General features: G+C 45.0%; 2 protein-coding genes across 2 annotated transcripts; one reads left to right on the top strand and one right to left on the bottom strand.

Annotated features, from left to right (window-relative positions):
* Positions 1 to 22,700: 22,700 nt before the first annotated feature.
* Positions 22,701 to 40,566, top strand: LOC120841402 (the record flags this gene model as incomplete). Its single annotated transcript, XM_042294796.1, has 3 exons — positions 22,701 to 22,771; positions 23,035 to 23,890; positions 40,492 to 40,566. Coding segments are annotated over 3 exons (1,002 nt in total), but the record flags the coding sequence as incomplete, so codon positions are not given.
* Positions 40,567 to 46,551: 5,985 nt separating this feature from the next.
* On the bottom strand, positions 46,552 to 75,454 carry LOC120841422 (venom metalloproteinase antarease-like TtrivMP_A). Its single transcript, XM_040212313.2, has 14 exons — positions 75,388 to 75,454; positions 72,899 to 73,056; positions 71,915 to 72,007; positions 71,412 to 71,529; positions 70,611 to 70,652; positions 70,063 to 70,190; positions 69,852 to 69,923; positions 60,584 to 60,717; positions 58,882 to 58,937; positions 57,627 to 57,738; positions 57,227 to 57,394; positions 49,751 to 49,883; positions 48,470 to 48,589; positions 46,552 to 46,645 (listed from the first exon to the last, which is right to left on the bottom strand). The coding sequence occupies exons 1-14, from the start codon at positions 75,434 to 75,436 to the stop codon at positions 46,598 to 46,600; spliced, it is 1,431 nt and encodes a 476-aa protein (XP_040068247.2). The 5' UTR covers positions 75,437 to 75,454; the 3' UTR covers positions 46,552 to 46,597.
* Between the last annotated feature and the right edge of the window lie 44,864 nt (positions 75,455 to 120,318).

The raw sequence follows: 120,318 nt of genomic DNA, 5'->3' as shown, positions 1-120,318 counted from the left end.
CAATGTTTGGGTAATTGAAATCACCAAAAGGGTAACTAAAGCGTTAGGATATTTACATGCGAGTTCAGAAAGGCATTTATACAGCTCAATAACAAAATTTCTCTTATTATCCGGCGGCCTGTAACACACACCCATTATTACGGAAGGCGTTGTGCAAAGATACACCCAAACAACTTCTAGGTCAGTGGTAAGCGGTATTAGCCGTGATGGTATATGGTCTTTTATGGCCAAAAGTACGCCCCCTCCTTTTCTAGTTTTTCTATCAGACCTATACACTCGAAAGTTTAGTTGCGAGGGAAATAGCTCAACGTCAGATACATCAGGGCTTAGCCACGTCTCTGTAAGTACAACAAAAGCGGCATTACACGCTTCGATTACTGAAATTATTTCGTCTCTCTTTGGTATTAGGCTTCTAATGTTAGTAAATAGGATAGAATGCCTTGAAGGTTTGTTAGTGATTACATGGTGCTTTGCCGGTCGACTCCTAGAGGGCGACGAGAAGAAGCGCTGGCGTGGCTATGTGTCTTTTTCTTTAACGGCGCTAAGAGCGGCATCGAATACATAGCACTTATCATTTATAAAAAAGTTTATCATGACGCAGTCTGTAGGGGGTGCCTTTTGGCCTTGCAAAATCAAGAAGGTGACGGCGTGCGAGCCGGACAGAAATTGGGAAATCTTCGCTGATGGCTACGCGAGTTCCTTTAAGCTTGTGGGCTGATGAAAGAACGCTATCTTTATCTTTAAGCGAAGAAAACTTTGCTATTATTGGGCGTCATTTCTGAGGGTCGAATGCTCCTAGGCGATGCGCCCTTTCAATCCTAGATGATTCAACTTGCACGTTTAGTTTTTCGGAGCACAAGCTAGTGACCAAGCACTCTGACTGAGCCCACGTTTCCTTGTCTGCGTCGGTGATGCCAAAAAATAAAAGATTACAGCCACGGGATCTGCCCTCTGCATCATCGCAACGTGTTTTTAGCTGAGATAGTTCGTTTAAGGCAGCAGTAAGCTGGGGTTCAGTAGTCGCGGCGCTACTAGTATCCTTCTGCTTTAGTGCGTCGAGTTTACTCGCGAGTTTGTTAAGTCACTCTTCAAGTGTTGAAACTGTCTGTTCACTTTGTTTTTGTTTTTCTTTTAGAAGGTTTACTTCTTGATGAAGTATAGCATGACTTTTTTAAGTTTATCGACTGTTTCTTGTAAGCTAAGTAATTGTTCTTCTTGGGGTTTTGACATGGGACCTCGGTTCCGCTCAACATCACCAGACAACAACAGCAGCAGAACTCTAAAAGACTCAATACAAGCTTCGGGGCATGGAAGCATAACAAGGCAAACATTGTCTGATCTAAAACAATGGCAAGGTTTTTGTTTACTAACCTGCGGGAGGACGAAAAACATGAGCAACTTCATGGCTGCAGAGCTTCCATGCCCACTCGCGCGCTGTCGCAAGGGGAGCTCCTTTATAGCTGCCGCTGTCGATGTCCCTGCTGATGACGTGGTGTGAACGAGGTTCTCGATGAACTTGATACCAGGACAGGACGGTGCTGTCGACGAATGATTGGCAGGTTGATGATTGCCGTCCGGATGCCGACAGAAAACCGCGCCGTCATCGTGACTCCAGTTAGGTGGGGACCCACGCGCCGGCACGCTCAGGAACTGCGGGAGGACGAAAAACATGAGCAACTTCATGGCTGCAGAGCTTCCATGCCCACTGGCGCGCTGTCGCAAGGGGAGCTCCTTTATAGCTGCCGCTGTCGATGTCCCTGCTGATGACGTGGTGTGAACGAGGTTCTCGATGAACTTGATACCAGGACATTTCTTTGAAACATGCTTACGGTGCATGTGATCCCGTTTGTAAATGAATGTCCCTTTTGCACGAAAAACGCAAATTTCAAAAGCGGGTAAAAACAAAAGACGGGTACACACTTTTCATGATTTTTGATGTCATGAACTACATTATTTTAAGGATTTGTGAACCGTTTTACAGCCATGCAAGATGGCCACCTCGGCTTGTGAACCGTTTCATAGCCATCTAAGATTGCCACATCGGAATTCTAGTTTTATATAAAGAGTAAAGCTACCTGCACTCCGGAGTACACTTCGGACGGAAATGGCTATACGCACTCTGCTAAACTCGTACAAAACGAATGGTCAAATCGAGTTTCCTAAGTGATGGCATAGCATAGTCAGTTTCCCGCGCGCTCCCGTCGAAGGAGGTCGCACGGAAATGAGCTCCCGCGGAGCAGCGAGTACGGCCGCCCCCGGCCGGGTTTCTTCCGTCATGGCTTCCACGTTGACTGAGTACAAGGTCATCCTGCCACAACTGCCAAAAGGTCAGAAGGCTCTCAACTCTGTTATTCTGCACGGGGACCCTTCGGCGAGACCGTACGGAATCCAGAACTTCGGGGACGCACTCAAAGGTGTGCTGAACATAGAGGAGATCGCCGGCCTGGGTCCTCTCCAGTTCAATCACGTTTGGATGGTGACCCTCCACAGCGCCGAATCAAGGGATGTTCTGGCCGCCAGGTCGGAACTGGTCGTCAAAGGGAAAAGATGCCTTGTTATAGACCCTAGCGTGAAAAAACTCACTGTGATTTTGCATTGGGTGCCCATCCCGACACCGGAAGAAGTCGTCAAACAACTGCTTACGCCATTCGGCTGAGTCAAGCGCGTTGAGTGTGAAATGTGAAGACGAGAGGGCTTCGGAAACCTGGAAACTACCATCAGCAACGTGACCATGATCCTGGGAGACGGTGTCGGCCCGGACAAGCTGCCGCACCAGCGAAACATCGACGGTACGAAGGTGCTGTTCTCGGTGCCGGGGCGGCCGCCCCTCTGCCTGCGCTGCGAGAAGGTCGGCCACATGCGGCGACAATGTGTAGCTCCATGGTGCAGAGTGTGTCGTGGGTTCGGTCACGAGCCGGAACAGCGCACGCGATAATACGCAGACATGACCCGCGGTGACAGGAGACCCGAACACTTTGGAGAGCTGCTTGACAATGCGGACATGGAAGAGTTGGAGACACACGCCGTGAGCCTCCCAATTGTCGTGGAAAACGTCGACGACCAGCCCTGTGGAGCCAGTGAGGGAGACAAGGTGACCATCGTTGAAGCGGCGGCAGCAGCGGCCGCAGAGGCTAAGGCCTCCCCGGCTCCGGTCGCCATTAAGCCAGAGGAAACAGGGGAAGCGACAAACACGTCTCTTCCTCTCGCCTTCGTTGACAGAGAACCGGAATGCGTCGCCGAGGACACATCAGCCAAGGACAGGAAGGGGTAGCAGCCGGCCCCAACGAAAAAGAAAAACAACAAGACAAAAATAACCCAGGCATCGGAGGAGGAGCGGGCGAACAAAATGAAGTTGAGAGGGAAGAAAAACGAAGACCCCTCTCCACCAGACGGAGCCCCCTCTCCCGTTGAAGACCCTCTCCCTAGTTCTCCTTGAGCTTTTGTCCACCCCTCCCACGAACCGAACATGGGTCAAGGCCCACGGAAAAGTATTTTAAAAATTGAAGCTATAAATTTGGTCAGCTTGATCATCTCGAAGCGGAAACAGTGGCTCCTCGATTTACTAAATAGGGAAATGGGAGATATCGCTGTTATTCAAAAGACAAAGTTATCGACGCCAGAGATGGCGAAGTCATTCGTGCCTGCCGTCGGGCACGATTGTTACTGTATCCACACGCTCACAACGAGGTTTTCTGGGGGAACGGCGTTGCTCGTGTAGAAACGGGGGGACATTGCCGCTGTGGACCGGGACCTGGGCGACGATGGGCGCTGCGCGACGGCGGACTGCCTCATCGGTGACCAACTAACACGGTTTATCTCGGTGTATGCTCCAAACAGCCTAAGCGAGAGACGGGTTTTCTTCAAGACGATAGGGCACACGTTGGACACCCCTGGGGACATCGTGCTCGGGGGAGATTTCAACTGCGTTCTCAGCTCTACAGACAGGGCCGGTGGTGTTACCGGGAAAGACAGCAGTGCCACTACGCTTCGCGACGTACTACGAGACAACGACCTGGTGGACGTCACTTCTGGGTTCCCGGGATTCATGCCGCGTTACACGAGATGGCAAGGAGGGTCCCATGGAAGGCTAGATCGCCTTTACGTTTCCGGCGGACTACTCGCAGGGGCTTCCTCTTACAGTTTCAAGATGGTGCCCTTCTCGGATCGCGGCCTCGTCACCACCAAGCTGAGAAGCGACGTGGCGACTAAGCGTCGTGTGAGAGGGTCCTGGAAAATGAACATGGCCATCCTAGACAGCCAAGAGTTCTAAGCGAGGGTGCAGCAACACCTGGAGAACTTCGGGAGGGTGGTGGACGCCTGCAAGTGGGAGGCTTTCAAGGAAGAGCTGCGAGAGCTTGCCGAGGCCTTCTCACATACCAAGGCAACCGAGGCCAGACAGGAAGAACAGGCTCTGTCGGGCACAGTACGCATAATACTCGATGAAGAGGAGAAGAGGCCTGGCGCCTTCGCTGAGGACATTCGGCACTGCAAGACACGCCTGCAGGAGATACTGGAGGAGAGGTAGCGGGGCGCCCAGGTGAGGAGCCGAGAGCTGAACCTGGAGGGCGAGACCCGGCCCACGAAAATTTTCCGGACCTTCGAAAGGAAGCGCGCGCAGGCAAACCACATCTCCAATGTGCGGTACGAAGGCAACCTGGTGAGCCGGCAGGAAGAGGTGGCTGCAGTGTATGAATCGCACTACAAAAGGCTCTTTAGCGAACAGGAATGCGATGCCAGTACTCACCACATGTTCCTCCACGAGCTTGCCGCCGTCCCGGAAGATATAAAAGACTTAATAAACACCCCAATCAGTGAGTCTGAGGTGCGGCGAGCCATCAAGAAGCTATCCGGCAACAAAGCTCCCGGACCGGATGGCATCGGCGCAGAGTTCTACAAAAGGTATGCGGACCTACTCTGCCCCATTCTGGTAGAGGTATACCAAGATATCTTTCAGCGAAAGCTTCTCCCTCCGTCCATGAGGGAAAGTCTTACGGTGCTCATCCCGAAAAATGCAGGCAACAGCTCCGACCCAGCAGTGACGGACTACAGGCCCATCAGTCTTCTCTATGGAGACTAGAAAATTCTTGCCAAAATTTTGGCGAGAAGCTTGGATCTTGGAATTCGGTGCGTGGTGGGCGACTATCAAGCTTACGGTCTACGGGGGCGTTCCATAGCGCCAAACCTCCATGCCATGCGTATCGTCAGGGAGGCAAGTGGTGAGGAACATCAGCCTTTGTCGTTCCTTCAAGTCGACATGAGCCAAGCCTTTGACCGGGTGTCCCACGAGTTCATAAGGGCCGTGCTGAAGAAATGTGAGGTCGGGGACGGAATATTGGACTGGGTGGGCCTCTGCTACCGAGACATATTGACGAGACTTCTCTTCAATGGCGATAAAGGGCGCTTAATACCGATAGGCCGATCGGTGCGACAGGGCTGCCCGCTCTCTCTTATACTTTTCGCCCTGCGACTGGAGCCCCTCTGCCGGGCCATCATCCGAGACACAACCATACATGGACTGCAGATGGGCGATCAACACGTGAAGCTCCTGGCTTACGCCGATGATGTGGCTTTTGATTTGCACCTCCAAGGCTCAGGTTGAGGCGGGTCTGCAGCACGTTGCGGTGTTCTCCCAGGCGTCTGGAGCAGAGGTTAACCGGCGGAAGTCGATCGGTGCTTGGCTCGGGGATTGGGCCACGACGCCCAAAATTTTCGCAGACATCGAACGGAGAACAACGGTTGACACCTACCTGGGACCGCCGATTGGAGAGCGTGGGCCCACGGTGGAAAAGTGGCGTCAGAAGACCAACGTCATTCAGGCGAAGCTCTCCCCGTGGCTCGGCAGGCGGTTATTGCTCTTCAATAGAGCGTACGTCTGCAACTCTACTTCATATTCAGCGGTACTCCACTGGGCACAAGCGGCTGTGTGTCCCGAGTCATCTTCCGATCGTATTCACCGATGCTGGGCGAGCTTCATCTGGAGGTCGATGATGGAAAGGACGCGGCGCAGCAACCTCCTCCTCAGTTTGGCGGCCGGAGGTATGGGGCTTGTGAACGTGGTGCTGAAGCTCCACTTGCAGTGCTTCCTTCTCTTCAGAGACAGTCGGGACCCCCTCTTTTTAAGTGCCCTAAATTGCCTCGGCTACCCCTACCTAGGCAAATGAATGGTCAGTACAACAGGTCGCATCAACAGGGGATCGGGTCTGCGGTTCTACGCAGAAATCGCCGCCTCGGTGGAGTTCTTCCTGGTCCACTTCTCTTGGGAATACCTTTTTGCTGCCAGCCGCAAGACGCTGTACTGGGACACACTCGCCATCGTGCTCCCAGTTCTCCTCTACAGAATAAAGACGGTTCCCCTTTGCGCAGCCGGGCTGTTCAGGCGGGTGCGGAGGTTCCCTTTCCCGGCATCCGCTAAGGACTTCTTCGTCTGACTCCACCTCGAGGTGCTGCGTGTGAAGGTGTGGTTGGACGCGGGGGGTGTTTTTGTCACCTGGTCCACGAACTGCGGCCTTTGTGGCGCGAGTGAAACTATACAGCACGTTTTCGTATAGTGCTGAAACGCGTATCTCTTCTGGGACGAACTCAGGGTGGCATTTTGGCAGCATTTTGAAACCGAGTTGCCAACCTTTAAGTATTTGAACCTCGCAGGGGCCGACAATTCAGACGTAGCCCCGGCAATTATCCTGCTGGGTCTGCAGTCCATTTGGTTGGCGCGTACTGCCATGGTGGAATGTCACACCGAGGCCAGACCGACGTGGGATTATTTCACGTCAAGGCTGAGGTGGCTCCTCTCGATTGCCGCGAGAGAGGTACACCACGAAGGAAGAGAATGGCAACACGTAAAAAATAGACTGGAGGCAAAACGACTGAAGGACCAGCGCGCCTGGCAATGGAGGGACAGGAGCGGGGCTAGCTAGGGTGCCCAGACTTCCTGGCCCGTTAGGGGGCTGGCTGCGCCCAGGCAACGAGACTTTTAAAAGAGCAGGGAAAAAAAGGGAAGGGAAAGGAAAAAAAAGGAAAAGAGAAAGGAAAAAAAACTTTTTTTTTAGTGACTGTGTTATCTTGTGATCTGTAAAGCGGGACTGACCTTTTTTCTTTTTGTGAATCTCTGTCTTCATAATAGAATTATTAAACATACGAAAGTGTCCACTCATGTTTTTGTGTAACTGCAATATGTTAATAAACTTGTTTTTGTTGAAAAAAAAAAAAGGTGGCAAAGCAGAGAGGTTCACGTGTCCGCTTTGTACGCAAGTGGACGCGGGTTCGATCCGCGGTGGATCTGCTTTTTTTTTTTTCTCCTTTTTTTTCCTCGAACATTTTGTTTTGTCGAGGCATTTGGCGATATTTATGAGTGCGTATAACTTTACTCTTATATAGATGCTGCCATTGTTGATGAAATTTCCTTGACAGTGGCAGTCAGACGTCATCTGATGGACCATCAGGGTACGTTCCACCAAGGCTGCTGACTGGCAGTCAGTGTCCCAAATTGCGTATCTTGATGGAATTTTCAATAGGGTAAACATAGCTGAAAACAGGAAGTCCCACAAATTCATCGAGCAAATAAAAAAAGAACAGCTTTAATTTTTCGTTTTAAATGTTGGTGAAGCATTCTTTATTATATCATACTGTTTTCTCATTAAAAACATTTTGCATTAATTTGTGTTTGTCAGAAGTGCAACACATCGAAGTGCAAGAATTTAGGCTACTTTGACATTTTAAACTTATATTAGTTCACTCTTATCTCGTAAGATTTTCAAGCTTTACTGATTATTTTTTACTGATATATTCTCGTTAAAAATATCTGTCATATATATATATATATATATATATATTTGTTGTTCTTGTATTTAATTGAAAATATTTACAGCGCTTCAGACATATCTCAGTGTAAAATGTTGTGCAAAGTCGACGCGCAAACAAAAATCCTAAAACAAAAAAACAAGCTCATTTTTCAAGTTTAGGCAGAGTATTCGGCAATACATTACCGTGCTTTTTATTAGAGTGTGTGTTGCTTTATTTTGTCCCGGTCAAAACACATAGCTTCGAATTGTGCCATGTATACCCTCCAGATCAACATTTTTGTTGCTAGCTGCCACGGCCTCAGTTACTCCTACGTTCTTTAAAAGAAACTTTCATAATTTCATATTTTGTTTAATTTGTGGCCAAGTTAAAATCTGAGATATATGACTCTATAAACAGAACTATTAAAGAGTAGTTCAAGGCTTTAGCTGCATTCGTCCTGGAACGAATGCAGCTGAAGCCACTAATGCTTATTTCAAATGTCGCTGTTCGGTATACGCCTTACCTGAAAACAGGTGCGGATGCAGGAATTTCCAGAAGGGGGGGGGGGGGGGGGTCATGTGGGTCAGCGTACCATACGTTTAGAACCCCCCCTCCCCCCCCTCCCCCGTTTCCACGCCCAAAAAATTTACACATGCAGAAATCAAGAGTGGGGTCAGAACATCCGCAACATTCCCATTCCCCCCACCCCCCGCTGGTTCCGCCCCTTCCTTAAACACAAGTTACGAGAAAAAAAGAAACACAACAGCCCGGCTTGCGCTCTCGGGGTAAGAACTGAAAACACCATATTGGAACCAAAAGTAATACTTAACTCTCTAACAAATGTACCATATTAAACGTGGTCGGCACTCACCATGTTTAAGCAGTAGTTATAAAGAAATTGTCGTTGTATTGGGTGCTGTACGGTCCAAGAAAAAGTCAGTTTCAGTCCCACTGTATTACTTTGCAGTCAAATGACATTTTTAGTTGTCATTTGACAATTAAACGTTGCACACCAGTCCTGTTTTGCAACATTCTAGTACATGTCCATTTTAATTGAATTATAAATTACGAGCACAAAACCTCGCTTGGCACCGTCGAGGTAGGTACCTCACGTAACACTTCGTTTGGCTCATTCAATCAACACTTCGATTCCCTCAAAAAAAGAAAAAAAACGGAAACCGCGCTTACATTATGTGATGGTCACTATTAAAAGATAGTCGTGATCGCGCTCCCTGCGGTGCGAGAGACAGTCAGTTTCAAGTTGAGCCCCACTGTTGCGACTTTGCCATACATGCCACTTTCGCATGACGGCGACGTGGCGCACGTTCCTCCATTCTTCCCTTTTCCGGTTTCGAAACTTCATTAGTTGGCCTGCGTCTAGGCAAATCAGCTTGACTCCTCGGAGCCGCTGAGAACATACACTTGACTTATCTTGGGCGTTTTGTACCACCATGCTTGCTGGCTGTCGCAGGTGTGTAGAGTGATCATAATGCAATTAAACGCAATTTTCCCGGAACAGGCGGATTTGTTTGGTCGCGCACTAGTCACCTGGCTGTTTTGGGAGATTTGTGTATTGTCCTTTGTCCCTGTTGTTCTCTTTCTCCAGGGATTTTTTCGTGATGTGTAGAGGTGTCTGATGTTTTTATATTTCTAAAACATCATCAAGCGCGTTTTTGCTCCGTTCTGTCGCAGAAAATAGCCATCTGGCTAGAGATTATTTCAGTTTCCTGAACTCGTGCAGCTGATATTTACTTTTAATACGGCTCGCTGCTTCATTGCTGACGCAGGTCACTTGCGAGTCTTTCAGGAGTGTAATGATTTTGGAGAAGCTAGAGGAAGGTTTAGATTCAACAATCTCCCCAACTTATTTGAGGCGGCGCAGAATTCGAAACTTTGGCCTTGGATGTATCCCCCATTACAAATTATAGCGAACATTTCAGGTATAGAAAAGAAAGCAGAGACATCAATCACCGTGATTACACAAACAGCTTTAGAATATGACGTAGTCTTTAGAAAGTTGAACAGCACCTCTTGAGTTGCCGCTTCTGCTTTCAATCAGAACCGGATACACGACACCTGGAACGTAACCGCTCCTGTTATCTGACCGTTCCATACTCGCAACAAACTTCTCGGTACAGAGGAAGAAACAAAATGGTGGTGACAAGTCACGGTGTCAATATTTATAAAATAAATGGTGCCTAAATCTTTTTGCACAGTTCCCTTTCACAAAAAAAATTAACTTAAAAAAACGTCCCTGTGGAATGTCAGCACGTTGGGAATATGATGAAGTAATTGCAGACCACGGGCAGCAAGCCTATCCTCATGCGAATAGTTTGAACGGAGGAGATTGGGAAGATGGAGATGAAGATCGCGTTTTGTTTACACTATCATTTCATATGCATTCTCAATATGGAGCTCACAACAAGATATGCTTCTTCACTTGACTTCAATTCGCTATTAGAGTGACATACAACAAAAAACAAAAGAACTGAAGAATCTCGACTACCTTGTTACCAACGTTGTATCAATAATAATTATAATCTTGATCTTTTGTACAACGCTTTCGTGCCTGTTCATGCGAAAACCTTCTGGGTATTTGCTAAACTTTTCGCTCCTAAGACTTCTAATTGTGTGGTTCCGTGATCAACGGTACATCATTTTGGGGCGGTCAAATATATTTAGTAAACATTTTGGAAGAAACAGGTACACCAGGCAAACGGGGCGATGCCTCAACGACCGACTCCGAGAACATCAAATGGACGTCGAAAGAGCTGCTTCGGATTCTCAACACCTCATAGTCATTCGCGGAATAAAATGTTCCGGCTGCGCTCCTAAATTCGCCGGCACGACAGCCATGGGAGGCCACTGCGAGCGAGTCGGGAGAGAAATAATTGAGGCCTATCGAGTGGCGACAAGTCCGCAAAACTGAAGCACCCCTTCCATTTAAGAAAGGAGATGATCTTTCTGAGGCCCACAGTGGAAGCCGAACGGTAACAGACTAGGCAAGGCGACGAGGTCACCGCAGAAGCGGCCTTTCCTTTTATGCGTTGTTGATGCCCCTTCGACCTCGCCTTTTGCAAATCCTCCCCATCTGCTTTTGTGTCTTCGTGTGGCTGTCAGCGAGCGCGACAGCCGCTTTAAGCAAATTAAAAAGAGTGAAGCAAAACGCGTGACCCGGCGTGACCCGGCGTGACCTCTCTACGTAGGACGCGTAGGACAAAAACGTTTGGACAAAAATTTGTCACGTGACTATCTCTGACACGCTGATGGGATCTCTGGGGCTGCTGTTTGCGCCGTTTGCCTAGTTATAGAAATAGGCGGGACACGTAGGTCCGGTTTTTGAAATGCGCTCTTGACTTCACTAAAATTAGGCTGGCACTTTCTCTCCCTGCAGTGTAAAGGTAGTAACACTGCGGGGACTGCAAGTGCCAGCCTAATTGTAGTGAAGTCACTGTTTTAGAAAGACATAGAGACAGAGTGACAAGGGAAATTATAAAGGCCTTTTTTATCTCAGAACTTGGCGTGAGATGCGTCAGCGAACCGTCAGTGGCGTTATCTGAAGAAAAATTCGGGTATCTGCAATCGACTATGAGAGGCATTACGTAGCCACTGATTTGGCCTATCGCGTCAAAATATGCTGCTTGGTTGGCACGTTATGTGTGTCTATTTTTTTCTGATTGGGATGCTTCTTGTTTACTTCGTTCCCCCTTTTGTGTAATAAACAAGAGTTGTTACTTCAGCGCCGTCCTGTCGTGTCTGTTTCTTTACTCTCGTCCAAGTTCCTTTGCCGCTGTTCCTTCCCAAGATGTTCACCTCAAGCCAACTAGCCCAGCACGTCACAATGTTTTTTTTTTAATATTTAGTAACTTCGATGGTACACCTAATCTGAACAAATAGAGGATAGGAAAAGCGCGAAGAGTAATTTTCTCCAGTGTCCAACCTCACGCGAAAAATTTCTGTCAGTTTCGAACTCGGCAAAAAAACAACAACAAAAAAAACATCACATGTTTGTGCATTTTGTGCACGTATAATGCAATTGTCGTTCCGCATTAATAAGCCACATTTGCACCCTATCTTAATTTGAAGGTGTATACGGAGAAACCAAGTGCTTGATCTTTACGTATACCTGGCCATAGCCTCCTTTATACTGAAAATGCCTGCCCAATGGTTGCTTTGTCGTCATCGCGCTTAATTCACAGATTTGCTACTAGGGGCGCCAAAACACCATACAGAAATGCAGACGACGCTTGTCCGCTTCCTGCTGCTACAGTTCACTGTAGCTAGCGTAAGGTACGTTATCCGTTAAGCTACGTGCTAACGTAAGTTTCCTATGTTAAGTTACGCGGTAACGTGACCTTACGTAATCAAATAGGTTACTTGATCATGTAATTTTTTTGAGACACGAGTAAAATCTTTCGGTCGTCGTTCGACCGGCAGATAGAGAGAGCGCTTAGCAAATTGCCGGCATAGCTTAATAGCACGAGGCTGTCTGAGGCTCGTGGCACGCACACCGCGACGCCACACGTACACGCGCGGTCATTTCATTCCACTTATTGATCGTGGGCACATCAGCAACTTGTAATTAGCCCTGACTCCTTGTGCCGCATTCTAACTTGCATGATACCTTACTGTTGTGTACCTATGTGCAACTCGGACTCGCAAGTTGCACTTCGTATTGGTCATTAAGCAGGCTTTTATGGCTCCTTGTAATTCCCTCCTCAGGCACCAGGATAGGGGAGGACTATACTATCCATCAGAGAAGCTGGTAAGGGTGTTGTGTGAGCTGAAGAACTTTGTAGAGGTTTTACAGAGGAAACGAAATATGCTAAAAAAGCCGTTGCATGCAGCTGGTGATACTGCGGTGGATACACTTATACACCATGGCGCTCTGAAATACGCAAAGGTAGAGAAATATGTCAACCATTACAAAGATTTCCTGCAACTTCTGTGTACTAGGTATTTCAGGCCAATTTTCGCTAACTACTGGACATCCGTGACTGAAAGCATGACCCCAAGAAGGTCTTCACCAACAATCCACTATCTACGAAGTCGTTAAAGCTCTAGAACTGCATACGTGAAAAACAGTTCGGACCACAAGAAACCGGTCAAAAACATCAAATGGCTGTGGGCTTAAAAAACAAATTAAGAATGTATATCAAGATCCCCGGTCAGAGTGCTGCCGACGGGTGCGCAGGTTTTCGGTCAGCGGGGACGCGTTCGCGTTCTTGAGAAGAACCACTTGACTGCCGCATGCAGTACACGGGCCGTATGTATTGCGGCTCTGCTCCAGTAGCAATAAAAAACGCTAAGTTGTCACTGTTTCAACATGCAATCAGCGCAGTAGGTCTACCCAGGCCTATTTAAACCGTACGCCTTCCGGGGGTGTGGTGCATGCCGTAATACAAATTATTTCTCGTCTGCAATAACGTGCGCGGAATTTCCACAATAACTGTTTATCTTTCCCGAAAGCTGGAAGGATTTAGCTTAGGAAAAATGTAAAATTTGATTGTTTGTAACTTAGGAAATGTCATGCAGAAACATCTACATAAGTAGGATCGATACATCACGGGCATGAGCAGTAGCAACGCTAAAAATATTAAGTGTAGCCGAATGCATTTTCCGTGTGAAAACGGGCGTACAGGCGAGAAAATATTATATTAGAAGTCGAATATGCCTTTGTCAGAAACACCTTTGAAAAGTGAAAAGGGTGAGCGCCCTTTACAAAACATTCCGCAAAATGCGAGAAAATGAAAATACAAAGTCGAATGACGTACACAGGAAGTTTCATTCGTTCGGCTGTAAAAGAGTCCTTTGTCACGAGAAAATATTAACACCGGCAAATGACCCTTCTCAAAAGTCAGAGTCATCTAGGGGCAGTATTAATAGCTCAAATATCTCACTAATGACGGTGACAGAAGATCAAGATCGTCTATCTTTAAACACCCTCGATTATTTTAATCGAAGGCGACTTACAAGGACCAACTTGTTAGATTGGATTACCCGCTTCTCTATAGTTTGCTTTCGAAGACGCTCGCTTCTCCAAAGGTGGAGACGCTGCGTGGCGCCGCCGCTAGAGCGTTGTCTGGATGGATGGATGATAATGGCTGTACCCTTTGTAACGGGTCGGAGCTTGCGCCACCTAGCCTAAAATTTCGGCATCCCTTTTATTTTAGATTTCATATGAATTTTGTTCTAAAACGACCCAAACGACCCTCCCCCCCCTCCTCTTTTTAAAGTGGTTCTATTGCTTATTTTTATTTGTATTTTCACTCCTCCCTAGATCTTTTCCGACAATCTTCCAATCTCCTCTTAGTTACCGGAATTCTTTCCCTATCCATTCGTACATCCAAGTCAGCAAATACCCCAGTGCCCCCTCCAAATCCGTAGTCATCCCCCAAGAAAGCTGGAACGAAGCCCTGTGCAACTTTAAATACATGTTCTATAGTTTCTCCTTTCGCGGTTGCATATGACGCATGGAGTGTATTTCCTGGAATTTAGCCCTATATGTTTTCGTTCTTAGCACCCCCGTTTTACAGATTCAAACAACAAAGAGCTGCCCAATGAATTATCATACAACTCTTCCTTCTTTATTTCGTGTTTTTGTGCCCTGTATATTGCTAAAGCTGATCCCCCTGTAATCTCTCTTCCACCATTTCCTCTCTGTTTTCTTTACTCCCTTTTCTACTGATATTCTCTGATCGGCACCATCTCATTGAATGTAATTAGATCTCAGCTTGCGGGCTCGGTTTGTCCACTTAGTGTTTAGTCTTTTCATATATCGATACTTCTACAGCCTTTCGCTGCCCACTGTCTGTCCTCAATTCCCAGCTCTTCTTTTTTTAACATTTTAATTAACTAATCGCTTCTCTACACTCGAAAGATGCCCCACCCGCATCCCCCTGTACACCCTTATTTGGTGTATTCCCATGTGCTCCCAATGCCAACCTACCCATATTCCTTTGCTGAATCTCTAAAGCTGCCTGGATTTCTGAGCTCATACACGATACCGCCTTTCCAAATGGAAGTCTTGGGACCATGACTCCCTTCCATACACACCTAACGACTTTATATCTATTATAGTTGCGGAGTGCCCTGTGTTTCATGATAGCCGAATCTCCGTCTCCCCTTCTTTATTACAATATGTTCAAGTTCTTTTAGATACTCCCTTCCCGCACTCAAAAATACTACCAGATACTTGTGCTTTCCGAATGTTCTATCACTGTGTCCTGTATCTCCAGGGGTTCTCTTTTCTCGTCGCTGAAAACTATTATACCCGACTTCTCCCTACTGAATTTTAGGCCTAAACTGTCCCCTTCCCTGCTGCAAATCCTAATGAGTTCCTGTATTGCTTCACTACTTTCTGATACGACTACAATATCGTCTGCATACATTAACCCTGGCAATACTTTATTTGCTCTAAGTCCTTCCTCCATGTAAGTCCGGTCAAAACCTAGGTTGCACTGCTTTAATCTTTTTTTTTTTTTTTCATCTGACCGAGGTATATCATAAAGATCAGGGGAAACAATGGGCAACCCTGTAAACTCCTTTTTTATTGCTGCTGGTCTTGTAGTTTCGGCTTCCAATGTTATAACCACCCTATTCTTCGTCCTCCGGGAGTGACCGATTGTCGCCAAGGAATTCCCCATCGCGCTGGCCTATCGTCATTTCCGGAAAGCGCCTGCATGCGACGGTGATCCGCCGTTCCCGTCATCCTCGACCAGGCAGGAAGTCACGTCCCCCAGAGATCGGCTTCCACTGGGCTCCGGGAAGATCGGCCGATCGAGATCTGAGCGTTCTGAAATGAGACCCGGAGTCGGCGCTGCTCCAAAAAGACTTCCGAAAGACATCCGGGTTGTTCCCAAAAGGCCGGAGGCCAGATTCCCGAAACTTTCTTACGATAAAAAGTTCGTAAGATTATCTTACAGCAATGTCACGAACTTTTGAATATTCGCGATATAAAATGTTCGTAAGTTTTGCGTAAGCTACGGCGAAATCCGGAACTTACGCAAAACTTACGAACCTGAGGCCAGATTCATAAAAAACCTCTTACCTACGACAACTTAGCTAAGAAGTTCGTAAAGTTACGATCATCGTAAGATGAGGCGAGAACGGTATTCACAAACGCGTTCTTAAGTGAGAGGAGGAAAGTTACGACTTCTTACGGAGAAACGATGACTTCCAGTGCTGTTGCTATGCCTACGGCGTCTTCGGCAGAACGAACAACCAATTAGAGAGCTAGGCATAGTTCGGAGGGGAGGCACTCACTTGATCGAATGACGTTTTAGCGAACGCCCACGTTTCATCGAACGACACTTTAGCGATGTGTAAATGTGTTGTGTTCAAGCCGATTCTCATAAGCACGGGCGACCTTTCCACCACCACTTGTCTGGGGTTCGTGTCCGTGCAGTGGTATATCGACGCTAACACGATTTAAACGCTTCGTTGACTGCTACAAACTCGATCGCTACGAAGTCAACACGACTGTCATCGTTGGTAAAAGCCCCGTGCCAGTCGTTTGCAAAGCGACGTAGAAAAAAACAAACCGCCGCGGCGTTTCTCGCGGCCTCGGAAATGCAGGAGTGAGCCGACGTTAAAAAAGATACGTTTGAACTACGAGAGTGTCAGCAAGAGTCACGCAAATACCTGTTCACACTCGGAGCGGACGTGTGCGTTTGATCGAAGTGCTGGGTTCAGACTGCGTTTTGGTAAGCGCTTCGGGACCGATCTTCTACGATTGCAACTCGATACTGACGTGACACTCGGCAAAGAAAGGTTGGACCGGCTCCCACAAACTGATACAGCTCGACAGTTAAAAATTGCATACTAATAACAAAGTGTACATACCGTGTTGCGAAGGTAATCCATACGACGTTTATTTGAGCTCTATATCACACAAAACAAGGATATAGAATCGAGGAGCCCCTTTTCGACGACAGCGTTCGTCACCGCTGCCTCGGAAAACAAGGTGATCGAGATGATAAGGGGAATCGGTTGACCTCTGAAATTTAGTTCAGCTATCAAACTATTCATACGGGGAGGGTCCACAAGGGTCGCGCGGGCATATTCCATTCAGCAAGCCAGCCGGTCGTGAGCAGACGGTCTTGGCCAAGGACCGTCTGAGCAATGCTGCGCCGGAACGGGTCGGAGTCCCTGCTAGGCCTATATATTCTGCCGAGCTCGCTTGGTCGGTGGGATCGTCGCCTTTGTTGCCTTTTCCGGGTGTCTGTGGATCCAGCGTTCATGTTCGTCGTGGTCGGTTTCAAGTACTTCTTCATTTCTTTCTTGCTGCTTGAAGTCGGGACGCGCAAGAAGAGCAGGTAGAAAAATAAATGTCCATTGGGTCGTCGCGACCGAGCAACTGAGCGACGTTGTCGGCCATGTTAATTTGATCGTAGAAAGTGCGTAAGACAGCTTCGGAGCTGTGGTAGGATTTTGTCGTAACCTGCGCAAAAGTTACGACAATTTCGTTTCGAGAATACGGATTTTCTCTCAAATTTGTCGTACGCATTTTTTTCGTCGTAAGTTCGCTTTGAGAATCTGGCCTCTGTTTCTTCGGGAATACTTGAAAGTTTGTAACTTTGTCGTAAGATACATTTACGAACTTTTTTGTCGTAAGAAAGTTTCGGGGGTCCGGCCCCAGGAGTGAACGCCAGTTCCAAAAATGCCGATCCCGGAGCGCTCAGCAGCGACGAGTGTAATTCGTAATCACTCAAACGCGAATCTGTGAAAAAAAAAAAAATCTTGAAGAGACCATTAAGACGAATTTCAAGTTCCGTTTCCCTATTAAAAAAAAGTTAGCGGAAACAAACAAGCAGCTCATATGCTTCCATCAAGGTCCCAACATGTAATCTCATTGTCATACATACATGTAACCAAAACGGTTCCTGTATCTTGAGGACATGCTTATAATCGCTACACATGCAACCAGTTCCTGTATCTTGCTGTCATGCTTACAAACGTTATGCATGCAGCCACACTGGTTCCTGTATTTTTCCAGCATGTTTATAAAATGCAAACATCGAGATTCCACTAAGGTGCCAACATACTTAGAATTGTAATGCTTACAGCCATTATGATCCTACTAACGTACCACTATCAATTGACCACCGCAAATAAACGACAGCTACGTCTACTGTTGAAGCGTAGGTATGTGTGGCCGGCTCTTAGTGTAATACCCCTGCGTCCGACGTTCCCGGTGACTTCCTTCCACCGAAGAGCACTGGTCAGATTTGCGAATTTCCTTAAACCCAACCGTCAAACCGTTTTTTTTTTTTTACATTATTGTGCAACCGAGAGCGGAGGGGCGCCTCTCGCCGCCGCTATCAGTTACAACCCCGCCACCGCCGCCGGCGTCGGCGATGAGTGAAACAAGAAGCTTACGCCACAGTGGCTTCCGTTTCCGCTTCCGTGCCTTACGTCGTCACGGAGACGCTGGACGTGGCAGAAGACAAAGCGGGTCGACGGGCCGCCTGGCTTCGCCCGACTGCCCGACGACTTCCAAGTTAGGCCTACGATCGTCACGGAATCGAAGGCGTCTTTCCGTGAAGCGGTAAGCAAATCTCGTCCCCTTTTCGTTCTACTTTTAAGTTGTATTAGGTGCGCTTTAATGTAAACATGTGCACTAAGTGTTCGTGACAATTTTGGGTTAAAATAATTCTGCTTAATCCCGGTTTTTCATTTACCAAAAGTGTAAATCGCGCCAATGAACGCGGAGCCATGCTTCAAAGCAGTGTACGATGTTAACTTCTACCTGGGCGGCATAAAAAAACAAAAAGAACTGTGGTTATGGCTGCATGCGACGTTGTTCCCAATGCAGCCGTAAGCACTTAGAGCACCTTTCTGATCCGCATTCAAGCAACCTAGTGAGCGACAAGACCAGCGACGGTGACAAGCTACGAGTGCCAGCCACCAGCTTATTTTTAGATTTCTAGAAACGTCGCTCATCGCCTTGGTCACTTGCACCCATCGCTTTCATAAGGTGTGTCTCGTCACGCGACTGACTGAGTGACAGCGGGTCCTCGTCGCTGCCACCTGTCTCGTCGCTCGCCAAGTCGCTTACATGAAGTACAGCCTCCGGCAATATGAAAGGCCCACTGGGAGCGCGTGGCCGAGGCGGTGGGTGGCGGGGGTGCTGCGAGCGCTCCGGGCAATTCCATTCTGCTTCGGGTGGAGGACGCTCACTCGGGGCTCAGCACAATCTGATAAGCGCCCTCCGCTTTAGCTGAGCCCGAGTGAGCGTCCTTTCCTCGAAGCACAATGGAATTGCCCGGAGTGCTCGCAGCGCCTCCGCCAGCCACCGCCTCGGCCACGCGCTCCCAGTGGGTCTTTCATATTGCCGGAGACTGTACACCACCCTATACTTTTCTGCACCGGTGCAGGAGGTGCATGTAAATCGAACGAAGCTTTTATACACCGCGAGCGTTCTCTTGACCAACGCATACTAGCGATGTGTTTCACCCTCTGGATTACATTTATGAAAAACGGGGAGTGCCGGTTCATCACATAAGCCAAACATTTCTTTCTTTGGTTAAAACACATCGCTGACCTGAAAAATCCAGCTATCTTAGAGTTTATGCTATAGGAATCTATCGCTTCTGATAAATCTGCAAATTTCTATTTTTAGCCTTTGCTCTGTCAGATACAACATGTGGCATATAGCAGTGTTTCAGATCTCCTTCCAAGACCTCAGGCGCGTCGTTGTCATTCAATCCAGGAGTCAGCGGTGCCTCATGGGGGTGTTGCTCGTGCTTCTTACCGAATGGTGCTACCGAGAGACAAGTGATCATGCTTTAGAAATGCAAGTATAGCCGCCGTAAGTACACATACTCTTTTTTACCTTTGCTCAAATCCACTTCTTTTAAGAGATGCACAGTTTGCATGTGCACATTCCTCGATTCTCCTATAGTCGGCATCAACTATAATGTGCTACGCTGTCAAGGTTAGAGTAGCTTCCGCAGTGCTCCAACTCTGGCAATGCTAAATTCTCTAGACCATGCAAATGAGGTGCAACACTAAACCACACGCTGTCTCAGCAGTGCTGGGCCGAAGCACTGTGGGAGCTACTCTAGCCTTGACAATGCAGCACAAAATAGTTGACGCCGAGTATAGCTAGTGTTGAGACTCATGTTGAATAAGCTGAGACTGGGGCAAAGGTGAACAAACAAGTTGAAGGAACGGAAAAGGGCAAGACGACGTCTCAAACGTTGTCCTGTCCTTTTCTGTTGCTTTGACTAGCCCCTGTGCACTGAGTTGGAGACGTCGTCCTCTCCTTTTCTATTCCTTCGACTTATTTGTCCACTTCTGCTCCAGTCTCAGGTTATTCAACACGGTGAACATTCACCAGCTCGCATGCACCCTTACTATATTATCTTGAGACTCCGTTCTACCAAAAGCTATGCCAAACCGGTTCTGCCGTCTTATACGTAATACGGAAGAGCCTCGCGTGTCTAACCTGGAGAAGGGGTGTTTTGTTGTATAGGCCAGTTTTTTCTTACACCAGTACGTTCAGCCTCCTTGAAATATTAACATGCCGTGACACATATAAAAACTATAAACCCCTTAATGTTCACCAGGCCTTAATTTTCGCGAATTGAGAAGTTCGCGAAAAAAAGGGCGCGGGGAAATTTCGGTCCTTAAGACTTTCAATGCGGCCTTTAAATTCACGATGTTTGGTGGCCACCATTATGTCCTCTGTGACCGATTCCAGAAGAAAAAGAATCGCGAAGATAAGGAATTTTACTGTAAAAAAAAAAAAGAGAAGAGTCACTTTTCTTTGTATGCAGGAGCAAAACCAACAACAACAATCATGGTGTCCTCACTTTTTGAGCCCATCCGAGTTCATTAAATGATATGAATTTTGTTTTAGTTCATTAAACATTTTCGCCTGTACATCTTAGGATGTCCTCTTCAACACTAACAGTGTTTTCTTTCCATTAAGCAGGAAGTATGACGCGTGCTGCAGCACAACAAAGTTCATTTGCAGGTTGTACCGCAGTTTTAAGAAGGATTCGCACAATATGGGGTACTTATGACTGAGTAAACTACCTCAAGCGTGGATGAGCTTTGATCATTCTAAAAAAAATTGGTTAGAAATCGGGGTTCGGGGCGAATGTGCCCGCACAGACAAACAAACCAGCCAAGCCCCGTGAGCGCTTTGCGTTTTGGCCTTTCAGCCCTGAACCCACTCGCGCACCACGTGTGTAGGTGTTCCGATAGGCGGGAGCACTTATTTGGAAAATACTGGATGTCAATACACATACACTTTCGTTATCTTTATCAGAATTCGGTATAATGGTCAAAGGTGGACTGCATATTTGCAATATTTTTCTCTCATTTAAAAAATATGTCGTCCTAAAAATATGTAGTGTAGCCAGTGAAAACAAGAGAATGGCCGGGCGTCCCCCCTAACGCGCTTGTACTTTTCACCCTGCTTTGGACGGATGGGCTCGCTCGAGGCTTATGAGACGCCGAAACGTCCTGGAAAGTAACAGGCGCGCTGGTGGTGGAACAACTGAGATTTCTCCATGCCTTTCTTATTCTGTCTGTTGAGCGTGTGACTTATATTCTCTAACTCGCCCTAACATGGACAAAGCTGAGGAGTAGGGTTGTGCGATTAGGGGATTTTGATTTCCGATTGAGTTCGAAGCTAATAGCGATTTTGGCCGAATATTTTCGAATTGAATATCGAACACTTGCTGTTAAAAAAGTCTTGGCGCAAAGTGGCATGCGAGATAATTACTGCAGACGTGCAATTACTAAGTGGGCTGATTTCTGAGAGTGAGTCCTTAATTAATTCATGTATGACTTATTTATTGGAATAGAGGGCACCAAGTTTGGCAAATATGGCGCAGGCGTTGCTGGAGCTCATTCATCGGTTTCTTTTGCGCGTTTTTAAAGAAAGTTGATGGAATGACTACGATGAATATATTTGAGAGTTCCCACAATAATGTCTGTATCACTTTGCCGAACATGTCAGTATATTTTTGATTTTAGAAATTGTTTCTTACATATTTTACGCAGTAAACATACACGCGACTCGAGGTTGTCAACAGTTCAAAAAGCACGAATATTACAACTGCTCTCGAATCGAATATCGAATAGCGTAATATTTGAAACTGCTATTCGAAATTTCGAATATTCGCACAACACTACTGAAGAGAATAGGCCTGGCGAGTGCCCTTATACTGCATACGCCTTTGTGCAGCTGAGGCTCTTTCTTAATCAAGTACCTTGTGTATCTTGGCTTCAAAAACACATCTTTATGGGCGCGAAGGAAATTCTAAGACACACTTTTGCTTGTATTTTCCTATCACGCATTGAATTCTTCGACTAAATGCAGAGTCGACCCAGCGTCGTGAAAAATATAATGCCTGCCAGATAATCGTTTTGCATTTATTTAATATAACAATTATTCAGTTACGTATCCCAAGTCATTAGTGATTGATACCAAGTCTCTCTGTAAGTCAGTCATTTTAAACATTCATAATGTTGCTTGTCAAATAAAGACACAGTCGAGGTCCTGTACTAAGCTCGAACAATCGCTGGGCAGAACCTGGTCGGGTGGTTACAGGCAGCAAACATCCCGTTTGGAACGTCTGAGTACCTACTTCGCAATGTAGCTGAAGATTGGCCCGGGGCCCACTTGCAAACGTCTACACATTGTATCTCTTTAAGGTGGACCCCTTTTGGCTTTACAAGCCATAGCAGCAAAAACAACCTGACACGCTCGACGTACCGTGGCGTCCAATTGAAAGGTCACATGGCTTGCTTTCTGCCCTGAATCCACAATATTGGCTTGAAGCATCCGCCGTGGTTAACTTTAAAGGGTGCAGCAATTTTAAGATTAAAAGAATTTTCATCGCACTTTTACGTTTTTTTTTGTCTCCCGGATGATAGAGAAAACATCTCCCTAATGTGGGCATGGAAGCTTTGCAGCAATGAGGTGGCTTATGTGTTTCGTCTTGCCGCAGCTCCTGTCCGTGTCAGCGCGTGCGTCCCCATCCAGCCGGCGACACGATGACGGCGCAGCTTTGCTCCGGTTTACGGACCGCGAGCTACCATCCGCCACGCGCTCGTCGACCACAGTGTTGCCCGCTGGGATCAACATCACAGAGGACCTCGCTCGTGCTATGCCATCAGCAGCGACATCAACGGAAGCGCCTACAAAGGGACCCCCCCGGCTACAGCGCGCCAGTGGGCATGGAAGCTTTGCAGCGATGAGGTGGCTTATGTTTTCGTCTTGCCGCAGGTTAGTAGTCCTTGCCACTGTTTTAGGTCGGATTACGTTTGCCTAGCTGTGCTTCCATGCCCCGGAGCTTTTACTGAATCTTTTAGAGCGTGCATTGAATCTTTCAGAGCTTTGTTGCTTTTATTGTCTGGGGATGTAGAGAAGAACCCAGGCCCTATGAGCAAGCAACAAGAGGATGAATTCCTTGCGCTTGTGCAGACGGTCGCGAAACTTCAGAGTAGCCTTGCTCTTCAGCAACAAGAGGTAAACCTACTAACACAGAAAAATATAGAAAGCGAAAAATCTGCTTCCGCTCTAGAAGAACGCGTTAACAACCTAACAACTGAACTCGACTTACTAAAGCAGAAGGAAATCGGTAACGTCACACCTACCGAACCTCAGCTTACTACAGCTCTAAACGAACTTTCGCGGCTGAAAACCCGTTGTGACGACGCGGAGGGCAGATCCCGTCGTAACAACCTTCTATTTTTTCGCGTCACTGACACCGATAGGGAAACGTGGGCCCAGTCCGAGGGCTTGGTAACCGGCCTGTGTTCCAGTAACCTAGGCGTGAATATCGAATCAAGCAAAATTGAAAGAGCGCACCGCTTGGGAGCGTTCAATCCACGAAAATGTCGCCCTATAATCGTGAAGTTTTCATCATTTAAGGATAAAGAGGGCATTCTTTCGTCGGCATTTAAGCTCAAAGGGACACGTGTAGCCATCAGTGAAGATTTTCCCATTTCTGTCCGACTTGCGCGCCGTCACCTTCTTGATTTTGCCAAGCCTAAAGGCACGACTTACAAGCTGCGTTACGATAAGCTGTTTTTAGATAATAAGTGTTATGTATATGACGCCGCTCTTGGTAACGTGAAGGAAAAAAGTGCACAGCAGTGCCAGCGTTCATTTCGTTTTTCGTCACCCAATCAAACTGCAAAACGCCGTGATATCTGTAACAAACCTTCTTATCATTCTATTTTATTTACTAATATTAGAAGCTTGATACCAAAAAGAGATGATGTGATTTCCTTGGTTGAGGCATGCAACGCAGATTTCCTTGTGCTTACCGAGACGTGGCTAAGCGCCGATATATCCGATACTGAAGTTTTTCCTTTGTGTCCAAACTTTCGTGTGTATAGGTGTGATAGATCCGCTAGGAGGGGGGGGGGAGATGTGCTTTTAGCTATAAATAATCAAATTCCGTCCCGGGATATACCGATTCTTACTGACTGAGAAGTTGTATTTGGGTACGTCGCTACAAGGCCCCCTTAATAGTGGCTGTATGCTATAGACCGCCAGATAGTTATAAAGAATTTGTTAACAAGCTATATAAGTGTATTTCTGAAATCACCACTAAATACCGTAAAGCCTTTGTTACTCTCTTTGGTGATTTCAATTACCCAAACGTTGACTGGTCTGCCCTCTCTTCTAGTTGCGCATTGTCTCAAGAATTTTTAGACTTTTGTTTAGATTTCAACTTTACAACTGTTATCACTCAGCCTACTAGGATTACTAATCACTGTAGCAATATACTCGACTTGTGCTAAAGCCAAGACCCCTCACTCTTCAGTAACATCACATACTTACCCGGCATTAGTGACCATCTCGTCATCGATTTAACTCTCTCTCTCTCTGTTCCACATAGATCACATTACTGCAAATTCATTCGCAATTACGCGAGAGCTGATTACGCATCAATCAACTCGAACCTCGAAGATTTTTATCATACTTTCTCAGTTAACTTCTGGGAAAGAACGGTTAATGAAAACTGGACTCTATTCAAAGATAAAATGATCTACCTAATCGAACGCTTTATTCCACTGACCCGTATTATATCTGACAACACTAACCCTTGGTACAATAAAACAATTCATAGTCAATCCAATAGGAAAAAAAGACTCTATAAGCGGACTAAGGCTGTCAACACTACGGCTTCTTGGAACACCTACTACGAATGCGCTAGGGCTTATAAATCGGCAATAAATCACGCCAAAACCAAATTCTATAGTATCGACCTCCCCAACATACTAACCACGAAACCAAAGAAGTTTTGGAAAATAATCAATCCGGCACTTTCACTTCCTTTGCAATTAGTAGATGACGACGGACTTCCGCTTTCTGATAAACACGGCGCTCTTGCTATTAATAATTTCTTCTGCTCCATCTTTACTAACGAGGACTTACTAAATATTCCCAACTCGTGCCAATCCACTCACCCTCTCATGGATCCTATCGTAATTGACCGTACTGGAGTACTTGAGGCTATAGATCAACTAAAGGCGTCCTCCAGCTCCGGAGATGACCAAATTAACTCTAAGGTATTAATAAACACTAATCACATTTCTTCCTCTTCCCTCTGCGACATATTCTCTCAATCTCTTAAACTCTCTGAAGTACCATCAGATTGGAAGTTGCTAACGTCATACCCGTTCATAAAACAGGTGATCGCCAACTAATCAGCAACTATCGTCCCATCGCGCTCACCAGCGTTTCATGCAAACTCTTGGAGCACATTCTCCATTCTAACATAATAAATTTCCTAGACTCTCATAACCTCCTTTTCAAGCACCAGCACAGATTTCGCAAGTCCTACTCATGCGAAACTCAGCTAACAGCATTTCTAACTGACGTTTACTCAAATTTCGATTCCAGTGTTCAAACTGACGCCATCTTTATTGACTTCTCCAAAGCATTTGACAGGGTCCCTCATCAACGTCTTTTAATGAAACTAAGAAATATTAATCTTCACCCCTCAGTAGTCAATTGGATTTCTGAATTCCTTACTAATCGCACACAGTACACTTCCATTAACAATATAAAATCTACCACAAGCGCAGTAACGTCTGGCGTCCCTCAGGGAAGCGTTCTTGGCCCCCTTCTTTTTTTAATCTACATTAATGATCTCCACCATGGCATAACTTCTGAAGTGCGTTTGTTCGCAGATGACTGTGTCATATATAGACCCATTCATTCACGCCACGATCAGCTAACCTTGCAAAACGATCTCCAACTTATAATTCAGTGGTGTCATAAATGCAAATGGCTTTAAACTATAATAAATGTAAATCGCTATCTTCTTCCCGCAGTTCACATGTTCTATCCTCCTCTTACCACTTTTCTGGCATCCCAGTAACTGGTTGTTCATCGTATAAATATCTAGGAATTCATCTGACATCTGACCTGTCATGGACCACTCATATAACAAATGTCATCGCCGATGCTAACCGCACTCTCGGATTTCTTCGCCGTAACCTCAGACAAGCTACATCATCCGTAAAACAACTAGCTTATACTACCTTGGTCAGAACTAAACTAGTATTCGCTTCTTCCATATGGTCACCGTGGCAGGCATACCTAACTAACAACCTGGAATCCGTTCAAAGTAGGGCCCTCCGTTTTTTTTATTCCGACTATTCCCCATACGCAAGCATATCAGGACTTCGCCAATCAGCTACCCTTGACACTTTTTCTCACCGCCGCAGGGTGTCTCGTCTTTCTCTTCTTCATCGGATCTTTTATTACAACAGTCATCTCAGTTAAAGGTTGGTTTCTCCTCCTTACCGCATTTTCCCTCGTCTCGACCATTCTTGTAAACTCCGTCCGATTTCATCGTCAACCGTCACTCACCGAATGTCTACTTTACCATTGGCCATTGACGACTGGAACTCACTGCCTGGCGTAATTGTTACCTTATCTGATACTATCTGATACTAAGAAATTTTCTGCACCCATTAGCTTATTTTTTCTAAACCATAACTAGATTACAGCGTGTTTTCGTAGATAAATAATTTTGTTACTTGTTTGTTTTTTAAGTGTTCACTCGCTTGTGTAATGCCTCCTGGGCCTTCAAGGAATAATAAATGATGATGTTGATGATGATGATTAATAAATGGCACGATTCCGCTGCATAATCGCAAAGCAAAAAAGTAGAACTTTTTTCCCACCTGCAGCCGCGAGCGGCGTCGGAAGGAACTACGGCGGGAAAAACCTTAAAAAAGTAATCCGTTACAAGTAACGGATTACTTGCAATCCGTTACTTTCTAAAGTAACTTTGTAATTGCCACGTTACTTTATTTCGGAAGTAATTTGTAATGTAATTTCGTTACAAAATATTGGTAACGGATTACTTTAGTTACTCGTTACTATTTAAAAATATGAGCATAATACAGTAACTGAGCCATACGAGCAGAAAATTCACCAGTATAAAGACCGCACGTTCAACAAAATATAAAACATCAGGAAGGGGAGAATAGCCGTAAAGAAAACTCGATTTTTGTATGACCGGTCACTAGAACCACTAGAAAAACGGCCAAGGTACCTACAAATATACGAAAGACAAAGATCAAATAAAACAACGTCAAGTAAGCTCTCCGTCCCCCATCTTTCATCGGGTATTTCTTCCTCTCCCGGCCAAGAGAAGGCTGTTCGTGTTTATTTGTTTTTGTCTTTTACACCGTCTTACCCTTTCCAACTTCGACGTCTGCACAGACATCAAACGCGGCTCCGTACCTCTTCGTTTCGCGGGTTCACAACTGGCGTAACAGACGATGTAGCCTCGAGCGAGGGGTCGAATTGTTGTTGTTTTTAATGTGCACTACTGGATTATGACACCCTCTTGAGGCACGGCTGAAAAGCGCCCGGCGCGAGGCTGAGAGAATCGTCTTCGAGGGTGCGGACGACACTCCTTTCGGTTTACTTGTCTGGGCATGGTGGTCGAGTCCACTCCTCTCGTTACAGTTAACTGTCAACATAAAAGGGAAGGGGGGAGAGCGCGGGTTAGGCTTTCTAAAAAGTCCTGACAGAGAGAAGGGGAACGTGCGAAAAATATCATTTTTTATTGTTTTGTGAGACCGGCGGCCACCGCTTCTCTTGCTCTCTATGCTCTCGCTTCCACTGGCATCCACGAATACTGGTATGAAAGCGAAAACAGATGAACGCTCGATAACCCGTAACCGCCACTCTTTTTCTGACGGGTCGACTTTTCGGTCATGGAGAGTCCGTCGTCTTCATGGCCATCCCTTATTGAGATTTGCAAAATTCAGGGCTTTGCGGAGAATAGAAACCTAGAGCTTCAGTGCATACTTTGCTCGCCAATAAAACACGCATTGTCATCAGCAAGAACAACGAACTAATCTACGGAAACACATCAACGTAAGCTGGCATACTTGCATTCTGAATTGGCTATACATTCTATTGTTACAAACAAGTTTTTCTTTACTTGAGAATGCCAGGCGAAACACCCGAGTCAAAAGGGAGCTTTCGTAGATCGCGCCTTTAGCTCCGAATCTCGTAGCGGAGGTAGATGCTGCTACTGAGCATGCGCACCACTAGCTTTGTCTGCTAAATTCCAGGGATCATTTCTGTAGGCCATAAGCTAGCGGGATGGTGGTTGCTGCTTTCGGTGCCTTGTCAGCTTACAGGTGAGCGGAGTGCACCTACACTCATTATCTTAAATACAATGTTTTATTTTTACTAGCACTACCATAATACTGGCGTATGAGAAATGAAAAGAAGTGGTTGCGACTGATTGTGAAAAATGTAAAATTTTTTTTGTTGTTTTCTGGATAAGTGTACGGAGAAAGTAAAGTGAAAGTAATTTGTAACGTGTCGAGTAAAGTAATCCGTTACTTTTCAGTGAAAGTGATTGGAAACAGTAATGCATTACATTTGAAGCTCGGTAACTTGTAATTGTAATCTATTACATTTTTTAAATGGGCAAGAAGCTTGCTTGACCTCGCATGGCTCTAAGCTTCAGCCTAACGCCCGCTAATGTCAGCAGACAGAGGAAGGGTTAGCGTCCTCCGAGAGAGCACAGGGGAACCTACACGGCACTATGGTGCCTGGAACGCGTCTCCGACTGGTGTGTTTACCGCCTCCAAAAAAGTGGTCCCTCGATTTCCGCCTGATGACGTCATAGAAGTGTCATGGTGTCGCCGATCGCGATTCTGGCGGCGTCTCAACACTTGTGGTGTATATGGCAGACGCCTGTTCGGCTGTAGGTCGCTCTCCATTGTGACAGTCCATGGAAGTTGAAGCAGCCGGAAGTTGGGACGCCTGGGACGCCATGACGACAGCGACAATCGCGTTCATTCGTGCTTTTTTGCCAGCATTTCTACGCCCAACCGCTTGGATCGCGACAGGCAACAGCATGACACTCCGGCTTCTGTGACGTCTTTTGTTGCCACTTTGGGACCTCTTTTGATCTATGGGCGGGATAGGGCGCTAAGCACACCATTTGAAGACGCGCTCCAGGCACCATAACGCCACCCCGAATTACGTCACTAGGAGTGCGACCAGGTATGACCCTGAAGACCAACGCTACTAAAACACTCAGTTGGGAAACTGCCATAGAGACTAATCAGAAAAAGTGGCCCCGATCTGTCGTCGAGAACCGAGGTAATGACGAACACAACGCCGCCATTTCTCCCGCAATGGCCACTCGAAGAACTTTTCGTGACTTCTATTTCGGCTTTAATCAGCCATCGTGGAGCCGAAACAGATACAGCGGAAGAGGTTACAGGGGTGCCACCCCCGTCTCTCCAGCGGACGCGCCGCGACTTAGTACCGAAGTTAAAATGCACCTAGATCGGGACGCGCTACTTGAAAGCACCGGTGAGGCATGAATGTATAAAAACAATATTAATTGTGCCGCAAAACCCTGCAACCTAAAGATTTTAAAAACATCACGCGCCCATCATTTGGTACTAAACTCCAATAAATTTCATACAAAAAGAGTCATTTCCGTTTGTTTTTACGCTAAAACATGCTCCCTAAAAGCTCAAGATGATGACCACAGTACTGACAAATGTTAAAGAGTGGCGCTATTGTCGTATTTAGCTCGGTCTCGGTGGATGCCAGAGGCCCAAGTTTCGACGGCGAGTTTCCCAACTGAGTGTTCTAGTAACGTTGCTGAAGACTGTGAGTTAAGGGGTGCAAAAATGTCAATAGTCATATTTTTTTTTTACACAGCATCTAGGAGACGCAGGCGAAATCGGTTTTCTGTTCTTTAATTCAGAAGTGTCAAAGGGCAACTTACACGAGTTTGTGATTGAAGACCGGAAATCGTTGCAACCCCCCGCTCCCCCGTTTAAGCTGAGATGGTATTGGAATAATGCTTCCGGTTTTTGCGTTGCCCGCCACAGATAACAATTTGTTGATCTAGTGATGCATTTAAATGTCAGCGCATTCATGATAGTATCGCCTAATGGATGCATAATAGATATTAAACTCTCCGTTTTGCTGAGAAATTAAAGGCACCTTACATCCAATCGAAGCGCCTTTTCGAGCACTATGGTATGAAGCACCTTATGGCTGCAACCAGAGTGGATCTTGTTCTGTGATCTGCGGAGGCCCATTGCAGGAAGCCACTTCGAGAGCATCACCAGAGTTCCCTGCCCGTTGTCGTTAGTCCTAAAATTTTCTGTTGTAGGTATACATCCCCTGTCTTTCCCTGGTATTCGGGTGTTTTCTTTTCATTGTCGCCAATTTGCCTCAAAATTTGTTAAACAGACGAATAGACGCTGTGAAACAGTATCCCGCATATCTTGGTCAAGATCATTTATCTTTGCCAAAGTTACAGATTCTTTATGAAGGTTGGTCTTTCTTGTTTTTATTTATAAATTAATTTGAAATTCTCCATGGGCAGCAATAAAAAGTTAAGCCTGCGGCAAGGACAAGTTCACTGCTCGAACTTGTCCTCAACTGATCGCAAAAAAATAGTTGTGAAAAATGGTTGCGTTGAACCTCCTTCCGGCAGTTCCTCTGCAGCGCGATAAAATATATACATAAGAGTCAGGGCTTAAAGTCTGGGGGGTCTCAGGGGGTCTCAGACCCCGCACTGATTTTAACGGGTAGTCTGAGATCTTTCTCCGAAGCCCCAGCGTTAGGCTAATCAAAATTATATATGCAATAAATTAGCTTGTTTTTTACGGATGTGACATGAATTAGCGATTTGAGGGTTGCAAATAAAGTGTGGACAGAATCAATAGTTGGTTTTATTTTTCTTCATGTACTACATCTCGTCAGAACACACTGGTTCCTCTTACCACCACCTTTTTGTAGGCACCCCCCTCAACTTACGGGAGACTTTAGGCACTCCATAAGACATACCCTGTTTTTTAGACTGCTTGCTCATTATGTAGCTTTGCCTGCATGCTATAGATTTGTGCTACTGGAGAGAGAAGGCAAAATCGAATGTTAAGTTTCCATTGCTTTCTTTAGCAGTTGTAGAATAATAGCAACAGTTACTGAATAATAACTTACCCTTCGATGAGCTGTTCCTGTTATCTGCCAATGGATTCTATCTTTGTTGATCCTGCTGGTATTGCAAAAATTATAGATGAACTGAAGTTATCATCCTCATCAGGAGTGGACGGAATTAATTCCAAGTTTTTAAAAAACACTAAACTATACTCATCTCTTTTTCTCTCAAAATTGTTTGAACAGTCGCTGCAAGATGGTATTTTACCTTGTGATTGGCGAGTGGGGAAGGTGGTTCCAATTCCGAAAGGTGGCGATAAGTATTCCCCTAACAATTATCGTCCCATTTCATTAACCAGCATACCATGTAAACTTCTGGAACACGTTATCTTTTCCCAACTCGTACATTTCCTAGAGTCGAATAATTTTTTCACCGAAGCACAGCACGGATTTCGTAAATCATTATCTTGTGATACTCAGCTCCTATCCTTCACTCATGACATTCATTCTATTCTTGACCGAGGCTCCCAGGTGGACTGCATTTTCTTAGATTTCGCCAAGGCATTCGATAAGGTGTGTCACGAGCTATTACTGTTAAAACTTTCAAAACTTAACATTGACCCTAACGTTCTCGCATGGATTCGGTCTTTTCTAAATAACCGTTCACAATTTGTAACAATTAACAACGAAAATTCTCCTCCCGTGTCTGTGAATTCTGGAGTTCCTCAAGGGTCGGTTTTAGGCCCACTACTATTTTTAATCTATATTAACGATCTTCCCATTAATGTGTCTTCATCCGTTTGTCTCTTTGCCGATGACTGTGTAATTTACCGTGAAATCTTCACGATTCTGACCTGTCTACACTTCAGTCTGATATTAACTCTGTCTCTCGTTGGTGTGAATTATGGCTAATGAAACTAAACACTAGTAAATGTAAACAAATGAGAGTGTCCCGCAAGCCTAACAACCAGAGTGTCGAACCGATATTTTTATTGGTTCGGTTTGGGTTCGGGTTCACGGCTTTCGGTTCAGTTCCGGTTCAGTTCCGGGGCGCAAAAAATAATGGTTCAAACCGGTTCGAACCGGTTCGAACCGGTTTGAACCGTTAAATTGGGAATATATTTTCCGCGTTGTTCTGTCAATAGGCGCTATTTAGGCCGTGAAACTAACTGCTGTAAACGATCTGATTTTTGCGAGGACCTATTTTTGAGAATTTCGCGAATCGCCTACAATTCGCGAAAAATGGGTCCCGCGAACAATTTCGGTAAAATGTAAACAGATTGAAATTTATATTGAGATTCCACCGCGTCGAGAAAATTACAACCCGCGAATTATTCCAAAACTTCAGCTTTGACCTAAATCGCGAAATATTGAGCCCACGAAAAATAGTCGTTTACAGTATATAGTTTTTTTTTTATTATTGTTTGTTCAATTCAGTTTTATTCTCAGGTACCAAAATTATAAAATTCTGTTATTTATTCCTACACAACAAGAAAGGAAAATCTACATTAACATACAAAACGTCGTCTTTATACGACTCAACATCCCTTCGTTTACCAGAGTCACATATATTGTACCTGAATCGAAATGTTTTCGGAAGTGAAGTAGGTTGCCTAAAATACCCGTGATTGGTACAACTTTGTATCACAGTATTAGATGTTGAACCGTGGTTTTGCCCTTGAACTAAGGAATTAATTACAGTGAATACAATCATGAAATGGGCACCTCGTCGCCATATATATCATGGCATGTGTTTTACGGAATACGTTTCACAATATATATATGATGACGAGACGACTGAGCTTAAGGGAATATAATTTTCAAAATGTCACGAAAGTCACGGGACAAGTCCTTCCAGTCTATATTTTATAGGAACACTAAGCGACAATCGCAATGCTTGTTTTTCTAACTAGCATATTGTTTGCTCTCAGCACCATGATGCGGGCGATCAATCATGCGAAAAGGAGTGGCTGAAATTGTTCACTCTAACCTATGAGCACCTTAGTACTGAGATCGAATCTGACCTGAAACAGTACTTACCCATGTGAACATTTTCTTATATTGGAAAAACTGGCGTAGCCTGGATGTTGAGGTTTGCTCTTGACAAAATGCAGGTCAATTTAATTTGCAAATAAGCATCACCCTCGCTAATTGATGATTTTTGTTAAATAGAACAAAGTGGTATTTCATGCTCTACTCAATTCGGAAGCTACCTAATTGGACACTTTCTGAGAGTTTAAGTGTGCAATCGTCATAGTTCCACCACTCGTTCCAGTAAAAAAAGGCGATAGTAAAAACACATAAAAAACGCGATAATAAACTTCTATATATTTGAGAAGTTATATATGCGTGAGGAACACATATAGTTATTTAAATTAGCTTCAAAATAATAAAAAAAAACATTATTTATATCTTTTCAAAATCACCTATAACGTGTCTATAGAGGATAAAAGCGCCGAAAAATATTTGCCGAACATCGTTCAGATAATTTAAAGGCGCATTTACTTATATATTTTGGAGGTGAGAATCTTCTATTTATGCTGCCAAATCTTCAGACAGGAATTAAGTATATTTTTATTATCATCGATAAATTTGACTTTATGAAGTTCACATAACCGCCTGAGAGCGACACGGAAGGACGATACTCGAAAATACGCCAGCTGTTGTGTCTTCGGCAACGTGCTTTTGTTAGCTGTTTTGCAGTGTAAAATAGTGGGTTGCAGGGCATGCCAGAAAACACTGTGGTCACATAATATATCGGAAGGCAAACACACGAAATGTGCAGAAATAAGGAGATGACACGCAATTTTTTTCTAAATAATCCCTTACACAACGCGTTACTGCAAAAAGAAATGCATAGAAATGCATAAAATGATATTCCTAATTAAACATAGATTCCGCGCAGGGCAAACAAAGATTTTTTAGAATCCTAATATAAATCACTTTTGGGCATCAGCTTGCCTCAGCTCGAAACGTCGCGGGATAGTACCTCGGAAGGCTAATGTTATCTTAGGTTTTACGTGCACTTGTTTTGAGACCTTACTTCATGACTCTGTTCTTTATCAGTCATGTGCTCCAACATTTCATTAGGCTGCCGTATATCATCGCGAGACTACTATAAATACTACACAACTTTACACATTGGACGTCGTGCTGGTGTTGCGAACGTCGCACTTCACCAGAAAGCTGAAGTATTTAACATGGTTTGCACGTGACGTAATCGCACTAGATACTGGTTGCCATTGCGAGTTGTTCTTGCTGAGAAAATCAAATCCGGTTTGGCAAAATGCACGCTGCAAAAGTTTCGCGCTCAGTGCAAGCTATGTATTTGAGAGGCACACATTTTTCTTGTTGGTACATCGTCGTTAGGCACGGCGCGAGTATCTGGCACGACGAAAACGTGCTTTCTGGCAAGAGTGTTTTTACAAATAAAAGTTGTACCAACTCCCCATCTGTCACTATCGTTTCCAGGCCACGCTTTCTAGTCTGCGCCGAAAATGTGGGGCAGAGGAATCTTTACGACACAGTATGCTTTAAAACTACCCCCCTCCCCACTCCCTTTTTTTTTAGTGTCTCCTCAAGATACTTTTTATTCCTCAGGGATTGCCTGCTCCGTATTGAGTGGTGTTCACTCGACAATTATATTTGTGTCACTTGTTAACAGTAATTGTTCCTTGCTTTAACTTTGCACCAAACTGTGAAGGTTAAACAAAATACAGGGCGGTCGAAACTTGGAGAACTTGAGAGCGACACTCCTGTGAGACTTAGAGCGGCTGCCAACGTTCGGCTATCCCCGTGAGGCCACTAGGATCTTTCTTTTCAGGTATCCCTCCCGTACACACTAATAGTTCAATGTAACGTCCGACTAATACGTCACATTTAGACCCTTTAACACTTCTATTCTCGGGCAACTTTCTGAGGCAGTTCAGCAATAACGAAAACATGTTTGGGAGCCTCAATGGTGTGCATACATGTAAAATGGGTCGTGCAGCATCTTTTTTTTTTTTTTTTACCTTAAGTTCAATAAATACCGCTAAGTTGTAATCCTTGACATTGATAACTTGCAAAAGCATCCATTAGTTTGCCCCTCCGCGAAATGGCAGACAGTCGAAAGAAAGAAATGAAACAGCTTTCCCCTCCTCAACTCACAATTAGAACTATCAGCCACGTGATCTGATCCTAATATATACACCGTCAGTGTTTATCATAGTCATACGCAGGGTTGGCAAAGCATAGAGCATGGGCTGATCTTCAGATATAGTTTTAGTTGGGCTATAATGGGGCCCGAGCCCCACTAAAGCGACAAACAAAAACAAACGACAGCGGCTAGCCTTAAACCAGAGTATTTCGCGATTTGACAGGCTTTGTAGAATAAAGAAGGCTATGCTCAAACACGAGTATCATGCACACGATGGTACCATTTGCAGGCTTGTAAACACTCGTGCTAACTTCGCGAGCACCGAACAACTCAAAGCCGTATAAAGGTACCATCGCGAACATGCTGCATGTGTCTGAGGCTTGTCGCTTTCGTTTGTTTCTGTTTCTAGCTCTAGTGGGACTCGGGCCCATCATAATCTTTGAGTTGAACACGAGCGTTACCCGAATGTTTGGCGATACTGGTTGTCATGAACCAGAGCATTTGACTCGGGATCATGACAATCGGGTACATCATGGTGTCACGTGACTCTCAGTGTGAAGTTGTGATGTCATGTGACGTCACGGTATCAACAACGCTAATAGATCTAGCGACGTCCTCAATTCGAATCGACTTAACGCGGTGAGTCACGTGACGTCACGGGGTCACGTGATGTGACATTACTTGACAGCATGTCTTGACATCATGACGTCACGTGACATTGTGACACATGGCTAATCATAGTGCCAATAAGAAAGCGCCACAAAAAACCAGGATTTATTATACATTGCAATTCTGTATATGACGATTTGATCAATACGTAGAGGAATATACGTGCCAATAATAATAAATTTGTAATACTAACAAAAAAAAAATACCGTGAACCGTTTTGAACCGGTTACCGTTATATTTTTTTCCGGTTCAGTTCCGGTTCAGTTCCAAGATGGCGGCGAAGATTTCGGTTCGGTTCAGTTCCGGTTTGGCTAAAAATAACGGTTCTGTTCCGGTTTTCGGTTCGGTTCGGTTCCGGTTCGACACCCTGCTAACAACAGACCCTGTTACCACCTAGGTGGCAACCTTTTGGAGCAAGTGGCAACGTACAAGTACCTTGGTGTTCACTTAACAAATAACCTTTCATGGAAACCCCACATTCAATATGTTACTACCCGTGCTAACTGCATGTTGGGCTACTTAAAACGCAACTTTTCATTGGCACCTATTTCACTAAAATTGATCCTCTACAAAACATTAATCAGGCCTAAATTAGAATATGCAGCCTCCATCTGGGATCCCGGTCACGATACTCTAATCACTGCATTGGAATCCATTCAGAATAGGTCAGCCCGTTTCATTCTTTCCAACTACCATCGTACTGCTAGTGTCACATCAATGAAAAATAGTTTATGTTTACCACTTCTCTCCTTGCGACGTAAAATTTCACGCCTATGTCTATTTCATAAAATGTATTTTCATAACCCTCTCCTACACAATCGGATGATTACTCCCCCCTTTTACATTTCATCCCGTCTTGACCATCAGCATAAAGTTGGAGTTCCAAGTTCGTTTACCACTACATTTCAATCTTCTTTTTTACCCCGCGCAGCCGAGGAATGGAACCACCTCCCCGGTTTGATTGCTACTATAACTGATACTAACTTGTTTAGAAATTCCATCACTAGCTATTTTAGCAGTGACCCATGACCTATTATTATTATTATTCTTTGTTTGTTGTACATTTAATATTGTTGACTTGTTACTATATTACTATCTTTGTTTCATGTATGTGCTCTCCCCCTCTGTAATGCCTTCGGGCCCTGAGGGTACTTTCAATAAATAAATAAATAAATGTAAACGACTTTGTTTTCGCGGGCTCAAGTTTTCACAAATCGGGCCAAAGCAGAAATCTTAAAATTATTCCCAGGTTCTAATTTTCGCGAATCGAGTATAGCTTCCGTAGCGTTCACGTATTGCGCGAATGTTTCGCGGGACGTATTTTGCGCGAATTGTAGGCGATTTGGGAAATTCGCGAAAATTAGGTCCTCCCGAAAATTTAGGGGTTTACGGTATTTAGAGATTTTCCTAAAAAACAAGCCGGAAAGAATATTTAGTTGGATTGGGTAGCTGAAAATAATGACTGAGTACCCTTTAGTCAGTAAAATCGATACTGTGTGCCACTGTTAATGCCAAGTCGATATCGGCGCTTTTTTGGGATTTTTCTGTAAGCAGCACCAATTTTTCTCAGTTAGCCTATTAATGCGCCAACTTAACTCTTTCGATGCAGACACCTGCCCACTGCTGGCACACTCTACCCTCATGCCCAGTGAGTGCATGAACTGGAGTTTTATTCCCAGTCGACACTGGTTGAGCGTGAGGTTAGGAAAAATTTCCATTGCAGTAGTAGTTGTTTTTTTGTAGTCTTACATTTGAACGCTAATAGTCGACAGAAATATCTCAGGTTTGGGACGGAGAAGGGTTCAATGAACATGTTTAATCATTCAACTTAATTAGGTACCTGTCATTTCAAGGCCTATATTTCCTTGTTCTCGGGAGTGACTATGGCTGTAGCAGCAAAGGAGCAGTTCTTTTTGTGAGCACAAGTACAAAGTATAAAAATAAAAGGATATATGTGCTGATCCAAACGAATATGCTAGCCTTTGTAATGTATCTTTGCCAAGTATTTAAGTTTCATTTGTGTTTATTTTCAGCTACTTGGGAGCCTCGAGATTGGGAGATCCTAGTGGCCACAAGCTCGGACTCAATCTTCTTATGTGGTTTGGCCAGATCCATGGGGGAGGAAATCCTAGCATCAAGAACATTGCAGTATCTCCCTGCCTGTGACTTTTGGTTAGCGTCGGGACAGGGGAGTGCCCGGGCCACCAGGTGTTAGGTACGGCACTCAAAATAAGCATTCTTCTTACCTATCCCTTAAGTGAAACAGCAAAAGCACTACTAAGTCCAAAATGCAAAAGGCATATTCAAAACTTGGGTTGGATGGAGTTCCAATTACAAAAAGGAGTCTGCTAACTTGATTAACATGTAAACATAAAGCCCGCGGATACAGGTTCGTCGGTGCCACAGAAATAACTTCTCACAGATGGCTTCGCTCGTGCTATACCCAAACTCTTCAAATGATCATTGTGTTACTTTGTATGGCGCACCGTGCGTTCACGGGGACGCCCAGCGAACCACTCTGCCGTCTCGGCCGCGAGGCAGCTATGAGGTTGCCTCGCCTCAGACATGATCACATGGTCGTGTCGCCGCGGCGTCGATCGGGATCTCGAATTTGGCTCCCGACGAGCCGCTTTCTCTCCTAGCCACTGGATGGCGCTGCAGGCGCCCCTTGGCGGGCGAGGAGAAACCTCCTCGCCCATCGATCGCTCTATACCCGGTAGACGCGGGTCGAAGAGTGTCTTAGAACTTCGAACGCTACCGAGTGGCTAGGAGAGAAAGCAGCTTAAATGGTAAAACAAAATGGCCAGGTGGCGTAAGCTACCGCCCGATCCAAAGGGTATCCATCCACCCGGCGGGCGAGGAGAAGGCTTCTCGACATCGATCGAGATATACTCGGTAGATATGGGGCGAAATGTCTCTTAGAACTTCGGACGCTACCGAGCCCAAACAAGTATAGGGCGACCGGATCTAGGGTAATCGCGGGACACGAGGCCTGGGGGCTCTCTTTGTGCTTAGCTTGGGGCTTAACGTGCGTTTGCAAATATTTGTATAATGCCGCGAGTATTCGCGCTTTAGATTGGGTGTTTTGTAGCGTTGTGTTTCATTGTACCAATAAACGGGGAGCGGAATGCCGCTCCCGTGAAAGAACCAGGTTGGACTCGAGTTGTTGATTCGCGTCACACAAATTAATTTAACAGAACCAGCAACAATCTCACCGAGACCCAGAAGATTGGCGCCCTAGACAGCGACAAAATCCAGGTTATGGGTGGACCATGACATCAATTGAGGCTCGTACGGTGATTGACCGAAATAAGCGTAGTCCGCTCCTCCTCTTTTTCGATTGTAAGTTCTTTAAAATATTTCGTGTCATTTTTTTATTTAGTAGCAACGAAAATTTTTTGTTTTGATAGAACTAATTTTTACTACAAAAATAACATAATATTTCAGAAAACGGGCGCGCAGAGGGAAAACACTGAAGAGCCGAGAGGCTTGTAACTTGAAAAGCGTTTAGTTTGGTATCAACATAAGATCGTGTTGTTGTTGTTTTTGTTTTCTGTTGAGAAAAACAAAACTGGGGAATCATTGTGTATTGTCCCGTTTTTTGCGCAATTCTTGGTTCCAGGCGTGAAGGGATCTGCAGAAACGGTTCTAGGCTGACACCTGGAGTTTCCTGTACTTTCGCGAGTTCATGTCAAAAATCTTCTGTCAGACCTCCTCTCGCACGCCGCGATCTTTCCTGCACATCCATGCAGCTTTTCATCCGTGACCCTTTTGCGCCTGTAGTGTGCTGAAACATCGGAACACGTCCCTTCGCGAGCCCAAGACTGCGCTTCTTTCACGCCGAGCCTCCTCGAGAAGGACCACAATTGCGTCATGTCTTGGGTTAGCAAAGCTGATTGAACTCTGCGTTCAGTCTCTTACAATGTTATGTCTCACTTGGTGCGCCACAGCAACACGCAACGATTAGTGGTCTTCGTAATGGGATAGCGCCGCTCACAACGCGATTGGCAATAAACGGTGTCGACAAAAAAGAATGTTCCTACACACAGCAGCGTTTGAATGCGTTGGAATTCGCCTTATTAACGAAGATCTAAATTTCTGAGATACGTAGTTTTATTGTGCAAAAAGTAAAACCGGTTTTATTTCCTAGAACTAACATAGTATCTTAAATTTACCCAGGACTCTTTCAAATGAGACATCATTTCTTTTGATTTACTTCTTGCTCACTTTATATTTCTGTCACGTGATCAAGACGTTGGGTTGCAATAGCGACGAAATATGCTGACACGTGCGAGAGGATACGCGATAACCAGAAAGCTATCCTGCGCATCCGAAATAAAGGCTTTATATGTGCAGGCTGTTGTGTATTGTGTGGCAATTCAGAAATAAAATTGATTGGCCTCGATTGATCTGATACAAGTTGCTACAGTGGTCTCGCTCTTTTACATTCTAGTAAAATTAAGGCAAAACGACCCTTTAGGTCAAGTTTTGTTTTTCGGTTTTCGTGTTACTTTTGCAGCTATCGCTAATCGAAGTTCATAAAAAGTTCCAATAGGCATTTTATTGTAACAAAGATATTGTAAATACATAAATTTATTGTGATTAGTTTCTCATATTGCCGCGCGCCAAGTAGGCAGCGCGGCCGTAGCCTAACGGTTATCGCGCTTGCCTCCCTCGCGAAGGGCCAGGGTTCGATTCCTGGCCGCGACTATGCATTTTTGTTAACACTGTAATGTGATGTTCTGGTGAAATCGAGAACCGTCTAGCTGATTCGAGGTCAGAATGTTCTACGCGTCGAACCTTCTACGTCGAATGCTCCAGAAGCCAACGTGTGTACAAAAGCGGCTCCGCGGGCAACCCGGAGCCAGTCTCGCCCCAGCGTTCGACTCTGCTGCCACGCCGACTTCGACGACCGCGACGCTTTATTATTATCTTTTGTAATCTTTTATTTTTGGCACAAGTTCGCCACATTAAACGTTTATTTCTTCCTGTTTATTTATTGTTTTTTTGGTCACCACCCGTGACATTTTTGGTGGAGGTGCGGGGTACCGCATGTCCGTGCAGCGCAGCCCTCCGAGTTCCCGCAGTACAAGCCCAAATCCAAGCTCCCGAGGACCCAACGAAGACCAGATCGAGACTCGATCAAGTCGCCGCATCCAAGGGCTACACCCGGAATACGGACTTTTACCACCCAGGACCAGGCAGCCGACGATGGCCAACCAGTCGCAGACCCCCGCCGCTCCTACCGTCGTCTACCTACCCGTCGCTCCTCGGACACCGGCTCGATTCCACGGCGAGCAGCACGAAGACGTCGAGGACTGGCTTCAACAGTACGAGCGGGTGGCCCAGCACAACCGATGGACGGACGACCAGCGCCTGCAGAACCTTTACTTCGCGCTCGAAGGAACGGCCAGGCACTGGTTCGAGAATCGGGAGACTTCATTGATCTCGTGGACCGCCTGCAAGAATGAGTTGAGGCGAACTTTCACTAACCATCATCGACGGGAGAGGGCCGAGGACCTTCTTCGAATGAGAGCCCAGGGCGCAAACGAGACCATCACCAGTTTCGTCGAGGATGTCCTACGCCTGGTCACTCGCGCCGAAACTCAAGCCACCGACGAAAAGAAGTTGCGGATCCTGATGCGAGGCGTACGAGATGACATCTTCGGAGGCCTCGTCCGCAGCCCGCCGACCACCGTGGAAACGTTTGTAACAGAGGCGACCAACATTGAACGGGCCCTGCAAGCACGAGCCGCTCACTTCCATCGAGCTCCTGCCGTCGCTGCACCCACGCCTTCAAGCTGCACCCTCAGCGCCAGTATTCCGGGGATCCGAGAAATAGTCCGGGACATCGTCCATGAAGAACTGAAGAAGCTGATACCTGCCGCCGAACGTCCAGCTTCACTCTCGATCGCCGAGATTGTTCGAGAAGAGGTCCAGCAAGCGCTCCAGCCAGACGTTCTCGCCGACGCCGCACCGGAACCACCAGCTGTGACCTATGCCGCCGTTGTTCGTCGTCCGCAGCCTCCCATTGCTCGGCAGTACCCATCTGCACCCCAACGAGAAGTCTCTTCGCCGCAGTACGCGCCGCGCCAAGAGCAGCGTGGACTTCGAAAGACCGACGTGTGGCGCACGGATGACGGACGCCCGGTGTGCTTCCACTGCGGGGAGGCTGACCACGTTTACCGGAGGTGCCCCTACCGCGAGCTCGGCCTCGTTTGGAGCGAGGATTCGCTCCAAACGACCGTCGACCTCGTTTTGGAGAACGACCAAGGGACATCGAGGAATACCTCCGTCGCCCTCCGTCACCAGCGCCCACCGCACCACGAGGTTCCCGTTCTCAATCCCCCGACGTTCCGCGTCGCCTTTCCGTCGGTCGCGCCGTGACAGCCTGTCCCCCCTATCTCGTCGGGAAAACAAAGTGTGGCAACGCCTGGAGGTGCCGTTGCCGAAGACGACCCGAGTAAAGAGCCTCCAAGAACCCCGGAGCGCTCCCACTCTCCCGACGCCACGCATCGCTACGACGCCCCTGCAACGGTGTCCAACAACCTAAATGTCGCCATCGACGGCCACGACGCATCGGCACGTGGACACCGGAGCAGACTACTCAGTCTTGAGTGGGAGGCTCTCCCGCCGCCTTCGAAAAGTCATGACGCCGTGGGAAGGACCCCAAATACGAACCGCCGGAGGACATCTAATCACACCAGTCGGGAGATGCACTGCTCGCGTCGAGATCCACGGTGAAACATGCCCTGTCAAGTTCGTCGTTCTGCAAGACTGTTCGAGGGACGTTATCCTCGGAATGGACTTTCTCTGCGAGTATGGCGCCGTCATCGACCTCGGAACAAACCGGCTGACCCTACGAAAACCTGCTCCACCAGCGGAGGAACCCCAAGCGACGTCACCCACGGTCCGAGTCCTCGCAAACCACGTAAACCTACCACCGCGGTCGAGTGTTTTCGTACTTGTCGGGATCGATGAAGCTTCCTGTGGTGAAGTTCTTCTCGAGGGAAGCCTCCAATTGCTCCTGGGAAGAGGCATAGGCGTCGCAAGGGGAGTAGCTGAACTTCACAATGGGCGGCCTGTGGCCCTCGTGACGAACTTCCGAAACGAAACGCAACACGTCACGAAAGGTGCAGCCGTCGGCCACGTCGAGAAACTCCGAAACTCCGCCGAAATCACCGCGATCACTGACGAATCCTCGCCGCCCCAGCAAGACAGTACGTTGCCAGCGCAGCTCGATATTGACTCTAAGCTTCCGGACCCTAAACGGCGTCAGCTGGTTAACCTTCTCGCCGAATACCGCGACTGCTTTGCGACGTCGTCCAAGGTGCGCCAGACCGCGGTTGCCAAGCACCGCATCGGTACCGAGGACGACGCGCGCCTTGTGCATCGATCGCTGTACAGAGTCTCTGCTAAGGAAAGGGAGGTGATCCATCAGCAAGTTCAAGAGATGCTGAATTACGACATAATTCAACCTTCAAGAAGTCCATGGGCCTCTCCTGTCGTGCTGGTTAAGAGAAAGGACGGAACTCTTCGGTTCTGCGTGGACTCCCGGCAGCTCAACACGGTTACGAAGAAAGACGTCTACCCACTCCCCCGCATCGACGACACCCTAGGCCAGCTGCGCCACTCTCGATACTTTTCATCGATGGACCTGAAGAGCGGCTACTGGCAAATCGAGGTCGACGAACGGGACCGAGAGAAGACAGCCTTCGTCACGCCGGATGGACTGTACGAGTTCAAGGTCATGCCCTTCGGACTATGCACGGCGCCAACAACTTTCCAGCGTGTCATGGACACCGTACTGGCAGGGCTGAAGTGGCAGACTTGTCTCGTCTACTTTGACGACGCCGTAGTATTTTCAGCTGACTTCGACGAGCACTTGAGACGACTCCGAGCTGTTCTTCCATCCATTCAAACCGCCGGACTCACACTCAAGCCGTCAATGTGACGGTTCGACTATGACGAACTGAAGTTCCTTGGCCACGTGGTCAGTAACGAAGGCGTCCGCCCAGATCCCGAGAAGACTCGCGCCGTTGCGGCATTTCCAGCGCCGACAGATAAGAGGGCCGTGCGAAGATTCCTTGGACTTTGTGCCTATTATCGACGCTTCGTTCGGGATTTCGCAAGGATTTCCGCACCACTTACGAATCTCACGAAAGACGCCGAGAAGTTCGAATGGGCCGAGGAGCAACAGCAGGCATTCGACGAACTGAAACGACGACTCCAGACTCCTCCTGTGCTTGGACATTTCGAGCAGGATGCGGAAACAGAAATTCACACGGACGCAAGTAACGTGGGACTAGGCGCAGTGCTAGTCCAAGTGCAAGAAGGCATCGAGCGAGACATCGCCTACGCAGGTCGGACATTGTCCAAGGCGGAGAAAAATTACTCCACGACTGAGAAAGAATGCCTTGCGATCGTCTGGGCAATAACGAAGTTTCGTCCGTACTTGTACGGGAGCCCGTTCCGTGTAGTCACGGACCACCACTCGCTCTGCTGGCTTGCGAACCTGAAGGACCCGTCAGGACCCCTCGCTCGATGGAGTCTTCGACTACAAGAGTTCAACATGACAGTGGTCTATAAGTCAGGCCGCAAGCACAGCGACGCCGACTGCCTGTCCAGAGCCCCCGTCGAAACCCCTTCCGGCTGCAGCGACGACAATGACGACGAGTGCTTCCTAGGAGCAGTGAATCCCGACGATATGGCACGACGTCAACGGGACGATCCTGAGCTCCGCGCATTAATCGAGCACCTGGAAGGGGGCAGGAGTACCGTGCCACGTGTCTTCTCACGAGTACTGCCGACCTTCGCCATCCGACAAGGTGTACTCTACAAAGAGAACTTCGGCGACAACAACACACCGTGGTTACTGGTAATCCCGAGTGACCTTCGAGAGATCTTCCAAGCCTGCCACGACGACCCGACATCCGGACACCTTGGTTACAGCCGGACACTGGCCCGTAATCGTGAAAAGTATTATTGGCCGAAGCTCCCCAAGACCGTCCCCCTATACACACGATCATGCCACGAGTGCCAGCGACGCAAGAAACCGCCGATGAGGCCGGCCGGGCTTCTGCAGCCCATTTCTCCTCCAACTACACCCTTCCAGCAGATCGGAAGGGATCTACTTGGTCCTTTTCCGCCTTCGATGTCGGGGAACCGCTGGATCGTCGTCGCCACAGATTATCTCACGCGGTACGCCGAAACGAAAGCTCTTCCTTCAGGGACTGCTGCGGAAGTCGCCAAGTTTTTCATCGAATCCATCGTCCTCTGGCACGGCGCTCCAGAAGTTCTGATTACAGATCGCGAATCTTCGTTCGTGGCCCAGCTGACGCAAGAGATCCTTCGTCTCAGTGGCACCGGCCATCGTCGAACCACTGCATACCACCCGCAGACCAACGGGCTGACCGAGCGACTCAACAAGACAATCGCCGATATGATCTCTATGTACGTCGACGTAGCGCACAAGACGTGGGACGAGGTGTTGCCCTACGTCACGTTTGCCTACAATACGGCGGTTCAGGAGACCACTGGATTCACCCCTTTCCAGCTGGTACATGGTCGGAAGGTAACGACCATGCTGGACGCAATGCTGCCCCATGAGCCATCTGACAATGAGAGCGACGACGCCCAGGCGGTTGCTCAACGCGCCGAAGAAGTCCGCCAGCTCGCCCGACTCATGATTCAAGACCAGCAACGCGTCGACGCGGGCCGCTACAACCTTCGTCGCAGGGACGTTCACTTCCAGCCCGGAGACAGGGTGTGGGTGTGGACGCCCATCCGTCGCCGCGGCCTCAGTGAGAAACTGCTGAACCGGTACTGTGGACCATACAAGGTACTTCGTCGCCTCGGCGAGCTGAACTACGAGGTGATGCCCGACGGAACAAGAACATCATCACGCAGTCCACCACGACCTGAAGTCGTCCACGTCGTGCGCCTGAAGCCGTACTATGCTTGATAGGACTGTGGATCTTATGTGTTTCAAGTGACTCTTTAGTTTGACGTTCTTTTTATGTGCTTTGTTTTGTTTTGGGATGCATCGGGGCGATGCACTTCTTAAGGGGGGAGTAATGCCGCGCGCCAAGTAGGCAGCGCGGCCGTAGCCTAACGGTTATCGCGCTTGCCTCCCTCGCGAAGGGCCATGGTTCGATTCCTGGCCGCGGCTATGCATTTTTGTTAACACTGTAATGTGATGTTCTGGTGAAATCGAGAACCGTCTAGCTGATTCGAGGTCAAAATGTTCTACGCGTCGAACCTTCTACGTCGAGTGCTCCAGAAGCCAACGTGTGTACAAAAGCGGCTCCGCAGGCAAGCCGGAGCCAGTCTCGCCCCAGCGTTCGACTCTGCTGCCACGCCGACTTCGACGCCCGCGACGCTCTATTATAATCTTTTGTAATCTTTTATTTTTGGCACAAGTTCGCCACATTAAACGTTTATTTCTTCCTGTTTATTTATTGTTTTTTTTAGTCACCACCCATGACAATATAACACTCAATGCGAAAGGCAAAAAGAAACGCTTTTATTTATACTTCTTCAGAGGCGTGGATATTTGAGACCGCAAATTTCCACCTTGTAACTGTTTAAGAAACCTCGCTGTCAATATTTGTGCAGTTTCCGAACCAGCACCGCTGAAAAAGAGGGAACATTTTTTATATCAGGTTTCTCAAATTCGTCGTGGGGAAACACCGAGAAATGTTAGAAAGCCGTCAATTTATGCTTTGTACTCGATTCTAAGCACTATGCAGAAGTTTTAAAGTAGGATCTCTCAATTACTCGTACTGGTCTGGTTTCGGTTTTCGGAGCGTAATATACGTTAAAAATAAGCATTAAGCAAAAATCTGACAAGATTAGCAAAAAGATATGTATGAATACATATAGTTGTAGTACATTTGTGTATACATATGCGAACAACTTAAGACAAAACAAACACACGCGTATTCACACTATATACTGACATAGGAAAAGCGCCTCATACGTCAGAATCAAGTTTACGTAGGTTTGAGCTGTTTGCAATTTGTGACAAACTCTCCTTATTTGTTTCCCGCCCGGTTACAATGGGTGTGCGTGCCGAATGGATTTGGTTGCTTTGAACGAGGCATCAGATAGCACAGTTTCAATTAATTTGAGATTCACGTCAAAGAGTGGTTGGTAATTAACATCAGACTAAGAATGCTTGAAATGGGAAAGCGGCGCTTGATAAATCTGCTGTCTTTTTTTATCTTCTACGGTGTTCGAAAGACTGCTCTTGCTGGCGATCCTCTCGGTTCAATGTGAAATTGGAGATATACACAACTGGGCAGTGTCGCGGTACACAGGTATCCCGATAGAATCTTAGAGAACCTTTAAAGTGTCTGTATCTTTCTTTCAAGCTACATGTGAAATATGAATTTGTATCTCAGTCCTCAAAAAAGAAAAAAAAAAGTCGATGTACCACTTGCATTGCAAAACCGCGACGGGCTTAGTTATCTCGTTACATTCGATGCCGAGTTTTAAATGTCCGATTTTTACCACAAATTAAAAAAAGAAAAACATATTTTTGGTGAACTCGCCCCATTCCCCTTTACAAAAAAGGCCTAAATTCTATTTTAAAAACTGGTTCGGAGAAAAGTAGATTTTAAAAATTGCTCAATAAGCTTCGCTCACGAACTCCTTCACTCTTTCCACAATAGCAAAGGGAACTCCAGAGAAGAGGAGAGTGGGGAAAAGGAAACCTCTAAGCATCAAGAGTAGGGTAGCTTATCTTCCTCTGATGGTGCAACAAAGAGAAGTTCAGCTTTTTTCGTCCAATCTATCCAACCTAGGTGACTCAGGTGTACCTGGTACGAAAAGTTAAAAAGCACCATCACAGCTAAACCGGGTCTATTTACGAAAAATGTATTATGCAAGCATGGTAGTTGGCATCTAGTCCCAATAGGTGTCGCTGGGGGCGACATTATATTTTCTCACCATTAAAGATCGCAGACTGTATTAATGCAGCAATCCCTGCCTTTTTGAAAACAAAATCAGAAAGCCTAAAAGATCAGGCTGGGTATACAACTGAAGATTCATTGGTGCCGGACATTACTTGCACCTCTAAAGAGTCGAGCTAACTGAAAATATATATCACACTAATTGTCTACGTAGTGTTCGCTAGGAGATGATATACTGGTAAGCCGTTCTTGAAGCACACATAGAGTCGCTGTCAGTTGAAAGGTCGCAGGGTGTGGACCATTATGGTCTCGATTCTGAGAGCGTGATCGGCGATTCGACGTTCTTATCCACTGATGCCGAGATCTTATGGGCTACCGAGCAATGGTAAGATGTTCAGTACCCGGCACTTAATGCGTTTCTTAAATTGTTGGTGCGCTAGCTCCCCTAACTGACATGTTACCTTCTTTGCACTCATCGGAAACACCCATGCTCCCCAAGCTGCTTAAAAACTAAGAGAAAAAAAGTATTTTGGGATGTCCTACCTCTCCATTATTTCCGCATGGGTAGCCAAATGGAGCGAAGTGGGTGTTTTCTTTTATTTGGTAGTAACCGTTTTTGGTGAGCACATTATTCCGGCACGTTATGACGCAGTTCTCCATACTCTGAAAATATTTGTAGCAAGAACGGTAGTTAACTTCAAGTATATGTTGTGGGACAAATGTTTGATTACATTTTCAATATTATTTTGACCTCAAATTGTGTAGAACATATGTGCACATAACCACAGATGCTACAGCAAATGTCTAAGGGTCTCCGAAAGCGATGGCGTTTCCAATTGAGATCGATGGTCAGCGAATAAGGAGATATTTTATGTCTATGGGCCTGTAAGATTCCTAACTGGGTGGAAACATTAAACTTTAGTGGTACTTGTATTATTTTTTATGGAAGATAATGTGTCGTGCAGTAGGTTCTATTTTCGATACATGTTTAGCGATTTCACGTCCGTTTATATCTAGGTTTCATTTCCAACGGTCTAGTCCCTATATATGCAATACCTAAGAGGCATTTGAGGTAATGGGAATAAACAAATTTTAAACAAGTGTTTGTTCTTTCTTACAGAGACCAAAAATCGATATTGTACTTCTCCAACCATAAAGAACGTCGCTCTATGCGAGCCTTCATGACACAGCAGAGACATAATCGGCATTACTTGAAAGTTAACTTTTCTTATTGGAAACGTGTTTATTAGGGCACGACTCAAAAGTCCCCCCCCCCCCAAAAAAAAAAAAAAAACAGAAAAAAAACGCCCGTACGCGGCAAAAAAAACCAAAGAAGTGTGCACGCTTCTAAAAAGCGTGAAGTTTGCTGCGCGCCTGCGTTTTCAGTGAGGGCATCAAGCATACAAACAGCACGCCTTTCCTCCTCGAATTCCCACTATCGTCATCTTCTCTCCTTTGTTTTCGGAAGATTGGCGATTGCCAACAACATTGGGGTCTGGACGACAGCCAGCAGAGCGTGTGACTTCGGATCCACGTGATGAGCACCCTTCAAGCCTCTCTCCAAGAACCCAAGTCATGAATAGCATTTCTCCCAGCCGAAAAAAACAAAAAAAAAAACAAAAAAAACGTTCGCAAGCAAGCAACGTTCGCAAGCGGGCTGGAACTGAAGGAAACCATTTATTTCCAGCGACAGCAAAAGCTGTGGCTGCACAAAACATGTCCTTTTTGGACAGACCTTCAGCATGCTGCGCGCATTGCCGAGAGGTAGGAGAGCGAATTTCAGGTGAGGAAAGGTATACAAAGGGGAAGAGGAGTGATGCTCACGGCCGATGAGTATTGCTCTGGGTCAATGCGTCGACAGAACGTCTCCGGTGTGATCAAATGGCCCGCAACCTCCTTGGTGACGGTAAAAAAGTCATAGTCGGAATGTGTTTTCCAGCATTCCTCTCCACGTAGCCTGCGAATAAACAAGAATCGATCGTTATATGTTTTAAAATAATATATCAAAATCTGTGTGTGTCCAATGGGAGAAATACGGATGTTTTTTTTTATAATAATGCAATTAGTCCAAAGGTGCAAGGGAGCTTCACTAGAATGATTAAAATATTCCCTGGAGAAGAGGAACATCGGGGACAAAGGAAAAAAACACCACTCTCCAAACACAGCTAGGTGACTGGTGTACGACAGAAAAGGTCCGCCTGGTCCTGATATCGAATCAGGAACCTCTCTATTTCCACTGGAGCTCTCTGCCAACTGAGCTAACCAGGGTTTAGGCGTCAGTAGAGCAAACGGGTTTATCAACTGCCGCCGGTCGAACACCAACAACCCTAGTGAAAAAGAACATATATGAACCGTGAAAATAATTTTATAAGATATATAAGAACATATAGACGCCTTTCGGAGTAGAGCGCCACCTGTTGCACGCAACTGCAACTAGGTCCGCCGCCATCACGCAGGGGTCCAGCCAGAACCGCCTGCATCTTACCGCCTACAACTGTGCTGCTTACACTTTGAGTCCCAGTCTGCGCGCCGCATCAATATCCAATCGCACCGCTGCGTACCTTTGTGTACGCAGGATGGATGCGTTGACGGAGACGGCAAAAAGGTTCGTGTCAGACAAGTTCTAAAGTGTTTAAAAAGAAAATCGAGTCCTCGTTTTGTTTACAAAACTTTCGCGGGTTAGACAAGAAAACGCTCTTATCATCCGTAAGCGGAAGCATCGCAAGTGATTATATGTTGTAGTAGTGTGGTTGTGTGTCGCGCCCCGTCTTTAACTAGAGAGGTACGGCCGAGGTTTAGTGCGCGGCTCGCATGCGCGAGCGACTCCCTCCTTCAGTGCTTCTTCATTGCAACCGAGGCCATTTTAGGTACTTCTTCGGTGTGTAGATGCATGATTACTTCTTCCGCAAGTTCGTATCCTTTACTCACGCCGGTAAAAAGTTTTCCAGAAAACAGACGTCGGGTGGAGGGGGTGTACAGACTAAATGCAGTGTACACCGAATCTGAAGATCACTCGAACCCGCATTGCGATCGTGGGAACTATTGGAGTGGTGGCCTGAGCAGAGTGCCAAGTCTGTACCGCTAGACGTTTAGGGACGTTACGCTACTAATCAGTTTGTAAATTTGTGATAATGCAGCCAAAGAGTTTAGAGCATGTTCAACAATTGTAATTGTGTTCAACGGTTTTTATTCCTGAACACATTGTATGTTGTTCTTGAGTCGTCTTCTTGCTTCGGTAGCAGGAACCATTGATGAAGAAACTTCCTGCACTGAATGAAATAAAAAAACCAAAAAAAACACCGGTTTTACACTTCAAACAGCTGTGCGTATTTTCTGTGCAAATAAAAATCAGTTCCAGGACACTTTTTTTTTTTTTTGCAATGTCGCATTTCGAGTGGGTTCGAACAAACGTGGTACGTTTACAAACGCCGTGAAATAAACCCAATACATCAGTGATTCTGGAAAGTCTACTCTGTAGCTTTTTGAGGAATGCCACAAACCGCGTAATTTCGTAGTCTTCAAAAGGTTACCGAGGAAGGATTTTAAAATGGCCTGCCTGCCACCCACACCTACAAACTTTTCTGCTGTTCTGTACGATTTGCAATTGCGATTTCTCAAGCACTCAAGGTTGTGACTCGTGAGGCATCTTTTGCAGTTACTGGTACGCGGACGTAAGTTTATTGGAGGGGTACGAAAAACGAAACGAGCGAGTTCTCGGCTGTCGCTGAACGACAAGCTCACGACAGGGGCAGCCTACCGGGTCGTTCGGAGTGGCCACGCGAAAAGCGCGATCACCATGATTAACTGTATTAAAATTATGGAATGTTACTAAAAAAAATCACTACAAAACAAGAAAGGACTTGCCTGGAGGGTGAGTAGTTAGCCTTTATCGATCCGGGGACCACGTATGCTTCGACGAAGAAGTTGTAGCTTCTTTCCATGCACCGGTCTGTGCCTGACCGGCTCCTGTGAAACTGCTACACCTCTCTGTCACTTATATGTAGCAGTTTCGATAGATCATTAGTCCAACAGGTGATCGGGAAAACACCCCCACAAGCCATAGCTCGAAACGCTACGGCGGCTAGGTTGCGCGCCGACCGGTCGAACGAGTCGAACCCTGCGTAATGGCGGCGATCACCCAATGTTGCTAGATGTTTTACTATTCGGGCTAAATTTTTTTTAGTGTTGCCAAAATTCCGAAATGGGTCTATAGGAAACGTTTCACAAGTTTCTTATATTTTTATGTGGTTCTTATATATCTTGAATGATTCATATCTGTTTATTGGACGCAGAAAATTCTCATACAAATGAGATTTTTCAGTACGGAAGGGTAAATGGCCAGCATATTAAGGTAATTATAATAACAAAATTAATGCAAAGGTGCAAGCGAGCTGGAAAAGAATGGTGAAAATAATCGCTGTAGAAAAAGAGCAAGCTCAGGCAGCACCGAGTTCTGGGCCAAAACTTGGCTTGCGTCTGTAGCCAAAGTAGAGCCAAACCTGAGCTCCCTTGGCAACAGTCTGGGTATTTTGGCCCTAATTCGCCAAACATTTGCCAAACTTAGGCTTCACTGCCTAGTAGTTCGGCTGTCATCTGGAATCTTTGGGCCTAAATCGCCTAACAAATGCCAGATTTAGGGTTACTTCCCTGTAGTTCGGCAGATCTTCGGCATTTTCGAACCAAAATCGCCACACTAATGCCGAAGTTAAGCTTTACTTTTGATAGTTTGGCTGTCATCTGGCAGCTACGGGCCAGAGTTGCCAAACAAGTGCCAGAACTTGGCTTATTGGCTTAGAGTTCGGCGGATGAGGGATTTGATGTACGCGGGTGGTCTTCATCTTAACTAAATATAAATCAAGTTTTATTCGGCTGGCAACTTTATCTTATTTTGGGTGTCTCTGGATTTCCTCAGTCCAAAGGTTGGCTGAGTGTTTTGACGCGGCTGGACCAGGCTTAGCAAACGAAAATTGTGCCGGATCTTGTACTCGCGCGTAAGCACACGCCAATATCGGCACGCGCCGTGAAACTTTTTCGGCATTAAGGCGCGTTCACTCCGGCGATGCGATCTAGTTGCGCGATAACTTCATCGCAAAAGCGACCATCGCGGGCAAAAAGCAACGGGGTTTGAGCTGTCGCTTGCTGACCCGACTTTTTGCGATGCGCTCTTGTCGGGGGCAGGCCGAGGCAATCAACGGCGTTCGGAGCGAGAGTTCTTGAGCAGCGACTCGCCAACGAAGGCGTTTGACTCGCTCATCGCGCACGCCAGATTAATCATCTATTTTTTTTTTTTTTTGCGATGCGATTTAGTCGAATCGCGCGACTGCTTACATCCCCGGAGTGAATCCGCCTTTACAGGAAGTTCTGCCATTGAGCGTCTCCACGTCTCCACAAGAAATACCATTATTAGGCGGTGCATTGCAAAAGCGAACGTGGCTCTGTGCGTGTCTTGCATTGTGATTGAGCACTGTCAAATCCTAGCGATAACAAAGAGCGGAAACGACCAGGGCTCCGTGGTGCGGCTCCCGCATCACACTTGGGGAATGAGAATGAAATCCCGGAACTTGAACTATTTTAGCGTGTCGGCACCTTTTAAATATTTTGATAGTGGAGACACAAAAGGGACGATACAGACAGGATTATCATCTTTAACAACATTTATATTCGGCTTCAAGCTCAAAGCCCGCCCGCTCCGTGGGAGTACCGGAAAGGGAAATCTTGGGGGAAGTGGAGGAAGCAGAGGAAGTGTATCGATCCCCCTGTCCTGCGGGGCCAGGTATATCGGGCAAACGGGGCGATGCCTCAACGACCGACTCCGAGAACATCAAATGGACGCCGAAAGAGCTGCTTCGGATTCTAAGTACACGATCATCATTCACGGGAGAAAATGTCCCGGCTGCGCTCCTAATTTCGCCGGCACAACAGCCATGGGAATCCACTGGGAGCGGACGAGAGAGCAACAATTGAGGCCTATTGGATGGCGACAAGCTCGCAAAACAAAGCACTCCTTCCATTTCGCTCTCAAGAAAGGAGATTATCTTTCTGAGTCCCACAATGGAAGCCGATCGCTGACAGACTAGGCAAGGCGACAAGGTCACCGGGAAAAGCGGCCTTTCCTTTTATGCGTTGTTGTTGCCCCTTCGACCTCGCCTTTTGCAAATCCTCCCCAACTGCTTTTGTGTATTTGTGTGGCTTTCAGCGAGCGCGACAGCCGCTTTAGGCAAATCAAAAGGGTGGCGCCAAATGCGTAACCAGGCATGACCTCTCTACGTAGGGCGAGTACGACAAAAACGTTTGGACGAAAATTTGTCACGTGACTTTGTCTGTCACGCTGATAGGATCTCTAGGGTTGTTGTTTTCGCCGTTTGCCTAGTTATAGAAATTGGCGGGCCACTTAGGTCCGGTTTTCGAACTGCGCTCTTCTGTGTTCTGTTGCTTTCGTGCGTTGCAGACCCGGCCGTGTTTTTTCGTCGTAAACGGTCGGAATACGTCCATGCCACTTTTTCGGTAACCGCCATTTTATTTCACCGAAGTTCGTGGAATTCTTGTGATTAGTTTGTTGGAAACGCTTCGACAAAACTGCTCATCGCCGACGACGAGACGTCAGTTGAATGTGCGCAACCTTCTTTCTCGAATGCGTTTGTGGGGTTCCTGAGTTGGATTATGCATCTATCAAGGATTACCTGATATCGCTCTTTTATTAGTAAGTACACTGAAAGCATTCTTCTTTTAGTAGTCTTGTTTTCTTCTCAATCTCCGCGGTTTTTTGTGTGATGAGTTTTGCTTGACATGAGGACAGTGTTAATTTTATTTTATAATTTGCTTTTCGTTTTACAGAAAAGTGTGGCCTTTGTAAATATGTCGCAAATGCACTGTGTGCGATGACAGTGGTTTAATAAACATCTGGGAGCGAAAAACAAAATTTGTTTATCCGTATATGTGATTGGATATGCAACAAATGATATGCAGCCTACACATACACGCACGACGTTCGGCCAATACGGACCAGACGCATCGTAGGGTATTCGCACAATATTGCACGGACGCTAGGCCGGGGCGAAACAGTTGTACGGCAATACCTGCCGGATATCAAACGGTGGTGCAAAACTGGACATTTGAGCGATAATGGACCGACTTTCGGCCGGCACTGGCACGATACTGCAAAGTATTGCCGTGCTGCTTGGGAACGGAGGTGATGACATCTTACCATCGTGTTTCCAACGCTTATTTAATTTAATTAACTTCTGGGACACGTGAAAGAGCACTTCTGTGACACACCAGAGATATTCGAAACTTGGGCAGGCCTCTCGGCTTTCTTTGACACTTTTGGCACTCATTTGGCACTTCAGTAGGCAACCAGAGAAGAGCCAAACTTCGGCATGCCCCGAATTGCCAAATTAAGATTTACTGCAATAGTTATGGCTCAAGTATGGCACTTACTTTGGCAGAACTGTGGCGCACCAAAGAAAAGCCAAACTCGGCGTGTTCGAAATACCCAAATTAGGCGTTGCTTTGGCAATTAAGGCTCAAGTTTCTCACTTACTTTGCCACAAGTGCATCAGACCAGAGAAAAGCCAAACTCGGCGAGGCCGAAATACCGATATTAAACATTGCTTTGGTAGTTATAGCTCAAGAATGGCACACTTCGGTACTCCTCTTGGGTACCAGAGAAAAGCCAAACTTTGCCGTGTCCGAAGTACCCAAATTATGCGTTGCTCTGGCAGGTATGGCTCAAGTATGGCACCAACTTTGGCACTACTTTGATGTACCAGAGAAGAGCCAAACTTTGGCATACCTTAGGATCGCCCAACTAACGCTATAGTTAGGCACCGTACGTTGGCACTGATGAGTGTCATGGTGCAAAAACCTAACTGCGCCAAAGTTGGGCCCTTATGTTTGCCAGACCTTTGCTCAAGTTGGGCATTCCTCGGGCGTGCTACCTGAGAGAGGACAAAGGACAAAAACAAATCTCAACACAGCTAGGAGAAATTAACTGTGTTTGGAGATATGTGTTTGTCCTTTGTTCCCCCTTGTTCGTCTTCTCCAGGGAATATTTTCATAACGGATGTTTTCCTGATTCATGAGATTAGAATAATAATACAACATTAAAATTTTTAATGAACACACCCAAAGAAAGGAGAAAAGTATCCTTCCACTAGCGTAAGGCAGCCGATATACTAATGCCTCTTTAATTGGTGTAATTATCCAAAATGCGTGGCTACAAAAATTCTAATGGCCGTGTCACACTGATGCAACACGACGGCAACAGCAACACAACACGTTGTCCAACATTCGTGCAACTTGTTGCTCCCTTCCCATGCTGTCCGAAAACCCTGTCACATCGTGGCAACACTAGCACAACATGGATGATAACGAAAAAGTTACCTTGGTATGACAGCTTTCCTAAACAAAAACAGAAGCAACTTGTGTTTGACAACGTGTGCTGCTCTGATGACTGGCTGTGCGAATTTCGGGCCGACAACAAGACAACACAGATAGCTTTAAGGGCAGAGCTAGTTTTTTATCAACGTCCTTTTCTTACGAGCTTACTGAAATAAATGCTTGAAAAACGTTATCCAACAATAATTAAGGCTGTCGTGCAGCTAAAATAGTTTTATGAATGTTTTTACTGCATAATTATGGCAACTGCTTGTCGAAATGGTCACAGCGGCGGTCGTGAACGTTCAGACTGGTGTTGAAATTGGAACTACCGAGAGAACCACCTAACATTACTGCTAGTGAAATAAAATGGCCTGCCTGCTAATAAAGTATAATTAAATTAACGCAAAAAAATGGTTAAAAATAAAAGCATTAAAACGACCGCTATGATAATGAGTTCGTTTACACTAAGCAACCGACGGACGTACTAGGACTCTAAAAAGAGAGATTATTTGTCAAGTTTAATGATTATTTGTCACGTTTAAAGTCGATATAATGGCCGCAATTTGTTTATTTCGAGAATAACAGCACAACCACAATACTATGTATTGTCGTTGTGAACTTGCAGCCTCGTTGCTTCTCCAATGACAGGTTAGCTGCAAGTTTCTTTCAACTATTGCTGACAGCTTAAGGAACATAGTGCGCCTATTATGTTAACGCTTGTCGTCATTCGTTTCGTGGATTCAGCTACCCTTTAAGTGAACTACGATTTAAGTAACTACGATTTGAAGTAACATCCCCGTATACTGGCAAACGATACATTCAAAATTAGGGTGAAATAATAGCATAGGAATTATCACGGGTCAAAAGAAGAATAAAAGTTCGACGATACCAGTGCCTAAGAAAGTTCAAGCAAATACTTACTTCAAAACAAATTGCATCTGCACCTCGCTGCAATTCGAAAACGCGAAAGGCGGTCCAACAGGCCTTCGAGGTTTCATAATGTATTTCTCTGGTAACTTGCAGGCAACAGCACCAGGATGATTCGGCGGATACCTGAAGGGACCGCTTCCATCGTGCGCGCTCCCGAGCCTGCGAAGATAATGTTCATGCTAAGAAAACCATCTAATGCTCAACACTATAATCAGGGACAGATTAAGAAATGCAAAGCAAGTCTTATTATGGTCACGCTTCTTATCGGCGCTTATCGCATTGTCCGTAGCGACGATAAAAGTAATGGGATTCAGTAAGGGTGACTAAAAAAGCTCTTCCCGGGAGATACGCTGAGCACATGAGTTTATAATGGGAGTGACAAGATACTTACAAATGCCCGATTTCGTGGGCTATAGTGGTGAAACTATAGTAAATAGCAGGTTGTTCCTTAATTATTGCTACATTGACGCCTTTCACGCACACCATTGCTGCAAATGCGATACCTGGAAATAATAATTCATCTGTTGCTTACCAAATACATTCAATGCCGTTTTTTTCAAGCTGTAAGAATACGCTGTGATATGAAAATGCCCTTCCTTGGAAAAGCAGCTATTTAGAATTATGAGACGTCAGCCTTAAAACTTAAAAATTAGCCGAGGCGTGACCGCTTGTGCCAAATTCTCAAATGCCTAGGAAACAAGTCGTATCTAGAAGTCGTGCGATGTGATTACAAGGAAAATTTGTTTTCAGAAAGATACAAGCCAAGCAAACATGCAAACAAACATCTACATTTATTTTTTTAGCGCAAAGCTAAATTACGAATAACTAAACGCTCAGTCTTCGGCCAAATGTAGCGCTCGGTGCTCGAACCTGATGCTAAAGTTTTAGAACTTTAGCATCAGGTTATTCTGAAAGATTATGAACAGTTTTAGGAAATTCACAATAGGACGAGAGCAGTCGACGAAGTCCAGCAACACACGAAAATGAGTGACGTCGGCTACCGAAAACAGGACCCATCTTGCAAGTGTAAAATTTAAAAAAAATTGCTTCTAACTTTTGAATCGGCAAACAGTGACTTTTAAAACTTTCGCATCAGGTTGTACCGTTAGAGGGCAATAAGTGTTGCGCAACGCGTAGGCCGTCTTGTCATGAAAATCACAATTTTTTTGCGAACACACGTACACATGCGGCCTTAAAGTTTTACGTAGAATGAAAATGTACAGTCATAATTTGTAGTGTATTTTCCCGTTTGGTATTTTACAAAACTCACCACGAATATAAGGGAAATGTCCAAGAGATATTTGTTGAATGTGATTTTTATGTCCATCATCTGACGAAAACCCTTCTTGTCAAATTTTATTTGTGAATTAAGTAGCCAAAACTTATTTAAAAACATTTTGAACTTGACTTTCTCGAACTGCTTCATATCAAGCGATGTTCATTTTATGCAGCAAAGGCCATCTTCTGTAAAAACGGCTACCAACTTCCAAATCCCACTGAGTAATTCGTGTTACTAACTAGCAGAAACGGCGTATATCATTCTTTATTTGTTAGACATCTCTCAGAAATAACTGGTTAAACTCCGATTTTCACAAGATTCAGCATAAATGTGTGGTCCGCAGCATCGTCTGACCCCGCTCTCTTACCGTCAACAGCACGATATAAATTTTTATTCTCCTCGTTACGGATACCTAAGGGGCGCCTGAAATGCAAATATGAAAATACTAATTATGCGTATTCCTGCTGATATGAACATTAATCACGTGAAAAAATAAATGTACATATAGCTTGTGCTTTTTAGGCTTTACATGTCTTTTTTTAGAAAAGCCGGAAAGGCTACACTTTTGCAGTCTCGGCAGGTGAGTTACACAGCGATGGGGACGTAACAGAGCAGCTCCCACGATAAGTAAGATTATTAACTAAAACTTCTCAATGAACGTTCAGGTTTGTAAGAAAAAACATATCATTCTAATCAAGAAGCACTAAGTTACTCGATTTTAGAAAATTTTGGAACATGTAGGAAGGGTTATGGCGCGCTGACGTTACCACCCGTAAAATCGATGCAAGGTTCTCGGATGAGAATATAATTGTCTGCGTTTACCCGTCACCAGCCCTGCCAATCTAAAAAACAAGATTTTGAACGTAACATTTTCCCGCGGCCCTTACCACGCCTTTCTCTAGGCTATCGCTTTGAACCAAACGTAGAGTAAGAGAAAAAGATTGTGCATCGAGAAAAGCATAAGCTTCTTTTGTATTTAGAACATTAAGATACCGGAAGAAATATTAAATATCCGCTAAACACATTTACTATACATATACAATCGACAAAATTGAAGACTACTTAACCTTTGCAAGAGAAATATTGTTTCCAGGAAATTCTTTCTTAATGTCCGCTGACAGAAAATTTTAAAACCGAAACTGCGATGATTGCGACAGCCTAATACTGACAATATGAGATCACTAAGGTTCGCATAAATAAAGGGCTTTGATATTATCGGAAATAATACTTGAATAACTTGTAGCATGCAGCGCGTATTAACCGAAATTATGCACCTCTTCCCCTCGTTTTGAGGGGCAACAAAACTTTTTTACACGTCTCTTGTCACCTTGCCGCAAAGTCCATTCAAGCGGCACATAAAAAAGAGAGCATGTTACAATTTTGGATTGATATGCTATTCACACAAGCTTGCTGGCACGAGTCCGACAGAAGTACGAGGGTAGCAAAAGTGGAGATGCAGGCGAGTTTGTTCATCACTAGGTAAGGTAAATACAGCGCAGAGAAGACCGGTGGCTTCGCTGCGTTTCCATAGGAGCTTAGCCTTTTTCTTTCTTTACTTTTTCCTCAGGTAGGTTCGCTATTCGCAAATATTACAAACAGAAATGCACCATCAGTGGGCAACGCTGCACAAAATTGTAGCGCGATCGGTTCAGAAACCGAATTTTGCGGTCGATTTAAAGAGCCTAGCCTCTCCTTGAATCCCCCTGTAGTAATACCCCTCTGGCCTCCTGCATGGTTTTGCCACTTGCCTGCCTAAATCCGGAATAGAAGATCATGTGGCCACTTGTTCCGGCTACGAGTAGAGGGAGCAACTGTGCTCGTTTCCGTAAAAAAAAAAAAATTCTACGACTGCTTTTGTGTTGAAATAAAAGCTAATGTGTGTTTTGGGGAGTTATGGAAGTCAAATATTTGATCTAAGGAGTGCGTAATTTATTGCAATCCCGAAAATTACGACCGCCTTAATCTGTCACATATCCTTCGGGAGCATTGAATCGCCATAAGGAACTAGGATATGCTATCTCTGCCTCAACCGCACAACTAGACCTCAGGAATTACGTGATCTTGCTTACCCAACTAGCATCAGGTAGAAATCAGCAGGCCTTTTGAACGTGGTGTTTGCGGTGAATTGTCCAAAGGCTTCTAGTGACTCAGACGGTGAGACTAAAGTATCTTCTTCCACAATGAAATACTCATCTTCTTTCGTCTGTAAACATAAAGAATTAGACAAAAATATTCATATTATATTACTTTCTCAATCACATATTAGACCGCCATTGAAAAGGGCGCTTGGTTATCATCGAAAAGTAGTACTTTCAAGATGCAATGATGTTTCAAGGTCCAATGCTTATAAAATTTGAGTGTACTACGTAAAATAAGCTAAATAAAACATACAGGCCTTTGCGAAAACGAATTAGAATGGAGCTAGTTTTGTTTTGACAGCGCCATCTGTCACGACGAAAATTAAAATTGTGCAAAATTGAAATAGAAAACGGAAGGTTACTTCGAAATAAAACCGACGGCTTCGACTGCGCGAACAGAAGCGATTTCGTAACTTTCATTTAGACCGATAAATCCTCAATTGCTCTTGATTGACACAATCACTTTGAGACATATGTCTTCGTTTTCTTATTTATATAGAAGGTGTTACGTAATCGCGACATAAAAATACTGCAAGGTGATGGCGGAAATAAGTTGTTTCTTTGTTACCCTCACCGAACATTGGAACCCTTCTTCGCAACACAGACCGACCCTCCTTTCTTACCATGTTCGGGGCACCAACATACCATCAGATATAAGATATGTGTGCAGGCACGCACTAGCACCGCCCCCTCCCCCTCGCCTCCCTCCTTTAAGGCTTGTTCGAAACCATTTCTCTGTATTCGATTAGAGGGATACCATCTGTTTGCGACAAACGTATCTTGGTTTTATTTCTCACACATCACACACTGGTACAACGAATCGACTGCAACTTTTTTCACACACCTATTTCTGCTGCTAAAGCTCTCAGCAATGCCTATACTTCAAAAGAAGCTTTAGCATAGTTCAAAAATTAAAAAAAAGCAAAATCACGCCACTGTGAAAACGTACTTCAATCTTCCGGCCTCGCGCACGTACGGCACCCCGGTTTCCAATTGAAGCAAGACGACACTTGTTTGGGCCTCGTCTCTCTCGATTAAATCTTTGAACGCGAAGGGGTTCGGGTGCGATCTTCCAGACATGGATTTAATTTTTCGATGCTATGCTTCCATATGGTGGATGGTTCTGGTCATCTATTTTCGTGATGGTTCCGGCGTTACAGTTTATTTATTTATTTATTTATTCATTCCCTCAGGGCCCGAAGGCATTATAGAGGAGAGTGGACACACACATCTAATTGCAGACAAAGACAATCAGTAATTAGGCGGGTAAGCATAAAAATCCAAAAACAGAACATTGTTAAAACAAAACACTGTCAACCAAAATCCAAAAAAATATTCGCAAAGTGCAGCTTTGAATCCGGAATTTTCGGCTACGCTGGCAACAGGTGCAGGAAGGCGATTCCAGTCCAGTGATGTCATGGGTATGAAAGACTGATGAAATCTTGAGGTGCGACACTGAGGGATGCCAACTTTATTTTGATGGTCGAAACGTGATGAGACGTATGATGGTTGTGTTAACAGATGCTGACGAAGATTTGCATTGTGGTGGTAAATTTTATGAAATAAACATAGACGAGATATTTTTCTACGTAGGGGGAGGTCAGACAAGTTTAGGGTAGTTTTCATTGCTGTTACGCTAGATGTGCGATGATAGTTATGCAGTATGAAACGAACAGAACGGTTTTGAGCAGCTTCTAATGATAATGCAAGCGTTATACCGGGGTCCCAGATAGCGGAAGAATACTCAAGTTTGCTGCGGACCAATGATTTGTAAAGAAGTAGTTTTAAGGACAGTGGGGCAAGAGAGAAAGTCCTTTGTAGAAAGCCCAACATGCGGTTAGCGTTTTTAATTATATACTCAATATGAATGTTCCATGAGAGGTTGTTAGTGATATGAACACCATGATATTTAAATGAGGACACGGATTCCAGCTCAACAGTTCTTATATGGTACGAGGGACAGGTGTTATTTTGACGTGATACTCTCATGGATTTGCACCTGTTAATATTGAGTTCCGTTTGCCATTTATCGCACCAACGAGAAATGCTGTCAAGGTCAGACTGGAGTGCAAGAACGGCAAAATCGTTAGTTACTTCAGAATAGATGACACAATCGTCTGCGAAGAGACCAACTGAGGATGAGATATGCGAAGGAAGGTCATTGATATATATTAAAAACAAAAGAGGGCCGAGTACTGAACCCTGGGGGACACCAGAAGTCACAGGAGAGGGGTGCGAGTTTATGCCATTAACATGAACAAATTGAGAACGGTTAGTTAAAAAGGCGTTGATCCAAGTCAACACATGAGAGTCAATGTTCAGTTTACTAAGTTTATACAAAAGGGGCCTATGTTAAACCTTGTCAAATGCCTTAGAGAGATCTAAAAAAATGCAGTCAACCTGAGATGAACGATCGAGGCAAGCGTGAAGGTTATGCGTAAGTGTTAATAGCTGAGTTTCGCATGAGAACAGTTTTCTAAAGCCATGTTGAGCAGGAGAAAAGAATGTATGGGAATTAAGTTGGAAAATGCCCTCATCCAAGTCGCATGAAAGTAATCAAGTAATGCAATAAGCTCCGGAATACTGAGCAATATACGCCCCGACGCAGAAACGCCCAGGGGCGAGGGATGTCAGAAGGCGAAACAAAGGAAAATGCCACGAGCTTAGGAATGAGCCACCTTAGCTGGCCGTTTCTTGAATATGCGCTTTTGTCCCCAGCCCCCTGAACGAAGGCCCAGACGTTTTGCGCAGAAATGAAAGTGGAACCCGCGATGAGCATCTTGGGGAAACACGACACGCAGACCACAAAAAAGCGCCTGCTTAAAATTCGTCATGAAACGTTCAGGGGTCCATGAAGTAATCCCAGCAGATGTAAATGTAATTATCGCCCTTCAAACGCACGGCCATAAATTTGTAGCTAGCCGACCCGAGAACAAAAAGCAAACTGCTGCGCTAGGCACTCCGTCAGTTACAACATGCAGAGTTAAAAGTTGGTCACACATGTAAGGTACAACAAAAAAAGTCCCGTCCGCAAAAAAATAATTTGAACTGACGACAGCCGTTGCATGCCATCTCGTGTTGCGAAGGCCACTATTCAAGACGAGGGTCTCTGCGGTCGTCGACGATGAAGTAGGGCTTCGCTATATTTGTGTTTTTGTGGGCGCAGTTGTCTTGCGGAGTGTCGGCTGATAAAGGAACCGGTGGCTGCGATGAGCGCCTTTCTCGATACATCGAATCCTTCATGCTGGCAATCGTGGGCATATCTGCTGCTTCTTCATCTGGCACCTAAAATAAATTTAGTGTTTTCGTTTAGCAAACTTTGCATGATACTTAGTAGGCGTTATAGATATAATAATTTGGAAGGAAACTGCAGAGCAGGTTTGGAGAAGTTCCTCGTTAAACAACCTTGGCAGGGGCGTGTTCGGTTGGGTGCTGCTGATGTTTTCAGCGCCAAGCGCAGCTGGTCCCTCACAAGCCTCGGCTCGTCTGCTGCATGGTTATTTGTCGCCTATAAGTAAAAGGGGCGTAAATGTGCAATGGCATGTTAACGGCCCTTAAGCATATACCTGGCGGCGCTAATAAGAGTAAGTAAGAAACGATTCAAATAACAGTGGTTTCTATCATGCATAAACAGACCGTTAAAGACAAATCGGATAGAGAAACTTACGGGATCTGCTTTTCACGTTGTCTTCTTCAGTCAAAATCGAAGCCCCGCACCTTGATGAATTGTAACGGCAACGAGACGAAACCATTCCGTTTGCTTTCTGTCGCTGTTTGTGACATATGTAACCTTCAAGATAAAGGCGATTTTCTTCTCCTTGTTTCCTTTCTACAAACCCGGACATAGCCCCTTACTGATGTCTCACTGTTGATTGGGTCGTGTTCTATTTCGGAGTGCAACGTTATTTTTTTTAGTGTGAGGGGGACATAGAGTTCCGTGTTTTGACACAAAGACTGTTCGGCGTTTTATGACTCAGCGCCAGTGTTGGGGTAACGCGTTACAAGTAACGACGTTACCGGTAACGCGTTTTTTATTTTTGGTAACGCGTAACGTACTTGTTACTTTTTTTTAAAACAGTAACGGGTAATGTATTAACGTTACGCAGTTCGAGTAACGGGTGACAGCCCTTACCAAAAATTGTTCTGCTTTTCTGTTGAAAAGCTGTTGAAAAAACTCAATAGAGGATATAGAATGTCAACAACTTTTCTGTTTACTTTCTTTTGAATATTGGCCCACTTTTCTAATGAAAGGCCACTTTTCTAATGCACTGAATACCTGAATCACTGACCCATTGACCGCCCCAGAGCCTTATGCCTTATAGTACGGCGGAAGGCCCCATGCTTTCCGTCGTGCTTTGACTTCACGCGCGCGCTCGAGGTGCGCGAACCCCGAAGCGTTGTCAAGGGTAGTAGGCTCGCGCTGGACACGGGACAACTGAAGCTGCTTCCCGTTCTCACCTTGTCAGAGACTATTGAAAATTTAGCAACTTTTCACATCCAGTCGAGGTGTACAATGTTCAATGAGAAGTCAACAGAAAGTCTGTATCTTTTCAAACGACACTGGCTAAAGAGAGTCAACAGAAAATTTTCAACGCTAAGTAAACAGAACGCCTGCAGTCATTTTGATAAAACTGTCAACAGAATGTCAGCAAAAAAAAAATCAAAATAAAGTTAATAGGAAGTCAACCGCTTTTCTTTTGACTCAGGCTGAAGAAACTCATCAGAAAAGTTTCAACACAAAGTCAACAAACTTTCTGTTGACCATGTCAGCAGAAAGTCAAAGTCAAAAGGAAGTAATCAGAGTCAACAAGAAGTCAACACGTTTTCAATAAAAATTCAAAAATCATTTTTATAGGGGGATTTACGTCGCTGGTTACTTTTATTTCATAGAACTTAAATCAAAATTATACAAATTATTTTTCGTGCTTCTAGGCGCCAAGCTAAGTGATCTTTTGTTTTCTTTGCGTTTTACTTTGCATTTTTTGTGAGTGTTTGGGTCAAGCCTTAAGAAAGCAAAGTAATAATGTTAAGTGGCTGCATAGACATGATGTTTCTGGAAATATGGCGATTAAGTATACGTTTAACGTGAAAACATCAAACATATCAATTCGTAACTAAAAAAGTAACGCAAAAATAATGTGCGTTACTTTATATCGGTAGCTGTAACGCGTTCCTTTTATTTTCAAGCAATTGAATTTAATTGGCTTTATGTAGGCACTGGGCCTACAGTAACAGGGCAAAAGGCAGATGAGCTCTGCCTGACTTGAGCCTATCACCCGTTTACAATGGTCAGCAGGCGAAAACAAAAACAATTATCATTAAAGATAACATGGAGATACAATAGCCCATCAGCAACAATCAACACAGCATGTTTTGTACAGGGCTTATACTATCGTTAGTGCACTTGATACTTTGGAAATAAATGAGACAGGTAATACAACTCATACACAATGAAAATATAATCTAAAAGTATGTACTCGACATGATATGAGAGAAGGTACCATTATAGACTAATTTTAAAGCTGTGTTTTGTTCCACAATCTGAGATTATTTTCCTAACGGATAGATGTTTATTTAAGAAATCAGGTATGAAGTATGATAATTGCTGATGTCCATAATTCGTCCTAGACCAAGGTCTTCTATAATTGCCGTGTCGGAGATCGTACTGTGTATTACTAGGAAGAAGTGCGTAAAAAAACGGGTGGGGTCACTAATTATTTCGACTGGTAAGAAAACTGTGTTTAAAATATGAAAGCCGCTTACACTCTAAGAAACGCCGGTACGTCTACTTTCCCGCAGAACACTCGGAGATCCAATCACCGCAACTTGCGGAGGCAGCTCAGCGAATGACGATGCCGAAACATATTTTTACACAACGCAGCCTGAGTTGTGACATTAATCAATACAAAACATCAGGCTTGCATTGCTTAATGTCACAACTGAGACTGCTTTTTTGTCTAAACATATGTATGGGTATCATCATTCGCTGAGCTGGCTCTGTAAGGTGCGCTTAATGGATCTCCGAGTGTTGTGCGGGAAAGTAGACTCACAGAATTTTTTAGAGTGTGCAACTCCCTGTAAAACCGAATTAGAGCGCAGCTCTCGAGGAGGAGGAGGGAAGGGTACTGAGGGAAGCGAATAGCCCTTCATCCTCCTCATCTCCTCACCCTACCTGATACTTCTCATGGTTACACCGATGGCGCCGGCGACGCCGACGCCATCGGCGTAACGGTGAGGTCACGTGACCCTTACGACTTCACGGGGGTCATGTTATCTCACAAGGGTGACGTGACGTCGCCGGGGCCACGTGAACTCACTGGAGTCACGTGACCTCATGGGGATCACGTGACTTCGCGGGGTCACCTAACCTCATGGGGGTCACGTCACGTCACAAAGGTCACGTGACGTCCCTGGGGTCACGTGACCTCACGTGTGTCACGTGACCTTACGGCTACGCCGATGGCGACGCCGACGCCGCTCAAGCCTGAAACGGGAGCCTAAGATCTGCGCTCCAAAAAAAGGGTGCTGTGTGGTCAGTATGCTGAAGGTTTTTTGTACTACGTATAGCTTTTGTTTTCGCAAAAGAAACAATTTATAAATATTATTTTATTGTTATTCAACCGCAAACTAATAAATAATAATGGAGATGAAAGTAACTAAAGTATAGTACAACTGACGTTTTAACCAGCATGGAACCAGCAATCTAATTTTGTATAAAATACCAATAAATGTCAAGATGCTTGCATGCTTTTTATTAACACGAGCTGTGTCCGGCATAAATTTCTTCTGACAATTTGTAAACGCTTACACGCTCGATCACACAGTCATAAAAAATTTTAAATAATTCTCAATCGTCAGGTTTACCTCATGGCTTAAAAATATCATATTTTGTTTTCGTAACATTTAACTGAAGTTGATTAGAATCAAGCCAGTCCAATAACTCGTTGAGCCACGTGTTAGCAATAACTTCTAGATGACGTAAAAAAGGACCAGAAAAAGATAAGCTTGTATCGTCGGAGTACAAAACTATTTTAGGAGTGCTTAGGATAGATACAGTATCATTAACATAAATATTAGAAAAAATCAGAGGACCTAATATAAGCCCCTATGGAACCCCATGCGAAATTTGCTCTGGCTTGGACCGGTAACCATTAAAACACGTATATTGTGACCGTCAAGATAAGTAACTACGTCCCAAATCTAAAGCAACACCTCGAATTCTAGAAAAAACGGTAGTTTATAAAACAATATATCATGTTTAATGAGATCAAATGCTTTTCTGTCGTCTAAAATATTCCAGTGGTAAATAGTTTATTTTGAAAATGTTGATTGATTTTTCTTTGATACTAAGTAGCGCCATTTCTGTTGACTTTTTTTTTTTCTTGAAAACCGTATTGCTGTATTACAAGGACATCTCTTTCATTCAACAATTTGCATAAGCCTTTTTTATCAGATGTTCTGATACATTTAAAAATAAGGGAAGTACGGATATGGGCCAATAGTTATTAATGTTGCCAAAAGAACCTAGGCTTTGTGCCATGCCATGGGGAAAAGTATTAAGGCTCGTTCACACTCTTGCAGCCGAGCAAGACCAAGAGAGACAAGGCCGGTTTTTAATCCTCTTGCGACTTCTTAGGAGCAGCTCCACTGCGGCGGGGCTGGTCCAAAGACACCGCAAAAGGCTAAAAAACCGGTCTGGTCTCTCTCGGCCGTGCTCGGTCGCATATATGTGAACGGCGCTCTAGTTGCTAATGGAATGTTACATATATGCTGTAGAGGAGAACACAAAAGATGCGCGACCGCTATGATTGGTATGGCCTTGATATCATCTGCTGTAATGAGTAACGTATTTCGTTACTTTTTTTCGGTAACGCCTAAATACTGCTGCAGCGCCCACGATGCATCTCAGAAAAATGAAGAATGGGATTCCGGGTCCCGATTTTTGCTCGACCTCTGCTATTTCCCCTCTGAATTTACGGGGATATTACTTCACATGACTTAATGTCACGTGACTATAGAACAATGTTGTTTCTCCGCTAAATATGGCGGAAAAAGTGATGTCATGTGACTTGGTCACGTGACCAAAACGAAATTTTAATTTGCCAGTTAGATTTAGCAGGAAAATTGACGCCACGTGACCTCAGCCCCAATTCGGTTTCTCCGCTAAATTTAGAAGAAGAAATGACGTCCCGTAACTTTGTGACACGTGACCAACGCACGAATTCAGGAAAGAAGTTGTCTAAGTAGAAACGGTAAATCACTTGCGGACATTTTTATCTATTTTACTGCCATGTCCCTTGTCATTTTATACAAATTGCTAAACCTGGGTAGTTTCTATAGTAACTAATATTATTTACATTATTTACCTATTATATAAATCACAATACTGAACATATTTTTTTCATCCGGTACAATTGTGGAAACCTGCTCTGCAGCACTATTATATCAAAAACACAACATTGCATCAAGCTGAGCAATTCAATATTCTTGCAACCCAGAAAACATGAGCGTTAACAGCATGGTGGATAATAAAAGTCTGGACGATTTAAATCGTGATTTGTGTCATAATTTCAAAAGTGCTTTAAATCATACCTGCTTCACTACAAAATTTTGAATAAAAACATTTCCACAAAAATAATACTAAAATAGTTTTTTTTAAGTTACTACTTTCTATCATGCATTGTATATTACTTGTTTTCTTTTTTAATCAAGGAATCGCTAATCAAAACAAAAAATCTCATAACGCACTGAAATCAAAAATAAAGTTGTGCCTGACCAAATCGAACCACACAATATTAAGCTGTTTATTTTTTCTAATAGAAAGTCAAAGTTTACTAAAAAAACAGTCCCTTAAACTGCAAATTTACAGTAATACATCTAGTTATCAAATGCACTCTTTTATAGCTCTACTAATGTAAAATACATTAATCTGGTATAACGCAAAAAATCTTATTTAAATCATAGGCATGCAATAATTTGTAGTTAAACGAAAAGTTATTGTTTTTCGCTCCCTGGAATCCCCTAGGCAAAGCGCAATCTGATCAAACGGTTTCAAATAAAAAAAGTCGAAAAATATGACAAAAATTTTGTTTTCTTCTAAAACTTTTCAGTGCACAATTGTGTTGCACTCTTGTCGGCAATAGCAAGACTTTCAAATTTAAAGATACCAATGTGTGGAGGTTGGACAATGAATACGCACTTTAAACCGGAATATTCCAACAAGCTGGAGGTTTATTCGGGGCTTGCGAACCGTCTTGAAGATTGCATTCACCTTCGTGGAAGAAATAAGGCATTCGAACGGGTGTCAGTAATCGGAGCACGAAAGCCTGAATAAGCACTTTTTGTTTGGTCAATGAAAACTGACATTACTATATTATTTCTGAACAAGAACAAATGTAAACCATACGCACGATGTTCATCAGCCTTATGATGTATCGAGCCTGTATTAATTTGCTTTCCTGGAGGGTCTTGTGAATTACACTGTCAATCATGACGTACATTTCAGGTCGCCACACGGTGGGTGGCTCTGCAGCGTCATCTAGAAGGTTTCAAATCATGGCACGCCCTCAGTGCTTCGCAAGTTTAGAATGAACTGTGTAATCATTTTTTTTTAAATATGCACGCTGCCAGATAAGTTGATCTTGTTTTCTGGGCAAGATAGTGAAACAGTCTCTCCAAATAAAAGTTTTCAAATTCATTATATTATCAAAGTGCGGTCTCGAATTGTAGTTACTCGCGCAGCACGTGCTGACGTCTACCGAATTATTTAAAAGCAAAATCCTCATGCAGAAAAATTAGGGTTTCTACTGTGTACAGAAAATTGCATCATGGTGATAAAATGGCCAGTATGTGTGCCGCGCATGTAACTAGATTTGCAGGCTGCTTCTTGGTTATTGTAGAATTGGTTGAGAGGACTGCTGAGAAAAGTTAATTTTTTTTAAAAACAATATAAGCTTACTTTTTGGCAGTAGACTTTCATCAGAACGTTCTTCAACGGGAACTGTAAACATCATAGTGATACTGAATGTGAAATGTAATCAAATTCAAAGGTTATATCTTTTTAAAGGCGTTCTTCTTCAGCAAAATTATAGAGGAACACTTCGTGTTTTGCTGTCACTTAGTTTTTGTTTGTATTTTTCTGTTTTGCTGCCCCGTTTTTGCGGTTTTTAGTCGTTAAGATATCTTCAAGATAATTTTCTCAAATTGTTAAAATATCCGATATCAGTGCATATGTGTTTATCAAAATACCATCACCTCAAAACTGAACCATGCCGAAATAAAGTAGATAACTCTTTTTGCTTGAAAGAAAAGACGACGAAGTGATATTTTTGCATGTGTTACCTAAAAAGCAACCATAATTAAATAAAAATATGAGACGTTATAATTGTCAGTATATTCCGCTCAGGCTGGAAACGGGCCCCTTAGAGCTGCTCTCTAAAAATACTGAGGGGCCGTCGCCTTTTCAAGAACTTCTCCTTTTCTCTTTCCAATGATAATCAATTAATGCGCTCATTTCGCCACGCTTTAAACATAATGTGTTGATAGAGAGAAAACGGGAGGTGAATTAATTCATCGAGAGAATAAATGGCAAATAACTGAGAGCATACCAGTATTGACACTGCACGTGAAGCGAAAGCTGAAGGAAGGAATTCGGTCGTACGTTTAAAATTTCTAATCATTTTGGCTTCAGGAAATCTAGCCTTTAATGATTGAATTTTCAACAAATATCTAGTGTATAGTGTTTGATTCTGTCACTTACTTCCCAAGTGGATCGCCTTTTCAGGCGGCGGTAGCGGATATATTCTGTGAGGGACTCGGCCGGATTTTTCATGTATTCTCAATGGCTCAATTCCATGTGTAAAGTTTAGGTATCCTTCCTGTTAAAAAAGTGAAAGATTTCTGAATATTGCAAGCATAGCCCGTTGCAGACCGTTTGTGAATTGCTAAACAAACTTTTTATCCTTATTAAAAATTCAATTGAATTGGAAGCAATTTATGGAGAAAGTATTCTAAATATATATTTTAAAGTTCTCATAAATAATGTTCTTTAGACGCTGTGGCGATGTGAACTTCCAATATGCTTAATACACGTTCATTTTTATGAAACTTAAAAAGCACTCCAGGTTTATTAAATGTTCGCGAAAATCTATGCAGTTAGCAAATACAGGATTTATAAATAACGATTGCATAACCTCCTCTACATTTGTATAATCGTATTTATTGTTCCTATAAGAATATATACTTTAAAAAATGTGTATATACCATTTCAATTCCCACGTCTGTTTCAGTAATTGTAAAGGATGCCTTGTGTTCCGAATTTTCATAAACACTATTACGTATGTCTGTAGTATCCATCTGAAAGAACATATTATGAGTAAAATAACTGCGAAGGAATATTCATATTAGTAGCAGCTGAAATGCTAAACACTTATATTTATAGCCAAGCTATCTATTGCTAGGGTTTCGTGGATTGTTTGTGTACGTCAACAAAAACTCAGACCCTCAATTTTGGCACACTCGCTTCATTTTATGCAAAAGCTTATGTCTCATCACTTGGATATGCATTTTCAGTAGATTAGTTATCAATAGCCTCTATTTTCAAGATCAGTAGACTCCCACGTAGATAATAAAGGTTTTTCAAATATTTGGGGCTGCGCTATTCGTGTCAGCTATGTGTACTCTCGCACCGTTATCTCCTTGTAGACGCTCCAAGCGCTTGCGAGCTCCTGCTCGTCACGACGACCACGTATCGAGACCATAAATCTGGTCGTACCTTTGTTCAAAATTCTTTGACACGCCTGTGTCGTGTGCTAAACAGCTTCGCTGGTCATCCACCTTCTCAGAGTGGAATTGCTCCTGCTTTTTTTTTTGTAAGCTAATGCATTTTACAAAAACACAGTAAATGATAACATTTAATGAATTTCAACGAGACGCAGAACGAATATCGGTGTGAATGGTTGTGTAAATTATCGAGGAAGTAAAAGTTTCTCAAAGAATGCAAAAAAGAAATCGTGGGAGTCGGCACGTCTTTTAAACAAATGTGCGTTTTTTACATTATAATTAGCGGAGACAATTTTAAATGAACGGCATCTTGAAATGTACGAAAACTTCCAAAGGCACTAGCGGGCACATCAAAAAGCTTCTGAGCGAAAAAACAGCTGGAATGTTTATTTTCTAAGTAAATTAAGTGAATTTCAAACAATGAGGCAGATGCATGCTTTCTTGTGAAAGGTAATCTTTTCTTACCAATTCGTGATTCACCTCTCCATACTTAGCCTCGGAAAAATACAGACTGTCCCCTAAAACACTGGATTCTTCCAAGTCTATGACGTAGTCTTTAGAAAGTTGAACAGCGCCTCTTGAGTTGCCGCTTCTGCTTTCAATCAAAACCGGATACACAACACCTGGAACGTAACCGCTCCTGTTATCCGACCGTTCCATACTCGCAACAAACTTCTCGGTACAGAGGAAGAAATTAAACGGTGGTCACAGGTCACGGTGTTTTTGTTATAAATAAATCGTACGTAGATCTCCCAGCAACGTTGCCTTTCACAAACAAAAGACAATTAACTCAACAAAAATAAGAAAACCCTTCTTCAATGACAAGACGTTGGAAACGTAATGCAATAAAAGCACACCACGTAATGCAAGCCTGCACTCATGTGAATAGTTCGAACGGAAGAGATTTAGAAAATACGGGGAAGGGGAGGGGGGCATCTTCCAATCGTGTTTCGTTAACACTATTTATCCTTTCATATGCATTTCTTAATATGCAGCCCATCAGAAGATATGCTACTTCCCTAGACTTCAAAATTCTATTAGAGTGCCATACCACATAGAAGAAAGGGACTGAAGAATCTAGATTACCTTGTTGTCAAATTTTTGTTAATGATGGTTATAACCTTAGTCTTTTGTACCACGCCTACGTTCCTGTTCTTGCGAAAACCTTTTGGCAATCTATCAAACCTTTCGCTCTTCAGCGCTCTAATTGTACGGCTCCATGATGAATGGAACATCGTTTAGGGACGGTCACATCAATTTGGTAACTACGATTGTACAGGTATTCTGAACAAACAGACTCTAAGAAAAGCGCGAAGAGTAATTTTCTCAAAGGCCCAACAACGCCAAAGGATTTCTGGCAGATTGGAACTCGGGAAAACAAAAACATTACGTGATTGTGCATTCCCTGCACGTACAATGCAATTGGCGTTCCAAAATAAAAAGCCACAATTGCATCGTCTCTTTATTTGTAGGTGTAATAGGAGGAACCAAGTGCGTGGTATTTACAAAGACCTGACGTTTGTGAGACGTTGATACTCGAACAACTGCTTCCAGTGTGATGACCCCGGTGTCGCTTTCTACCAATTTATGACGCCCTTTGGCTGGCTGAACTGTGGGGTACGATGCCTTTAGAACTCGTTTGTGACTGGTGCGTTCAGGATCCTATCGCACCCATGCCTTAAAAGTAATCCCGAATTTTTCACAAACGACCTCACAGGAGCCAAAGTGTCACGCTCAAGAATGTCGCAACCGTCGCGCTTAATGCCAGAATACCCGGGCAAAATTAAAATGGAAAGCTCGTACATTTGGCTCGTACAACCACCGCTGCGACACCCCCAGGATCCTGACCAACGGCATAGAACTTATATTACGTCAGAGTGGTTGAGATTACAAGAATTTCGGTCGCAACTTCGATGTCACAGATATAAAAAAAAAACATAGAATCACTAGGTTTGCGTTAACCCAGACGCAATTTTATTTTGCTTGTGTTTTTAAAGACCTTTGGATATAGTACCGGGTGTATCAGGAAGGGGCCAAACGCTTTAAATTGACCGAAAATTTCGTTTTTTTAAACTATCGCTCTACGATGTTCTGCAGCTTTGCACACAGGTGGTGCATTTGTTCTGTAAAATTTGGAAAGAGCGAGCTTGCCTGAGGAAAATGTAAAAAAAAGGCTTAACTCCTATGGAAACGCAGCGAAGTCACCAGTCTTCAAACAATAGGGCACCCTATTGACTGAAGACCGGTGGCTTCGCTTGGTTTCCACAGGAATTAAGACTATTGCTTTCTTTACTTTTTTCCTCAGGTAAGTTCGCTATGGAAAAATATGCGCCGCCTGTGGGCAACGCCGCACAAAATCGTAGAGTGATGGCTTAAGAAACCGAAATTTGCGATAGATTTAAATACCCTGGCCGCTATTTTTGATACCCGATAGAATACCAACGTATTAAAATGTCCGAATCAACGCGTCATGTTATCGGGAGATATAGCGGCATATATTTATAGGACGCCGCTTCTACAATCATTGACAACCTAAGTGAAGTACGTGCTGACTGACGAGCATCTCATTATTTCTTCTCATCCAGTAGCATTGCGGTATTAGAGGATAAGAACACGAAAAAAGCAATCACGAAGCAAGAACCAAGAGTATAAGATCAAGCCACACCCTGCGCGCCTTATATGTCAGCGACTATGAAGGAATTTGTGAATATAATCAATGCAGCGTGTCTACCCCAGCCTATTTAAAGATTTAAACTAAGCCTTTGAAGGCATGGTGCATGCCGTAATACAAATTATTTCTCGTCTGCAATATTGTGTGCGGAATTTCCATGATATTTGTTTATCGTGCCCAAAAGCTCGGAAGTTGAAGCTAGGGAGAAATGTAAAATTCAATTTTGCGTCACTAAGAAAAACGCGATGCGGAAGCGCTTGAGTAAATAGAATGAATACATCACCGGCATGAGCAGTAGCTACGCTGAAAATTATGAGTGAAGCCGAATACATTTTCCGTCATAAAAACATCCTTAAGGGAAAAATTTATATTTGGAAATGAAAGAATGCCTTTGTCAGGAACCTCTTTAAAGGGTGAAAAGGTTAAGCGCCCTTTAACATAATACACGAAATGCGAGATAATGAACACAATAGGCAAAATGACGTATACAGGAAGTTGCATTCAATATGTTAAAGGCAGCTTTTGCATGAGACGATCACTAACTCCGGCAATGGACCTTTTTCAAACGTCAGAGCCATCTCGTGGCAGTCTCAATAGCTCTAATTTCTCCGCACTGATGACGGTGATAGAAGATCAAGATTGTCTACCTTGAAACACTCCCGATTTTGTGAATCAAAGGAGACTTTCAAGGGCCAACTTGTTAGAAAGGATTCTCCGCTTCTCTGTGGTATGCTTTCAAAGGCGTTCGATTCTCCGAGAGTGCAGCAGCTTCGTAGCGCCGCAATTAGAGCGTCGAGTTTGGCTCTGCACGTGGTAGGGAGACTAACATTTGAAAATGGTCTTTCGAAGCGCGTCAAAAACGATACGCCAGCGGTTTGGTTATCGCGGTTGAGACTAAATATGGCTTGCACTTACGACACATCAGCGGCCATTCTGGTGGCCATTGCTGGCTGAGCACGTGGGTTCTGCATCAATGCATGAAAATAAGTATGTAATATGACGTCACATGCCGGCCACACACAAACGCCGCGGCTAACGAGACATGTTATTGTCACGAAACCGGCCCGTCGAAGACGCGGAAGAATACACCAGCGGTTTTCGACAAATGGCTTCCTCTGATATCTCGTCGCTTCGATATCAAAAAGTGCGATTCCATACACTGAATAACAGTCATAGCACGTAAAACCGGGATTAAGCAATCGTGTACTCTCTGAGCGGCATCTGACTTGCTACTAGAGAAAGTCTGAACAGCTCTCAAGGGCTAGCTTTACTCAAGTGATTTCTATTGACATATTCACGACCGAGTTGGCATCTCGCTCGTCACCCACGGGAATGCCCGGGGCTAGGGCCCCACCAGCCAAAGTTCTCATTTTATCTTTCTCGTCTCTGCTACAACGTTCTCAACTTGTAACGTATCCCTCGTTCATGTTCGAAATGTTCTAGACCACAGAGTATGTACGAAAGAAGCTGAATCCGGCAAGATTCGGACATTGGTTCCTTGTCACCGTCACGGGATGCACGCTGTTCTTTTTGCTTTAGTTAGGGGTGCGAGTTCACCTTATTGTACATTTATTTTCAGTTTTTAAATCAACCTACTTTTTTATTCATCATAATACAGTAATGCCCAGGGAAGACACCCGAAACTGTAGGGAGACCAGGAGGTATCCAGGGCTGCCCGTTACATGACGGCACTGTGTTCATTCTTTGTAAGCGGTCGCAGGCGTGTCAAAACGACCATTCCGCCGGTCGTTTTGGATGAGACAACAGGCTACGGGGAGTGACCAACTGTCGTCCCGGCATTCCCCATCGCGCTCGGCTATTGTAATTTCCGGAAAGACCCATCACCCGTCTGTCGATCGCCGTTCCCCTCATGCTTGGCGAAGCAGGAAGTTACGTCTCCCAGAGATCGGCTTCCACTCGGCTCCGGGAAGATCAGCCGATCGAGATCTGGGCGTTCCGAACCCTAAACGAGAGTTTGCGCTGCTCTAAAAGGACGTGCGAAAGACATTGGGGTTAATCTCAAACGACCAGTGGCGATCGCGCTCTCCAAAAAAGTGCATCCCGGAACGCGACAAACGACGAGTGTAATTCGTCATTAATCAAACGCGAATCTCTTAAAAACACCTTGAAGAGACCATGAAGACCACTTTGAAGTTCAGTTTAACGATTCGTTTGAACGCCAAGCGCTTGCGCGTCGCACAAATTAATTGAATAGAACCAGCAACAGTCATACCGGGACCGATGCGAGCGACGCTGAGACTGCGGGAAAATCCAGCTTATGAATGACGTGGACCGTGACATCAATTGAGGCACGTCGGGCAATTGGTCGAAATGAACGGAGTCCGCTTGCCCTTGTTTTTGATCGTAAGTTGTTATAAAATATTTCGTATTTTTTTCTTATTTAGTAACAACGAAACTTTTATATTCTTGACAGAACAAATTATTACAATAAATTAAAATATTATTTCTGTCTGCGGGCACGCGGAGTGAAAAGACTGAATAACGGAGAGCCTTTAAGAAAAAGCAGAAACAATTCTTAAAAGAAAAACGATTTAGAGGAGAATTCTAGAGTATTTTTATCCCGTTAACTTGAATACCACGTTCATTTTCCACGGCGATTCATACTAAACATGAGAAAACCCGAAAATACTCCGACCAGTAGTGAGGTCATACTAGAATCTTTGGGCCGCCAAGCGCGTGTCGCTTGTTTGGGCAGCGCGTGGAATCGGAAGCTTGCCAGGTGTATTTGTCCGCACTGACGTCAGTCGTGACGTCTATCTCTGACCTTTTCGAACACAGCAAGAGTGCACGCGCACAGCTTTGATAGGTGCTGAAGATGCGCTAAGCAGGGATTCCGAAAACTCCTAGTATCGCGCCACGCCCCGTGCACTTTGATATTAACTTTAAAAAAATAATTTCTGCAGCCTCCGTGCGCCATATTGAAAATATATTTTTCTATACTTGTGATCTTGGAGGCCAAATGAAGACGATTTTGGTGTTTTTCCATAAGGCAAGCCGCTACCCAAAACAAAAATAAAATTCTGCAAGAAAAGTTGATCTTGAAAAATGATATATTTGCATCCACTAACATCTATAGGTTTACCGCAGAAAGTTTAATTAGTTTACACTGCATAGTTAACTTTTTATACATTATTTTTGTCCAGCGAAGCTAAAGAAAAGGTAGGGTTTGCAGCAATTTGAACACACTTTTCTCCGTTCCGCTTTTTGCTAGAAATTCCATTTTAGTCAGTCTATCGTTTGATAACGGCAATAAAGGGACGGCTCGTTCTTCACTTTTCCTGACTCAAATTTAATAAGGAATGCGGCTGAGGAATTGTTTTGTCACGTTGACAAATGTTACCATTTTGTCAACGCCAGAGAAGACTAAAAGTTGACCAATTTTGCAGAAGAAAACATTTAAAGAAATTAATTACTTTTTACAAGAAACTTTCCATAGCCGCGCCCCCTAGGCATTCCGCTACATATCTAGCAGACAAAAAATTAGAATATTGGGATAGTTCTCCGACGACAGATTAACTACACAATGTAATCGTGTTACTGATAGAAGCTGCTCTAATTTCCTTCCCTTTGACCGACACACCTGGAATTTCGTTAAGCATCCTCTAGCATGACTATCAGCCTGCCCTGTAAATTTCATTAATTTTACGCCAAGGGTTCAAAAGTTGACCACCTTGGGGGTGTGTCCCCTTAAATAAAAAAACACTTCAGTCACTCTCTAGCTTGAAAAGCATTTAGTGTAATACATCTAAAAAAAAATGTTTTTTTTTTTTTAGAAAAACAAAATTGGCGAATCACTGTGTTCCGTTCGGCGTGTGGGGCGGCTCTTAGTTCCACGCTCGAATGGAGTTGCAGAAACTGTTTCAGGCTGACGCACTGCAGTTTCCGATACTCGGCAGGGTCCCTTCTAAAAAGCATCTGTCATACCTCGTTTAGCACGCCGCAATCTTTCCGGAACATCCATCCAGCTTTTCATCCAAACCGACCTTTTTGCGCCTGGGGTGTACGGAAAAATCGGTACATGTCCCTGCGGGAGCCCAAGACTCCGTCGCTTTCACGCCGAGCCTCCTCGATCAGGAACATACTTTCGTCATGTTTTGGGTTAATAAATCTGATTGAAGTTCCCGTTGAGCCTGTGACGGCGTTTTATCTCACATGGTATGCGCAACAGCGACACGCAACTATTACAGTTCTCAGTAACATGATAGCGCCGTTCGCAACGCGAATGGCAATAAATCATGTCAACAAAAATTAAGGTCCATACCAGGGTTGGGCAGAAATACTCAAAAATGTATTTGGGAGTACAAATACTGGGAGACATAAAAATAGGAGCAAAAATACTGATACTCAAATATATCTGGAAAAATCTATCGCGATACGTATCGGAGATACATATTAAAAATATGCATAAAATCTTTGGAAATACAAGTATCGGAATACATTTTACTGAGGGCGGAAATAAAAGTACTTAAATACTGATACTGCAATACATTTTACAAATTTGTTTGAGACGCCAACTGAGATTAAGCTTGAAGTGGAAGGTTTTGATGACGAAATTACTTTCTCGCAGGGTTGGCACTTCACCTTAAAATGCCAAGCGACGTCGCCTCGCTGTACGGTTCCAAGCGGCAAGGAGTCTTCAATGGGCTCAAAAACGTTCAGCCAAGGAGTTACCGAGGTCCCTTATCTGGAATTCTGTGTGTCTTAAAAGGTTAAAACAGCGCAAAAAAACGACGGACAGCGTAAAGAAGGACACGGACAGAGAGCTCTGTCCGTGTCCTTCTTTACACTATCCGTCGTTTTTTGCGCTGTTTTAACTTTTTAAGTATGTCATACCCACTCGCCCAGGCTTCAACTTTATCTGTGTGTCTTATGAGCGATGCGAAAAGACTTCGACCTGTAAATCAATTTCATGTCACCCTAAATTCCATCGAAACGTCATCATGCTCCCACTCAATAACGGCGCCCCTCTCAACAGTGATCACATGACGTCACGGTGGAATGATCTGGTATTCGTGTATCTGTAGGTGTGGCCTTGAACGTAAAACTTCACCCAGGCTGCTGTATGAAAGAACAATATGTAATTTTGTTGTAGGTGACTTCGTTGAAGATCGTGCAGGCAGTTAGTTGCCTTTGAACTTTTTGAGAGCAGTGGACCACCTTTATCATCCTGGAACACGTCTTCTGTTAGGTTGAAAAAAACGACACGGTGGCATCGTTGTTGTGACGGTCCTTCCTGCAGACCCGCCAACGCTATGACGCATGGATGGCAGTCCTCGAGTTTTGCCTAGCCTCAGTCCAACCGAGACCTTCGTGGATTGCGACCTGAGATTGCAGGCGCAGGTGCTATCTCTCGGAGAAACAGCACGCTCGAGACGAGTCGCAGGTATACGAAATCTGTGTCGGCAAAGAGAGGCAACATTTGGCCTCCTCCATGGTTATCGGATCAGCAGAGTAGCGGGCCATGTTCACGTCAACTGAGGACGTACCGTTGAGCCGCGCAATATTACGGGCACTGACGCTTTCGGATATGTGTTCCCGGCATCAAACTTCGATTCCCACAGACCCTCTTTCCGGACGAACATGACACAGCAATACTTCGCTCTCGGCTAAAGGGTTTATTCACTCACTTATTCCCTGGGGGTTTCGACGTCGGGGAATGGTCAACAGCGAGGCCTTGGGGACGTCCGACGCCATAACAGCTGCCCCTAGTCCCAGCGCTAGTCATCCAATCCGCGTCATTGGGACGTCGTCGTCCAGGGTCGCTGTCCGGTCCGTTGTTCGAGTCCGCCAATCGGTGTAGTGCCTGCACTCCCCGCGCCAGCGGCCCCCACCGTCTGAGCTGCACTACGTCACTCGTTTACCCCCAGGTCGGCAACAAGAGAGAGCCACCCCATTGTCTGGGTTCCCCTTTTAAGACTTTCCTGGCTTTGTCCCTCCAACCGTCCAATCCGAAACCCTGCCGCGAGCCGAGCCTTCGACGTTAGCGCTGAATGAGGGAGCGCTTGCCCCGTCCCTCCCGGAGGGATCGGACATAACACGACAGGACGGCAGTGGGAAACGGGAAGGTCAAGGAGGAACGGGGGGCCGGGCAGAGGGTCTCCACACCTCCCCTCCCTCAAGGCTCGGACTCCGCAATGCTTGAGTTGGCGGGGGCCGGACGGTCTCCCGGGAGAAGCTCCTCCTGCAGGAAACTCGCCTGAGCTGAGTGTCGCCCATGATGACGAGCACCCTCGATGATGATGGTGGCGGCACCAAACCAGGCAGGTCAGCGGTGAACGTTGATTCACTGGGAAGCTCGCGAGCGACGAAGCACGGTTTACGACCTGGTCCGGTGCACCACAGCACACAACACGGACGGGCACTCAGGCACCCGCCGGCTCTGAAAGTTCGTTTCGGTCCCTAATATTCAAGACAGCGAATCGAGCGAAAACGAATACCGGCACGCTATATCAGACAGCGGAGCGAAACCAAATTCCTCCCATCGTTGGACATGCCACAAAATAAGAACAAATCATGAAGACCGTCATGCTACACGTTCCAGAGGTAGGTAGGAGGAAAACCATTCCTTAACTAAAAATTATGACCACTCACTGTATACTGAAATCGTACATACGCCCTCTATATAATGATTGCTCCTATAAAACTCAAACGCATTCTTTTAAAACAGAAAACAATCAACGAGAGCGTTAGAACCGCACACTTCTGACAACAATATTAACCTCTAACCCACACTCGAAAAACGCATAAAATTTCGAAAACTGACAACGATCTCCCGTAAAAAAGAAACAGCCACATATCCAGTCCCGTTCGAGAGGTGCGACTCGAAAAAAGAAAAAAAAAACACGCTGCCAACAGTAGAAATTACCCAAGAGGGGTACTCATGCACTCGGCGTTCGCGACAACCGAGCTGCAAACACGCTACAACCAAGCTACGCAGCACGCCTTCATCAGAATAGATAATAACCGTACTGAAAGGCCGTTGTTCCGTGGTACCGGCCACTTACACCAGTACAAAGGAAATAGTATCTAACAAAACTTTGGTTGGGGCTAGTTGGTTCATATCGATTAAAAGGTTAAAAGGCGCGAATAAACAAGACGAAAAAAAACGAAAAGAAACGTCGTACGTGTCGTACGTGCGTTCTTTTTCGTCCTGTCTGTACGCGCCTTTTAACCTTTTGATCAACAGTATCTATCGTGCGAACAGCAGATCTCATTGGACAGCCTATATACACTTATGGTCCCGGGTTTGGTGACATTTTGTCATCAATTACAGTAACAGTTCTGTTTCAATGGGGGTTAAATTATGCAAGAAGCTCTAAATGTACTAGCGGACGTATAAAATAACTCTCGACCGACATCCACATCATTTAACCACCCCAGCTTCAAGTGTCCAAATTTCTTGGTTTTAGTTTTTTCATGCTACCAAGCTGAAGAGGCGATGTATATTTGTTATTAAATATAGCTTAGTTTGAAAACCTGAGGAAGATTCATACCTTTCTAAGAAAGATAAACATTCCTCACCAATTCGTGATTCACCTATTCATTTCCAGCATCGGTAAAAAACAGACTGTCCCCTAAAACACTGGATTCCACGAATCTATGACATAGTTTTCAGCCAATTGAACATTGCCTCTCCCATTTCCGCTTCTAATTTCGATCAGAGCTGTATACACGACACCTGAAACGTAACCGCTAGTGTCATCTGACCGTGCCGTACCCGCAACAAACATATCCTTGCTGACGAAAAAGGAAAAAAGAAAACAAATCTGTGGTCACATCACAAAATCTGTGGCCTTAGAAAATAAATTGCGCCTAGACCCTCATGTAAAGTTTCAATTCACAAGGAAATATCACTTAACACAGCCTATAAATTTAGAATGAAATAACCCCCGTACAATGTCAATACTTGGGTGATGTAAAATAGTAAAAGCAGACCACAGCCAATAAACCCCAGGATTCATGTGTCCCCCCCCCCCCCCCCCCCCCCGCCTAAATCTTCCAATAGACCCTTCCGGAAAACTGTGGCACGCCCGCATTCTGGTGGACGCATTGTGACGTTCCGATATCCGGCACGTGAAATTATCCAGGAATCGAAAACGAAATTGACGTCGGTTCAACATTTTGTGATTTCAAAACCCAGAGAATTCGAAGGAAAGCAAAACAGGCTATGGGATCACCTCCTTTTGTGTTCGTAATGATAAGAGAAAATTAATCGTGCCACTTCGAAGATATTTAAAGCGTTCGAGTCGACAAGAAACGCACACCCGAACAGGCCTACAATGCCCCCTCCGCGATGTGTCTTGGGATTTTCCAGAAAATCTTATCGGGATTTCCTGAAGCTACTCATACCTTCATGTGTGCCAAACGGATGAATGCATCCTCAATTCGCGCATCATGAAAAAGAAGCTAGTTCGCTTGACTTCAATTTGCTTGACCCCCCCGCCCCATACCCTCGCTTGACCCCCCCCCCCCTCCCCATACCGCACAATAAACTCGAAAAAACTGAAGGATCTAGGATATCTCTTTACCCAGCCTTTATATCAATAATTTTTATCTTAACGTGTTTCGCACCTGTTTATATAAAAATCTTCTAGATACTCGTTGCTTTTTTTTCGCTTTTCGGTTATCTAATTTGACTTTAAGATGATGGATGACACAACTTTTTGAGGCGGTCACCCACATGTAGTAACGTAGATTCAATACCTTCTAAACAGAACAAACGAGAGGCTAAAAAAACGCGAACAATAATTTCCTGCATTGTCCAACAACCATAACGGAATGCTCGCAGTTTGTAACTCGGCGAAACGAAAGCATTACAAAAGTGCGCATTTCGTGCACGTACAATGCAACTCCAGTTCTGCCTCTGTATGCTATATTTACTTCTCTGTTAATTCCTTCGTGTAGCGGGAGGAACAAAGCGCATGACCTTTACGTAGAGTCGACGTACACCCGCTGTCGAATAAGAAAACATCTGTTTCCGTTATGGTGAGCTCTGTTTTGCTTTCTATTTGTTTTTGAGGCCCCTTGGCTGCTACAAGTTTAGAGTATAGATCAAAAGTGTTCCAAAATTTGCAACGAGCGACGTCCCAGGAGCCGAAGTGTCATGCTGTCTGATGTGATCCTGGTGGTAGATGCTAGAAGTGCCAGCAAAACGTGCAAGCGAACGCTCGTACTTTTGCTCGTACCACCACTGGTGTGACATTGCAACGATCCCGGCCAGCGACAGCATGGCAATTCTACGTTGTCATCAGATTCAAGAGGAGGGATTACATTTTAGGACGTGATCGCGGCACCAGACGGAGATGCATTCACGGCACCATAGTTTGGAGTCAGCACTAAGCATGTGGATGCTGATTAAAGGCCGACGACCAGACACGATATTCTGCTGGGCAGAACATCCTCCTCACCCTGGGGTAGGAGGAAACGGGCAACGATGGACAGGATAGAAAGGAGGAGAGGAGGAAGCTGCGGAAAATTGGAAATCGTGACCTGATCGGCGATCTTCAATTTAAGTGACTGACGAATCTCGAGAAGGTTAAAAATTAGCACATCTACACAACCATACCAAAACTTCCGCCGCAACCTTGATGTCACAAATATAAACAAATTAACACTAGGCTTGTGTTAGCCTAGCAGCAATTTTAATTTGCTTTGTCTCTAAAGATATAATTTTCAGTATAGTGCACTACAAGCATAATAAACGGACCGAATGAGCATGTTTTCATAAAGAAGATATCGCACCATTTAATTCTAGGAGGCAGCTCCTTCAATCACTTACAACTTAAGAAACTAAGGGCGTGGTGACTCAAGAGCACCTCGTTATCGATTTTCAACTAATGAGATTGCGACAATAGCCGATAAGAGCGCTAGACAACCATCTAGAAAACATAAATCAAAGTTATAATATTAAGGCACACCCTGCGCTTCTTATTGCTCAGCGATTGTGAAAGCACCTATGAATAAAATCACTGCAGTAACATTTGCTCAACCCCATTTAAACCCTACGCCTTCTTAGGCTGTGTTGCAAGGCATAATTGAAATTCTTCTCGCCCGCAATACCACGCACGGTAACTGCATGATAGCCGTTGACCTTGTCCAGAACTTTGGAGAATTCTCCTATAGAATTCAAAAGTTCAATTTTACGTAACTTTGTGAGGGCATTCAGATGCTTCTTGATAAATGCTTCTTGCTACAGCCAGCAAGAGCTGTAGCAAGTAGGGATGCCGCGAACTTTTTTTCGAATCGAAGTTTCGATGATCGAATCAAGTGGTTCGAAAGGTTCGAAAGATTTCGATTTTTCGAATTGTCTATATCGTAAAATTCGACGGAGGTCGATTTTCGAACTTGTTAAGCTAAGAACTTCGACGCTTTTCGAACCGTCGAACTTATTACGCTAAAAAATTCGATCTTTTTCGAACTTTCGAAATTATTGCGCTGCAAGGTTCGACTCTTGTCGAACTTTCGAACTTGACTGACCAAAAAATTCGACAAATATCGAATTTTCGAACTTATTTATCAAGAGAATTCGAAAAGTTTCGAACTTTCGAATTCTGAAATGTCCGAAGGTCGACAAACTTCGAACTTGTAGGGTAAAAGTTCGACGTTCGTCGAACTTCGAAAGACCGGCGGACGGTTTCATTTGATTTCAAGTAGTGGGGTACATTCGTAATTTTTTTTTCTCGAACTTTTACACGCGGTGCTGCGTTCCTTACAAAATACAATGTCGTTTATTTCAATGTTCTGGCATCCTTAGGTTTAAAGAAATAAATCCCCGAAGGGGCGAGGAAGGACGACGGGTTTTCGACGATTATCATTTGTGCCAGATTTGAAGCACGCTGCAACCGGAGCTATTTATGGTATACTTTTTTAAGAATGATCTATGTATAGCCTAGGTAAGTGTCGTCTTAAGATGTGGTGATTGTTATTCAACGTGAGTTCTGAAGAAATGTCCAAACATGTATCTGCATGCAATTATGACCTAAACTTGATATTTATTGTCGTCTAAGTTGTTTGAGGTATCGCATTTAAATTAACACCACAGACAGCACATATCTAATAGTGTTTAAGTTCAGCACGTCATTAAAAGAAAACTTTTTTTTTTCTTTTTTTTCGCTTCACGTTCCTGGGACGTGTTTCTTTTAGCCTGTACACAATTTGGTAAAAGAAACTTGTTTCGAAGTTCTGAACCTCTGAATACGCAAGAATAGAACCCGCATTTATTCTTTTTTTTTTTTTTTTTACTATCGGCACAGGTCGAAAAGACAGCTTTGAACTTCCGAACCACTAAGCATGTGACGAGTAGTGCCTTCTGACAACGAGTTTCTAACGATGACCATCTGCGCAACCTTTTATGCAGTGAAGAGCGACAGTAGCTACACATATGCATAAATAATTTCAGATTAAAATAAGCTCGACCACGCCTTCTTTCCCCGTATTTAACAGTCCGAAATACCTGCAAGGAAAAAAAGAAAACTAAAGCCCCCCCCCCCCCCCCCCCCCGCTACCCTCTTCCCCCCGTTTTTCCTCTTCCGACGCCACTTGTATGGTAGAACGCTCCTCGAGCTCGAGTTGTGTCGGCTTTTGTGCTTTTTGCGAGGCGATTCCTCCGTCCCAGAAAATAAACCTCCAGGACAATTATAAACTTCACCGGATCGGATTACTACCAGCGTGCAAGGGGTGGCGAGCTAGTTCGCCAGGTCGCTTCAAGGTTCTTCTGAGCCTCAACCTCCTGCTCGCCCCTGGCCGTTTCGAACTGGATGAGTCTCGTAAAACAGTGTGTTCGTGTAATCACTACTGCGTGATGCAGGTTAAAGACTCCCCCGGGGGCTGGCGGTCACAATTCTGCACTGGCAAATATTCTAGCACGCCCGGGGCACTCGTTGTCTCATTTAATTGCCTGACCAACTTCGCAGAATCTAGATATCACACCCTAACTTTTCTAAACTTGATTTTGTGAAAACCAGTGAGTCGTGAAAACGTTATTTGAAACTGAAACTGTGGAAAAACTTGAAAATCGAACTTCGAACTTTGAAAACTTGGATTAGAAAAAAATTCAAAATCTTCGAAATTTTTTTTTTTTTTTTTTAATTTAGCGTTAAAAGTGAATCGAAACCTTCGAACTTTTCGAACTTTATGCAGAAAGAAATTCGAAATCTTCGAATTGTTCGAACTTCATGTGTATAAAAATTCGAAGCGTTCGAAGTTTTCGAATTTTTTTTTCAAAGAATTTTGAAATCTTCGAAATTATCGAACCTGAAGTAAAAAAATATTCGAAATAATCGAATTCGAAATTTTAGAAACCGTGAAAGCTTCGAAATTTTCGAATTCGAAACTCCGCTGTGGTCAAAAGTTGCGAATTTTTCGATTTCGAACCTCGGTCGGTACGAAAATATCGAAATTTTTCGATATCGAACCTCAGTTCGCTTCGCAAATATCGAAACCTTTCGAAATCGAACCTAGGGTGGTTCGCGACATCCCTAGTAGCAAGGCTAAAAATAATCAGTGCAGCCGAATACATTTTACCGTGTAACAACACACATACAGCTGAGAAATGGAGAGTCGAAACTCTAAAAATGTCTATCAGAAATCGTTTAAAAAAAAAAAAAGCTTCAGCGCCCTTTGCAACCACAATATACAACATTTAGAATATAAAAACGAAGAAAAATAGGGACGCACTCGGGAAGTGGCATTCATTTCGTAGGTGGCACCTTTGAAACGTGAGAGCCATCTAGTAGCAGTGCGAATAGCTCCGATTTATTCGTAAAATGACGGTGATAGGAGAACAAGGTCGCCTAACTTGAACCACCCCCAACTTCGTGACTCAAAGGCGACTTAAAGGGACCCCCTTGTTTGAAACAATTCCTTCCTTTCCTAAAGCATTCCTTCAAAGGCGTTCGCTTTTTCTAGTGACGAGAAGCTGCGTAGTGCCGCCATAAGATCGTCGAGTTTGGCTCGGCACATGGTGGGTAGACTACCTTTTGAAAAGGGTCTATTCAAACGTGTAAAAAAAATACACCAGCGGTTTGCTTATCGCGGTGGATACTAAACATGGCTTGAACTGACGCCACATGAGCGGCAGTTGCGGTGGCCTTTGCTTGTTTTGCACATTCCTCCTGCGGCAAGGCATGAGCACTGGTATGTAAGATGACGTAACAAAAAAAAAAAGCCACATGTAAACGCCATGGTAAACGAGGCATCATTATGTCACGTGACCAGCCCCTGGGAGGCGCGGAAATACAAAAGGGGTTTCCGCCGAAAGCCTTCCGCGAATTTCTCCTCGTTTCAATTAAAAAAAAGTGCGATTCCACTCACAGAAAAACAGCGAAAAACTTTAAACTGGAATTAACCGCATATTCGTTTAGTTTACGAGTGTCATTAAAGTTGCCGGCTGGGAAGGTCAAAACAGCATTCGAGGACTACGTCGGCTGGAGGGTGTTTCCACGCCAGATCGTACAATAATGGTGCGGGTCACAGTTTTCATAGTTATGTAAAAAATATATGTTAAAGCCATATTCTTGAGAGGAGCATTCAGCTATATGCGAAAGTCGTAGCTAATTTTCTTCGGGAGATAGAATATTTCGAAGCTCTAGGCGTTGAAATTGCCAAGGTTTCGCATAGACTTCTGCTTATCTCTAATACTCTAGTCAAGACACTGTTTTTCAATTACTTTTGTTAGGAATTCGATATCTTGCAAATATACCTAAAAGTATTTACCATTTTTTTTTAATTACATTTTTTAGCACCTTGTGCTCATTATCTCAAGTACATTTTTCTATCTTTGAGAGAAGCTTGTCAACGGAATGGTTTACCGGAAAAGACCACTTTCGAAAATCGCCGCTTCAGAAGGTCCATGTGTGAAAATAGGTGAGCACGTACTCAAGCGAGCTCAGGTATTCCATCTAACAAGGAAGCAAGCTCCGGCTGGATCTATTGAGATGCAGAGACTTAGATTGGGCTCCTCCAAACTTTCTTTTGTTCTTATTTCGGCTTATTTTTTTGGGTGCGAGACACTTTTTTTTTTGAAAGCCAATAAGATGTCTCTCTGCTGATTTTGTGTGTATGCTGGTATTGCACGTTTGAGCCCTTTATCAATTCTGCCTACCCTCCATCGCATGCCGTAAACAGCTTAAACTAGACGGAATTCGCAAAACCACAGGCGCATACCACAACGCGTAATGCCGTGGAGTAGGAAGCGTCAACTGCTCTTGGAAAGAAAATTAGACGTCATGAGTGTCCCCCTCGTTGTGTCCAGTATAGCGACAGCAGGTGATTCGGAGGTCCACGGCTAAATTCCAAAATTTATGTTCTAAAAAAATTATTTTGATTAAAGGGGCTGTGCAAGCACATTGGGTAGGAATATTTTTTTACTTTACACCAGCTGCCTGGCACTGGTGGGAACCAAGAAAACTCGAACTGTGTGACCCACTTATGTAGGTCACATGTAAGATTTTATGAAACTTTACCAAAATTTATTAAATTGAGAAAGTACGACTTCTCTCTTTTCAAAATTGTTCTAAAATACTAGCTTTTTAATTTTTTTAATGCTGATTCTTTGCTGAGTCACGTCCCACAAGCCCCTGCCGACTTTGACCTGACTCGATGATCATCTTCGAGATCAATGCATTTGTGAATAAGTTAGGTTATATTATTATTATTAACATTAGTATTACTATTATTATTAAGCGTCATAAAATCTATTTTTCAAGCGTCACAGAAAGATTCTCGTGCAGCAGTCCCAGAAGAGAATGCACAGCGAGCAGTCAAACTTGCGATCACCGACAGGTAGAAAAAATGTCAGTTTCCGCCTTGGCAGCTGCAATAAACAATAACTTTAAAGCAAAACAAATTCTCCAAGCTTCCTGTATGCGCTGTTGTTCGTTGCTAAAATTACTCTCAAACAAGTCTTTTTTTTTTTGCGGCGCAGTTCTTGGAGGTTTGTTTCCGGGTTGAGCTGCGTCGCAATCGCCGTCAACGTCGGCGTAACCACGCGTTGCATTATGGGACGTTCCCTATAATGACGTCACGTGTGACGTCACGAGGGTAAAGGTTTCCCGCTAAATTAAACGGGCAGATTTTTGAGCTAAATCCAACGAGAAAATTTTCCCGCTAAATTTAGCAAGGACGTTTTTCCGCTGAATTCACCAAAAAAATGTTCCTGCTACATTTGGCGGAAAACTTTTCCACTAAATTTACCGGAAAAATTTTACCATCATGACGTGATATCACACGTGAAGCCTCAACCCGGAAAAATGTTTCCGCTAAATTCAGCCGTAAAGTTTCCTGCAAAATTTAGCGGTAAAATTTTAGACTCGGGACGTCACAAGCGACGCCACATGTGACGTCAAATAAATGAATATGATATCACGTGAAATTTAGCGGAAAACTTTTTAAATTCAGCGGGAAAATTGGCGTCAAGTGACCACAACTTCAATTCAGTTTCCTATCAAAATCTAGCGGGGAACTTTTCGCTAAATTTATCGGGAAATTAATGCAAAATGTCGCGCTAAATTGGAGGAAAGAGCACGGAGGGGAAGGAGGGGCATGCCCTACCCTCCGTACACTCTTATCCCTCTCCTCAAGATCTGCGCTGCAATTCGCCATTAGAGAGATTTATAAACGCCTTTATTTTTTTTGTATAAATTAAAATTTTTACCTCAATTTTCTGCCTGCATTGATTAAAAAAATTCTACTAAAATGATCTTATGAGAATAAGACTATAAATATTACCCTTTGAGAGCCTTACACAGGATACTAGGGCACCTGAGGCAAACAAGTTATCATCGATGCGCAGAGAAGTCTAGCTCGGAATTTCGCACTGTTCCCACTGCCCTTGCTGCAAGTTCTCTAAACCTAATGTCTCGTTTTAAGAGAACTTTTTTTTTATGGTTGTGTCAATGAAAACTTGTATACACCCTCGGAAACACAGTGCTTCCTTAATTTAACGCCGACACGAAGTTGTTAATTTTTACACTTTTTGTGTACACTTATTGTGCTATTCCTTGGCCTATGGTCGGATTGTGTGGTGAAGTCTCGACTCCCCGATCACCACCCAGCCTGTAGAGTTATCTACCTAACGTCCCCGAATGAAAGCCAACTTGTTTCTGAACAATGTCGGCGTGTAAATACTGTTGGTTTCGGGGAATGTCACGCTAAATCTTCGCAAGATGGAAGTTCGTTTTATGCAGCACTGCATGCGAGAACCGGATTTTCCACGCCACTGTGTATCTCTAATTGTGAAGCTTCTAATGGCGTCCTTATTCGACCGAGATTTCCTCCACAGAGAGAAGCAAACGTCATTGTGCTTCGAGGTCACATGCGCCACATCACGGATGCTTGCTCATCCCGGTACTCCGCCAAGAGGCGAAGATTGCCCCATGGTTCCGGCAAGAAAGGAAGATGGCGTCGAACGACAAGTTCGTTGGCGTGTGCAAAAGCCTTGTGGGAAGCTTGAACTCGCCGCGTCCTTACACCAAACGCGTCAAAGTTGACGGTGCCATATTGCTCTTGTGGTGGAGTCACACGACAAGGATTTTCTCCAGGTAGAGGTGCATATATCACCGTGTTTTGAGGTTATGTGGGTCACGTCACTGATGCTTGCTATTCCCCGTACTCTGCAAGGAGCCAAGGACAAAGCGTTCCATTCCGACGGACTGTGCCATCGCTCCGGCGAGAAAGAGAGATGACGTCGAACGATGAGTTCGATTAGTTTTTTAATGTTCGTGAAAAGCATGGTGGATGCTTGAAGTCGCTGCATCCTTAAACCAACAGCGTCAAATTTGACAGTGCGGCGTTGCTCCTATTCACGTCGCTGAAACAAAATTATTCATAATATCAGTCTGTCAACCTTGGCGTTGTTGGTGCAAGAAGGTGACACCTTCAAACTTCTACCATGCTTTGAAAACACAAGATGGAACTTGTCGGTTGACGCAATATTATTTTCTTGACGGAACGGTAGGAGAATTCCCAGCTCTCGGCGGGGTGGCTTAGAGGATTAGCAAGTATTCGTGACATGGCGCACGTGACGCCGAAACACGATAACGTGTGCTGCTTTATGTGTAGAAAACCTTTTTGCGAATAGACGTAATTTGTGGTTCAATGTTTAGGCAGTGGAAAGTTTAAAAAAAATTGTGCATTTGCAGGCGAGCTGGTGCTTATTAATCATGATGTTGAAACACTGACTATTAGCAGTGCAAGTAATTAAAAAAAAATCAGAAACGTTCTTAAAAAGTGAAAGCCGTTTACGACTCCCTGTAACACCGAATTAGAGCGCAGCTCTTCAGGAGGAGGGAAGGGCACTGGGGGGTGAAGTGACCTTGGGGGGCCACGTGACCGTGGGGGTCACGTGATCATGCCGATGACGTCATCGGTGACGTCACTGATGACGTCATCAGTGACGATGACGATGCGGACTCCGATGACGTCATCGGCGTTGATGACGATGCGGATGTCGGTGACGTCATCAGTGACGTCACTGATGACGTCATCCGTGATGACGACGATGACGATACGGATTCCGGTGACGTCATCAGTGACGTCACTGATGACGTCATCAGTGATGATCACGATGACGACGCCGATGCCGGTGACGTCATCAGTGACAATGACGTCATCAGGGAGGTCACGTGACTTCGGCGGGGGATCACGTGACCCTGGTGGTGGTCACGTGACCTCGGGGGGAGGGGGTCACGTGACCTCGGGGGGAGGGGCTCATGTGACCCTAGGGGGTCACGTGACTTTGGAGTGGTCACGTGACCTCGGGGGGGGGGTAGTTACGTGACATCGGGTGGTCATGTGACTGAGTGTCACGTGACCCTAGGGGTCACGTGACCTTGGGGGTCACGTGACCTTGCGGTGATCTCGGGGAATCACGTAACCTTGGGACGACCTTGGGGGTCACGTGACCTTGGGGTGACCTTGGTTACGCCGCCGCCGACGGCGACGGCGACGCCGCTCAAGCCGGGAACGGGCCCCTAAGAGCTGCACTCTAAAAAGAAGAGGGACGAGCGGGATTGGGATGCGCGAGCGCCGACAATACCGAACGATTCGTAACGCTTTCTGATTAAATCAGTTTTTTTATAATCCTAACATGGCGCAGTCGACACCGACAAGAATCACAGGTACGTGCTAGCTGGGGCACACGACCCAAGCATGCATTTTATTGAACGCCTGCCAAATTGACGCAAGACATGGCCGACTCTACAAACCATCTCGCGGAGCGCTATGAACAGCTTCAAATCGCCTACGACAAGCTTGAAACTGATATGACGACGATCAAAGAGCAGGTCAAGAACAACGCCAGACCATGGGTTCAGTGCCGCAAACACCGGACACAGTCCTACATCTTGAGCATGCAATAGTCACAGACGCAACAGTCGCGAGACTCCACGAGGCGACCAGTCGAGAGCCTGCGATCCCTACCATCAGCGAGCTTCTCACCATCATCGCAGGGACTCAACAACGGATCGTGGGGTGCGTCTTGACAAACTCACGTCCCCTCGAAGTCTACTCTACGATTGACACGTCATCCGCTATACCCATTTACAATGGCCATATAGAGACTAACGTTTCTCATTGGTTTGAAGAGGTCGATCGCATCGCCTCTCTTGCACATTGGACGTCATCCCTCACCATACTGAATGCGTTGACTCGACTCAAAGGATCTGCTAAGGACTGGCAGACAGTATATGGTAAATCAATCCGTGACTGGGAAACGTGGACGCAAGCAGTCCTCGAACGCTTCAAGAGGAAGATAACAATGCAAGACTTCATCGAGTATCAGGTTCAACGGAAGCTCCTGCCCAGCGAAACTCTTGTGCAGTACATTTACGCCACGAATGCCATGCTACAAAAGTCGCCGTATGAATCAGTGCCTGAGGACAGAATCTCATTGATCTTGCTTGGCATTGCCGATGACAAATGGGCGATTCCTCTGGCGTCCCACAATTGCAGTTCGGTGCTCGAACTTATTGTCAGAGCAATGTGCATGGATAGCCGACGGCCACTCAAAAAGAGCAACTACGCAAACGAGGAACACCATTAGCTGTACCGGAGGACAGCTGCAAGCTTCGAAGATAATACACAGCGCAACACAATTAAAAGCTACAACTGTGGCAAGCCGGGACACTTCTCAAGAGAATGTCGCATTCCGAAGACACCCGCCACTCATCGGGCGGAAGAAAGACGCAGCGCACGCAGTCCGACGGCGTCCTCTCCAAGACGTTTTGAGCAAAGCGATGACGAACGCTGAAGCCGTACTACCATGTCAAGAAACGTTCATTGCTTCCTACGTTCAAGCGGGGACGACCTATTCATTGTCGTGGAATAATTGGTTCAGAAACAACTGTGAAAGTGTGCATCGACACGGGCGCAAACGTCTCGATCATTCGCTCTACAGCTATTCCGCCCAACTCAAACATCATAGTTCATCCTAATAGATCTGATATGAACGTTATTGGAACACGAGTAAGACCCAAAAAAGTCACAGCTATGACAATCACTGTAGGCACTACTCAAGTTTGGCTACCTGAGGTGTTCGTCAGAGAACTACCTGCCCCTGTCGACATCCTTCTTGGATCAGATTGGAGACGACTTGCCAACGTGTATATTACCTTTCACCCCAGCAACGACGTTACGGTATTTCATCTGCCTCAACGAAACATGCTTGAACGTTGTAGTCAAAGCATATGAAGTGAGCTAGCGGGTGCAACACTCATTGCATTGTTCTGTCGACGCGAAGTTTTTATTGCCACAATTCCTGTGAGTGCAACAAAGCACGGCGATAGATTTGTGAAACTAGAAACGCGACCCAGTGCCCCAAACACCGAACTTCTCAAGCACATCGAAGTGACCGTCAAAGAAATGGCTCAAGATGTATCGGTCGATCGACAGAACCAGTTTCGTCACATTCTACTGACATATCACTCGGCCTTTGTCGATGGCGAGAACAAAATAGGGCTATGCCCACATTCTGAACACTCGATTGATCTAAGAGAAAATATACCAGTCACATCTTGCCCGTATATATGCTCTCGTGCTGATAGCGAGCTTCTCAAAAGTGAAATCAACGTTCTACTACATCTTTTCGGCTTCTCTGCCATCTCTGCCATCACGTTTCCTCAACGTACCTTGCTGGCTCGTGACACTGATTTTATCTGGACTGAAATTCACGACAAGATCGTCAATGACGTGAAGAGAAGATTGAAGAGTCTTGCAATAATCGGGAACTTCAGGTACGGATGCCCAACAATAACTTATGTCGACGCCAGTCACACTGGTTTCGGAGCCCTTCTTGCTCAATTTCAAGAAGAGGGAGAACAAGTAATCGAGTATGCTAGCCGCAGTCTCAATGAACACGACTCGGAGCTCAATTCAAACACTCTCGGATTTGTGGCTCTTCACTGGGCCGTCCCTGGAAAATTCGCCATTTTTGTTTGTGCAGAACCTTGATTCATGGTCGTCGGGGGCAACATGAGCCTTACGTACCTCGTGAAACAGGGTACAACCAACCGCAGGTTCGCCAGGTGGACACTGAACTTAGCGGAATATGAATTCGATCTTGTACACCGATCTAGAAAGCTCATCGTACCAGCACACGCGACGTCACGACTTGACATGCCGGACACAGCCCTGGAAGGCCTCATCAACAACGAGGCGGCTGGATGCACACTGAAGTGCTTGGCGATTGTGCTGAGTCAGGACTCCCAGTTCAGGAGTTTCAAGACGTCTGATCCAGAATGCCAACGTCTTAAGCTACTAAGAAACATGAAAAACAGTCTACTCGAAATTGACAACGGGATCCTTTGACGAAAACTGGTCCGCAGTGGACGACAAAGCACGCGAATCGTAGTACGTCTCGCACTGCACGACATTATAATGTGTTTGCGCCATGATAAGGTCGGACATATGGACACAAGAAACACTTGAGATCAGGTTTCGAAGCGCTACTGGTGGCCGTCCATGACCAAAACGGTCTTATCGAAAGAATGGTAAGTACAGTCAAACAAGTCTTACGAAAACTTGTTGACAATCATCTCGACAGGCTTATCGCATTGCAAGATGCAGTAACCGCCATTAAAGGGCAACTCCGCTCAATTCCGGAAAATTTAGGCTTACATGTGATTCCATTTCACGAAGCACTACTAAACAGCTCTAGGTCTTCGAATTCGCAAAATGTGGTATATTATTTGTGTAATGCTAATTTAAGCATCAGCTGATACCGAAACCGGAACTTCGGTTGCGTCAGGCAACATTGGTCTCGTGTTGTCAGAGTCATGGCCTCGTCACGTCGAACCACGTGCTCTTGTGACGTTGGAGGGGGGGGGGGGGGGCGAAGGACAGGACACCGGACGCAGGCAGGTCGCTTCGCGTGGCGTGGACGGTGATGGCCGGGTAGAGGGGGAAGGGGAGAAGACGAAAGAGAAAAGAGGGAGCGGAGAAACAGACCGATTAGCGCGCAGGGCAGCGCAAACTGGCGCATCCGCGTTTAATCACGTGGAAGCCGTTCAGCCTACACCGGGAGGAGAAACTCATGACGTCATCGTTCAATTTTGCTTTGAGAAGTAAAAACAAACAAAACGTGAGCATGACGTGGTCATGCCTCTGACGTAGTGGCCTAATGTTGATCGCTCCAACTCCGTCGCATTGACTGCGCTGACGATTGCGCCTCACGTTGCACGCTAGAGTTGGCAGATTTCGGCTACTTGGCTCACTTGAAGGTTTGCTGGCCAGTTTATTAAATATATAAACGGAATTAGATCGTAATATTTGACATGGGGTCTTCCTATATGATACTGAAGAGGGCAGCATACTTTTCTAAATATCAAAAATGAAGTGGGGTTGTCCTTTAATGTCACGAGACAGAGCTCAACGCGATACAGCCCTTTCTGGCTAAGCACGGGTGTGATCCCGAACTTCCGGGCGAACTAAACATTGCCAGCGTAGATGATGACTTCACCGAAACCGAAAGATTGATCAACCTTGCCAGAAAGTGATGCGCTGCAAAGCTCAATTTGGAAGATAGCCAGACGCTGGCGAAAGCCCGGTACGAAGCCGACAAGAGGGGACCTTATTTTAACGTCGTTTACTTCGTACACTGCATCTCTGCTTGGAGCCCAGGGGTGCTATGTTGCGCTTTTTAGACTCCCAGTAGACTAGGGAGAAGGAAGTGACGTCAACGACACAGCGAACGCAGAATGGATGCTGACAGAAGAAAACGAAATCAACACCCAATCTGCGTTTTCTGTGTCGTTGACTTCACTTGCTTCTCCCTAGTCTCCTGGGAGTCCAAAAAGCGCAACATAGCACCCCTGGACTCTTTACCTAAAGGATTGTACGAAGTCCCAGAATCCAAACTTAGAATGCAACATCAGCACGTATGCCAGACCAACGAAGGCCTCCAGCATGCCTCCGGGACTGTATCACAAACTGAAGTGATGTATAAGGGTGGCGATGTGGGTTAGTTGGTTCATACTGACGAAAAGGCAAACAGCGCAGAGTAAACGGGAATTAAAGGAAGTGCAAACAGGACAAGCGATGACTCTCAACTGAAATTTAATCACATGAAACCAAAGCAAATAAAACAGCAACTCCACCCATGTCACATGATACATTCACCACGTGTCCAAAAAAAACACCTCTTTACTACTCCCGCCCAGTCACGTTTGGCTTATGCAGTTCGCGCCTGCTTTTATAATTGCATGCGCCTCTAAAATTTCTCGATTCAGTCTGTCCCTTCCATAGCCAATGATACCCGTCTTACTGAAGATAGGTTCACACCCACATCCATGACAATGCAGTGGCAGATGCCCCCCTGCAGCTCTCACCACTGATCGCAACGACAAGTCATGCTCCCGCAGTCTGTGATTAACACATCGGCCCGTCTGACCGACGTAGGGTTTCCTCCATGATAGTAGAATCGTGTAAATATCTCCCACCTTGCAAACAACATATTGATTGTCCTGCCTCACCGAGCAAGCGGGGCCTTTGTCCTTCTTATTGGAAAACCTCGCGCAAAGTTGCGCCAGCTTACACGGAGCGGAAAACACCAGTGGCACATCGTACCTCAAGGCAACTTTTTTCAAGTTGTGTGAAATATTATGGAGATACGGTATTACACGCGGTCTCTTATTTGGCCTTTCCTTCCGAAGACGGGGTTCCCCCTTGAGTTTCTTACAGAAACCCTCCGCAACGCTCAATAAAACCGAAGTTGGGAAACCTGCCACTGTCAGTCTCTCAACCTGCCAGGGAAAACTATTGTTAACCACATGATGACATGACCTCTCGAGTGCAGCTTGTAGGCAACACGAGGCAACGCTTCTCTTGACCAGTTTAGAGTGCGATGAATCATAGGGAAGAAGACCCTTCTTTGAGCGTGTCCATATGTCTGACCTTATCATGGCGCATGATACGGTCGGTCAACCTGATCTTAAGTTTTTGTTGTGTCCACATGTCCGACCTTATCATGGCGCAAACACATTAAAATATCGTGCAGTACGTGCGACACGTACAACGATTCGCGTGCTTTTTCGTCCACTGCGGATCAGTTTTCGTACAAGGATCCCGGTGTCAATTTTGAGGAGACTGTTTTTCATGTTTCTTAGTAGCTTAAGACGTTGGCATTCCGGATCAGACGTCTGGAAACTCCTGAAGTGGGTATCCTGACTCAGCACGATCGCCAAGCACTTCAGTGTGCATCCAGCCGCCTCGTTGTTGATGAGGCCTTCCAGGGCTGTGTCCGGCATGTCAAGTCGTGACGTCGCGTCTGCTGCTCCGTTGAGTTTTCCAGATCGGTGTACAAGACCGAATTCATATTCCGCTAAGTCGAGTGTCTACCTAGCGAATCTGCGGTTGGTTGTACGCTGTTTCACGAGGTACGTAAGGCTCATGTTGCCCCTGAGAACCGTGAATAAAGGTTCTGCAGAAGCAAAAATGGCGAATTTTCCGGTGACGGCCCAGTGAAGAGCCACACATCCGAGAGTGTTTGAATTGAGCTCCGAGTCGTCTTCATTGAGACTGCGGCTTGCATACTCGATTACTTGTTCTCCCTCTTCTTGAAATTGAGCAAGAAGGGCTCCGAAACCAGTGTGACTGGCGTCGACATAAGTTATTGTTGGGCATCCGTACCTGAAGTTCCCGATTATTGCAAGACTCTTCAATCTTCTCTTCACGTCATTGACAATCTTGTCGTGAATCTCAGACCAGATAAAATCAGTGTCACGAGCCAGCAAGGTACGTTGAGGAAACGTGATGGCAGAGATGGCAGAGAAGCCGAAAAGATGTAGTAGAACGTTGATTTCCCTTTTGAGAAGCTCGTTATCAGCACGAGAGCATATATACGGGCAAGATGTGACTGGTATATTTTCTCTTAGATCATTCGAGTGTTCAGAATGCGGGCCTATTCCTATTTTGTTCTCGCCATCGACAAAGGCTGAGTGATATGTCAGTAGAATGTGACGAAGCTGGTTCTGACGATCGACCGATACACCTTGAGTCATTTCTTTACGGCCACTTTGGTGTGCTTGAGAAGTTCGGTGTCTGAGGCACTCGCTCGCGTTTCTAGTTTCACAATTCTATCGCCGTGCTTCGTTGCACACACAGGAATTGTGGCAATAAAAACTTCGCGTTGACAGAACTATGCAATGAGTGTTTGACCCGCTAGCTCACTTCATATGCTTTGACTACAACGTTCAAGCATGTTTTGTTGAGGCAGTTGAACTACCGTAAAGTCGTTGCTGGGGTGAAAGGTAACATAAACGTTGGCAAGTCGTCTCCAATCTGATCCAAGAAGGATGTCGACAGGGGCAGGTAGTTCTATGACGAACACTTCAGGCAGCCAAACTTGAGTAGTGCCTACCGTGATTGCCATAGCTGTGACTCTTTCGCTCTTACCCGTGCTCCAAGAACGCTTATATCAGATCTATTAGGATGAACTGTGATGTTTGAGTTGGGCGGAATAGCTCTAGAGCGAATGATCGAGACGTTTGCGCCCGTGTCGATGCACACTTTCACAGTTGGTTCTGAACCAATTATGCTACGAACAATGGGTAGGTCGTCCCCGCTTGAACGTAGGAAGCAATGAACGTTTCTTGACATGGTAGTACGGCTTCAGCGTTCGTCATCGCTTTGCTCAAAACGTCTTGGAGAGGACGCCGTCGGACTGCGTGCGCTGCGTCTTTCTTCCGCCCGATGAGTGGCGGGTGTCTTCGGAATGCGACATTCTCTTGAGAAGTGTCCCGGCTTGCCACAGTTGTAGCTTTTAATTGTGTTGCGCTGTGTATTATCTTCGAAGCTTGCAGCTGTCCTTCGGTACAGCTCTTGGCGTTCCTCTACCAAAAAATAGTCAAAGTACAGGCTAGCTGGTGGAAGTCAACCATTTCGTCGTCTACCCTTAGACTGTTTTTTTTTTTTTTTTGAAGAGCTGAAGTAACAGAAAACCTGTCTGTTTTTTCTGTTACTTCTGCTCTTCAAAAAAAAAACCCAGTCTCAGGGTAAACGACGAAATGGTGTTCCTCGTTTGCGTAGTTGCTCTTTTTGAGTGGCCGTCGGCTATCCATGCACATTTCTCTGATAATAAGTTGGAGCACCGACCTGCAATTGTGGGACGACAGAGGGCTCGCCCATTTGTCATCGGCACTGCCAAGCAAGATCAATGAGAATCTGTCCTCAGGCACTGATTCATATGGCGAATTTTGTAGCATGGCATTCGTGGCGTAAATGTATTGCACAAGAGTTTCGCTGGGCAGGAGCTTCCGTTGGGCCTGATACTCGATGAAGTCTTGCATGGTCATCTTCCTCTTGAAGCGTTCGAGGACTGCTTGCTTCCACGTTTCCCAATCACGGATCGATTTACCATATACAGTCTGCCAGTCCTTAGCAGGTCCTTTGAGTCGAGTCAACGCATTCAGTAGGGTGAGGGATGACGTCCAATGTGCAATAGTGGCAACGCGATCGACCTCTTCAAGCCAATGAGAAACGTTAGTCTCTATATCTCCGTTGTAAATGGGTATGGCGGATGACGTGTCAATCGTAGAGTGGACTTCGAGGGGACGTGGGTTTGTCAATACGCACCCCACGATCCGTTGTTGAGTCCCTGCGATGATGGAGAGAAGCTCGTTGATGGTAGGGATCGCAGGCTCTCGGCTCGTCGCCTCCTGGACTCTCGTGACTATTGCGTCTGTGACTGTTGCATGCTGAAGATGTGGGACTGTGTCCGGTGTTTACGGCACTGAACCCGTGGTCGGGTGTTGTTTTTGGCTTTGACGTGCCTGCTCTTTGATCGTAGTCATATCACTTTAGAGCTTCTCGCAGCCGATTTGAAGCTGTTCATAGCGCTCCACGAGAACGTTTGTAGAGTCGGCCATGTCTTGCGTCAATTTGGCAGGCGTTCAATAAAATGCGTGCTTGGGTCGTGTGCCTGAGCTAGCACGTACCTGTGATTTTTGTCGGTGTCGACTGCGCCATGTTAGGATTATAAAAATACTGATTTAATCAGAAAGCGTTACAAATCGTTCGGTATTGTCCGCGCTCGGGCATCCGAATCCCGCTCGTCCCTCTTCCTTTTTTTTTTTTATTACTCGCACTGCTAATAGTCAGTGTTTCAACATCATGTTTAATACGCACCAGCTCGCATGCAAATACACAATTTTTTTAAACTTTCCACTGCCTAAACATTGAACCACAGAGTACGTGTATTCGCAAAAAGGTTTTCAACACATAAAGCAGCAGACGTTATAGCGTTTCGGCATCACGTGCGCCATGTCACGAATACTTGCTAATTCTCTAAGCCGCCCCGCCGAGAGCTGGGAATTCTACTACTGTTCCGTCAAGAAAATAATATTGCGTCAAACGACAAGTTCGATCTTGTGTCTTGAAAGTGTGGTAGACGTTTGAAGGTGTCACCTTCTTGCACCAACAAAGCCAGGGTTGACAGTCTGATATTGGGAATAATTTTGTTTCAACGACGTGAATATGAGCAACGCCGGACTGTCAAATTTGACGCTGTTGGTTTAAGGATGCAGCGACTTCAAGCATCCACCATGCTTTTCACGATCATCAAAAAACTAATCGAACTCATCGTTCGACGCCATCTCTCTTTCTCGCCGGAGCGATGGGTCAGTTCGTAGGAATGGAACACTTTGTCCTTGGCTCCTTGCAGAGTACTGAGAATAGCAACCGTCAGTGACGTGACCCACATAACCTCAAAACACGGTGACATATGCTCCTCTACCTGGAGAAAATCCTTGTCGTGTGAGTCCACCACAAGAGCAATATGGCACCGTCAACTTTGACGCTTTTGGTGTAAGGACGCGGCGAGTTCAAGCTTCCCACAAGGCTTTTGCACACGCCAACGAACTTGTCGTTCGACGCCATCTTCCTTTATTGCCGGAACCATGGGGCAATCCTCGCCTCTTATAGGAGTACCGGGATGAGCAAGCATCCGTGATGTGGCGCATGTGACCTCGAAGCACAATGACGTTTGCTTCTCTCTGTGGAGGAAATCTCGGTCGAATAAGGACACCTTTAGAAGCTTCACAATTAGAGATACACAGTGGCGTGGGAAATCCGGTTCTCGCCTCCCCCCCCCCCTCCCCCCATGCAGTGCTGCATGAAACGAACTTCCATCTTGCAAAGATTTAGCGTGACATTCCCCCAAACCAACAGTATTTACACGCCGACATTGTTCAGAAACAAGTTGGCTTTCATTCGGGGACGTTAGGTAGATAACTCTACAGGCTGGGTGGTGATCGGGGAGTCAAGACTTCACCACACAATTCGACCGTAGGCCAATTAATAGCGCAAGAAGTGTAAAAATGAACAGCCAGGGAATAGCACAAAAACTGTAAAAAATAACAGCTTCGTGTCGGCGTTCAATTAAGGAAGCACTGTGTTTCCGAAGGTGTATACACGTTTTCATTGACACAAGTATGAAAAAAAGTTAAGAAGTCTTAAAACGAGACATTAGGTTTAGAGTGCTTGCAGAAGGGTCAGTTGGAACAGTGCGAAATTCCGAGCTAGACTTCTCAGTGCATTGATGATAGATTGTTTGCCTCAGGTGCCCTAGTATCCCGTGGAAGGTTTTCAAACGGTAATATTTGTAGCCTTATTGTCATAAGACAGTTTTAGTAGAATTTTTTTATCTCAATGCAGGCAGGGAATCGAGGTAAAATTTTTAATTTATACAAAAAAAAAATTAAAGGCGTTTACAATTCTCTCTAATGTCGAATTACAGCGCAGATCTTGAGGAGAGGGATAAGAGGGTACGGAGGGTAGGCCATGCCCCTCCTCCCCCTCCGTACCCTTTCCTCCCATTTAGCGTGAAATTTTACATAAATTTCCCGATTAATTTAGAGAAAATTTTCCCGCTAGTTTTAGCGAGGAAACTGAATTGAACTTGAGGTCACATGACGTCAATTTTCCCGCAAAATTTTCCCGCTTGACGTCACATGTGGCGTTACTTGTGACGTCACGAGTGTAAAATTTTACCGCTAACTTTGGCAGGAAACTTTACGGCTGAATTTAGAGGAAGCATTTTTCCGGGTTGAGGCTTTACGTGTGACGTCACGTCACGATGGTAATATTTTTCCGGTAAATTTGGTGAAAAAGTTTTCCGCCAAATGTAGCGGGAAAATTTTCTGATGAATTTAGCGGAAAACTTTCCGTGCTAAATTTAGCGGGAAAATTTCCCCGTTAGATTTAGCGAGAAAATATTCCCGTTAAATTTAGCGGGAAAACTTTACCCTCGTGCCGTCACACGTGACGTCATTATAGGTAACGTCCCATAATGCAACGCGTAGTTACGCCGAGGTTGACTGCGATTCTGACGCAGCTCAACCCGGAAACAAACGTCCAAAACTACGCCGCAAAAAAAAAAAAAGACAGGTTTGAGAGCACTTTTTGCAGCGAACAACAGCGCATACAGGAAGCTCGGAGAATTTGTTTTGCTTTAAAGTTATTGTTTATTGCAGCTGCCAAGGCGGAAACTGACATTTTTTCTACCAGTCGGAGATCGCATGTTTGACCGCTCGCTGTGCATTCTCTTCTCGCACTGCTGCACGAGAATCCTTCTGTGACACTTGAAAAACAGATTTTATGAGGCTTAATAATAATAGTAATACTAATATAATAATAATAATAATAATATAACCTAACCTATTCACGAATGCATCGATCTCGAAGATGATCATCGAATCAGGTCAAAGTCGGCAGGGGCATGTGGGACATGACTCAGCAAATAATCAGCATTCAAAAAATTTAGAAAGCTAGTATTTTAGGATAATTTTGAAAAAAGAGAAGTCGAACTTTCTCAATTTTATAAGTTTTGGTAAAGTTTTATAAGTTCTTACATGTGACCCACATAAGTGGGTCACACAGTTCGAGTATTCTTGGTTCCCCCCAGTGCCAGGCAGCTGGTGTAAAGTAAAAAAAAATATTCCTACCCAATGTCGTTGCACAGCCCCTTTAATCAAAATAATTTTTTTAGAACATAAATTTTGCAACTTAGCCGTGTACCTCCGAATCACCTACTGTCGCTATACACCAACTCAACTCTCCTACGTCACGCCGTGGTGGTGGCGCGCCGGACGCACTTCCGGTCTGGGGCGGTGGGCAGAAGTCGCCGTGCCGGACATGCATTCCTGTGTTCCTTTGCAAGAAACGAGACAAAAACCTGCCTTCTCGTCAAAATGCTCCGATGGGGGCTTTACAAAGAGAGTCTGGGAAGGTTTGAAGATCAGTTTTCATGTGTTTTTGCACCCTCCGTTCGTCCGAGAACGTCGATAGCAGCCGTGAAAAGGGCAAACCTGACGCTGTCGAACTACGATTGCGCATGCGGGCCACAATTTGTAGTCGCCAGATGTATTTGTTTTGTTCCAACATGAACGAGAGAAAACCCCCAAGTTGTCCGGACCACCCACGGATTCAGTGCGTCTTCAAATTCACACGGCCGCCTGATCGTTCGAACTTTCGTCTGCTCTTTCAAACTTGTCTGCTTTTTGTCGTCTGCTCGTTCAAACAAAAGCGGCCCGTAGACCAAACTTTGACCCGGTGATTGCAATAAGAAGTAATTGCAGGCCTCAAAAGACTTAAGTAGGCTCGGTGTAAACAGTAGATACAAGATGTTAATTATTGGTACCGGTGGCCATCGCCTACTTGTTACGCTCGGTCTGTTCCCGCTTCCGATTTTCAGTATCGACGTCGATCATCGCCGCTACCTTTTACACTTTTGCAGCACGAGCGACGTCGCGACCGAAAATAGCTACAAGAATATCATCATGGTTTTGGCGTCCATTCTGCAGCGTTCATGCGAATGAATCGCCGCACGTCAAATTATTTACGAAAAGTTTAGCGGCGTAACGAGCCTTGATAATTTCGCTCAGGCGATTGAAGTGGTAAGACATTGCGATGAGGACGTAGAATCGACAACTCCAACGCGAAAAAGAGTATGCAGACTCACACAGACGCCGACAACGTGACATTCGAATGGTTTGTTGACGCGGGACACGGTGCTTCTTGCCCGTACTCCATTGCGCGTGCGTTCGAACTGTCGTCTGCTCTTTCAAACTTGGCTGCTTTTTATCGTCAGTTCGTTCAAACGACAGCGGCCCGTAAACCAAACGTTGACCCGGCAATTGCGATAAGAACTAAGTGCAGGCCTCAAAACACTTTTGAAGGTTGGCTGGGGTAAGTCGGCTAAGTGTAAACAGATACACGAAGTTGTTGATCATTGTTACCAGTGGCCATCACCGACTTGTAATGCCCGATTCTACTTGCGGTTTTCAGTATCCATGTCCACCATCTCAGCTACGGTCCACGCTTTTGCGGTCCGAGCGACGTCGCGACTGAAAATAGCGAGCAGAATCTCATCGTGGGAGTCAGGCTTTAGCGCCCATTCTGCGGCGTCCACGTGAAATGAATCGCCGCACGTCACATTATTCACGCACAGTTTTGCCTCGATAGTTTTGCTGAAGCCGCTCAAGTAGTCAGACATTGTTAGGAGGACGTAGAATCAACAATTCCAACGCGAAAAAGAGCACGGGGACTCCCACCGACGCCGACAACAACGCAATTCAATGGTTTGTTTATGGGCGACGGCGGGCTTCTTGCCCACCATCCACCGCGCATGCGCGGCGCCGGTGGCGTCCGCTAGGGGCGCTCCGGTTTGTTTGTAAACATGAGTTGGTGTATACTGGACACAACGAGGGGACGCACTCATGACGTCTAATTTTCTATCCAAGAGCAGATGACGCTTCCTACTCCACGGCAGTGCGCGTTGTGGTATGCGCCTGTGGTTTTGCGAATTCCGTCTAGTTTAAGCTGTTTACGGCATGCGATGGAGGGTAGGGAGAACTGATAAAAGGCTCAAACGTGCTATACCAGCACACACACACAAAATCAGCAGAGAGGCATCTTATTGGCTTTCAAAAAAAAAGTGTCTCGCATCCAAAAAAATAAGCCAAAATATGAACAAACGAAAGTTTGGAGGAGCCCAATCTAAGTCTCTGCATCCCAACAGATCCAGCCGGAGCTTGCTTTTTTGTTAGACGGAGTACCTGAGCTCGCTTGAGTACGTGATCACCTATTTTTACACATGGACCTTCTGAAGCGGCGATTTTCGAAAGTGGTCTATTCCGGTAAACCATTCCGTTGACAAGCTTCTCTCAAAGATTGAAAAATGTACTTGAGATAATGAGCACAAGGTGCTAAAAAAGGTAATTAAAAAAAAGTGGTAAATACTTTTAGGTATATTTGCAAGATATCGAATTCCTAACAAAAGTAATTGAAACACAGTGTCTTGAGTAGGGTATTAGAGATAAGCAGAAGTCTATGCGAAACCTTGGCAATTTCAACGCCTAGAGCTTCGAAATATTCTATCTCCCGAAGAAAATTAGCTACGACTTTCGCATATAGCTGAATGCTCCTCTCAAGAATATGGCTTTAACATATATTTTTTACATAAATATGAAAACTGTGACCCGGACCATTATTGTACGATCTGGCTTGGAAACACCCTCCAGCCGACGTAGTCCTCGAATGCTGTTTTGACCTTCCCTGCCGGCAACTTTAATGACACTCGTAAACTAAACGAATATGCGGTTAATTCCAGTTTAAAGTTTTTCGCTGTTTTTCTGTGAGTGGAATCGCACTTTTTTTAAATTGAAACAAGGAGAAATTCGCGGAAGGATTTCGGCGGAAACCCCTTTTGTACTTCCGTACCTCCCAGGGGCTGGTCACGTGACATAATCATGCCTCGTTTACCATGGCGTTTACATGTGGCTTTTTTTTAGTTACGTCATCTTACATACCAGTGCTCATGCCTTGCCGCAGGAGGAATGTGCAAAACAAGCAAAGGCCACCGCAACTGCCGCTCATGTGGCGTCAGTTCAAGCCATGTTTAGTATCCACCACGATAAGCAAACCGCTGATGTATTTTTTTTACACGTTTGAATAGGCCCTTTTCAAAAGGTAGTCTACCCAACATGTGCCGAGCCAAACTCGAGGATCTTATGGCGGCACTACGCAGCTTCTCGTTACTAGAAAAAGCGAACGTCTTTGAAGGAATACTCTAGGAAAGGAAGGAATTGTTTCAAACAAGGGGGTCCCTTTAAGTCGCCTTTGAGTCACGAAGTTGGGGGGTGGTTCAAGTTAGGCGACCTTGTTCTCCTATCACCGTCAGTTTACGAATAAATCGGAGCTAATCGCACTGCTACTAGATGGCTCTCACGTTTCAAAGGTGCCACCTCCGAAATGAATGCCACTTCCCGAGTGCGTCCCTCTTTTTCTTCGTTTTTATACTCTAAATGTTGTATATTGTGGTCGTAAAGGGCGCTGAAGATTTTTTTTTTTTGAAACGGTTTCTGATAGACATTTTTTAGAGTTTCCACTCTCCATTTCTCAGCTGTATGTGTTGTTACACGGTAAAATGTATTCGGCTGCACTGATTATTTTTAGCCTTGCTACAGCTCTTGCCGGCTGTAGCAAGAAGCACTTATCAAGAAGCATCTGAATGCCTTCACAAAGTTACGTAAAATCGAACTTTTGAATTCTATAGGAGAATTATCCAAGGTTCTGGACAAGGTGAACGGCTATCATGCAGTTACCGTGCGTGGTATTGCGGGCGAGAAGAATTTCAATTATGCCTTGCAACACAGCCTAAGAAGGCGTAGGGTTTAAAGGTGGTTGAGCAAATTTTACTGCAGTGATTTTATTCATAGGTGCTTTCACAATCGCTGAGCAATAAGAAGCGCAGGGTGTGGCTTAATATTATAACTTTGATTTTTGTTTTCTAAATGGTTGTCTAGCGCTCTTATTGGTAAATCTCGTAATCTTATTAGTTGAAAAGCGATAACGAGGTGCTCTTGAGTCACCACGCCCTTAATTTCTTAAGTTGTAAGTGATTGAAGGAGCGGCCTCATAGAATTATATGGTTCAATATCTTCTTTACGAAAACATGCTCATTCGGTCCGTTTATTATGGTTGTAGTGTACTATACTAAAAATTATTTCTTTAGAGACAAAGCAAAATAAAATTGCTACTAGGCTATCACAAGCCTAGTGTCAATTTGCTTATATTTGTGACATCAAGGTTGCGACGGAAGTTTTGGTATGGTTGTGTAGATGTGCTAATTTTAACCTTCTCGAGATTCGTCAGTCACTTAAATTGAAGATCGCCGATCAGGTCACGATTTCCAATTTTCCTCAGCTTCCTCCTCTCCTCCTTTCTATCCTGTCCATCGTTGCCCGTTTCCTCCTACCCCAGGGTGAGGAGGATGTTCTGCCTAGCAGAATATCGTGTCTGGTCGTCGGCCTTTAATCAGCATCCACATGCTTAGTGCTGACTCCAAACTATGGTGCCGTGAATGCATCTCCGTCTGGTGCCGCGATCACGTCCTAAAATGTAATCCCTCCTCTTGAATCTGATGACAACGTAGAATTGCCATGCTGTCGCTGGCCGGGATCGTTGCAATGTCACACCAGTGGTGGTACGAGCAAAAGTACGAGCGTTCGCTTGCACGTTTTGCTGGCACTTCTAGCATCTACCACCAGGATCACATCAGACAGCATGACACTTCGGCTCCTGGGACGTGATTTGTTGCCAATTTTGGGCCACTTTTGATGTATGCTCTAAACTTGTATCAGCCAAGGGGCCTCAAAAACAAATAGAAAGCAAAACCAAGCTCAGCATAACGGAAACAGATGTTTTCTTATTCGAGAGCTGGTGTACGTCGGCTCTATGTAAAGGTCATGCGCTTTGTTCCTCCCGCTACACGAAGGAATTAACAGAGGGAGTAAATATAGCATATTGATGCAGAACGCAAGTTGTATTTTACGTGCACGAAATGCGCACTTATGTAATGCTTGCGTTTCGCCGAGTTACAAACTGCCAGCATTCCGTTATGGTTGTTGAACAATGCAGGAAATTCCTCTTCGCGTTGTTTCAAGCCTCTCGTTTGTTCCGTTCAGAAGGTATTCAATCTACATTACTACATGTGGGTGACCGCATCAAAACGTTCTGTCATCCATCATCTTAAAGTCAAATTACATAACCGAAAAACGAAAAACAGTTACGAGTTACTAGAAGATTTTTATTTGAACAGGTGCGTAAAACGTTAAGATAATAATGATTATTGATATAAAGGCTGGTAACAAGATAGCCTAGATCCTTTAGTTTTTTCGAGTTTATTGTGTGGTATGGGGGCACCCTAAGGGCAAATTGAAGTCAAGCAAACTAGCTTCTATCTTTCAAGGTGCGCGAATTGAGGATGCATTCATCCGCTTGGCGCAATTGAAATCATGAATAGCTTAAAGAAAACACGATACGAATTTCTGGAAAATCCCAGTACACATCGCGGAGGGGGCATTGTAGGCCTGTTCGGGTGTGCGTTTCTTGTCGACTCGAACGCTTTATATAACTTCGAAGTGGCACGATTAATTTTCTCTTATCATTACGAACCCGAAAGGAGGTGATCCCATAGCCTGTTCTGCTTTCCTTCGAATTCTCTGGGTTTTGAAATCACCAAATGTTGAACCGACGTCAATTTTGTCTTCGATTCCTGGATAATTTCACGTGCCGGACATCGGAAAGTCATAATGCGTCCACCAGACGGTGGGGGTGCCACAGTTTTCCGGAAGTGTCTATTGGAAGATTTGGCGGGGGGGGGGGGGGGGGGGGGACACATGAATCATGGGTTTATTGACTGTGGTCTGCATTTTACTATTTTACATCACCGAAGTATTGACATTGTACGGGGGTTATTTTATCCTAAATGTTTAGGCTGTGTTAATTGAATTTTGCTTGTGAATTGAAACTTTAGATGAGGGTCTAGGCGCGATTTATTTCCTAAGATTAACACCGTGACATGTGACCACAGATTTGTTTTCATTTTCTTTTTGTCAGCAAGAATATTTTTGTTGCGGGTACGGCACGGTCAGATGACACTAGTGGTTACGTTCTAGGTGTCGTGTATCCTGCTCTGATCGAAATTAGAAGCGGAAATCTGGGAGGCGCTGTTCAACTGGCTGAAGACTATGTCATAGAATTGAAGGAATCCAGTGTTTTGGGGGACAGTCTGTTTTTGACCGAGGCATGGGAATGAAGAGGTGAATCACGAATTGGTGAGGAATGTTTATCTTTCTTAGAAAAGTATGAATTTTCCTTAGGTTTTCAAACTAGGCTGTATATTAGAAAATAAATATATGCCGCCTCTTCAGCTTGGTAGCATTAGAAAAATAAAACCTAGAAATTAAGACACCCGAAGCTGGGGTGATTAAATGATGTGGATGTCGGTCAAAAGTTATTTTATACGTCTGCTAGTACATTTAGTGGTTCTTGCATAATTTAACCCGCCACGCAAACAGAATTGTTACAGTAATTAATGACAAAATGTTACAAAACTTGTGACCATAAGTGTATATAGGCTGTCCAATGAGATCTGCGGTTCGCTCAATATAGACGCTATTGATAAAAAGGTTAAAAGGCGCGAACAAACAGGACGAAAAAAGACGCACGTACGGCACGTACGACGTCATTTTTAGTCTTTTTTCGTCCTGTTTTTTCGCGCCTTTTAAGCTTTTAATCGATATGAACCAACTGGCCCCAACCAAAGTTTTATTAGATACTATTTCCTTTGTACTGGTGTAAGTGGCCGGTACCACGGAACAACGGCCTCTCAGTACGGTTATTATCTATTCGGATGAAGACGTGCTGCGTAGCTTGGTTGTAGCGTGTCTGTAGCTCGGGTTTAGCGAACGCCGAGTGCATGAGTGCCTCTCTTGGGTAATTTTTACTATTGGCAGCGTGTTTTCTTTTCAAGTCGCACCTCGCGAACGGGGTGTGTGGCCATTTCTGTTTTACGGGAGGTGGTTGTTAGTTTTCGAAGTGTTATGCGTTTTTCGAGAGTGGGTTAGAGATTAATATTGTTGTCAGAAATGTGCGGTTCTAACGCTCTGGTAGATTGTTTTCTGTTTTAAAAGAATACCGTCTAGTTTTATAGGAGCAAACGTTGTATAGTGGGCGTATGTACGATTTTGGTATACAGTGAGTGGTCAGAATTTTTCGTTAAGGAATAGTTTTCCTCTTACCTACCTCTGGAACGTGTAGCATGACGGTCTTCATGATTTGTTTTTATTTCGCAGCATGTCCAACGATCGAAGGGCTTTGGATTCGTCCCGCTGTCTGATATAGCGTGCCGGTATTTGTTTTTGCGCGATTCGCTGTCTGGAATATTAGGGACGGAAGCGAACTTTCAGAGCCGGCGTGTGCCTGAGTGGCCGTCCGTGTTGTGAGTTTGGTGCACCCGACCAGTTCGTAAACCGTGCTTCGTCGGTCGCGAGCTTCCCAGTGAATCAACGTTCACCGCTGACCTGCCTTGATTGGTGCCGCCACCGTCATCATCGAGGGTGCTCGTTGTGGCGGTCCATCGGCCTACCAAGCCGCAGATAAAAGACAACGACGTTACTCGTCGATACGAGCCCGGCGGCACGAGAGAATAAACAGAACGTCTTCACCTAAGCTCGGAGTCGGTCGCACCATCTCTTCCGTCCAAGACATCGAACGCGCTACACTCGTCACCATGGGCGACACTCAGCTGAGCGAGTTCACTGCTGGAGGAGCTTCTCCCGGGAGACCGTCCCCCCCCCCCCCCCCCCCCCCCGCCGACTCAAGCCCCCCGGAGTCCGAGCCTTGAGGGAGGGGAGGTGTGGAGACCCTTTTCCCGGCCCCTCGTTCCTCCGTGACCTTCCCATTTCCCACCGCCGTCCTGTCGTGCAATGTCCCATCCCTCCGGGAGGGACGGGGCAAGCGCTCCCTCATTCAGCGCTGACGTCGAAAGGTCGGCTCGCGCAAGGTTTCCGACCTAACGGTTGGAGGGACAAAGCCAGGAAAGCGTTAAAAGGGGAAGCGAGACAAATGGTGGCTCTCTGTTGCTGCCGACCTGGGCGTAAACGAGTGACGGAGCGGAGCTCGGACGGCGGGAGACGCTGGCGCGGGGAGTGCGGGCACTACGTCGAGTGGCGGACTCGACCAACGGACCGGACAGCGACTATGGACGACGACGCCCTCATGACGCGGTGTGGATGACTACTGCTGGGACTAAGAGCAGCTGCCATGGCGAAGGACGTCCCCAAGGCTTGGCTGTTGACCATTCCCCGACCCCGAAACACCCCAGGCAATAAGTGAGTGAATAAACCCTTTCGCCGAGTATTGCTGTGTCATGTTCATCCGGAAAGAGGGTCTGTGGGAATCGGAGTTAGATGCCCTCAACACATATCCGAAAGCGTCAGTTCCCGTAATATTACACTGCTCAAGCGCACGTCCTCAGTCGTTGTGAACGTGGCCCGCTACTCTGCTGATCCGATACCAAGGGAGGAGGCCAGACGTGGCCTCTCTGTGCCGACACAGACTTAGTACACCTGCGACTCGTCTCGAGCGTGCTGTTTCTCAGACAGATACTACCTGTGCCGGCAATCTCATGTCGCAATCCACCAAGGTCTCTGTTGGAATGCGGCTAGGCAAAGCTCGAGGACTGCCATCCATGCGTCATAGCGTTGGCGGGTCTTCACGAAGGACCGTCACAACAACGATGCCACCGTATCGTTTTTTTCAACCGTAACAGAAGAGATGTGTTCCAGGATGATTCAGGTGGTCCACTGCTCTCAAAAATTACAAAGTTCCTGCACGATCTTCAAGGAGGTACCTACAACAAAATTACGTATTGTCCTTTCATACAGCAGCCTGGGTAAAGTTTTACGTTCAAGGCCACACCTACAGATACACGAATACCAGATCAATCCACCGTGACGTGATGTGATCACTGTTGACAGGGGCGCCCTTATTGAACAGGAGCATGATGACGTTTTTATGGGATTTAGGGTGACATGAAATTTATCTGAGGTCGAAGTCTTTTCGCATCGCTCATGAGACACACAGAATTCCAGGGAAGGGACCTCGGTCAATCCTTGACTGAAAGTTTTTGACCCCATTGAAGACTCCTTGCCGCTTGGAACCATACAGCGAGGCGACGTCGCTTGACACTTTAGGGTGAGGTGCCAAGCCTGCGAGAAAGTAATTTCGTCACCAAATACTTCCACTTCAAGCTTAATCTCAGTTGGCGTCTCAAACATATTTTTAAAATATATTGCAGTATCAGTATTTAAATATTTGTATTTCAGCCCTCAGTGAAATGTATTCCTGTATTAGTATTTCTAAAGACTTTATGCTTATTTTTAATATGTATCTCCGATACGTATCGCGATAGATTTTTCCAGATATATCGGAGTATGAGTATTTTTGCTCCTCGTTTCATGTCTCCCAGTGTTTGTATTCCCAAATACATTTTTGAGTATGTCGACAATTTTTCATCATGTCGACATCAAAATAAATATGTCGACAATTTTTGTCGACATGATTTATTGCCTTTCGCATTGCGAGCGGCGCTATCATGTTACTGAGAACTATAATAGTTGCGTATCGCTGTTGCGTATACCATGTGAGATAAAACGCCGTCACAGGCTCAACGGGAACTTCAATCAGCTTTACTAACCCAAGACATGACGAAAGTATGGTCCTGCTCGAGGAGCCTCGGCGTGAAAGAGTCGGACTCTTGGGCTCCCGCAGGGACATGTACCGATCTATCAGTACACCAGAAGTGCCAAAAGGTCTGTTTGGATGAAAAGCTGGATGGATATGCCGGAAAGATCGCGGCGTGCTAAACGAGGTATGACAGAAGCTGTTTAAAATGGACCCTGACGAGTGTTGGAAACTGCAGTGCGTCAGCCTGGAACAGTTTCTGCAAGTCCATTCGAGCATGGAACTAAGAGCCGCGGCACAAGCCGAACGGAGGGAGCACAGTGATTCGCCAATTTTGTTAAAAAAAAAAAAAAACATTTTTTACATGTATTACATTAAATGATTTTTAATATAGAGGGAAGCTGAAGTGGTTTTGTATTTTAGGGCCCACACACCCTACGAGGGTCAACTTTTGAACCCTTGGCGTACAATTATCGAAATTTACAGGGCAGGCTGATTGCGATGCTAGAGGATGCATAACAAAATTTCAGGTCTGTCGGTTAAATGGGAGGGAAATTAGAGCAGCTTCTATCAGTAACACGCCTACATTGTTTAGTTTTCTATCGTTGGAAAACTATCACAATATTAAAATATTTTTTTCTGCTAGATATGTAGCGGAATGCCTAGGGGGTGCGGCTATGAAAACTTTTTTGTAAAAAGTAATTTATTTCTTTAAATGTTTTCTTCTGCAAAATTGGTCAACTTTTAGTCTTCTCTGGCGTTGACAAAATGGTAACATTTGTCAGCGTGACAAAACAATTCCTCAGCCGCATTCCTTATTAAATTTGAGTCAGGAAAAGTGAAGAACGAGCCGTCCCTTTATCGCCATTATCTAACGATAGATTGACTAAAATAGAATTTCTAGCAAAAAGCGGAACGGAGAAAAGTGTGTTCAAATTGCTGCAAACCCTACCTTTTCTTTAGCTTCACTGGACAGAAAATAATGTATAAAAAGTTAACTATGCAGTGTAAACTAATTAAACTTTCTGCGGTCACTTTTCAAAATCAACTTTAGTTGCCTAATTTTTTTTTTGTTTTTTTGTTTTTTGGGTTGTGGCTTCCCTTAAGGAAAAACACCGAAATCCTCTTCATTTGGCCTCCAAGATCACAAGTATAGAAATTATTTTTCCATTTGGCGCACGGAGGCTGCAGGAATTATTTTTAAAGTTAATATCAAAGTGCACGGGGCATGGTGCGATACTAGCAGTTTTCGGAATTCCTGCTCTGACGCATCTTCAGCACCTGTCACTGCTATCCGCGTGCACTCTTCCTGTGTTCGAAAAGGTCAGATATAGACGTCACGACTGACGTCAGTGCGGAAAAATACACCTTGCAAGATTCCGATTGCACGCGCTGCCCAAACGAGCGACACGCTCTTGGCGGAACAAAGATTATAGTAGGACGTCACTACTGGCCGGAGGTTTTTCGGGTTTTCTGATATTTAGTATAAATCATCGAGGAAAATGAACGTGGTATTCAAAGTCACGGGATAAAAATACTCTAGAATTCTTCTCTAACTCATTTTTATTTTTTTCAAGAATTGTTTCAGCTTCCCTTCAAAGGCTCTCAGATATTCAGTCTCTTCACTCCGCGCGCCCGCGGACTGAAATAATATTTTAATTTATTGTAGTAATTTGTTCTGTCAAGAACAAAGAAGTCTCGCTGTTACTAATGGAGAAAAGATACGAAATCTTTTTTGACGGCTTACTATCAAAAACGAGTACAAGATGACTCTGTTCATTTCGACCAATCGCCCGACATGCCTCAATTGATGTCACGGTCCACGTCATTCATAAGCTGGATTTTTCCGCAGTCTCGGGCGCAACGCCCGAGAAAAAACCTTGAAGAGACCATGAAGACCACTTTGAAGTTATTTTAACGATTGTTACGAACGCCAAGTGCTTGCGCGTCGCAAAAATTAATTGAATAGAACCAGCAACAGTCATACCGGGACCGATGAGAGCGACTCTCATCTGTTGCGGTGTGATTGTTGCTGGATCAATTCAATTAATTTGTGCGAAGCGCAAGCGCTTGGCGTTCATATCAATCGTTAAAGTGAACTTCAAAGTGGTCTTCATGGTCCCTTAAAGGTATTTATTAAGAGATTCGCGTTTGATTAATGACAAATTCCACTCGTCGTTATGGCGCGTTCCGGGATGCACTTTTTTGGTGGGCGCGTTCCCCACTGGTCGTTTCAGATGAACCTGGATGTCTTTCGCACGTCCTTTTGGAGCAGCGCCGACTCTGATTTAGGGCTCAGAACGCCCTGATCTCGATCGGCCGATCTTCCCGGAGCCGAGTGGAAGCCGATCTCTGGGAGACGTAACTTCCTGCCTCGCCGAGCGTGACTAGAACGGCGGTCGACCGACTTGTGATGGCGGTTTCCGGAGATGACGATAGCCCAGCGCGATGCGGAATGCCGGGACGACAGTTTGTCACTCTCGGAAGCCTGTCGTCTTCCGCTGGTGAAGTCGGAGCCGCGGTGGCTCCGCACGAATCGGATGCTGCGTAGTTGATTTAGACTAGTGATCTAAAACGACCTGGGAAATGGTCGTTTTGAGACGCCTGCGACAGCTTACGAAGAGTGAACACAGTGGCGTCATCTAACGGGCAGCCCTGGATACCTCACGGTCTCCCTACAGTTTTGGGTGTCATCCTTAGGCATTACTGTGTTATCTCGGATAAAAAAGTAGGTTGATTTAAAAACCGAAAATATATGTACAATAACGTGCACTCGCACCCCTAACTAAAGCGAAAAGAACAGCGTGCATCCCGTGACGGTAACAAGGGACATATGTGCCAATAATGCCGGATTCAGCTTCTTTTATACATACTCTGTATTCTAGAACATTTCGAACATGAAAAAGGGATACGTTACAAAATGATAACGTTCTAGAAGAGGGGAGACAGATAAAATGAGGAATTTGGCTGGAGGGGCCCTAGCCCCGTGCCTTCCCGTGGGTGACGAGCGCGATGCCAACTCGGTCGTGAATATGTGAATAAAAATCACTTGAGTAAACGAAACCCTCGACAGGTGTTCTGAACTTCCCTAGCAGGCAAGTCAGATGCCGCTCAGAAAGTACACGATTGTTAAATCTCAGTTTTACGTGCTATGATTGTTATTCAGTCTATGGAATCGCACTTGTTTGTATCGAAGCGACGAGAGATTTAAGGAAGCCATTTGTCGAAAACCGCTGGTGTATTCTTCCGCGTCTTCGACGGACCGGTTTCGTGACATTAACATGTCTCATTAGCCGCGGCGTTTATGTGTGGCCGGCATGTGACGTCGTATTACATACTTATTTTCATGAAATGATGCAGAAGCCACGTGCTCAGCAAGCAATGGCCACCAGAATGGCCGCTGCTGTGACGTCAGTGTAAGCCATATTTATTCTCCACCGCGATAAACAAACCGCCGGTGTCTCCTTTTTGAGGCCGCTTGAATAGCCCCTTTTCAATATTTAGTCTTACCTACCACGTGCAGAGCCAAACTCGACGCTCTAATTGCGGCGCTACGCAGCTTCTGCACCCTTGGAGAAGCGAACGCCTTTAAAAGCATGCCACAGAGAAGCGGAGAATCCATTCTAACAAGTTGACCCTTGAAAGTCACCTTTGATTCACAAAATCGAGAGTGTTTCAAAGTAGACAATCTTGATATTCTATCACCGTCATTAGTGTGGAGAAATTGGTGCTATTGAGACTGCCACGAGATGGCTCTGACTCTTGAAAAGGGTCCATTGCCGGTGTTAATGCTCGTCTCGTGCAAAAGCTATCTTTATCACCATATTAAATGCAACTTCCTGTGTGCGTCATTTCACGTATTGTTTTCCTTGTCTCGCATTTTGTGTAATGTATTAAAGGGCGCTGAACCTTTTCACACTTTAAAAAGGTTCCTGACAAAGGCATCCTCACATTTCCAAATATAAATTTCTTCCTTAGGGAAGTTTTCATGACGTAAAATGTATTCGGCTACCCTCATTATTTTCAGCGTAGCTACTGCTCACGCCGGTAGTGTATTGATTCTATTTATGCAGAATCTTCCGCATGGCGTTTTTCTTAGTGACGTAAAATCGAATTTTACATTTCTCCTAGGCTTCAACCTCCGAGCTTTTGGGCACGATAAACAGTTATCATGGAAATTCCTCACACAATAGTGCAGACGAGAAATAATTTGTATTACGGCATGCACTATGCCCCCGAAAGGCGTAGGGTTTAAATAGGCTTGGGGTAGACACGCTGCATTTATTGTATTCACAGATTCCCTCATAGTCGCTGACAAATAAGACGCAAAGGGTGTGCCTTAATATTATAATCTTGATTCTTGCTTCGTGATTCCTTCTTTCGTGTTCTTATCCTCTAATACTGCAATCCTACTGGATGAGAAGAAATAATGGAATGCTCGTTAGTCAGCACGTCCTTCACTTTGGTTGTCAATCATTGTAGAAGCGGCCCTATATAAATATATGCCGCTACATCTCCCGATGACATGACGGGTTGATTCGGACACTTTAATACGTTGGTATTCTATCGGGCATCTCAAATAGCGGCAAGGCTATTTAAATCTACCTGCAAAATTCGGTTTCTTAAGTCATCACTCTACGATTTTGTGCAGCTTTGCCCACAGGGGCGGGTATTTTCCTAAAAAATTCGCTACGAGCGAACTTACCTGAGGAAAAAGTAAACAAAGCAATAATCTTAATTCCTGAGGAAACCCAGCGAAGCCACCGGTCTTCAATCAATAGGGCGCCCTATTGTTTGAAGACTGGTGACTTCGCTGCGTTTCCATAGGAGTTAAGCCTTTTTTTACATTTTTCTCACGTAAGCTCGCTCCTTGTAAAGTTTATAAAACAAATGCACCAGCTGTGTGCAAACCTGCAGAACATCGCGGCGCGATGGGTTAAGAAACGGGATTTTGCGGTCGATTTAAAAAGTTGGCAGCTACCTGATACACCCGGTACTACATCCAAATGTCTTTAAAAACACAAGCAAAATAAAATTGCGACTAGATTAACGCAAACCTAGTGATTATATGTTTTTTTATATCTGTGACATAGAAGTTGCGAACGAAATTCTTGTACTCTCAACCACTCTGACGTCATATAAGTTCCATACCGTCGGCCAGGATCCTGGCGGTGTCGCAGCGGTGGTGGTACGAGCCAAATGTACGAGCTTTCCATTTCAATTTTGCCCGGGAATTCTGGAACCAAGCGCAAGGGTTGCGACATCCGAGAGCATGACACTTCGGCTCCTGTGAGGTCTTTTGTAGAAAATTCGGGATTACTTTTAAGGTATGGATTCGATAGGATCTTTAACGCACCAGTCACAGATGAGCTCTAAAGGCATCGTACTCCACAGTTCAGCCAGCTAAAGGGCGTCATAAATTGGTAGAAAGCGACACCGAGGTCATCATACCGGAAGCAGTTGTTCGCGTATTCAACGTCTGACGTACGTCAGGTCTGCGTAAAGACCATGCATTTGGTTCCTCCTCTTATACCTACAAATTAAGAAGGGATGCAAATGTGGCTTTTTAATGCGGAACTACAATTGCATTGTACGTGCACGGAATGCACAATAACGTAATGTTTTTTGTTTTTTTTTGCCCAGTTCCAACCTGCCAGAAATCCTTTCGCGTTGTTGGGTCTTTGAGAAAATTACTCTTTGCGCTTTTCTTAGAGTCTGTTCGTTCAGATTACGTGTACAATCGGAGTTACCAAATGGATGGGACCGACCCAAAACGATGTTCCATTCATCATGGTGCCGTACAGTTAGAGCGCTGAAGAGCGAAAAGTTTGACAGATTGCCAAAGGTTTTCGCAAGAACAGGAACGTAGGCGTGGTACAAAAGATTAAGGTTAAAACCATCATTAACAAAAACTTGCAACAAGGTAATCTAGATTCTTATGTCCCTCTCGTTTAAGTGGTATGGCACTCTAATAGCATTTTGAGGTCTAGCGAAGTAGCATATCTTCTCATGAGCTGCATATTAAGAAATGCATATGAAAGGATAAATAGTGTTAACGAAACACGATTGGGAGATGCCCCCCCCCCCCCCTCCCTTCCCCAGATTTTCTAAATCTGTTCCGTTCGAACTATTCACATGATTGTAGACTTGCTTCCCGTGGTGTACTTTTATTGCA

Source organism: Ixodes scapularis, unplaced genomic scaffold, assembly GCF_016920785.2.
Source record: "Ixodes scapularis isolate PalLabHiFi unplaced genomic scaffold, ASM1692078v2 PGA_scaffold6__148_contigs__length_123643588, whole genome shotgun sequence".
NCBI classification, from domain to species: Eukaryota; Metazoa; Arthropoda; class Arachnida; order Ixodida; family Ixodidae; genus Ixodes; species Ixodes scapularis.
The sequence above is the reverse complement of the archived record's forward strand: the minus strand, read 5'-3'. Positions and strand labels throughout refer to the sequence as shown.

Coding starts and splice junctions, on each gene's coding strand:
- LOC120841422 (XM_040212313.2), bottom strand. CDS start 75,436: ATGTATTCGGCTTCACTCATAATTTTCAGCGTAGCTACTGCTCATGCC. Junction 72,008..72,898: donor GAGAGGTGAATCACGAATTG/GTAAGAAAAGAT, acceptor ATGTTCTTTCAG/ATGGATACTACAGACATACG. Junction 69,924..70,062: donor TCATAAGGCTGATGAACATC/GTGCGTATGGTT, acceptor TCTTCCACGAAG/GTGAATGCAATCTTCAAGAC.